The sequence below is a fragment of the Lynx canadensis genome, chromosome B1 (genome assembly GCF_007474595.2).
Source record: "Lynx canadensis isolate LIC74 chromosome B1, mLynCan4.pri.v2, whole genome shotgun sequence".
Classification (NCBI taxonomy): Eukaryota; Metazoa; Chordata; class Mammalia; order Carnivora; family Felidae; genus Lynx; species Lynx canadensis.
Window position 1 is genome coordinate 150,297,060 of NC_044306.2, and position 106,177 is coordinate 150,403,236.

General features: G+C 36.0%; 1 protein-coding gene across 1 annotated transcript; it reads left to right on the plus strand.

Moving 5' to 3' along the window:
- The first annotated feature begins 30,339 nt into the window (after positions 1 to 30,339).
- On the plus strand, positions 30,340 to 105,731 carry TMPRSS11F (transmembrane serine protease 11F). The gene is made up of 10 exons (XM_030314497.1): positions 30,340 to 30,347; positions 60,136 to 60,287; positions 67,670 to 67,788; positions 87,787 to 87,854; positions 89,411 to 89,574; positions 91,773 to 91,811; positions 96,821 to 97,022; positions 98,934 to 99,193; positions 101,428 to 101,570; positions 105,573 to 105,731. The coding sequence occupies exons 1-10, from the start codon at positions 30,340 to 30,342 to the stop codon at positions 105,729 to 105,731; spliced, it is 1,314 nt and encodes a 437-aa protein (XP_030170357.1).
- The last annotated feature ends 446 nt before the right edge of the window (positions 105,732 to 106,177 follow it).

The following is a 106,177-nucleotide window of genomic DNA, read 5'->3' on the forward strand; positions in this document are numbered from 1 at the left end:
CTTTGTTCTACAGGGATGCAGCTTAAACATGTGAAAGAACACTGCTTCTGAGATTAGGTATATGGCATAGCCATTTATTTCAGTGCTCAAATGATAAAGACATTAATCAGAGCCTCCTATAACCCAAGACAGGTTAAACCTCTAACATGTTATTTAAAATTGGGTAATGTGTGTTGTCACTTGGATGACAAAGCATCCAGGTGATAATAAATTTTGAACTCCTGCAACCTCAGTCATCATAAGACAATGAACCTGTGTCATAAGATTGCTTAAAGTATAATAGAAACAAGATCCGTGTTTATGTATTAAGCAAGCATGTCATCAGAGGATATACTGACCATTTGATGAGAAATTTGGTATGACCCAAAGTACTTATGTCAGGAGACATCTGATATTCTAACATAAATGTTACATTATTTGATCCCTTGTCATGTTTTTTGGGTTCCCTGACCTTTATTCTGACATATACAGACACATATCATTTAGATCGCCACTAATTATAGGGCAAAAGTTAATAGCTTCACTAAAAGTATTTTATGTGTCTGAACTTCCCTCTCCTAAGAGTTTGATAGGGTTCACTTCATTTTCTTCCTATAACAGGAATGGAAATAGTGGTCGTGTGATGCTCCTTTCTTCTCTCAAGACTGGCTGTTATTCTTTAAACTGTATATTAGCAAATTTGCTCTGGATATTTGACCGTGAATGAATAGTATGTTTTAATAGAAATCACAATAGTAAGCAAACAATTACATGTGCGATAACCTGTTTATCCATATACTCCCCTATTGCTACATCAGAATTATTTCTGACATGTCTGTCCCTAAAAAATCCTAAACTCCACCTCTTGCAAATCAAGTAAGATATTTTCAGTGATAATGACTTGGATATTTGCATGTGTAACTCCCTTCCACCCACCATACCTGTGAGGCACAGAGTTAGAATCGGGAAATTTGTCCTGGTTCTCCTAGTGGCAACCTCCTTTACTTTTTTGGAGCCCAGTAAATATGATTCTCTTTTCTGAACAGAAAAGTTCTGAACAGAACTATAAGCAAGTCCATAAAGACTCTGTTTTTACAGTTTAAAGTTGTTGATGATCTTTTTAAATAAGATGCTTAATTTAACTCCAGGAAAAGAGGCTAATGGTAGGGGATGTTAGGATCACCATTCAGTGAGAAAAACATTATTCCAATCCCAGCTCTGTTAGTCATATTGTGGCTTGAGAAATGTACTCAACCTTCCTGATCTTAGTTTGCTTTCCAGAATAATGGGAATAATAGTGTACACTTCACAGCATTGTTGGGATTAAGGAAACAAAGTACTGAAAATACTCAGTGCAGCAATAGGAAATCAACAAATCTTGGTTAAATCAGAAAACTGCTCCAGAACTATATTTTGTCACCTCCTTTTGTCCTTAAATATTTGTTTCATATGCAAATGTGCATGCCACTATATTTTATTAGTTACATAACTCAAATTAACTGGATCTTTGTTTTTTAAATTTTTGTTTTAATTTCAGTTAGTTAATGGACAGTATTATCTTAGTTTCAGATGTATAGTATAGTGATTCAACAATTCCATACATTACCTGGTGCTTATTACAAGTGTACTTCTTAATCCCCATCACTCCCAACTCCTCTCTGGTAACCATCAGTTCTGTATAATTAAGAGTTTGTTTCTTGATTTGTCTCTATCATATTTCCCTCTATCTCATTTGTTTCTTAAATTCCACATATGAGTGATATCATATGGTATTTGTCTTTTCCTGACTGACTTATTTCACTTAGTATTATATTCTCCAGCTTCATCCATGTCATTGCAAATAGCAAGACTTCATTCTTTTCTATGGCTGAATAATATTCCATTGTATATATACCACATGTTTTTTTTTTTAATTTAAATTTTAGTTAACATACAGTGCAATATTGGTTCCAGGAGTAGAATTTAGTGATTCATCACCTACATACAACACCCAATGTTCATCACAATAACTGCCCTCCCTAATACCAATCACCTATCTAGCCCATTTCCCACCCACCTCCCTCCATCAGTCCTCAGTTTGTTCTCTATAGTTAAGAGTCTCTTCTGGCTTATTTCCCTCTCTCCTCTTCCTCCCTCCCTTATGTTCATATGTTTTGTTTCTTAAATTCCACATTTGAGTGAAATCATACGGTATTTGTCTCTGATTGACTTATTTTGCTTAGCATAATACATTCTAGCTCCACCCACATTATTACAAATGGCAAGATTTCATTTTTTTTGATGACTGAGTAATATTCCACCATGTATGTACATACCACATCTTCTTTATCAGTTCATCAGTCAATGGACATTTGGGCTTTCTCCATAGTTTGGCTATTGTTGATAATGCTGCTATATACCTTGGGGTGCATGTACCCCTTCAGATCTGTATTTTTGTATCCCTTAGGTAAATACCTAATAGTACAATTGCTGGATTATAGGGTAGTTCCAGTTTTAATTTTTCAAAGAACCTCCATACTGCTTCAGAGTGGCCTCCAGAGCAGCTGCACCAGTTTGCATTCCCACCAACAGTGCAAGAGTGTTCCCCTTTCTACACATCCTCCCCAATACCTGTTGTTTCTTGTATTGTTCATTTTAGCCATTCTGACAAATGTGAGGTGGTATCTTATCATGGTTTTGATTTGTATTTCCATGTTGATGAGTGATGATGAAAATCTTTTCATGTGTCTGTTAGCCATCCAGATGTCTTCTTTGGAAGTGTCTATTATATCTTCTGCCCATTTCTTAACTGGGTTGTTTGTTTTCTGGGTGTTGAGTTTGATAAGTTCTTTATAGATGTTGGATACTAACCCTTTATCAGATATTCCATTTAATACAGAAGCTTGGCTTGTAGTAGGTACAATGGATCTTCAATAACGATCAATGGGCCATGTACATAATGTTTGCTTTGTGAGTGCCAGCAGAAGGTGGTAAGCAAGAATTAAAATAACTTTTTAAAAAATAATGTTTCATTGTGTGGGTTTTTTGACAATTGCTTCACCTGTTTTTCATTCTTATTAAAAACAACTCTTAAAAATAATTTGTTAATCAATTATCAATAAGAAAATTGTTAGATATTCAACATGAAAATTTCAACTTCTAGCAATTTCATTCTTTTATCTGCTGAATATTAGTTAGATGTAGTATAGTTTATTTAACCACTCCTATATTGATGGACACTTTAGTTCTTTCTGGTTTCCTATGATTAAGAGAATCCTGCAAAGAACATACTTGTATTTGTTAGGTAACACAAAACTGTTATAACATGCCAGAGCAAGAATGCATAATGGGGATTCTCTGTGCCTTTTGGTTCTGGATATGTGTTTCCTTCCCTAGACTGGGGAAGTTTTCAGCTATTATCTCTTCAAATAAATTTTCTCCTCACTTTTCTCTCTCTTCCTCTTCTGGTACTCCTATGATAGGAATGCTATTACATTTGACGGAGTCACTGAGTTCCCTAAGTCTATTTTAATTTTGCATAATTCTTTTTCTCTGTTTTGTTCAGCTTGATTACTTTCCATTGCTCTGTCTTCTAGGTCATTAATTCATTCCTCTGCTTCTTCCAGCTGGCTGTCATTCCATCAAGCATGTTTCTCATTTTGTTTATTGATCCATTTTTCTCTGCTATATTATTACTTTTCGCTGTGTTAAGGGTCTCACTCATGTCTTCTCTTTTATTAAATCTAGTGAGTATCCTTATAATCATTACTTTAAATTCTCAGTTAGGTATGTTACTTATGTCTGTTTCACTTAGATTTCTCTCCATGGGCTTTTCCTGCTCTTTCATTTGGGATACATTTCTCTGGTTTCTCATTTTGTCTAAGTTTCTATACTTGTTTCTGTGTGTTAGGAAAGTCAGTTACATCTCCTGTTCTTGAGGGTAATGGTCTTATGAAGAAGCCCTATATTTCCCTGCCAGGTGTGTCCCCTGTTCCCTAGGGCCTGGCACTTCTAGGAGAGTCTCTAATGTGTGCTGCATCTGCTCTGCTATTTTGTTCTGGCTACTTTATCCTTTAGGTCAGTTGACTGTGGAAGCTATCTTTGCCCATTGTGGGCAGAGGCTGGTCCCTGGCCTGAATGTGGTGCACTTTAACTAGGTGAGCGCTGGTGTGCTTGTGAAATGAGATCTGTCACCACTGCTGCCAGAACCAAGGCTCTGCAAAACTCCTGAGTTGAGAGACAAAGTGTGTGCAGGGATTTGGCTGGGGGAGGGGGCCTGCTGTGCTGGGACTGAGGCAAGCAAGACTGGGAATGGACCTGTGAGAGTGTGAGAGCACGGGATTTGATGAAAACAAGTTAGGTAGCAAGTGTGGGCACTGTGTTGGTTCTCCCACGTGTCCCTGTGTTTATGTTAAGGGGCAGGGGAGGGGAATGGCACCTGACAGTTCCTTTGTTCTTAGAGGGGTCTCTCCATGAAAGCTGCCTCTCTGGGACACATTCTGAGGTGAGCAAATAGCGTCCCCCCTGTGTGTGCCAGACACTATTCAGATCACTGTTTGGGGGCTAATGTCCATGGACTGTTTGCCTGCCTTTGCTCCAAGAGCAGCACAATGCTCTCCAGGATCTATCTCAGCCAAACTCACTGACCTTTAAAGGTTTAGGCTTTAAGCTCCACTTGTTGCCCGAAGTCACAAAATTCAGCCACTCTTGCTTTCCAAGCTGATTGCTATGGGGAATTATTTCTTCCATGGGCTCCCCTGCATGCTAGCCTGTCCCTTGTCCTTCCCTAAGACCTTGGCTCCCTCTCCACCATGGTGGCCTTGATCTTTTTCTCTCCCAAACAGTGTGTGCCTGTACTTCCTACTTTCAAAATGTGACCTCTTCTCTACCTTTAGTTGTGGGGTTTGTGTGCCAGTCTTTAGTTGATTTCCGGAATACTTAGGATGATTTGATAGTTATCTAGTTGTGTTCATGGGACGAAGCAAGCCTAGGGTGCTCCTACTCCTCCATCATCTTCCCTCTCCTCTCCTCTTATATAGGATTTTTAAATATATTTAGAAAAGGCACACTTAATATCTGTTTTAGTAAAATTATCAAGCATTTTAGAATCTGTTCTACATGTCATAGAATGTAAATTACTAAACATACACAGTAAAACATTAATCTAAGAAGAGGTAAGCAATACTAAAATAAGATTTTCAGACTTGCAGCTACAAGTTCTAGAAATCTGATACAGTTACATAATTCAATGATAAAATAGGTATTTATCTGTAGGTTTTAGCATGAGTTATTCAAGAATATTTATTGAGCCAACTGCTATTGAGAGTTAATTTGAAAAGATACAATTTCTATAAACCCAGCCAAATGGATGGGTAAAACCACCAAAACCTGCAAGTTAGTATAAATGCATTATTACCTCCCAATGCAAAAACCCCAGTCAAGTTTCAGTAGTTATCCCCACCACATGTGTTACAGCAAGGGACTCAGAATCACTTGATGCATTTGGTTGTTTAGACTCCTTCAATCTGGAAGAGTACTTCAGTCTTTCTTTGACTTTGATGACATTGACATTTTTTAAAAGTATAGGACATCTATTTTGCAGGCTTTCTTCCATTGGAATTTTTGTGTTTTTTTGCAGAAACTTCATAGGAATGGTGCTGCAGTGTGCTTGTTATATCCTATCAAGTAGAACACAATTTTGATTTGCCCCATTCCTGGTCATATTAATTTTGATACTTAATTAAGCAGTTGTCTGCCAGTTTTCTCTACTGTAATATGTTTTTAATTAGGAATTTTTTAAATATTTATTCATTTTTCAGAGAGCAAGAGTCAGAGCAGGAACAGGGGAGGGACAGAGAGAGAGGGAGACACAGAATCCGAAGCAGGCTGCAGGCTCTGAACTGTCAGCACAACACAGGGCTTGAACTCACGAACCAGGAGATCACGACCTGAGCCAAAGGTGGATGCTTAACTCACTGAGCCACCCAGCCACCCTTCACTGTAGTATTTTTTGTAACTAATAAGCAATTTGTGGAAGATGTATTGACTCTATGCAAATATTTTGTTCTTCATCAGCCTTTCCCTTACTAAATTTAACATCCACTGATTTTTTGGCTTAATCAATCATTGTTATGATGTTTGCTAAGAGGTAATGTTCCCAATTCCATCATTCTACTTACATTCGTTGATGGGCATTCCATTGTAAAGAAGACTATTTCTTTTCTCTGCTTCTTTATTCATTTAATTATTTATAAAAATATTGCTTTGTAACCTCCTATTTTATTCAGATTATAATGCTACTATTAGTATTTATTTTGATTCCAAAATTGTCTTGGATTTGGCCTGTATGAACCCCTTCATGCTGGCTTCCGTGCCTTTTTGGCATGTTCCTATAATTCTTTGAATACTTCCATACGTTCTGGCTTTGTGTGAGTCAGCCTTGAAATCAATCATTTCTCCAAATCCCTGTTTAATAAAGAATGGTATTTAGAAGCCAAGACCTGACTGCTAGGTGTGATCATTACTATTGGGGTATTGCTTCTCCCAAGCCCTCTTGGTGGACAGAACTAAAGAATATATGCATATGTATATCCACATCTATATACAGTTATTGAACTATAACTATATATATGTATGTACATATTTGCATCTATATTTCTTTATCAATGTATTGAAAACTATGGATTCATACCAATATGCCCAATGTCAAAGAAAAATCACAAGGTTCACTCAACCTTTATCCCTTTTAATATTTGTAATTTCCTTCTATTGTGAGAAGCTTGGCTCTTACTATCCTCAAAATATTTACTTATTTACTCAAGTTACCACTGAGTAATCTGACTCCTTGACAGGCTGCTGCTTCTGCCTTCTACTTCCCAATCCTGGGCCCCCACATGAACACACTCTGTGAGGTCCCACCCTGAGTTAGGCTGCTCCCACTGCCACCTCCTTTTTAAAAATTTCATTTTCATTCATTCATTCATTCATTCATTTTTTTTTATTTAAACCTAAGTTAGTTAACATATGGTATAATAATTATTTCAGGAATAGAATTTAGTGACTCATCACTTACATATAACACCCAGTGCTCGTCCCAACAAGTGTCCTCCTTAATGCCCTTTGCCCCATAAGCCCATTCCCCCACCCAACACCCCTTCAGTAACCCTCAGTTTGTTCTCTGTATTTAAGAATCTCTTATGGTTTGTCTCCCTCTCTGTTTTTATATTATTTTTGCTTCCCTTCCCTTTTGCTTATTTGTTTTCTATCTTAAATTCCACATATGAGTGAAATCACATGAGATTTGTCTTTCTCTGACTGACTTACTTCGCTTAGCATAATACACTCTAGTTCCACCCATGTTGTTGCAAATGGCAAGATTTCATTCTTTTGATTGCTGAATAATATTACATTGTGTATATATAATATATAGATGTACCACATCTTCTTTATCCATTCATCTGTCAATGGACATTTGGGCTCTTTTCATACTTTCCCACTGCCACTTCCTTGGATGGATATGTGTCATTCCACTTAGGCTCTCTTTAAGCTGCAACATTTGAACACCTATTTCACTCACCCCTGTTTAATGGATTTTCAAGTGAATTATGAAAGAAGGGAGGAAACAATTAAGGAAAGAAGGAGGAATACAGGGAAGCAAGTAAGGAAGAGAGGAGCATAGGCTTAATTGATTTTTATATCAAGATCATGTTAACATTTAGAAAGACTTTAGGAAAAGTTTATGCTTCCCTCAGCAGTATATGAGACCGCCTTTTTCTCCATGGCCTGTGTTAAGGTCTAGTATTACAAAATATTTAAATGCTTATTTAATGGGTGCAAATGATACATCTCTATTTAGAGTTCCTTGATTCCTACTGAGATTGCATATTTTCTCCCATGTTTATTTGATCATTTGTTTCCTTTTTTGGTATTATTTATTTGATAGGAAGTAATAGTTGCTTAGAGAAATTTTGCTGTAAAGCAAAATAGAGAAATGACAATGGCTTAACCTATCAAGGATTTTCTTTCTTTCTTAAAAATGGGTGTATTCACCTTTTGGTATACTAAAAGGAACAATCCAGTACAAAGTAGAAAAATTATTGATGCAGGAGAGAAAGGCTATCAGTTGCTAGAATGACATCTTAATAGACTAGTGGAGGTCAGCATTAGGGCCCAAAAGGAAGAGTCTCAGATAAGAACGATTGATGCATGCATCCATGGGTCAGAGAAAGAAAATGTGTGGATTCAGATGAAGGCAGGCCACTAGATGAGTGTGGGACTTGACTCCTATTTCTTCAAGAAATAAGTAATAAGACCATCAGTTGGGTGAGAATGAGGAGGAATTATTTGAAAAGAACAGAAGTTCTGAAATAATTGTCTAGGAGAGTGTAAGAATTGAATAGAGATGTATAGTAGGATTATTAAATAGCATTTGGGGGCTACTTGAGGTTAGCATCATGAATGTAAAGACAGAAGAGAGTTGAAAGCTTATTCAGGAAATTGCTTATAGAGAAGGACCATGTAATCTAAACTGGTGCCTGGGTAGCTCAGTTGGTTAAACATCTCACTCTAGATTTCTGCTCAGGTCATGACCTCATGGTTCATGAGTTTAAGCCCTGTATCAGGCTCTGCACTGGCAGTGTGGAGCCTGCTTGGGATTCTCTCTCTCTCTCTCTCTCTCTCTCTCTCTCAAAGTACATAGATAAACTTAAAAAAATAAACTGCATAAGCAAAAGAAATCAGATTTGATTTGGATGAAAGACCATGTAAAGGGGTTCAGTGGACTGAAGGTCTGAGTGGGGTCCAAGAATTGTTGGAGTCAGGTTACTAGAGGAAGTGAACTGGAGAGATAGGCAGTGAATGCATGACAATATCTTAATTTCTTCCTCCCCTTAAATAATTATGTATCTGAAAAATGGAGTTCTAGCTTATACATTATTTTCTTATATTTTTAAAAGTATTGCTCTTTTTTCTTCTTTTTGCATCCTGTGTTTGTAAAAGAGTAAGCTGTATTTTTATATGTTTGATTTCATTTTTTTCCTGGTTATTAATATTCTTAAATTTTATTGAAATATTTTATAGATGAGAACTTTTAAAAGCACTTTATCCTACTTTCAAATTGTTAGGTTCTCTATTATTAAGATTTATGTTTTTAGTTCTTAGAAATTCTTGGCTATTATTTCTTATAATGTTGTCTCACTCTATAATATCCTTATGAGATCCTATGGAATATGTTTTCATCTTATTTTTACCTTTATAGGTATTTTAGGTAATCCTCTTTGCCATTTTTAAATAAGAAATTCTTGGGCTCAGCATTTTAACTACCATTGCTAAATGAACCTTATTTGTTCTAGATGTTTATCAACAGCAATACTTAGAGGTGTTCTTTATAGACTTTTAGAACATGATGCAAATATTAAATGAGACTATTTAAAAATGTTATTATAAAATATTTTAAAAATACATAATGAATTATATGTAGCTTATTAAAAGTTACCTGGTTATAGGCTGAATATACAAATAGGCAATAGGCAGATTATATATAAAAATGTAAAACTCTGACCCATTACCTTCAGCAATCAGCCCAGAAAACCAACTCACTATCTGTGACAATCAATCCAAGAGGCTCAACAAGAAATTGGTCCCAGATGACTAGAATTTGATTGGTAATTTAATTAATAGCTGACAACTTCCTTAATATTTTCCTCTGCTTCCAACTTAGGACCAATCACAGGAAGCTAAATATGCACCTTTATCCAATCAAGTAGGATGCCTTACTTTTATTTAACCCTTCTACAGTTTTCCTCTGCTCTGCCTATCTTTGAGTCTGCCAGACACAAATGACAATGGCTGACTCCCTTCCTACAGAAACTCTGAATAAATGCACTTTACCTGTTCTCATTTGGTTAGTCTTTGTTTATTACTGTGTGTGTGTGTGTGTGTGTGTGTGTGTGTGTGTGTGTGTGTGTGTGTGGAGAGAGAGAGAGAAAGAGAAGAGAGAGAGAGAGAGGGAATTTATAATGTATTATGTAGTGTGGTTCCAACATTAATTTCTAGCACTTTATTATTAAAGAATTGGCCATTAGGTATAGCTAGTGAAGATATCTCAAAAATTAGATATTATGGGGGCACCTGGGTGGCTCAGTTGGTTAAGCATCTGACTTTCAGCTTCGGCTCAGGTCATGATCTCACAGTTTGGTGACTTTGACCACTGCATTGGTCTCTGTGCTGACAGTGCAGAGCCTGCTTGGGATTCTTTCATTCTCTCCCTCTCTCTCTGCCCCTTCCCTTCTCACAGTGTCTCTGTATTTCTCAAAATAAATTAATTAATTTAAAAAATTAAAAATAAAAAATAGATATGTATACTGTTTATGTACAAAGTCCTTATGCATGTGTACTTGATTAATTTGTTACTTCAATAATATTTACAACTATGTGCCAATTACTGTTGTAAGCACTAAAGAGGCAACAATCCCTGTTTTCAATCTACTAATAAATTGATGAATTAATATATGCATATAGGTATATATATATATATATATATATATATGATATATATGTATACAGAGACAGAGATAACAAGCTATAAATGCTAAGACAAACAAGTAAGCAAAGGTTGAGGATGGAGAGTGAAGGATTCACTATTTTAGAGAACATGGTCAGAGAACTACCTTTGATGAGGTGACATTTGAGCAGAGATGTGAAAGAAATAAAGGATCAAGACTTGTAAGTATCTCTAGGAAGAGTTTCAAAGGAGAGAGAGAACATAAATTACAAACCCGGGGGGCCCCTGGGTGGCTCAGTGGTTAAGCGGTCGACTTCCGCTCAGGTCATGATCTCACCGGTTGGGAGTTCGAGCCCCGCATCGGCCTCTGTGCTGACAGCTCAGAGCCTGGAGCCTGCTTCGGATTCTGTGTCTCTCTCTCTGCGCCTCCCCTGCTCATGCTCTCTCTTTCTCCCTCTCTCTCTCAATAATAAATAAATGCTAAAAAAAAATTAAAAAAAAGAAAAGAAATTACAAACCCGGAGGACAACATGGCTGGAACTGAGTGAAAATGAAGTTAGAAAGAACAGAGAATTAGTAGGGCAAGATTATATATGGCTTTGTATGCCAAGATAAAACAGTAGTATTCTAACTGTGCTGAAAAGGCATTTGAGCAATATAATCTAATATTTCAATGAGATCACTCTAATTGTTGTATACAGGATAGATTAGATGGAGCCAATTATGGAAGCAGTGATGTCAGTTAGGAGGTCATACAGTATTTCAGACGACTGATGATGAAGTTATTGATTAGGGTGGTATTGGTGAAGATGGTGACAAGCAGTCAGATCTGAATATATAGTTTGAAGGTTGAAACTCTAGGATTTTCTAACGGATTGGATGTGGAGAGCACTCTAGGATCACTTCAAGGTTTTGTCACAACCAACTGGGTGAGTAATGGTGCAATTTACTGAGATTGAGATTGAGTGGGAAGAAGCAGTCAGGAGGTTTAGGGAGAACTAACTGTTAAGGTTGGGACATGTTACGTATAAAATGCCTGCAATTTACTGAGATTGAGATTGAGTGGGAAGAAGCAGTCAGGAGGTTTAGGGAGAACTAACTGTTAAGGTTGGGACATGTTACGTATAAGATGCCTGCATGAAATACAAGTGAGTATGTTCAGCAGAGATTTAGATATGCAAGTTTGGGGTTCAGAGAATGTATCAGAACTGGAAATATAAGTTTGGGAATCATGAACAGAGAGTATATTTGAAACAAAAAAAGACCATAAAAGTCAGAGAGTAAATGTGATAGAGAAGATATTTGAAGGCTGAGCCCTGAGAATGTGCAAGGTTTACAGTTTGAACAGAATGGAGGATTTTGCAAGAAGTTTCTCAGTCATTGCCCTGTAATTAGCCGTTGTTGAGAAGTCATCTCTTAGCTGATTCATGTTTCAACTATTAGATACAATCTACTACTGCCACAGGTGCACTTAAGAGCATGGCGTGTGGTAGTTTGAACACATTTTCATTATTAATTAGCAATAATTTAAAGCCAAAAGGTATCTACAAATTATTTTCTTGCGTAATTGTTCAATAACCTTTCGAATTAGATGTTTCAATCAAACACTAAAAGTACTGTAATTTAATTTATGTAATAATAATGTCTGCCAAACCACTCAAATCTTTAGTGCCTAAAAGCATGCCTTATAGTAGTAGGAGCCAAATAAATATTAGTTTCATACTGTAATGTTTTGTTGGCAGATATTTAATAGTCACAAAACCATTTTATATACTAGCAAAGAACACTCTAAAAATTATTACTGTAGAGGATATTTCCTATTCATTTGCTTTGGCAGCAAAAAGGGAATATGAATAAGAAATGTATTCCTTGAAATAAAGATCCCATATCCAAGTTATTTCATCAATATTTTCACTTCTGACTTACTGTGAGGCTTAGGTCAAACTGTGTAACTCTTATATAGAGTGAGCATAATTTTTTCTTGCTACATGTTGGAAGCTATAAGTCTTGATAGGATGGTGTGCTGTCCTCAGAAGTCTCTGGTACAGAGTCAGCGTTAATGATAGTGGTGATTATATAGATGTGTTAGAATGATGTCTCAATTAACCAGCTGTTGTTTTTAGCATGGCCCTATGATTGGCTGAAGAAAAATGGCATGTGACTAGCTTCAAATTGGCAAGAACCCTTTTGAAATTGGGCCCATGTCTGACTCAGATTTAAAGGGTTAAGTCCTGGGAGAAGGAGGTTAACTCTGCATTGTCTTTAATATATTTCGGATGTCAGAGAAAAGATTCCAGATTGTATCCTAGGACCATTTCCAACAGCTGCCAGCCAAAGAAGTAGAAACTCTCTAATGATGAAACCAGTTCAGACTATAAACTACAAGGTATGGAAGCAATGGTTAAAAGGATTAAACACATATGTAAAAATCCATTTGCTTTCTTCCTTATGCCCTATTATAGTTTCCTATGACATGCTTTTTTTTTTTAATTTACTCCTTATGCTTATATTTTAAATCTATCTTGTTCAAATTTTATTCTCTCTACTTGAACCTTGAATGATTAGGCATTTCAATTTATTGTGTAAAAATGTACTTATAGTCATTTAAAAATATCTTGGGAGGTTTAAAATGGCATTTATTTTGTTTGAAAACTTTAATTCAGTATGTACTGAAGACTTCTGGGAATTCCTGAAACTCTCATGGACTGCTAATATCAAAATTAAAGTACTACTAGTTTTGCTGTGTTGACATTTGTACTGATTGAAGCAAAAGCAATGGCGTTTAAAACTGCTGGCACCTTAGTGTGAATCAAGACAATGGCACCAAACTGCCATCATATTTTTGCTTTCAAGAATTCCAGAAAAAAAGAATTCCATTTTCACTTAAGAATGTTATTGATGAAGCAATAAAAAGTATTAATTTTATTAAGTCTTGACCATTGGGTACAGAGCTTTATTAATATGCTGGGTGACAAAATGAAAACCATGCATAAACACTTCTGGTGCAATACTGAAGTGCAGTTATCTTGAGGAGAGTTCTTGGATATTTGAAAAAAACTGAAAAAGCTACTATTTAACATATTGTACCATTTTTACTTTAAAGAGCGACTGATGACAAATAAGGGTTACTTAGACTTAGTTTTTTGGCAGGTGAAATTAATAAAGTAAGCCTGCCACTTCAAAGAAAACACTAATTTGTTGTTTGTGATAAAATTCAGACTCACGAGTGTTAATTAGAATTTTAAAAAACTTGTATAATCCTCTAAATTTTACAGCTTTCCAATATACTTACTTTTTATAATGAGGTTGGCGTTATATTAAGAAATATGGCTTTTTTGATATTACATAATGAAATGTGTCAACACTTGAGAGATGTGCATGATTATGTGAATTAAGTGAATCAGAACTTTATAAATAGCAAGTTATTACAAAATCATACACATTAAGAGATCCACTCAAGTGTGACAGAGACTGATGGATTTTAACATAACAAAGTATAAAAATTTCATTGATGTGGTCTCAGATTCTACACGGCAACAACTAATCTCTAAAAAGCGACCATTTTTCAAGTTTTATCATAAAATCAGAATATCCACAATTATTCAAAAGGCTATCAAAATGTTCCTTCTTTCTAATTACATCTCTGTGTGAGATAGACTTTTCCTAAAATACTTCAATCAGAACAACACATGGCAATACAGTGAGCTTACAAGCAAATAAACATTAAAAAATTCACATTTTTTGAAAATATAGTTTTTTAAAAAATAAAAATGTCATTTAAATGGCTTATTATTTTTATTTTAAACAATGTTTCAAGTTTCTTAGTTTTAATATATAATACATTAAATATTGATAGATAGTCCACATAAGCCATAGTGCTTAAGGTCCTCAGTAATTTTTAAGGGTATGGGGTGGTCCTGAGACCAAAATGTCTGAGTACCACTGATTTAATTTCTTGCAAGGGAGAAGCCAGCCATAACAGATTTATGTAATGGTAGGGTGCTAATTCATTAGCCTTGAAGCTAGATTTTAAAAATATATAAGCCCTGGGGCGCCTGGGTGGCGCAGTCGGTTAAGCGTCCGACTTCAGCCAGGTCACGATCTCGCGGTCCGTGAGTTCGAGCCCCGCGTCAGGCTCCGGGCTGATGGCTCAGAGCCTGGAGCCTGTTTCTGATTCTGTGTCTCCCTCTCTCTCTGCCCCTCCCCCGTTCATGCTCTGTCTCTCTCTGTCCCAAAAATAAATAAACGCTTAAAAAAATATATATATATATATAAGCCCACAAAAAAATGTTATCTCTTCTTTTTTCATTCAGTGACTCAGTCCATGACATATTTAACGTAGTGATTATACATATGCAGATCAGAAGCTGTGCAGATCAGAAGCTTTAAAATGTATAATTCTAGTGCTCTGGGTGATATATATATATATTTTTTGCTTGTTTAATTAATACTTATCTCCTGGCTCCCAGCATTTAACATAATCATTTCCACAGTCACACTGAGGCTCTTTAACAAGATATATTTTGGATGATCAGAGCTTTGTGTGACCCTACTATAAATAGTCTTAGGTTTGTTATAGGACACGTGATTAAAATCATGGAGATATAATTATTTTAGAATAGAAAAAGACATGGGATGAGGTAGTCCAAACGTTCTTTTGGCAGAAACAGAAACAGAGGCCCAGACAAGGATAAATAACATACAAGGTCAGCATGTGACTAATTCTGGAACTGGAATCTGGTTTCCCAGTTGAATATTCTTTTCACTGTACTGCTATTTATTCCCTACTTTCTCATATGTGAAATATTTGATCTTGAGTGCAAAATATTGAATTATGATGTTACCATAATTCCATAAATTGCTGATCTTTGAAACTTTCACCCACTCCTTCAGTCCACTAAAAGGGCCCAATTTTACTAAGTTAATGTTTTGAGGTATTAAATTAGAGGTGGAAAAATCCAATGATGAAAATCAAATTTGGAACTTTAGCTTAACTTTCCAGGTAGTATTACTCTAGTTGTTACCATACCTGCTTTGTAAAAAACATGTATTTTTTACTATAATTATTTGGGTAACATAACTAAACTGAAGCCTCTGAGAAACTATAGATAAAAAGCATTTGAAGAGCCACAAGCTGAAAACATTCTGAAGTTTATACCTATAGGAATATTTGAGCATTAAAATCTACTAATTTTCTGTTTTTTTCTCTCATTTTCATTATTTTTTTATTGTTTTCTGCCCATTCTCTTCTTTCTCTTCTCTACTTCTCTCCTTCCTCATCATCAAATCTAATATGAATTTTCACATTAAAAAATATTCCATTTATTCAATAATTGGGTGCTATCAGTTTTCACATATAAAATCATCCATTGAGGGGTGCCTGGGTGACTCTGTCAGTTAAGCATCTGAATTCAGCTCAGGTCACCATCTCATGGTTTGTGAATTCAAGCTTCGCATCGGGTTCTGACAACTCAGAGCCTGGAGCCTGTTTCAGATTCTATGTCTCCCTTTCTCTCTGCCCCTCTCCCACTCAGGCTGTCTCTCTCTCTCAAAAACAAATAATAAACACTAAAAAAAATTTAAAAAATCATCCATTTAGCTTTTCTTTTGTAGTATTTTTCTGTATATCTTTGTAGTATTTTTTTTCTTTAAAATGTGTATAGCTTTCTTTATGTGGGTATTGCACATTTCTTAAGGCTATTACTAGTTACATTTAATTCGTTTTGCTTTTGTGAAAAGATTTTATTATTTACAACTGGCTAATACTGATAAAGTTATTGTTTGCTATATTTACTTTTCAAATCAAGTCACTTTGAAAGCTTTTATTAGATTAGCTAATTAATCCTTAACTAACTTCGATATTCTATCTAGAAAATCACATTGTATGCAAATATTAATTTACCTAGCAACCTTTTAATAGTTAAATGTCATTCTATAATTGTGGTCATATCATATTATCATGAGCATTACAGAAAACTGTTAAATAGCATTTAAATCCCTCATTTTAACAATGGGAAAAACCATGGCTCAGAAGAAATGGTAACCTATATTTATACTAGCTAGAAAAAAGTATGCATATTAATCTGTAATCAATCCCTACAATCCCTACTGAAACAGATTTAAAATCATTTTCTCACATGGTGTAAAATAACTGAATGGTTATTTATGTAGAACTCAGAATAAATCATCCCCTTTAAAATCTTTATCTAAATATATTTCATAAATTTTAGCTGTTTAGAATACATTTTTGAAAATTTTATACTAATGATTAAATCCCTGTTTATCATAAACCAAAGAGTATATAAGGGAGAATAATTTGTAATATTTGAAATGTATCATTAAATATAAACTTCTCATCTTGCTGTTAATTAGGCATCTAACCGTAGTTTTCATGAAGTAATCCTGGCCAGCCAACATTGCATCATGACTGGTTTCATTAATGAATTATGGGCATATAACAACTCCTCCGGTGAGAAGTACTTGAATTATGCATAGATAATGATAGAGATACCTAAGGAATTAGTACACTCACTGGAGATGAATAAAACAGGACACATGGTATAAAGAGGGATGGAGATTAATGAACTTCAGTGTTATGTGAATTTGGAATGGAACTAGAAACTGGCCAGAGTTCAATGAGAATAAGTATGTTTTGAGATGGGGAATAGGGTTGAGGAAGAGATTGAGAGAAGTTACTCAGGTCAGGGCCAGATTTAGAAATGGAAACTCCAAAGAACAAGGGTGTGTGTGTGGGGGGGTGGATTTTGGGGTGACACCCACCTCCCAGCCTGGACCTATGGTGGGGCTCGAACTTACAAACCGTGAGATCATGACCTGAGCCGATGTTGGACGCTTAACCAACTAAGCCACCCAGAAGCCACAGGAATTGCACTTTAAACTGCTACCCTAAACTGTCAGAGATTTCGTTAAGGAGGTGGTAATTGGGTTGAGCTTTTACAAAGTGTCATACTTAAGTGACAGAAAACGAATATTACACATTTTAAGAATGACAAAGCTTAATTAGGCTTAAAATTCATGATGCAATGTAGCATGGGAATTAAAGGTGGGATGAATTTGATTCTTGGAGGATTTAGAATTTCATTGAGCATATTTTTGATGAGGTAGAAAATAAGGAAGCTATTAAAAGGTTTTTTTAATAGTGACATGATGAAAGTCATGTTTATAAACAATTAGTTTTTAATGAGCATGAAGGTGAAATGAAAGAAGAAAAGAGTAAAAGTCATAAAATTCAGCTGGAAAGCTATTATAATAGTCATGAGAAAGGAATATATGGACCAAAGAAATAATTTGAGGGAATAATTACCAAAATCATTGGCTTGACACAGAGAATTAAAGTGAGCACTGAGTCAAAGATACCTTTCAAATTTTGAGTGTAGCTGATTGAGACATTTGGTGGTGCCATTGACAATGACAGAGAAATTTGGAGGCACAAAGATTTGAGTTGGAGATAACTGACTAGACTGTAAAATTATCTGAGAGCAGGGTGGTATCATATTTACCATTTTAGCCTTAGCAAGTTGACAGGCTCAATGCCTGGCACATAGTAGTTGCTAAAGAAAATATTTCTTACAATATATATGATTGAATATAGTTATGGTAAGACAATGAAACAAAACATCAATAGGCATCTATAGGACTACAACTTTAATGAGGGAGTAATTGGGGATACAGATTAAGGAATGGTCTGAATAGAGGAGAGTCCTATAGAGTCATGAGAATTAATTAATTCATGAAAGAAATTGTTTTGAAAAAAAAAATCTAGAGGACCTGGTATAGAAACCTCCTACTTGAGGTCTTAAGGGAATTCTTTCAATTTAGAAATTATGAAGAAAAATAAATGCTTATTTAGTGCATGTGTCACTAAACAGTCTTTTCGCATGTAACCCTACTGGGGGATCTTATGGTGTGTTGATTAGTTTGACGTATTTTTTCATTCAGTCAAAGACACTGACATGTAACTAATACACAAGAATGTAAAAAATACATTAGTCTGTCTTACTCAGATCCAGTATCATTTGATGACAGTGGGAATATCTCAGTCTGCTTAATTACAAATGAGAAACATGTAATGATTTTTAATTTTTTAAATTTTATTTAAATCCAAGCTAGTTAACATATAGTGTAGTAATGGTTGCAGGAGTGGAATTCAGTGATTCATCACTTACATATCACACCCAGTGCTCATCCTAATGAGTGCACTCCTTAGGGCCTGTCACCTATTTAGCCCATCCCCCCACCCAACACCCTGTCAGCTACCCTCAGTTTGTTCTCCGTATTTAAGAGTCTCTTATGGTTTGTCTCCCTCTCTGTTTTTTACTTTATCTTTGCTTCCTTTCCCCTATGTTTATCTGTTTTGTTGCTTAAATTCCCCATGTGACTGAAATCATATGGTATTTGTCTTTCTTTGACATTTCACTTAGCATGGAACATTCTAGTTCCATGCACATTGTTGCAAATGGCAATATTTCATTCTCTTTGATCGCTGAGTAACACTCCATTGTGTATATACACCACTTTTTTATCCATTCATCAGTTGATGGACGTTTGGGCTCTTTCCATACTTTGGCTACTGTCGATAGTGCTGCTATAAACATTGGAGTACTTGTGCCCCGTTGAATCAGCATTTTTGTATTCTTTGGATAAATACCTAGTAGTGAAATTGTTGGGCTGTAGGGTAGTTCTATTTTTAATTTTCTGAGGAACCTCCATTCTGTTTTGCAGAGTGGCTACACCAGTTTGCATTCCCACCAGCAGTGCAAAAGGGTTCCTCTTTCTTCACATCCTTGCCAACATCTGTTGTTGCCTGAGTTGTTAATTTTAGTGATTCTGACAAGTGTGAGGTGATATCTCATTGTGGTTTTGATTTGTATTTCCCTGATGATGAGTGATGTTGAGCATTTTTTCATGTGTCTGTTAGCCATCTGGATGTCTTCTTTGGAAAATTGTCTATTCACGTCTTTTGCCCATTTCTTCTCTGGATTATTTGTTTTTTGGGTGTTGAGTTTGGTAAGTTCTTTATAGCTTTTGGATACAAACCGTTTATCTGATATGTCATTTGTAAATACCTTCTCCCATTCTGTTGGTTGACTTTTATTTTTGCTGATTGTTTCCTTCACTGTACAGAAGTTTTTATATTGATGAGGTCCCAATAGTTCATTTTTTCTTTCGTTTTCCTTGCTGTTGGAGACATGGCCAGTAAGAAGCTGCTGCGGCTAAGGTCAAAGAGATTGTTGCCTGTTTTCTCCTCTATAATTTGATGACTTCCTGTCTTAATGCTTAGGTCTTTCATCCATTTTGAGTTTACTTTTGTGTATGATGTAAGAAAGTGGTCCAGGTTCATTTTTCTGCATGTCGCTGTCCAGTTTTCCCAACACCATTTGCTGAAGAGACTGTCTTTTTTCCATTGGATAGTCTATCCTGCTTTGTCAAAGATTAGTTGACCATACATTTGTAGGTCCATTTCTGGGTTCTCTATTCTGTTCTATTGATCTATGTGTCTGTTTGGTGTCAGTACTATACTGTCTTGATTACAGATTTGTAATACAGCTTGAAGTCTGGGATTGTGATGCCTTCAGGTTTGGTTTTCTTTTTCAACATTACTTTGGCTATTAGGGGGTCATTTCTGATTCCATACAAATTTTAGAATAGTTTGTTCTAGCTCTCTGAAGAATGCTGGTGTTATTTTGATAGGGATTGCATTGAATATGTAGATTGATTTGGGTAGTATCAACTTTTTAACAATACTTGTTCTTCCAATCCATGAGCATGGAACTTTTTCCATTTTTTTGTGTCTTCTTCAGTTTCTTTCTTAAGTTTTATATAGTTTTCAGTGTATAGATTTTTCACCTCTTTGGTTATGTTTATTCCTAGGTATTTTATGGTTTTTGGTGCAATTGTAAATGGGATCAATTCTTCGAATTCTCTTTCTGCTGCTTCATTTTTGGTATATAGAAATGCAACAGATTTTTGTACATTAATTTTATATCCTGTGACTTTGCTAAATTCATGTATCAGTTCTAGCAGTTTTCTGGTGAAGTCTTTCAGATTTCCCATGTATAGTATCATGTTGCCTGTGAAGGGTGAAAGTTTGACTTCCTCCTTGTCTATTTGGATGATTTTTATTTCTTTTTGTTGTGTTATTGCTTAGGGTAGGACTTCCAACACTACATTGAACAACAGTGGTGGGAGTGGACATCCCAGTCATGCTCCTGAACTTAGTGTTTTCCCCACTGAGGATGATATTAGCTGTGGGTCTTTTGTATATGGCCTTTATGATCTTGAGATACATTCCTACTATTCCTACTTTCTTGATGGTTTTTATAAAAAAGGATGCTATATTTTATCAAATGCTTTTTCTGCATCTATGAAGAAGTTCATGTGATTCTTATGCTCTTTTATTCATGTGATGTGTCACATTGATTGATTTGTGGATATTGAACCATCCCTGTGCACACCTTGCACTTCTGGTCTGACACCGTGCCATCGGGCACCTCGTCCTCGTGACTGGGCTTTTTCTCCTACTGGTTCTCATCCCCAGCCCTGTTCTGCTTGGACACCAGCTGTGGCTCCTTCAGCTTGTGCATGATGAAGAGGTGCTTGGACAGCGACGGGTGCGATGTGTAGCTGGCACTGGTAGGAGGAGTCATCTGACTTGTGCTGAGGGTGAATACTTGTTCATGGTGAATAATTCTTTTTTCTACCTTGTCTCTTTCTTCTTTCTTTCTTTCTTTCTTTCTTTCTTTCTTTCTTTCTTTCTTTCTTTTTCCTTCCTTCCTTCCTTCCTTCCTTCCTTCCTTCCTTCCTTCCTTCCTTCCTTTACGACAGGCAGGGAGGGGAAGAGAGGGAGGGAGGGAGAGATAGAGAGAGAGAGAGAGAGAGAGAGAGAGAGAGAGAATCCCAAGCAGGCTCCTCACTGGCAGTGCAGAGCCTGACAGGGGCTCAAACCCATGAACCGTGAGATCATGACCTGAGCTGAAATCAAGAACTGGAAGCTTAACTGAATGATTCACTCAGGTACCCATGAATAGATCTTTTAATGTATTGTTGGATCCAATTTGTTGGAATCTTTTTGAGAATTTTTGCATCCATGTTAAATAGGGAAATTGGTCTGTAGTTCTCCTTTATAGTGGGGTCTTTGGTTTTGGAATCAAGGTAATGCTGGCCTCATAGAGTGAGTTTGGAAGTTTTCCTTCCATTTCTATTTTTTGGAAGAGCTTCAAAAGAATAGGTGTTAACTCTTAAATGTTTGGTAGAATTCCCCTGAAAAGCCATCTGGCCCTGGACTCTTGTTTCCTGGGAGACTTTTGGTTACTGAATCACTTTCTTTTTTGGTTATGGGTCTGTTCAAATTTACTGTTTCTTCCTATTTCAGTTTTGGTAGTGATATGTTTCTAGGAATTTTTTCATTTCTTTCAATTGCCCAATTTATTGGCATATAATTTCTCATAAAATTCTCTTATTATTGTTTGTATTTCTGTGGTATTGGTTGTGATCTCTCCTCTTTCATTCTTGATTTTACTTATTTGGGTCCTTTCCTGTTTGTTTTGTTTTGTTTTGTTTTGTTTTGTTTTATCAGTCTGGCTAGGGGTTTATGGATTTTGTTAATTCTTTCAAAGAATTCAAAGAACCAGCTCCTGGTTTTTTTGATCTGGTGTTTTGTTTTTTTGTTTTTTATTTTTTGTTTTTTTATAGTATTGATTTCTGCTCTAATCTTTATCATTCCCTTCTGCTGGTTTTGGGCTTTATTTGCTGTTCTTTTTCCAGCTCCTTTAGGTGTAAGTTTAGGTTGCATATTTGGGACCTTTCTTCCTTCTTTAGGAAGGCCTGGATTTCTATATACTTCCCTCTTATGACTGCCTTTGCTGCATCTCAGAGGTTTTGGCTACCATGTTTTCATTTTCATTGGCTTCCATGTACTTTCCAAATTCCTCTTTAATTTCTTGGTTAACCCATTCATTCTTTAGTAGGATGTTATTTAATCTCCTAGTATTCATGGTCTTTCCAAATTTTTTCTTGTGATTGATCTCAAATTTCATGGCATTGTGGTCTGAAATATGCATGGTATGTTATTGATCTTTTTGTACTTGATGAGAGCTGATTTGTGACCCAGTATGTGATCTATTCTGGAGAATGGTCCACTGTATTCTACTGCTTTAGGATGAAATATTCTGAATACATCTGTTAAGTCCATCTAGTCCAGTGTGTCATTCAAAGCGATTGTTTTCTTGCTGATATTCTGTTTAGATGACATGTCCATTGGTGTAAGGGGGGTGGGTATTAAAGTCCCCTGCTATTATGGTATTATTATCAATGAGTTTCTTTATGTTTGTGATTAGTTGATTTACATATTTGGGTGCTTTCGAGTTGGGGGCATAAATATTTAAATTGTTAGCTCCTCTTGGTGGTTAGACCCCTTAATTATTATATAGTGCCCTTCTTTATCTCTTAGTACATTCTTTGTTTTAAAGTCTAGTTTGTCTGATATAAGTATGTCTACTGAGGCTTTCTTTTGACATCCATTAGTATGATAGATGGTTTTCCATCCTCCTACTTTCAATCTGCAAGTGTCTTTAAGTCTAAAATGAGTCTGTTGTAGGCAGAATATATATATGGGTCTTTTTTTTTTTTAAATCCATTCTGTTACCCTATGTCTTTTGATTGGAGCATTTAGTCCATTGACTTTAGAGTGGTTATTGAAAGATATGAATTTAGTATCATTGTGTTGCCTGTAGAGTTAGTTGGTGTTCCTCATGATGTTCTCTGGTTCTTTCTAGTCTTTGTTTCTTTTGGTCTTTTTTGTTTTGCTTTTTCAACATTCAAAGAGTCCCCCTTAAAATTTCAGGGCTGGTTTAGTGGTCACAATCTCCTTTAGTTTTTGTTTGGGAAACTCTTTATCTCTCTAATGAATTTTTGGAAGTGTATACTGGGGGATGCCTGGGTGGCTCAGTCAATTAAGCATCCAACTCTTGATTCAGCTCAGGTCATGATTTCATGGTTCATGAGACTGAACCCCAAGAAAGACTGTGCTGACAGTGTGGAGCTTGTTTGGGATTCTCTCTCTTCCTCTCTCTCTGCCCCTCCCTTCCTCTCTCTCTCAAAATAAATAAATAAACTTAAAAAAAAGTGGCATATACTGTAAAATGTTAGATCATATTCTAAGCTCATGTTTTATCATCTGAGAATGGTATACATCAAAACAATGGCAGTGGTTAACTCTGAGTGGTATGAGGAGATAAAAGAGACTAGAAGAGTAGGTATTAATCCAAAGAGACTTTAGTCATATCTTTAATATTTAAGAGGCTGGATATATTATTTAAAAGTATTAGAAACAAGAGCATGACTTCCTCCCATGCTTCTCTGAAAGAGTTAACTTTCCCAATAGGTCAAACTTCATACTTCTTTATTATTTATACTCAACCTGTCCCATTTTTTGAGGAATGTTTATAAAACCAGATATATTTACTCATAAAAAGTTCACCTAATCAAATACATGAAATTTCAATACATCAAAATATGATAAAAGCCAAACAACAAATACCAGTGTCACTGTTAACTGAACCCTTGGCCTAGGATGCCATCTAATGACCTGACGTCCAAGGCTGAGTGAAGATGCCAATCTCAATCAAGGAATTAAACACGAGTAATGTGTTGCTTCTTTCTTAATATTCTGTAGATTTAAAAATACATGTAAAATAAGTTCTAGCAGTTTCCTTCCATACCTCTTCTAATGACCTTGTGCCTCACCCACCTTATAGAGTGTGAGCCCTTCTCTTTGAAGACTAAACTATATCAGACTAGCCTATATATACTCTACATGTCAATAACTCAATAACACAATGGGTGTAACTGCTTAAAAACAACTATGAGAATGCCAGAGAACTATGAGAATGCAAAAAAGAAGAAAAAAAGACAAGAAATAAACAACAACTGCCCCCTACCACTCATCTGTCTATGTAATCTTTCCAGGATAAGGAATAGAAAAAAAAAAAACTTGATCAGGAAGCTAAGTGTCCTGATGACAGAACTGACTGCCATCTCAGAGTTATGTGTCTGAACAATGCAGATAACATCTCTAGATCTCATTTGATATATACTTGATAGATAAATGTATAGGTAGGCAGGTAAATGATAGATGACAGATGATAGATAGATAGATAGATAGATAGATAGATAGATAGATAATTTCAGTGTTTGGACTAGGTCCAAGGCCCATAGATATATATATTTTTTAATGTTTTTTAATGTTGGGAAATCCATGGAAGAAATGCAATCTCACCCATAGCCACAAGCTATACTCTTCATAGCATTGCATGATGACATCAAACATATCATCCAGAAAGCTTTTCAACATGGCTTTGTTCTTGTTGTTGCTGTTTTGTTTTGTTTTGTTTTGTTTTTCTGTTTTCATGAGTTTGGTCATTCCTTGTTCTTTGGCCATTCCAATGACCCAGGGCACTAATTATCTGATCATTTGATGACAGAGAAGCATACACACTCCCTGTTGGGACACATGGAAATCCTTCCTTGTATAGCTTTGGCATCATATTATTGGCCATTTGGCTATTTGACTTTAATGCTATACCTATGCCCAAAGAATTTTTAAAGAAAGACTCTTTTGGTGGAAAGATCTTTGGCTTTAAGAAGTTCATATTTTTTCAATTTTTCTATTATAGACTACCCTTTCATCTAGCATTCAAACTCCTTATCAGGTTGGAGATCAAGGTCAAGTTTTTTTTTCTTTCTAAAGATCACAGGTTTTAGTTAATCAGTAGTTACAGACTATTACCACACCACCCCAGGAACATACATTTTTAGACTTCCTATCATGTGAAAAAGTTCATATAGATGTTATTAAGCCATTTGTGTACATAGAAGACCTATTCAGTTTAGAAAGCCAGAGTTAAAAGTATCATGAAAGAAGGTATGTGTGAACTATAGATATACTGAAAGTGTAACAAAAGAATTTCCAAAATTTGAGTTGAAGTTGGTGAAGTGTTCTATCTCAACAGAACCTATTAATTTTTTCCCAAGAGTTAAACAGCTTGTACATAAACTATTTTCCAGTAATGTCACCCAAAGAATGAAAATAAATTACTTTTTGATTATTAGAAACAATCGCAGTGCTATTGATATTAGACAATTCCTCTTCCATATAAACACTTAAATATCTTCTATTCCCCAACATTTATCTAAATGATAAATGGATCACAAAGCACAAAAAAGTGAACTCTATATAAAAGAACTCTATATAAAATGCAGAAATATATCTTATAATTACTTGTAAAATAATTTGAATAGCAGTATTTTTAAATATAGAGACTGATAAATTATTTTAGATTTATAGATTTAGATAAATACAAATATTTAAATAAATACAGCAGGAAATAATTTAATATTTTATATTTGAATGAAGATAGAATATTCTACAACTTTGAAGATGGTTATAATGAAGTAATTAAGCTATTTGTATTGAAATAAAATAATTTCTCTTATATGTAAAATATATATTTTGCCTACAAATAAACGTTTTCTAGGGGCGTCGGGGTAGCTTAGTCTGTTGAATGTCCGACTGTTGATTTCAGCTCAGGTCAGGATCCCAGGGTTGTGGGATCAAGTCCCAGACAGGGATCTGCACTGAGCATGGAGCTTCCATGAGATTCTCTCTCTCTCTCTCTCTCTCTCGCTCTCGCTCTCGCTCTCACTCTCACTCTCTCTCTGTCTCTTTCCCCAACTCACGTGCTCTCTCTCTCCAAAATAGAGAAGAAAAAAACTATTGACTTGAACATTGGCTCAAAAACTCCAAGACCTATTCTTTGAGATGAAAAAAAAAAAAAAGCTCATATATTATCCTTTGATCTCAGTTCCATGATTTAATGAACACATGGAAGTGATACATGGAAATGAATTGATCTTAGAGTGAGTGTCTCCAATTTTTGTCACCCCAGTTGTCTGGGCAAATGATATCTGTTAGTTTTTATATATATTAAAGAGGGGCCATTCAATTTGGTGTTCTTTTCCTTAGGTCAGTGATACATTCATTCTAGTCCAAAGAACTCATTGTCTCCTTTGAGGGTGGCCTCTTCCGTGTTATCACCCTTTAGCAGTGCTCATACATTAACTCCCTTAAGTTCTTTCTTCAGTGGTAAAATTGAATTAAAATTGTCTTAATAAGTGTAAGATAAAACTTAAGGCCACTTCTCAAACCTTAAGCTGTTAGCAAGTATGAGGTTAATTTATTTGTATGTGATAATTCTATTAAGTTCATAAATTTAATTTATTACAAAATCTGCAACTACAGGGAAATGTATAAAAACCTTTTATAGATTCTACTCCAAAAGTTCTCTTTTTTCTATTCCTTTCTTTTATTTTGGACACTGAAGAAACATGATCAGTTTGGGAGTATCTTAACTTTCCCCTTGATGTCATGATGTAATGTCATCTTATTGTTGACTTTCCCCATTGACATTTTGCAACATACACTCATTGTGTTTTGACCAATAATAAATCAATCAACAATGCAGTAATAGAAACCAGTATTGTGCCTGCACACATGTAGCAAGGTGTGCTGAGGGTGCTGAGAACCAATTAAATAAAACTCACATGTAGTAATTTCACTTCTACAGTACAAACTGTTAATGCCTGCCAATCTTCAGAATTAGCTGATAGTTATTCAGCCTTATAAGGAACATTTATTTAAAAAAATGCATATGTGGGGTGCATGGATGGTTCATTCCATTAAGCATCTGACTTTGGCTCAGGTCATGATCTCATGTGAGTTCAAGCCCTGTCTTGGGCTCTCTGCTGTCAGCGCAGAGCCCACTTCAGATCCTCTGTCTGTCTGTCTGTCTGTCTCTCTCTTTCTCTCTGCACCTCCTGAACTTACGCTGTCTCTCAAAAATAAATTTAAAAACTCTGCATATGCTACATTAATTAGAATCCAATACATCAATATCTTTAATTATGCATTACAATTAAAACTAATTTAATTAAAATTAAAAAAATTGTGTAGACACAATATATATTGCTGAGAAGAGAACCATATAAACAGAAGAGTTTGGAAATAGCACTTTTGAAGTCCGTTGAAAACAATTAGCAATATAGGACTAATCTTAGAAAAAAATGAGAGTTGGAGAGAAGAGTGTACCTAATATTTTTGTGAGCTTTATTATGAACCAGGCATTACTTTAAGTCCTTTACATTTATTATTTCATTTAAACTATGTACAAGTATTATCCTCACTCCACAGAGGGAGAAACTGGGATGTAGAAAGTTTAAGACTTTTCCTAAAGTTTATACAGTTAGTTGATGACAGCAGCAGGAAATGAACCCAGCCATCTTACTTGGAAGCTTAGGGTACTGCAACCGCACCATGGCAAAGACATTACCTCAGAGAGTAAATGGAGTTATTTTACATATTCACTGAAAGTAGAAGGAGGGGGAAAAAACGAAAACAATTAAAGAAATAGAACATTTAAAATCAGAAGATAATTTGAGAGAATGGAATAGGAAGAAAGATTCCTGAGCGTAACAATTGAACCTCTAGTTTTGCATATATATAAATGTAAGAAATACATGCTTACCACATGTCTCATTCCAGAAACCTCAAAGCGGATTCTTGTACTTACAAGGTTCTTGTATAGAAAAATTTCCTCCATTTAAGCCAGACTTTGTGTTCTCTGTATTATCTACTAACATAAAGAACTGAGGGGAGCCTGGGTGACTCAGTCGGTTGAGCATCTGACTTCGGCTCAGGTCATGATCTCACAGTCTGTGAGTTCGAGCTCCTCATCAGGCTCTGTGCTGACAGCTCGGAGCCTGGAGCCTGCTTTAGATTCTGTGTCTCTCTCTTTCTCTCTCTCCCTCTGTCCCTTGCCTGCTCATTCTCTGTCTCTCTCTGCCTCAAAAATAAATAAACACATTAAGAAAAAAATTTTAAAAAGAACTGAGAATATTTTAATATAACATTAATTTATGCAAATATATTAATTTATTAATGAGAACTATTTTAATGTAAACATTAAAACAATTTTAAAAGCATATGTGTATGATGTTAATTTCAAGTTAAAACTATTTTTTAAATGTTTATTCTTGAGAGAGAGAGACAGACAGAGCATAAGCAGGAGAGGGGCAGAGAGAGAAGAAGACACAGAATCTGGAGCAGGCTCCAGGCTCTGAGCTGTCAGCACAGAGCCCAAAGTGGGGCTCAAACTCATGATCCATGAGACCATAACCCAAACCAAAGTCGGACACTTAACTGACCGAGCCACTCAGATGCCCCACTAATTTCAAGTTAGCATGGTACTATAATACAGAAACAATAATGGGTCTTTATTGTATATTAAAATTAGTATAATTTTTCTAGTACTTTTTTTGGTTATAATTTTATGATTTTTTTCACTCTTGAAAAAAGTCAAATCTCCAAAGAACAAAATTACTTTCTGCCAAGTTAAGTTATAATTTTCAAAATAGGTAAAGTGATTCAGTAACTTTTCTGAATTATTTATTCAGAAATTTTTATTCCTTTTCAAAATTCTATTGTCACATGTCTTTTTTTTGTTGATAATTGATTACACAAACTGACAATTTGGCCAGTTTTTCCATTCATAATATGTCTTGAGAAATATATTTCATATTCATGACTATGTGGAATATTATAATAAAAATGTTGGAATTAGATTGATATTGTTTGTAGCATTTTAGATAAAGGTATTCTGTATGAACAACAAAAATGCATGTTTAATTTTTTTTCCTTTAATATTTCCTGGCTCTAAGCCTTTAAAAGCAGCTCTTAAAATTGTCATATCCATTCTGAAACTTTACTGATCTTCATTAGAAGTTCATATATTGAGACCAGAATCTCTGTGAACGAATGCAATTATCTAAAGTGACAATAGGGGTGCCTGGGTGGCTCAACTGGTTACGTGTCTGACTCTTGATTTCAGTTCAGGTCATGATCTCATGGTTTGTGAGTTCAAGCCCCGCATCAGGCTCTGTGTTGATAGCGTGGAGCCGGCCTGGGATTCTCTCTCTCCCTCTCTCTCTGCCCTTCCCCTGCTTGTACTCTCTCTCTTTCAAAATAAATAAATAAAAATTAAAAAAATAAAGTGAGTATAAACACTGAGGGATTCATACCCAGTTAAGATGAACTAAGCTGTTCTTAATGATGAGAAAGAAGAAAAAAGTTTTGTTTTGTTGGGTTTTTTTTTAATGTTCCTCTTTTGCCTTTTGGGGGCTAATTAAATTCTTTCGATAAAATATATAATCTTTAGAGCTAAAATGCACAAAAAAGCTAACACAAGTATTGCCAGTTTACTTATGATCAAAATAGTTCCAATGAGTTAAGTACCATGCCTATGGTCATACTACCAAGGTGGTGGAGATAAGCACCCTGGCCCATAGCCCAGGTCCTCACCACAACACCATAAAGTTTCTCTTAAAGGGAAGAGACACAACAATTCTCATGAAGAAGGAAAAAGTACCATTGAGGTGCTCTAATGTTTTGTTGTTGTTGTTGTTTAAACAAATTGGAACCACACCTCAATCCTGATCATACCTCCCCAACCGGAAAAGTATGGTCTTCTGAATCATCAGCAGTTGCACGTTGTGCCGTCCACTGCTTGGAGCTTCTCTATGCTATGAAGTATTAATAATTACTTCACTGTGTTGAACTGGCTGGCACAAAATTGATCATGTTCTTATCAGGCTACATCAGGACAGCAGATCTCAGTCAGTAAACCTGTAGGACTCGTTTCCTTACTTGTTGCCAGTGACTCTTATTATTTTCCAGCCTCCCAGCCTTGACCTGGCTGATAGAGATCAGATGGTGACTGAATAGAAGCTGCCCCAGTCCTGGGTCCATGATGTACGCGTAAGTACGCAGCTTTTCTCAGTCAGAGTTATCAACAGGGACAGAGGTTCACAACTCCTGAGATGGGCAGGACAAACAGCTAGTGGATGGTGCTTTAAAACTAAGAGGTTTTTTTAAAAAAATGTGTTACTATATTTTCTGTTAAAGTTTTATTTTGTTGCTATGTTTAAATATAAGATTTTTTTAAAACAAAAGGAGCCAATATGATCCTTTCTTTCTAAATAACAGAAATAGAAATGATATGCAGTAATATATTAACTATATTATATTTAAACATTTAGAAAAACCTATGCTTCAAAAAGTAATCTATAATACAGTTTAGTTAATTTCTTTGGTATGATCAGTAGCTTGGAATAAATTTTTGTCTTATGTTGCTTTGTGAAGTATATTCTGGGAAGATTTGAAATATAAGAGGAGAGTTTATTGGAATTTCAATTTTTAATTCTAAATAATAGAAAGTATGGTAGCAGTAAGATTTATATATATGTGTGTGTATATATATATGAAGGATGAAAATTAAAATTCATATATAAATAATTATTGAATTAACAAAATCTAGACTATGTGACATTTGTCATGATAGACATATATATATATATATTATATATGTATGTATGTATATATATACACATTTAGGTAATTTCAGGCTATTGTTTAACAGACTCAGAAATAAATAACCAATATTTTATGTGAGTGATTTCATTCAAACACCTGTTTAGTCTAACCTTGCTTCTCAAAGAGATTCTTGACCCCTCTACAGACACCAATTTCCCACAAGGTTTGCATTGACTGATGTTTCAGACTTAATCATGATTCTTTGATAATTATAATTGTGCAGTCATTTGATTTTGTCTTCAATGAAACATAGTACTTTAAGCCTGTAGGCTCTGGTGCTCTTAGATAATGAGTGTTCTTGCCCTTCCTAAATTACTCTGAAATAAAAGCCTTAGCCTGAGGAAGACTGTCTATTTCATACATAAAGCTTCTCCCCACAGGCCTTTTAAGGACAGCCTGATACAGCATATTATCTGTACTTTTTATTAAATATGAGAGGTGAACTTCTTATTAAATATGAGAAAGTATTATTTCTAATTCACCACGATAAGGACAGAGTAAGACAAAATGTGCAGTAGGAAAAATTAGTTTTGTATTTAATAAACATTCACAAATACATGCTATGCTCACAATTTCAGTTGTAAACAATTAACAAAGAACTTGAAGTTCTCCCGTTCTCATTTTGCTCAGAATTCTGTAGTATGGCTTTTCTGTCAGCCTGGTTCCTCTCTTCCCAACTTCTGGTATCATCTCTGTCCACTCCTTTTCCCACTCTAAAAGTATCATTACGGACACATCAAATTTCTATATTGAAACCTCATCAACTCTGACCCAGAGATTATAATTCTGAGGATTTTAAGTATCTTTTCTAATTGGATTCTATATCAGTATTATTTTTAACATGGATATTCTTTCAACAATGTGGGCTGTGCCACAAAAGTAAGAAGGGTAGGTAGCAGGCTTATTGACTTCCTTAGTACAGGTATTTTGCCCATGGGCAAAGAGTCTGTCTCAAAGAATGAATGACTTAGATGCTATAGCTTCTTCATAGCAGCTCCGTCTTTCTCACTGTGGTGTAGTGGAAAGAACACTAGCCTGACATTTAGACGTGTCCTAGATCCAGCTTTGGACTCATTGTCTGGACAAGTCACTTATCTCTCAAGACTTCACTCCCTTTATGTGTAAAATGTGAGGAGAGTTTACACTAACAGAAATGGGGGAGTAGTTGTCACTATTAATGGGACTAGAAATCATTTTTTGGTGGGTAAGCACAAAGCTATTTTATTTATTATTTGGCTTATTTTGATATTATTTATCTTGGGTTTTTTTCTTGGTTAAATTAAATAATTGTGAAGTATTATCTGATATTGGGGTTTTTGTTATATTTTTACCATATCATACTTAGTAAGTCTAGATATTGAATAGTGGAACTGTTGTTTTAGATACATGATTATGTGTGTGTTCCATGCTATGATGCAGAACATTTCTTACTGTGGGTCATGGCAAAAAATATTTTAAAAAACTGCATTAGTCTTAAAGTCTTTTGATTCCATGATTTCAAAAGTGTTAATAGCTAGTTAATATGGAGGACATTAACTTTCTTAAGGCACTAGAGAACCACTTAAATTACCCCAGAGTAGAGCTTTTCTTTCACTAGTCCCTATATCTGGTGCCTCCCACAGGTGAGGCAGCGATGAGATATGGCTACCTGCAATATAGGTACTTTAGTGGCAGGATGCCACACCCTGAGGGCACAATCTGACAAGTGTGGAAAAAAAAGTATAAACAGAATGCTATAGGGATACCCACTCTATCTCATAAAGGCCTCTCTGAACATACAATGATTGAGTTTAGTCTAAAAAAAACCTTCAGAATCAGCTGGAGGAGAAGGAAGTCAGGATTCTGGACTGGTCGAACACAGCTCTTGCAAAGGTCATGAGACTTGACATACACTGGAGAATGGATGTTGGAAATTATCAGATGAAATGAGCAATTGGTCAGACGATGAAGGACATTTTGTACCAGATGAAAATCACTGAGCTGTATTATGAGAGTTGAGTAAAACTTTAGGCATAAGGAAGGAATGACAAAACTTGCTATTGAGAACCATTCAGGTAGACAGAGCAGTCTAGGGGGGCTCTACTGGTGCAGTTGCAGAACTGCACATATACACATATACACATGCACATAGACACATATATACATGTGCATGAAGGGAACGGCAGGGAGACTGCCATGTACAGGTTGTTTCTTCTGTCTAAAATGAATGTTCCTTCTCACAGTTGATGAGATTCCATATCTTCCTTGAAGATTCTAATCAAAATCGCTGTGAATTTTTTCTTACTTTACATTTTATGTGTTAATTATTCCTGAAGCACAGCCATCCTATTAAAAACTCGCATAAACATTGTATATGCTACTGTTGTCACTTCTCTGTATGGTCAAGTATTTTACAATTATGGCCCCCAGTCAAACAGACAGCTCTCCATATTCCCAGTGCCAAACACATTGCCTGGCCCACTGGAGACCCTCAACATTAGTCTGGTGACCTATGATAATGTATGCCTAAAGCCAAAGAACAGAGACTGAGAAAGGAGGAACGGTTGGAGTCAATGAAAATTTCAAGTTTACTTTTCATTACATATCTATTCAAGAAGGCCTAGGAGATATTTGAGGTAGAGTAATTCAGAAGGTAAACAAAAAGCCAAACAGTGGAGAGAAGAAAACTTGTGTTGTGGTGCTGATGGGGATTTATTATAAAAGAGATGAAAGCATCACATAATGCCTACAGACTAGATTTTAAAGTTTCATTTATTCATTAATTCAACAAATGCCTATTATTCTAGCTTATAGTGTACCAGTAGCACATTATATACACACATAATATAGACACATATATACATGTACTATATATGCATTGTGAGTATATATCATGTTTGCATATATACACGTATCATATGCACATAAACGTACACATAGACACATACAGGAATATAAAAACATTCTCTACTTTTCTGGTGTTTATAACCTGAGGAGGCACCATATTAAACTAAACAAACAAATGGTTATGAAAGACAAATACAATAAGTATGAGCTAATTTTTTTCCAAAAGTTTTTTATACTTCACTTTATTTCTTTCAATTATTTCTGGAATCAGTGATAATGTTGGCAGTGATAACTGCTGGCTTTTTTAAAAAATAGACTTTCAGTTTATATGATAACACTCTACAGCCTACTTTTATCTGCAAATAAATGAAAGCTAAATTTGTGAAATGCATTTGAAAATATTAAATATTTTCCTATATACTTAAAAAAGCCTTGTGAAGATCTAAATAGGGCCTCTTAACATTCTTCAACAAGTATAGAAAGACAGCATGGAAACCAGTATCTTGACCAAGAAGATAGTGCTGTGTGCAGTTGTTTGCAGTAGTCTTTAAAAAGGGTATTGTAGGTATTTACCCAAAGGATACAAAAATACAGATTTGAAAGGGTATATGTACCCCAGTGACTATGGAGAGAGGCCAACTGTCCATCAACTGATGAATGGATAAAGAAAATGTGGTGTGTATGTGTGTGTGTGTGTGTGTGTGTGTGTATTGGAATATTAGTCAGTCATCAAAAAGAATGAAATTTTGCCATTTACAATGATGTGGGTGGAACTAGAATGTATTATACTAAGTGAAATGAGTCAATCAGAGAAAGACAAACACCATATGATTTAACTCAAATGTGGAATTTAAGAAACAAAACATATGAACATATGGGAATGGGGGGAAATAGAGAAGAGAGGAAAACAAACCACAAGAGACTCTTAGTGATAGAGAACAAACAATGAGTTGATGGAGGGAGGAGGGTGGGGGATAGACTAGATGGGTGATGGATACTAAGGGGGGAATTTGTTATGATGAGTACTGGGTGTTGTATGTAAGTGATGAATCACTGACTTCTATTCTTGAAAGCAATATTGCACTGTATGTTAACTGAAACTTAAATTTAAAAACAGGATGAAAAGGAAAATAAATAAAATTAACAAAAGGATGGAGTTTAAAAAAAAGGATATTGTGTCTTTGGAGTACTGTGGGGTTAGATGTAGTAGGGTAATGGATGGATTTTTGGGAAAAATAGCAAGATGGTTTTCATGCTATTGAATCATATATTCATTATATGGTTTCATTATTTATGAAGCATTCGAACCCTTAGCATTTCAAGAATATTCACATCAAAATCCAAGTTGAGATGTCAATTCAAAGAGATATGAGAGAAGTTTTCATTTGCTGTTTAGACTCGGTACATTAAATTTTCTTCCAATAATGTATACAACTAAACTTTGACTTTTAACTGATTCCTTGTAGTTGCCAGTATTAAAATGTATTTGTCTTTGAATTATTTTACAAAGTTTTTAAGATTTTATAATTAATTGTTTATTACTGCTCACTATTTGAAAACAGGCTACTTTGAGGCATTTAGTAATTTACGTAACATTATCATTGGGTGAAAAGAGCAGCCCACAACTTTGGCATTTTATATAAAATGAAAATGAATTAATCTAAAATATAACCGTAGAACATATACAGTAGTGTGATCTTTTAGTGGGAACCATATGAAGTTGCCCTTTTATAGGTTAAAAATGACTGAGCCAGAAATTTCACATGGTTCAAACTACTCAAATCTCTTCCAAGTCTTATTTTGTTTATAAATACACACATATAAACACATATAGAATGACTGACACAACTTTAAAATTCCATGATTTTAAAAAACTATGAAGACAACATTTGAAAAATCCTCCATACTATCTAAAAACCACAGACTTGGATACTAGAATGTAAAACAAACTTGAATACACATCCCAAAAGGTGAAATAAGGTAGAGAGAGCTGACAAAAATTAACTCCTGGAAAAAAAAAATCCAGTGCAAAACAGAGTGTAGGGTGTATCTATACACTATTGTAAGCAAACGGGGGGGGGGGGAATCCAGTTATTTATTTAATCTACAAGGTGTCAACAACTCTTACATGTCCCCCTTTTACACCTGTTGACAGATTTTTGCATATGCTCTGCACTGCTTCTTTCATAATCAACCAGATAAACCGAAATAAATAAAAGGACCTGAAATGAATGAGACGTTTAGTACAACCTGGCAGTGTCAAGTCATAAGAGAAGCTATATAAAGCAAGAATCTACAGCTTTATCTTGATAAAAGTTTTTAAAGATAGATTAAAAATCAGGTCAGTTATGTTACTCCCATCTTACACACTCAACTCCTGATTTTGGTCATACGTGCAGACGTGAACAAGCTGCCTGTTAAAGATAGTGTTGGGCATATTAGCCCAGACACCGCCTCGAAACTACGTCAGTGTTTTCGTTTTATCTCTCCTCTCTACTATGTCAATGAGGCATTTCGTGCCCAATTATCTTCTAACTTCTCCTCCCTCTTATCATTCATCCTTCCATAATCATTTTTCTCCTTGACGGTTACTTGCCTCTGATTATACCTTTACTTTCAATCTCAAACTTCAGTTGCTTTGGTGGTACTGGCCACCATTTCTGCTACTGGAAAGAGAGAGGAAAGATCAATGTATTATTCTATTCCGTACATATCATGTCACTTTTAAGAACATATTAACTCATGGGATATTGTGATTGGGTACTTGGGTTATCATCAGGTAAAATGGTTCAGACAAGTACCATCACCTGTTCACATTTTTTTTTTAATTTTTTTTTAACGTTTATTTATTTTTGAGACAGAGAGAGACAGAGCATGAACGGGGGAGGGTCAGAGAGAGAGAGGTAGACACAGAATCGGAAGCAGGCTCCAGGCTCCGAGCCATCAGCCCAGAGCCCGACGCGGGGCTCGAACTCACGGACCGTGAGATCGTGACCTGAGCCGAAGTCGGACGCTTAACCGACTGAGCCACCCAGGCGCCCCAACCTGTTCACATTTTTGATAAGGTTAAGTGAAGAAATATGCCCTCTTTAGAGGAAAACATAAACTTAGAATCCTCGCTTTTCATGATTCATCTTTTTTGGAGCAACTACTTCTTGTTTAGGACCGCTCCTGTGTCCTTCACCCTTTGGTCCAACAAGAGCAGGAAAAAATTTAGTCAGTATTTACTACTTCTTTAAAATTGGTAAAACCATTCATTTTGCTTTGTTGCTATTTATTTAACTGGTCAGCTGCCATCTTTCTCTTGCTGACAACAGCTTTTAAAAGAATATTAAACATTGCTTATAACAACCCTGTGGCAACAGGGAAGGATATAGCTTATTAGCTGAGAAAGACTTCGTTCACAAACTTCTGGATTTTGAATCAAATTTTTAGTAGTGTTGTGTACATCTATTTGTATTGTGTGATTTGTCCTGACTCTTTCAAGGCTCTCTATTAGTTGGAAATTTGCGTGGCTGAGGTAGAGTTGCAGTTTATTATCAAGGAACATAGCAAAGGCAACTGACTGTATTCTTACTACACAATTCTAATAAGCTAAGCTATGTACCCCTTTTATTAGTAAACTGGAATTCAGGTTCAAGGATCAACCTACATTCCCTCAGAAAAAAGTTTTTTAAGTGGATCAGGCACTCAGGGAGCACACTGCATATCTCTAAACTAATGAGGATAAAGGGTGCTAGATTCATGATTGTCTTTCTGGAAATGATTTAATGTATTTTAAATAAAATGTAGTTTGATTCAAGACTGATGTATTAGTTGTTCTAGGTGCCTGAAATGGGATTTTCTGCTTCAATTATGTGTTACATATTCATTAGAGTAAATGAAATAAGCATTATTTAGAGTGGAATCTACCTACCAGAATTGCATTTTCTTTGATTCATAAATTAATGTTGTATTTATAATACTTAATTGTTTAATAGCATAGGAGAAGATATATAGAAGCTGAATTCCAAATTCTGCAATATTTATAATGAAATATGGCTATTATTATTCACATAGCTATGAAATAAGCTTTTTTTTCTGACTCTAATTCCTTTTCAGAGTTTTATCTGTGGCCAGATGTAATACCATGACAAGTCAATTAATGGACTTTCATGGAAATATAGAAGTAAATTCCTGTTGATTCATTTATAAAAATAGAAGTAGAATCTATCAGAATATGAAATTCAATAATGGAGTCCTACAAAAATGGAGTCCAAACAAAATTTAATATTTACACTGTTTAAACTTTATACATAGTTTGTAGGATCTCTCTAAAAGTTCAGAAGTTCAAATCCAATTATTTTCTGTGATTCCATAGCTACATAGTGTTTCTTTAAACCACTGGGACTTAGATTATTTTACTATAGCAATTAGTTCATTATCAGTGGAGGCACCTGGGTGGCTCAGTTGGTTAGGCCTCCTCTGACTCTTGATTTCAGCTCAGATCATGATCTCATGGTTTGTGAGTTCAAGCCCTGCTTGAGATTCTCTGTCTCCCTCTCTCTCTGTCTCCCCCTCTCAAAATAAATAAATATTTTAAAAATTTATCAATGAGCCATTTAATGTATACTCAGACCTTCAAAAAATAAAAAATAGCTGTTTGAAAAAAATACAAATCTAATGAAATAGCATTTGGGTTGTATGGTATTTTAGTAAATTCATCAATGATAAGGCAATTGAGCATTTGAGGGGAAAATTCTAAGAATGAGAAGCTCTTAAACTCTGTATCCAGTCTAGCACTCTTAACTACTCATTACCTCTTTCACACATGACACCTCAGAAATGTGACAGAAAGATTCTGGGACATGTTAATTTTGTTTATTTAATATGCAGATTATATTAATTGCAAATGAGAACACTGTTGATGTCCTTTATCTAGGACATTTATATCTTAATCATACATCCTCCCACTGAACTGGATTGCAAAATACCATTGAAATACAAACCTTTATATCAATCATACAGGAAGCTAAGCAAAGAACATTGGCTGCTTACTGAAAGTAACTGCATTTTAAAAGTACATATACATGCATATATGCATTTATTTATTTTGCCAAAAACTGCAAATCAATAGCACATTCTGTTTGGTATCTGTGTGTATGTATGTATATATATATATCATATATATATATATATATATATGATATATATATAACATTGCAAGTCCAAATTTATTGTAACTAACAGCACTCTGTAACTATTTAGTCTTTGAATGGTAGACAACAGGGGCACCTGGGTGGCTCGGTCGGTTAAGCGTCCGACTTCGGCTCAGGTCATGATCTCAAGGTCCGTGAGTTTGAGCCCCGCATCAGGCTCTGTGCTGACAGCTCAGAGCCTGGAGCCTGTTTCAGATTCTGTGTCTCCCTCTCTCTCTGCTCCTCCCCTGTTCATGCTCTGTCTCTCTCTGTCTCAAAAATAAATAAACGTTAAAAAAAAATTTTTTTTGAATGGTAGACAACATACTGAAGGCTTTTTAAGATTGGCTTCCAAAAATGTTTCACATCAACAAATACACAAAATATTTGTCAGGAGAGTGTATGCTTAGCAGTTTATGAAATTATTCAGTCACTATGACCATTTTAATTCTGTCCTTTAAGATATTCTCTCCCAAATTCAGTCACAAGTAGCAGAATGTGATTTCAATGGAAGCATATTATGCTGTGTTAAGTGAAGATGAGTAAAATTATTTTCGTTGAAACAAATGGAATTGAGTTAAAAAGAAAATTTGTTGAGAGTTCATTGGGCTATTTTGTAAAACTTAAAAAGGAATTGACACAGGAGGTATGGCTCTAGTATGGATCCAGTCAGCTGGATGTGCTATATAGAAGGGGAGGTGAGGCTGATATGCACTTTCTTATAATTTTTTTTTACTTTCTTGTAATTTAGGAATTTTCTTTTCAATTTCTCGTATGTCATATTTTAAAAGAGAATTCCAGGATCATACCTGAGGAAAAAAGTAAACACCTTGCCTATTACCTGACCTGAAGTTCAAAACCTTAATGGAAAACCTTGTTGTTCTTACTATTAGATAACATGTGTTATTATTTTTCTGAAGCTTCAGGGGAGAAAATAAAAACCTCAGACCAGGGATTCTTGATTTGATTCTGGGAAGTTATTATGGTTGTTCTCAATTGTTTTGTGTCAAATATTGATTTATGTCTTCCTTGTCTTCAGGAAATACTGGCAAGTTTGTGGATTGGGTTCCTTGTGACTTATTCATATTTGAAATTTTTCAAGTCAACCAGACTTCCTAAATAATTGCCATGCAGGGGCCTTTTGGAAATACGAAAGCAGAAGACAAACCTTGATGCTTTAGGAGTTTATAATCTTAGAGAAGTAAACTTTATACACATAAGCAAAAAATAAATCAGCATGTAACTGGTGGCTGAATAGAGCAGTACACTGTAAAATATAGGTAGAAAAAAACAGAAGAATGTTAATATACTAGGATGTTTATATTAATGATCACAGGTAGTATTTCTGTAATTCGTTTACCTTTTGCCTATAAGGTATCCATGTTAATACTGGTTTTCTAACATTTTTACATGACTAAATTTTACAAATATTCAGAGTACTATGATGAGCTCTGTATATTTTTATTTTTATTCATTAATGAACTTTTTATGATAAAAATATTGTCCAGATTTGTGGAACTAATTTTGTTCACTCATACACAAAAACATCTGTGGAATTATTTTGTTTATCTTTTGCAGTGACTTTAGGCTGTTCTCTTTCACACTCACTGTGTTTCATCCACACTGGTCTTATTTTAGTATTTGAATTTACCAAACTTCAACTCACCCACGTGCGTTGCTTCCTCTGCCTGTGCTGCTCTTCCTTCTAAGCTTCACTTAATTAGATAATGCTTCAGGTTTTAGTTTAAATGTTCTTGGGGGGATCTTCCCTGATCCCCTACACTAGATCAAATTTTTGTATTATACACATAGATGAGCACCTTGCATTTCTCTTAGCATTTTCATTATGGTAATTATATACATATTCTTATAATATTTTTTAAGTCTGCATTTCCCCCTGGGCTATAAACTCTATGAATATGTCTGCTTAACCATTCTACCCCAAACAGTAAAAATTTTCAAGAACTATTTTTTCAATGAATATATAAATATCAGAACTCCTTACCAAGGAAAATCCTGAAGACCCGATTTCAAAGAATTGCTAGAAATATTTGTAATTAGTATACCAAGGATTCGTAATTGGGTGCTTCCAAATTGCATAAAATACAGACAAAGCAGTGGGTTAAAAAGAATTTTCTTTTTAAATATTTCTGTAGGCATGTAATACGAGAGCCCGTGTCTGAACTATCCAAAATAGAGTTACAATAGAGCCTGAATCAAATCTTTAAGCTTGGGAAAAAACAAAACAAAAAACAAAAAACATCCTTTCCATATTCTTGGAAGATACTGAGGCTGAAGAATTAACATTTAAATATGTGTATTAGTTTCGATGTTTTCAATTGCAATCAATTAAAAACCCAGCCTCTGGGGATATCTGGGTGTCTCAGTAGGTTAAGCATCCAACTTAGGCTCAGGTCACTGTTCGTGAGTTCAAGTCCTGCCTTGGGCTCTATGTTGACAGAGCAGAGCCTGCTTCAGATCCTCTGTTTCCTTCTCTCTCTCTGCCCCTCTCCGGCTTGTACTCTCTCTCTCTCTCTCAAAAAGTAAGTAAACATTAATAAAATAAAATAAAATAAAATAAAATAAAATAAAATAATAAAGTAAAATAAAACAAAATAAAATAAATAAAAATCCAGCCTCAAACTGGCTTACACAATAAGAAAAATTACTTAACATAACAGGATTTCTAAAAGCAGAGGTGGTCTTAGTCCTCCTGATATAGCAGCTCAAATGTGTTAGGTAAGATCCAGATTCCTTCTGTCTCCCCTAGGCTGTTTTTAGTGACTCAGCTTTGCCCTCAGGTTGGCTTCTCTCAGAGTTGCAAGATGGCTATAGCAGTCCCATGTGTCAGATTGATACAGGATGTGCAGAGGAAAAGAAAAGAAATGATCTCTTAGTTTGACTTATTTTATTTATTTCTTTTTAAAATTTTGTTAGCATTTATCTATTTTTGAGACAGAGAGAGACAGAGCACTAGTGGGGGAGGGACAGAGAGAGAGGGAGACACAGAATCCAAAGCAGGCTTCAGGCTCTGAGCTGTTAGCACAGAGCCTGTTATGGGGCTCGAATTCAAAGACTGTGAGATCATGACCTGAGCCAAAGTCAGACGCCCAACTGACTGAGCCACTCAGGCACCCCTAGTTTGACTTATCTTAAAAGAAAGGAAGCCTTTGCTAGCAGTCCTCCAGCCAACTTCCCCTCCCATATACTTGGCCAGAACTGAATTGACATGTCCACTCTTGAACATATCAATTTGTAGGTTAATTCTCCTGTTAAGATTTATTTTTAATTTGTTGAGGTGTAACCAGATTGTGGTTTTTCTTGGTAAATGTTCCATATGCAGTGGAAAAGAATATATATTGTGCTGTTGTTGGGTGTAGTGTTCTAGAAATGTCAACTAAGGCAAGATGGTTGATAATGTTCCTAAGGTATTTTCCTTCCTTACTGATTTTCAGTCTACCTATTCTATAAATAGGATATACTACTAAGGAGTATATAAGTATACTACTAAGGATATACTACTAAGGAATGTTGATGTTTCAAACTATAAATGTGGATTTCTCCTCTGATTTTAATAGTATCTGCTTCAGGTATTTTGAAGCTCTGTTATTAGTTGCAATGATTGTTATATCATAGTTATGTTGGTGAAATGACCTCTTTATTATTATTCATTATCTTCTTTAGTTCTTGATAAATTCCTTAAATTTGTAGTCTAATTTTGTCAAATGTTAATAGAGTCACTACAGCTTTCTTTTAATTGGTGTTTGCATAATAGAAAGTTTTTCTATCCTTTTACTTGTAGCTTATGTCTTTATATGTATAATAGGTTTTTTATAGATAGAATATAGTTGGGTTTTGTTTCTATAACCAATCTGATAATCTCTGCCTTTTAATTTGGGTTTTTAAAATAATTTACATTTAATGTCATTTTGATATGGTTGTATGTATGCATGCATGCATGCATGTATTTTCAAGTTTTTATTTGAATTCTAGTTAGTTAACATATGGTGTAATACTAGTTTAGAAGTAGAATTTAGTGACTCATCATCTACACACAACATGCAATGTTCATCACAATGTATTCAAATCTAACCATTTTGCTAATTGTTCTATATTTGTTTCATCTGTTCTTTTTCCCCTTTTACTCTTTCCTGCCTTCTTTTGGATTAATCAATTATTTATTTTTTCCCACTTTATCTCTACTATTGGATTTTATTTATAACCCTTTCTTAAAAGTTTTAAGTATCTTTCTATGATTTACATCTTTAAATTATTATAATTTACTTTCAAATAATATTATACCACTTTATATAGTATAAGACGTTAATGCTGTATTCTTCCAGTTTCTTTCTCCCATCCTTTGAGCTATTCCTGGAAAACATTTCACTTTTTGTATGTTATAAATCCCATAATGTATAAAAATCCCACAATATGTGGTTACTAATTTTGCTTTATACAATTATCTTTTGAAGCAATTAAAAATAATGAAGTTGTCTTATATCTACCACTCACTACTTCTTAAACACATGGGGCATTTTCCTGATTTAGACTCATTGCACAAGATGTTGCCTCTACCTAAGGTTATCTTTCCCTGCCATGTGTATCATTTTTTTTTTTTTTTACTTATTATGGTCTTGCTTCACAGTGAGAGTTTCCTTGGCTACTCTATTAAATGTTTTACTCCTGCAACCTAGTTCACTGTTATGCTTAAACTGCTTTATTTTCCTCCTATAAGAATTAGTACCATCCAATATGCTATATATTTTTTACTCATTTTTCTGTCTGACTCTTCTAGAACATTCATTGTAAGCTTCATGAGGATAGGGTTATCTGTTTTGATGACTGACATATTGTTAGGCCTATAGCACACAGTAGGTGACTACTCAATAAAAAAGATGGTGAATAATACTAATGGAACATTATTTGCATGACTCTGTTTTTAATAATGAAATGGAGGCATATCTAAAAAGACCAAAATGACATTACTTTAATTGTTATTACAAGTCTATGGGATAGATTTTGAAAGAATAAATTTCCAATGTTAATATTACCATGACTAACCTATTTCCATCTGTAGTTCCATCAAGTGAAACTGAAACTATTAATTTATAACAAAAATTTTACTAAAATGCTCATTGATGGAATGAATAGTTTTATTACTAATCTTTTCTACCCTTTATGCTAGATTTTAAGATATTTAAATACAAATTAATGGAGATAAAACTATGTTGGGAAATTCTCTCTGTGAAGAAAAGTCTTTTATGTGTCATGACTATCTCTCCTTGGGATTGTTCTAATACCAGCTAAAGGCTGTGATGCAGATAATCCATAAGCTGCTTCCAGGTAAATTTTTAAAATTAGAATCTGTCTGGGTGAATTTATAAGGGCTTTTATTTCCCTAGATGCTGATTCACTGAAGTGAATAAGAAAAAAATGGAATGTTATGTTAAATCAATATGAGACCTGATTTCTTCCCTTGAGAAATGTACACTATGTGGGTGTGTCTCTTGTTTAGCTGTGTGCATATTTGAAAAATAATGAAAACAGCTGAATACACCTTTGACACAAGCTTGTAGTTCAACTTGATAGAGGTTTCTGTTATTAAATACTAAAAGAGCAATAACAGTAATAATGATCATTTATGGGAAGATGACTGTTAAGTTAAATGTTAAGCTCATTTATTTATCAGGTGGTTAATTGATAGCTACCATGTGTCAGGAATTAAGTTAAAATATTCTACCAGAAGAGGTAGAAAATAAGTAAATATATAACATAATTTGGAGAGTTATAAGTACAACAAAAATAACAAAACAAAGCAGAATAAAAGGGTTGCTTGGAAAGTGATATGGGCTGTTTTAAGTTAATCAGAGAAGTCCTCTCTGAAATGGTTTTTGAGCGGTCACCTGAATGAAATAAAGGCATGAGACATACAGATGTCTGGTGGAGTAATATTTTAAGCAAAAGGACTTTTCAATGCAAAGATGCAGACTTAATTTTTTTAATGACTCAGAGTAAAATATTACTCTGAATAACTGGCAAGAATAACTGGGAGATATGACAGATTGAATTATAAAATATTTGAAAATGTAATTATACACATATCATTTTCTATCCCTTTGTTCTTGATTCAGTAGACAGTAGGCATCTGGAGATGTTTAAGCAGAAGAAACACTATCAGAAAAGTACCTTATAAATATCTCTATTCACAGGGTGTTAGATAGATTATCAGGAAGAAAAAGTGAAAACAAAGAGAACAGCTTAGACTCTATTATGATTGTTCAGTAAGGACATAGGGACACAGAACTTAACCCAAATCTTTGGGTTTAATTGTTTGTGGGTTCAATTATCAAAAGTAGGTGTGTAAAATACAGAAACAATTTGAAATTTGGAATCATAGTCCTGAATTCAAATCCTAATCCCAAATTTTGCCAATTTTACTTTGCCCAAATTAATCTAAATCTTAGCTAATTCATCGTTAAATGAGGCTATTAGTAACTACATGGTAAATTGCTGGAAAATTTGAGATAAGATGTATCAACTGCCCAACACCATGACTGACAGAGAAGAGATGTCGCAAAGTAGAAAATACACAAATCTGCCTCCCTCAAGATGACATCTGGGGGATACCATCCTTTCATTGACTACTCATTATATGTCAGACACTGTGCCTCAGCATTTAATTTATATTATCTTTTAATATAGTCCATAAAATTAAAGCCATTATCCCCATTTTATCAAAAAGTTATCTGCCAGCTGGAAGTATTAGGCAATCTGTTTCATGTTCTCTTAATATAGCAGGCAAGAATGTCTCAGCTGTCATAAGAATATTCTTAAAATTTTTGGAAGGAGAATGTGTGTATTAGAGATTCAAAGTGACAGAATAATTTCAGAAATATTAAAATTGTGATAGATGTGTAAACTTCAACTGTAAAATGTGGACTTAGGCAATGAAGGTAAAGAAAGGGAAAATAGCTGTGTTCTGGAATTACAGTGCTGAGGTTTAGTTGTATTATAGTATCACACCTAATATAACACAGAATTCATATAGAAACCTCCTCTACTTGTTGAGCTTTAACCTAAATGAGGCATAAAAGAAACATGGCATGGGATCAAAATGCATGATGGCCTTAGTTTTTTTTTTGAGGTGACTTAATAGTCTCTTTGAAAAATGATTGAAGAATTATTACTCTTCATTCCTGTCCTTGGACCCCTACTAGAGCTATTTTTCTTTTTTGAGGCAAGAAAGTCTGACAAGAATATAGAAAAATATTCTACTGGAGGGGCGCCTGGGTGGCGCAGTCGGTTAAGCGTCCGACTTCAGCCAGGTCACGATCTCGCGGTCTGTGAGTTCGAGCCCCGCGTCAGGCTCTGGGCTGATGGCTCAGAGCCTGGAGCCTGTTTCCGATTCTGTGTCTCCCTCTCTCTCTGCCCCTCCCCCGTTCATGCTCTGTCTCTCTCTGTCCCCAAAATAAATAAACGTTGAAAAAAAAAATTTAAAAAAAAAAAAAAAAAGAAAAATATTCTACTGGAGTGAGAACCAAAATTAAATTAACATACTGTAAGGGAGGAAAGACATTGGATTCAATTATACCTGACAAAACACTGTGTTCTTTTTTAAATAAAAATTAGCAAGCTAATGGCAGTTTAATAATAGCAAGCTCATTTATAGCATTCACGGCACTTTACATATAGAATTTCATTTTATTTCCATAAAACTTATGAAGTAGATACTCTCACATCCATTTTGCTAATAAAAACAAAACAAAACCGAAGCACAAAAAAGTTAAGTATCTTCTGTAACGTCACACAGCTGGTAAGCATTAATGTGGGATATAAAGCAAATAGCTGGACTCCAGAGGGTGCTTCTGAACACTATACTATATCTCAACTCAAATCACTCAAAACAAACTTTATGCCTTTTAAGTAACCATAGAGCAGACCATAATGAAAGGCCATTGTTGGGGATTTAATTTCACTGTACCTTATATCCATGGCTAAACACTAGAGAGAAAGGGTCTAAGTCTATGGATATTTGTTTCACAGGTATCTTTGTGCATTCAAAACTGCATTTATTTATTTATTTATTTATTTATTTATTTATTTATTTATTTATTTATTTATTTTTGTGTGTGTAAAGTAATTCTGTCTAGCTATTTAGATTGTATTTTTTTAAGTATTGTATTTTTTTATTATTTTTTGTCATCTCCTTAACATAACCACTTCCATTATTGCTTTTAGTGTTTTTCTTTTTAATATAATTTATTGTCAAGTTGGCTAACATACAGTGTATAAAGTGTGCTCTTGGTTTTGGGGGTAGATTCCTATGGTTCATCACTTACGTACCACACCCATTGCTCATCCCAACAAGTTCCTTCCTCAATGCCCATCACCTATTTCCCATCTCTCCCGTGCTCCCATCAACCCTAAGTTTGTTCTCTGTATTTAAGAGTTTCTTATGGTTTGCCTCCCTCTCTCTTTGTTTGTAACTATTTTTTTCCCCTTCCCTTCCCCCAATGGTCTTCTCTTAAGTTTCTCAACTTCCACATATGAGTGAAAACATATGATATCTGTCTTACTCTGACTGATTGATTTCACTCAGCATAATACCTTCCAGTTCTATCCATGTTGCTGCAAATGGCAGGATTTCATTCTTTCTCATTGCCAAGTAGTATTCCATTGTATATATAAACCACATCTTCTTTATCCATTCATCAGTTGATGGATATTTAGGCTCTTTCCATAATTTGGCTATCGTTGAAAGTGCTGCTATAAATATTGGTGTCCATGTAGTCCTATGATTCACTCCTGTATCCCGTGGATAAATTCCTAGCACTGCTATTGCTGGGTCATAAGGTAATTCTATTTTTAAGTTTTTGAGGAACCTCCACACTGTTTTCCAGAGTGGCTGCACCAGTTTGTGTTCCCACCAATAGTGCAAGAGTGTTCCCGTTTCTCCACATCCTCGCCAGCATCTGTTGTTTCCTGAGCTGTTAATTTTGGCAACTCTGACTGGTGTGAGGTGGTACCTCACTGTGGTTTTGATTTGTATTTCCCTGATGATGGGTGATGTTGAGTATCTTTTCATGTGTCTGTTGGCCATCCGGATGTGGATGGAATGCAGACTTGAAACTGCATTTAAAATGAATATTGTGTCAAGTAAAAATTGCTGCGGCTGAGGTAAGAGAGGTTTTTTCTTGCTTTCTCCTCTAGGGTTTTGATGGTTTCCTGTCCAAAGGCAAGGGAATTAAAAGCAAAAATGAACTATTGGGACCTCATGAAGATAAAAAGCTTCTGCACTGCAAAGGAAACAATTAATAAAACTAAAAGGCAACCAATGGAATGGGAAAAGATATTTGCAAATGACATATCAGACAAAGGGCTAGTATCCAAAATCTATAAATAACTCACCAAACTCCACACCAAAAAACAAATAATCCAGTGAAGAAATGGGCAGAAGACATGAATAGACACTTTCTCAAAGAAGACATCCAGATGCCCAATAGGCACATGAAAAGATGCTCAATGTCACTCCTCATCAGGGAAATACAGATCAAAATCACACTCAGATACCACGTCACACCAGTTAGAGTGGCTAAAATGAACAAATCAGGAGACTATAGATGGTGGAGAGGATGTGGAGAAATGGGAACCCTCTTGCACTGTTGGTGGGAATGCAAACTGGTGCAGCCGCTCTGCAAAACAGTGTGGAGGTTCCTCAAAAGATTAAAAATAGATCTACCCTATGACCCAGCAATAGCACTGCTAGGAATTTACCCAAGGGATACAGGAGTGCTGATGCATAGGGGCACTTGTACCCCAATGTTTATAGCAGTGCTTTCAATGATAGCCAAATTATGGAAAGAGCCTAAATGTCCATCAACTGATGAATGGATAAAGAACTTGTGGTCTATATACACAATAGAATACTACTTGGCAATGAGAATGACATCTGGCCTTTTGTAGCAATGTGGATGGAACTGGAGTGTGTTATGCTAAGTGAAATAAGTCATACAGAGAAAGACAGATGCCATATATTTTCACTCTTATGTGGATCCTGAGAAACTTAACAGAAGACCATGGGGGAGGGGAAGGAAAAAAAATTAGAGAGGGAGGGAGCCAAATCATAAGAGACTTAAAAACTGAGAATAAACTGAGGGTTGATGGGAGATGGGAGGGAGGGGAAAGTGGATGAAGGGCATTGAGGAGGGCACCTGTTGGGATGAGTACTGGGTGTTGTATGGAAACCAATTTGACAATAAATTTCATAAAAAAAAACTTGACCCCCCCAAAAAAATGAATATTGTATTTGTTTTCTGTTGCTGTTTCTCTCCATTAACATGTGTGCATCACTACGTGTGTGTTTTAGGGGAGGTTGTTAACCTCAGTTAACCCATGTTATTAAAGAGGTATTACTAATCACAGGCATTATCAGAAATGAAGGCTTTTTGGCAAGAAGTAGAGAGAATTGTTTCCAAACAGAATATCTAACGTGTATCTGTGCTTCAGGTTGAATACAAATACGTTAAGACATGTGTAAGACATAAAAAAGAATTTTCCCTTGGGGCTGCTGCTGTGAGAACACCTGATTAGCAAATAAATTATGCTGCACATTGAGGAGTGTACATCATTTATCTTAAGCTGGTTTATTCACATTTCTTTAGTACCAAGGATAATCAGATATTTAAATTCTCATTCTGATGGCACCGGCTATCTGATGGATTCACTTCATCCACTTCAAATTAATTGTACAGAGTCTCTTTATAACATTTTAATGGCATTAAGAACAAACACAGAAATATGCCCAATGAGGAAGTTATGTGAGAGTGATCAAAAAGTTTTGAATAATATTGGTCATACTCTGTTAAAGGATGTTTATATAATCATTACAAAGTAACTTCTCTTTTGTGCATAAACCCTTAGCCAACTCATTCTCATTCCCTTGTGTTACTAAGTCAAACTAACCTTATTCAACATAAACTCTTGGCTCTGTTTCTAATTTTGAAAGGCATCATTTAGTTGGTTGATTTGAAATCAAAGGCAAAGCCTTAAATTCTTAATGAAAAAAAAAAAAAAGCATACTTACAAAGTTCTCTGGGACCTGTGCTTTCATCATTTATATTCACCTAATATATAGTTCCTGTTGATATTTTTATAATTCTTTTTTTTAATGTTTATTTATTTTTGAGAGAGAGACAGAGACAGAGTGCAGGCAAGGGAGAGACAGAGAGAAATGGAGACACAGATTCTGAAGCAGGCTCCAGGCTCTGAGCTGTCAGCACACAGCCTGATGCGGGGCTTGAACCCATGAGCTGTGAGATCAGGACCTGAGCTGAAGTGGGCAGACGCTTAACTGACTGAGCCACCCAGGCACCCCAATATTTTCTTTAATTCTTGAAAGTTGTTTGGGAAATGTTTTCTCAACATGTCTTTCCCAGGCAGGAAAGAGCTTTAACTCTTTGGTTTGGCCCACAGGTGGAAGAAATTAACATGCTCACCTGATTTTAATTTATGTGACACTATGGGGATAGGTTTGTTAGTCAGCAAATACCCAGTGCTTATAATGGTGCTGGACAAACAGTAGGTGCTCAATAAGAAACTGTTGAATAAATTACATGTGGCAGAAGGATTAGATCCATTTTATATGAACCTAAGGAAAGATAACTAGTGTAATAGATGTAAACTTTAGGAATACATTCCTTAAAACCATTGTAAGGTTATTTAAAGGTAAAAGGAGCTTCCTCAAAGAATTAGGAAGGAAGGGTTTTAAGAACGGGTTGGAAAACATTATAGTGGTGACATAATAAAAGAGAGTTTAGCATTGGTGATTGAAGTGGATTAATAATGTTATGTTTAACCATGAATTTTGAGAAACTATATGTGTTCTTTGGTAAAATCAAGAAAGAAATGGGTCTTCATATCCCTACCCCCATACTTGCAGATACATTTGTATCTGCAACCAGTTTCATAGGAAGCAGTTCCCTTTATCAAGACTCTCTCTCGAGATCCCAGCTTTTCCTACCTCTTCTGAGGCCCTACGACAGAGAGGGAATAAAGGACTCACGTCTGTGTCTACCACCTGCCTGCTGATTGCTTGAAGGTCAAAGCCGGCTCCAGTTCAGGAGTTTCCTATGATGAAAAGACTTTATAGAGGTGCCCCTTGAAAAGGTTCTCCTTGGGTGTACAACAGGCAAAGGCTGCGAATTGAATGTGAGGAAGGTGATTAGGGGCTGTGTGACAGATCAGGCTACAGTGGGCTCCATCTTGGGGCATCTTCAGGATTATGCTAAAGAGTTTGTACATCAGTGTGAAAGTCAGCAGTTCATTCTTGTGAATGTGTCTCAGTGAGGAGATTACATACTAGTAGAGTTCTATATATCCTCTCCGTTCCAGAACAGCTCTGTTTTAAATCAGTGTTCTACGGTAGAGTTCCATGTAAGCATTAATTTGAGAAAAGTGTTCTCACCCCCTTGGACATGTTTCTTTTCCCTGCTTAGGGTAAATACCTTGGAATCCTCCTTAACTCTTTCTCTCACATTCTGCATCAATTTATCAACAAAGTCTGTTAGCAAGGCCTGCAAAATATATTCTGAATCCAATAATATATTCTGATCTTCTCACTGCTCACATTCTAGTCCAAGCCACCATCGTCTCCAGCCTGAACTTCTGCAGTGGTCCCCTAACCAGTTCTCCTGCTTTTACCCTTCACGCTACCCCCTCCCTCCACCACAATGTGTTCTCTATAGAGTGATCCTTTTGAAAAGACCCTTACATTCCACCAATCAAAACTCCATAATGCTTTCCTTTCTCACTCAGAATAACATATAGGAGTCCTTATGGTGGCTTGCTAGGTTATGATCTGCTGTGTGACTCTCTCTGACCTCGTCTTCTCTTCTGCTTGCTCACTGCACACTGGCCACATTGACCTTCTCGCTCTTCGGCCAACACACCACATCTGCCCCCACTTCAGGACACTCATACTTCTCTGTTCCCTTTGCTTGTAGTACTTTCCCCTCAGACAGCTGCACGACTCCATCCTTCACTTTGTTCATGTCTGCTTGGATGTCATCTTTGCAGAGAAGTCTCCTCTGATCGCCTTAATCCCACCCACCTCCATTCATTCTCTATTCTCTTACCTGACATTTTACATTTATATATAGATTATGTGTTGTTCACTGCCTTTCTTCCTCACCAGGAGACATGAGGGCAAAGAATATACCTTCAGTCCTACTATATCCCTACTACTAAAATAGTGCCTGAAACAAGTGGACAATGAACATATGTTGACAGGATGAAGTCAAAGCATATTAATGGTATGCTTGGCAATCATAATAACCGTAAGATCTTTTCCATGCAGGAATTGTGATCATTCTAATGCAAATTTTGTAGTTATCCAGAAAATAAAAGATTTTGAAGAGCCTGATATATTTTTGAGGGACACATGAAAACTATAGCTATGTTACCCATATGTGTAAGAATTAAATTAAATTACTAAATATTGTTGTTCTTGTAGCTGCTTTCACAGAGATGGAGCTGATCTTGATAATATTATAGCAAGGGAGAAGGTGGCCTTTGAGTGCTTAGAAGATGGCAATCATGATTTTGAAAATAAGCTATAAGGGGGACAGATCTCATGTTGGATCTAAAAATCATAGGTCTAAAAGAATTTTTTTAAAAGCATTTTTGGAAAGCACATGAAATTCTTATCAGCAATATCCTAGGATGTCCTATATGCTTTTATGTTACATTGCATTATGTAAATAGGATTTAATAGGATTAACATACCTGTCTCCCTGCAATGTACAGAACTATTCCACACTACAATAAAGGAACAGTTTGCTATCCATTTTCTGCCCAGTCTGCAACTTTGCCCTTTTCCATTACCTGCCAAACCAGTCAATTTTATGACTAACTCATACTTGAAATCCCCCCAGGTTCTCATTACTTTGCTAGCTCTTTATGCTACTGTAGTCACTTATTATCATCACATTTTTAGAATATGCTTTCATGTGCCTTTTGAAAAAAACCAGGGGCATTTCTTGCTAGAGTCCCTTGATTTGTGTTCCTAGTCTTTAAAATTCTTATCAAGTCTGAAGCAAATTTTGCCTCATCATGAATATATCAGTGTCGTTACTACTTAGATGACTGAATTTATTTATCTATTTATTTATTTATTGTAATTTTTTTACTCAAGTATAATTGACATACGATGTTACAGTAATTTAAGGTGTGTAATACAGTGATTCAACTTCTCTATACATCATGCTATGCTCACCACAAGTGTAGCTACCATCTGTCACATACAGCACTATTACAACAGTATAATTGACTGTATTCCCTATATTCCTTTTATTCCCATGACTTTTTCATTCCATAACTGGAAGACTGTATTTCCCACTCCCCTCACCCATTTTGCCCCCACCCTTCTCCCCTGTGGTAACCATCAGCTTATTCTCTGTATTTATAGGCCTGATTCTGCTTGTAGTTTCTTTGTTTATTCATTTGTTTTGTTCTTTAGATTCTACATATGAGTGAAATAATATGGTATTTGTCTTCCTCAGTCTGATGTATTCCATTCAGCATAATACCCATTAGTTCCATTCATGCTGTCACAAATGGCACGACCTCATTCTTTTTTTATGGCTGCATAATATTCCATTTTACACACATACACACACACACACACACACACACCCCATATCTTCCTTATCTACTAATTATATATTTTATAAGAGTTTAATATGCAAGATAGATAAAGAATTTCTACAACTCAACACCACAAAACCCAAAATTTGATTAAAAAATGGGCAGAGAACCTGAATAGACATTCTTCCAAAGACATACAGATTGCCAAAGACACACGAAAGATGCTAAACATCACTAATTATCAGGGAAATGCAAATCAAAACTACAGTGAAATATCACCTTATGTCTGTTTTCTTTTGTTGATTTTATCAATTTTCATTTGAGTGATATCATTTATTGGTGAGTTTTCTTTGACTTCCAAATAAAGTCTGTAGTCATATTCCTGTTTAAAAAGGTGCTTTTATAATAATGAGAAGTTGTTCTGCTTGCAAGCAAGGAGTAAACAGGAGCAGGATGTATTTAACCCATATCACATGCTGGAGAGCTCCTTTGATCCATCAAGGTCCTGCTCAATTGTCATGTCTGAGATGTCTTTCCTGTATGCCTCTCTATCCCTTTCCCAAACACCTTTATTATTCAATCTTCCATGTTTACTTATCACTGTACTTGGTAAATCTATTATTTTTCCTATGACACTATATTCACTTTATTATTTTATATCTTTCTACTCTACCATAAGCCTCTTGAATATATGCTGGAATATATTAGGCACATAATAAGTTTCTTAAATAGAATTGAATTAAGTATAACAAAAGGACATATAGCAGTTCCACTGGCCAGATCATGAATCATATATCTGGGTTCCAAATTCAGTAGTAGCAGAACTTTGTCTAGAGATAAACACTTGACATATTTCACATCAATAAACTAATTGTCATATTATTATGGTAATGTGATAATATAGTGTTGGGATCTTTTACCATGAACTCAATAATCGCATAGTAAGACTATAGGAGAAAAAAAAAGTATTGAAAAAACTTCTAGTCTATGTGGAGTTCAGAGAAAGTAGATAATACCCACATTTACAAAGCACAAACCAAGCTTTGCCTCAGCATCTACAAATAAAATACTATAGTATAAATAATACAGATATTTTAATTATATCTCTATTAGTTATTATTAAATGCTTATTATTTATATATGACCTGAAAAGATTATAATTAGTAATTAGTTCAGAGAAGCTGAGAATTAGTCTATCAATGCTAACACTAATACCAACACCAATGCTAAACCAAGAAATAATTATTCAATAATAGCATAAATGTTTTCCAGTGATATAAACTTAGAAAATCAAACACACACACACACACACACACACACACACGCACATACACGCGCACACATGCACACACACACAACTATAATAGGAAGTCTAGAAATGGGAAAAGCAATGCCAGTATATTTCAGTAATGAAATATGGTGAATTAACTAAAATCCCAATTTTATAACTGAATTAACTAAAACAGATTAAAGTTTAAAAAGAGGCAGGGTACTGTACCAAAACACATGCTATTGAGGGTCTCAAATTAGTGGTTTAAGTCCTATCAAGCAAAATGACAGGCAGAAGATAAATCCTAGATATGAATTTAAAAATTAACCTTTTTGCCACCTGACTATTCCATCTAGATAATATCTAGTAGTTATGTTTGCTGAGTAAGAAAGTTTTACTCTAGCTTGGGAATGTCTATCATGTGAGTATCCTCTGTGACTGATATAATCCCCCTGAACCATATAGGCTTACATATATTTCAATTAACTCTTTATTTTTCTTTTTATTTATTTATTTATTTATTTATTTATTTATTTATTTAATTTTTTTGAGATAGAGAGTGTGTGTGTGAGTGGGGGGAGGCAGAGGAAGAAAGAGAGAGAGAGAGAGAGAGAGAGAATGAGAGAGAGAGAGAGACAGAGACAGAGAGAGAATCTTAAGTAGGCTCCATGCCAGTGTGGAGCCTTATACAGGACCCAATCTCATGCCTGTGAGATCATGACCTGAGCCGAAACCAAGAATCAGACCAACTCTGAACCGACTGAGCCACCCAGCTGCCCCTAACTCTGTAAAAGGGTACAAATGGATTAACTTTGAGAATTCTGGAATAAGAGTAATTTAGGCACTAATAGGCTATTTTCATTTTCATGACTTATTTCTAATTCATTATTCCTGAATCTGGTAAAAAATACTATAATTTTTCCATATTTCATGGATTTTGAACAGCTTTGTCCAATGATTCTCATATTAAGATCTATAACCTAAAGATATATGGGACTGAGATCTGAAGGACTGAGAGATATCTTAATCATACAATAATCTCCCCCATTGTGCCTAACATAGAAGAAAAATACACATGCTATTTAATGCACAAAGATATGCTTCTTTCTGCATACTTCTACTTACACTACACTAGTTAGAATCTGAATTATTTTGCTATAAATGCCTCCATTTTAAGAAAAGTTCTGTAAAAGAAACTGGGGAAAAGCAACTCAATTTCAATTGCTTAAATAAATTTTCTAAAAGTGCATGACTGAACTCTGGTAAGCATCATATGTCCAACAGTCAGCCATCTTTGATACAGTAATCATAGAGCTTATTACAACTAGTTTTTGAGAGAGGCAAGCTTTCTCACTTATTTATTTAGGTATGATTACAGCACTTGTCACCAAAGAACCTGCCTCTAAAAGAGGACATAACTCTGAACTTAATTGCTAATCTAAACAAATGGCATTTTGAGGAGAGGTTATGTTTGCTCTTTTCATCAGAGCATTTGTGAGGCTGTCTGCAGAGAAAGGCATAGACTGAACTTTCTTACAGACATCTTTTTGGTCTGGGATACTGTAGTTAGTCAGCTATATCTACCTGAGTTAAATCATAAGAATGAAATAGCTAGGCGCTGGGGCAGGTGAGTTCCTGGGAACCTTTAAGAGCTATTCTCAGTTTGCTACAAATCTGTGAGTCTGGTGGAGGCGAACCTTGCTGGTTTTCAAAGCTTGATCTTTTTGTACTGTTTTCAATCCTAGCAAAGCCATAAAATGCTTCCTCATTTTACAGGTGAGAAGACTGAGCTTCAGAATTTAACTAACTTGCTATTATGAGCAAAACCAGGATTAAATCCAGTTTATCTGGGTTTATGTCCATCATAAAAAAAAGTAGTTACCCCTTTGGAGCATGTACCAACATTTTCCATTTAACTTTAAAAAATTTGCTTCAATGGAGGAATATATTTGAGTTGTATTTTCCTTCTCCACTTAGGTATTTCCCAATTTTAATTTTAATTTTATTTTAACATGAAGAAAATAAAACAAGGCAAAACAAACAACCCTCCTCCTCAAAAATGAAGGGAACAAAGGCTTAATTCTCTTTGAAATAAATACAATACAAAGTCCCATAAAAAGGTTAAAAGGTTCCATTTAGCATCAGACTCATATTCTGATTTAAAGAAATAATTGTCATGTACAAATCAGAATAAACATATAGGAAAATACAAAGGGATTTGAAATGTCATCAAAATAAAACAATCTTTTTCAAAGTTTGAACCTGTTACGTATTTTAAAATATCTTTCTAACTTTTCATAGCCAAATTCTAGTTATTGCATACTTAAGACTTGAATGTGTTTTGTTTTGCTTATTATGCCCAGCACAAACGTTTTACAACAGACTGGCCAACAAATTTACAATTTTTTTTGAATGCTTTGTTGGGTTTTATAACCTTATTTTCCCAATTAGGCTAAAGACCACTTCCTTTGTATGTAGCTGGTATCTGCATAATGTTTCTGCCAGCTCTACCTCAAAACATGGAAATGAGTATTTGGTAAAACTTACTTCAACTTCTGTGAGACAAAAGTCAACATCTCAGTTACATCAGACTGAGAATAACTGATCAGTAGACTAAATTCGTTTTAAAATTAAATACGGCCATGATTCAAAAAATCTTCTTTACCATGATGCAATGTTATCATGGCTTAGTATATGGCTATAATCCCCACAAATTTGACAGAATTTGTTTTTGGCCATTTCTTGCATCTTGAAGGGGTCAGGTACAACAAAGCAAATTGATAAAACTTAGGAAAAAAGAAAGTGAGAAAAACCGCAGCAACCAAAATATCCACAAAATAAATAATCAAGAATTTTTAATGTCAAAGATCTTGTATATGGAAACTTCAATTATGGGTGAGGAAGAAGGTATTGCACATGGGGATATTAATCATTTTTTTTTCTGGGTCTGTGGTGCCAACTTTAACATTGGCTTTTATTAGAGGCATGCAAACAGGTATCAGTGACACAACTAAAATAAAATGAGCCAAAGAGAAAAGGGCATAAAATAAGGACTTTCCATTTGGCTCAGAACCCAGTGTAAGGACAGCACATTGTTCATTACTAACAACATTGATATCGCAATTGAAATCGCTGTCTCTTCCTTTAATCTTTCTCATCTTGCCAGGAGACACAATCATTTACCTAAACACTAAAACAAGAGAGCCATTAATTAATGGCTTATCCCACAGCTAAGCAATCAGCCAGCAAAAGTCAAGAATTGACTAAATCCATCTCCTCCTCTCCATCCCACTGCTCCAGCCTTGGCTCAGGTCCTCACCATCTTTCTCTGGGACCTTCAAAATAACCTTTAAACTAGTCTTTCTCTCTGCACTCTTGCTCTAATCCCCATCCTGTGATTATCTTAAATTCTCAGTCTGATTAAAACTTTTTTTGGCTCCCCATCTTCAGCAGAGTCAATTTCAAACTTTTTACTTTGGGTTACGGGACTCCTCATGAGCTGATCAGCCCACCAGCCTTAGCATATCCTCTTTCTAGTACAGCAGTGCTGAGAAAACATGCAACCATGAACATACTTTGGAGACCATAATAAGTTCTTTGAGGACAAAAGCACGTATATATTTTCAATCCCAGTACTAATTACATCAGTACCATCACCCCCCACCCCTTGCTTATTTGAGACTTCACTTTCTGTGATTTCAGTTACCTGTGGTCAACCTAAAGCAGATAATCCTCCTTCTGACTTGTTAGAAAGTCAGTAGCCTAATGCTAGTCCCAATGCTTATGTCATTCATCTCACATCATCACAAGAAGGGTGAGCACAGTACAGTAAGATACTTTGAAAGAGAGACCACATTTGCATAACTTTTATTACAATAGCTTGTTACAATCACTCTATTTTATTATCAGAGATTGCTGTCAATCTCCTACTATGCCTTATTTATAAATTAAACTTTATCATACTTATGTATGTATAGGGAAAAACATAGGGTTTGATACTATTCACAATTCCAGTCATCCACTGGGGGTTTCAGAACATATCCCTATTCACACTCAAGATTTAATCGTGTCACCTTCTTGATAAAATCTCCTGACACAGTCCTCCAAAAAGTTAATTGTTTTCTCTTCTTGCACAAAGTTTTATTTTGGTACATTTCATGCTATATATTAATTACTTGTTTCCACATTGGTATCCTCTTTTTAAAGAGTGAACGTCCTAAAGGCAAAGAGTGTATCTTAAAATCTTCATATCTCTAGGGATCTAGAACTGTTTCTGAAACATTTTTGTAATGTAGTAGGTACTATTCTAAGAACTTTCTATATCTCATTTAATGAATAAAGTTTGTAATAAATATTGTTAAAGTTAAAAATATAAAAACTTGGGGCACCTGGGTGCCTCAGCTGGTTAAGTGTCTGACTTCAGCTCAGGTCATGATATCAGGGTCTGTGGTTTTGAGCCCCACGTCAGGCTCTGTGCTGACAGCACTCTCAAAAACAAATAAACATTAAAAAAATTTAAAAATACATAAAAACTTATAAAAATATCTCACTTGCAAGATATTAAACTTTGAATGCTATTCAGGGATTTGGAAAATAAATAAATGCCAACTTTCAAGTTAGAGAAAGATAATTTCAATGGCTTAAGATATTTTGAGTGGGGAAATAGTGCATGAGTAGAGACAGGTAAAAGACAAGTGGAAATAAACATTCTTCCTGGGAACTGGAGTCTTATCAAGAAGAAGTCACAATTGGTGATTTCATTGGGAGGTGCTAATGATATTCAAAGAACCATGATCAGGTCTTTTAAAGCAGTGTTGCCACTTTTAAAACAAATCATTAAAAAGTATTAATATTATTTTTTTACTTTTAATCAAGCAGAACTGATGAGATTATTATATAACTGTTGCTAGAAACTTCTTATTAAAATGTTGAAATGTTATTTATAAATTATCTTTTTATTAAGTGAGTCTTTGCACTTCCCCATTCAAATTTCAAATTGCCAATATGTCAGACAAAATGCAGTGAGAAAATATTCTCACTTGAATGACAACATTGGTAGAACTTTAACCAAAATTTATGCTGTGATTCGGGTGTTGGGAGAGGGTATGCAAATTAAAGCCTTGTGTTCTTTTCAAGATCCAAGCATCCTATTATTTAGCAGAATAAAGGATTTTCTTAGAGGAATATAACAAATGGACATAAAGTAGAACCATAATGACTTTTTAAATTGTTTTGCTGTTTCTTTCTGTTTTCACAGACCAGTTGAGCTTTCAGAAGTTGATTACCCACAAGTTGAATATCAAAGAAGACAACAATTTTGGGATCCTATACGTCTAGCTCTTTTCACATTGGCAATTGTAGCAATCATAGGAATTGCAATTGGTATCGTTACTCATTTTGTTGTTGAGGGTAAGTATCCAGGTCACATTTTTATTGCCTAAGTGCTCTATGACTTAATATCTTGAAATTATCTGTTGTATAAAAAATGCTATTTGCATGATATTAAAATTTTAATTACTAATTTCTTATTGATGTTAAGTTATTGTTTGTTCCATTATTGAGTTCAGGGTTACATATTTCCAGCCAGTGAAGCTTGCAATATACCTTATCACATGGATAGACATCTAAAAGCAATAGTTTTAAAATGAGAAAGAAGAATGAAAGCTTAATCTTTAGAATAGATACAAATCACATCATGTGCTGGGTTTAATATGTTTTTGTTTTTCAAAAACAATATATTAATGAGTTCCCCAAGCAAAGATGATAAGAGAAAAGTTACCTAAAAAGAATCTTTAATGGGCTAAAAATCAAACATTATCTTTGAAGGAAAAAGAGATTGTTTCATGACTGGAGGAAGAAAGGAAAACTCAATTTTGCATGATGTGCAAAAATGGATAATACTAATTAAACCAGATGACAGTCAACCAATATTCATTTACCTTTACTTTGGCATGTGTATTTATAAACTCATATGACTGAGTCACTGACTAAAATTCTCCAGAATCATATAACTCACAACAATAAAGTCACACTTGAAAGATCAGGAAGCGATGAAATATTGTCAAACATGCTAAGTTTACCTTCCTACCCACTTTATTGGGGGATTGAAAATATCCATTTTTTTACTTTCATGAAATAAAAAGGATAAACAAAATTGTCCTCTGTAATTATGTCTTTCTTGTTAATATATCCCCAGGTCAAAAAGGAGTAAAGTAGTTCTGTGTGTAAAATGTCCTCCATCCCCAATACTGCAGGTGTTCAAAAAAGAAAAAAAAATGAAGGGATAATAAAAATAATGGCATGATAGTGTTTTTAAAATGTCATAGAGGTTGTGCTAGGCTGAATAATGCCTCCCTTCCCACTTTGGTTACCCATGTCTTAATCTTTGGAACCTGGGATGTTATCTTATACGGCAAAAAATACTTTACAGATGTGATTAAGTTAAGGTTTCTGAGAAAGGAAAGTTATGCTGGATTTTCTAGATGGGTCCTAAATGTAACTCCAAGGTTTTTATAAAAGGGAGGCAAGCAAGTCAAAGAAGGAAGAAGGCTATGTGATGACAGAAGCAGGGGCAAAAAGGAATAATGTGATATGGAACCATAAGCCAAGGAATGAGGATAGCCTCTGGAAGCTGAAAAAGGCAGCTGAAAAAGATTCTCCCCTTACAGCCTCCAGAAGGAACCAGCCCTGAAAACAGGACTTGACTGTAGTCCTATAAAACTCACTTCAGACTTTTAACCTCCAGAACAGTAAAATAATAAATTTGTGTTGTTTTAAGCCTCCGAATTTGTGGTTATTTGTGACAGCAGCAACAGGAAACTAATACAGAGGTTAATACTCAAGAATTTCAGAAATCTATTACATGGAACTTCCCTGCAGTTAATTGAAAGCTGCATCATTATAGATGGAAATTTAGTAAAACAAAAGAGAAGATAGTCTGTGACAAAGGATTAATGAATCCAAGGAATAAGATAGAGGTAATAACGTATACATTTCAAAAGATAAGATGATAGACACATTTCAAAAAAGTAATATACATATTTTTATAGCATAGAGAAATGAAAATGAAATGAAATCACAGTATAGTGACCAGGATAGCAACAAGAAGAAAAAGTATCTAAAAAATAATAGTTTTAAAGAGTGAAAACAAATGGATCTAAAAGGCAGGAAAATAAAAATGAAATATATGAAGTAATCAAAACAGAAGTAAGGATTTTAGTATACTTGATAAAATTTACATCACTAGGATAGAAGTATATTTGAGGAAGCTATTTTTATCCTAGCGATCTCAATAATAATGAATTATTAGCTTTCACTGTATTGTCATTCTGATGAATTATCTACTCCCTAACATATGGGAAATTTTCAAATAAGGATTATAAAATAATCCAGTGACTTGTAGAATATGAATGGTTTGTCAGTGCCCTCCAACTAAATATCGCCAAAATTACAGGTGCATTTGAACAAGGTGGGTTTATTCTTGTAGCAGAGGAGAACATACACCATGGGGGACCATGAGGCGGTCAGAGATTGTTGGAAAAGGTGTATTATATGATTTGGGGAGGGTTCAAGGAAGTAGGATGCATCCTTCATTGGATGCTGTCAGAGAGCTGGAATAATGCTGTGATTTGGTATCTTAATAAATCTTACCTGAACGACAACAGCAATGAAGTGGGGCTAACGCTGTTAACTGTTGGAGAAAGAGCACTCATTTATAATAGCCAGAATAAGGGAATGTTCTGCCTTGTTTGATTATTTGTTTGAACAGTGTTTTTGTCTGAGCTCAGATATATCTATAGATGATCTCATTTTTGTCATCACCTATATTGTCACAGAGTGGCCTTGTCTAATGTTGATGTTCTACAAAATTGTAACAGAATACCAGGGCCTAGGCGATAGTATCAGGCCAGTTCATAGATGTCAGGAGCCATTTTTTCTCTTTCTCAGGTTTTATATTTACAACTCCATAAATTCTTGGGTATCTCTCTAAAAGAAAATTTCTGTGTTATTAATTAAATATTAAGTGCCTAACAGAATTAATGTAGCTAATTCTTTGTTACTCATCATGATAAAAAGACTGATGAAGTGTTGGATTCTTATTTTTCCTTGAGATTTCCATTTAGATCCTCCCTTTTTATTTAAATGAAGGTAAATTAAATATTTAAAAGTGAAGTCATAATTGAATAGTAAATTATACATACTTTTGAGCCTTGTTGCTACTCAATATTGTTATGTGTCATCCACTTTGTAGTTAGCTTTAGTCTATTTATTTTCAATATTGACTAATATTCTGTTGCCTTACACATGCCATACTCATCTATTCTAATGTTCATGGACATTTGGGTAGTTCCAGGTTTTAGACATTAAAACAATACAGCTATGAACCTTCTTATGCATATGTATTGGTACACATATGTGAAGTTTATCTAGGGAGCATAAACAGATGTAGAGTTGCTGCATCACTGGGCATATGCTTTTTGAACTTTATGGATAAAACCAAGCTGTTTTCTATCAGTCCTGTATGGGAGTTCCCACTGCATTCCATATTTTCACCAGCATTTGCCATTGCCATACTTTATATATTTGCTAATTTGGTATAGATTGTAGTGTTATTGTAATTTAAATTTTTTTAAATTTTATACATTTATTTATTTTTGATCGAGAGAGACAGAGCACAAGTGGGGGAGGGGCAGAGAGAGAAGGAGACACAGAATCCAAAGCAGGCTCCAGGCTCCGAGCTGTCAGCACAGAGCCTGACTCAGGGCTCAAACTCACAAACCTCGAGATCATGACCTGAGCCAAAGTCGGATGCTTAACTGACTGAGCCACCCAGGTGCCCCTGTAATTTTAATTTGTATCTGACTTATTACATACTGTAATTTTAATTTGTATCTGCCTGATGACTGCCAATAACACCGGGCACTTATCCATGTATTAACTTATAATTTAGATTTTGTTTTTGTAAAATGCCTGTTCAAATCTTTTTCCCATTTTTTATTGAAGTCCTTAATTGATTTGTGTAGTTCTTTCTATATTCTGGGTATATATATCCATGATCTGTTGAATATGTTGCAAATATCTTCAACCAATGAAAAACATCAAATATCAATGAAAAATACCAAAAATATAATGATAGCTTCATAATTGTGTGAGGATAATTTAATATTAATAAATAAAATCATCACCACCACCATTCACATGAAATATTAACAAGAAAAATTCAAACACTGAGTTTTCAAGTTGTCTTTTTTTTTAGGTACCTAGAATTATATAGTAAATTATATTTCTCAACAAATAGTTTCATTATCCAGATTAATTTTTTCAGAATTATTTAGAATTACTTATATCTTTTCTTATAGGGTAGAAACATATCTTTTATAAAGAATCCATGAAATATTTTGAAGAATTGCCTTTAGAATTATATTTTCACAAAATCCGAAACTCAATTTTCTAAAGTTTTTTTGTTTGTTTTTAAGAGAGAGGGGGGAAAGAGAGACTGCTTGCATGTGCACATGCACAAGCAGGGGAGGGGCAGAGAGAAAGGGAGGTTCCACATCCAGTGAGGAGCCTGATATAGGGCTCAATCTTACAACCGTGAGATCATGACCTGAACCCAAATCAAGAGTCAGATGTTTAATGGACTGAACTACGCAGGCACTCCTCTAAAACTACTTTTGACTTCTTGAAAACCTAAGTGTTCTTAGTTAAGTCTGGATTGAAACAGCATCATTTGTCTTCCCATTCTACAAGACTGGCTCCAGTTCCAGGAATGTGGGGAGTATATGCTCCCATGGGATTTAAAGTCAAATTAAAACCCTGGTTTTAATCTCAGGCCCATCATATACTAGCTGGGTCATTTTGGCAGGGTACTTTCCTAATTCACTGAGTTGCAGTCAATGAAAACAATATTTTTAGAAAAAGAAACATGAGTCAAAATAATAATATTAGTTCCTTCTAGATGTTAGGGTTATAGATGACTTTTATTCTTTTTTATATATTTCTGTTCATTTCAGAATTTCTAATATAGCACTTATAGTCTGAAAATTTAAAAAAATAAATTAAATTAAAAGTTAGAATGCTTAGCACAGAGTCTGATCTATTATATACTTAAGAAATACTGACTATTGAAATAATTATTTTTCCTTGACTTGTAAAAAGCTTAAGGTATTGTTCTTTTTACTCATATTACCTAAAATGGTACTTCCTCTTCAAATGCAAAAATGGTACAATACTTTGCTCAAAGACTTGACATTACAGTGGACTAAAATCTATAGGTTATTATGATATTGTGGCAAGTACCAAATAGAGCTCTTCACAGGATGGTTATAGTGGCACAATTGTGAAGTCCTTATCTAACTAAGGCTGAATGTTCCAGACATTTTCCCCATTTGGAAGTAATGTCATGAGTAGAATTTATGCATGGAAATGCCTTTGGAATGGCATTTCAAGCAAAGGGTTTACAGAAGCAAAATCTTAGGGGGAAACAAATACCCAGCATGGTGAATGTAGACAAATGCAAACAGTTTGCTGTAGTTTCAACATAAATCCTAAGGGGAATGTTGCAAAGAATATGCTCAAAGGCACAGGTAGGATCCAGGTCAAGGAAAACTTTTGGAGATCATAGTAGAGTTAAGATACCTTACCATAAGAAACGGAGAAAAGTGGAAACATTTTAATTGGGGAAGTCATCTTGTCAAATTTGCAATTTTAAGATTACTATGTGGGGAATAGATTTGAGAAAAACAGGACTTGAGGCAGGGTATTAGTTAGTATGCTATTACATTTTATTTATTTTTCTTTTTTTTTTTTTACATTTTTATTTATTTTTTGAGAGACAGAGGGAAACAGAGCATGAGCAGGGGAGGGGCAGAGAGAGAGAGGGAGTCACAGAATCCAAAGCAGGCTCCAGGCTCTGAGCTGTCAGCACAGAGCCTGACATGGGGCTCAAACCCACAAACCAGGAGATCATGATCTGAACCAAAGTCAGAAGCTTAACTGACCAAGCCACCCAGGTGCCCCAGCTGTTACATTTTCTAGACAATAAATAATAAGGGAATAAACTACAGCACTAGTAGCAGTACAACATGTGAATAGAAGATAGATTTTTAAAATTTAGATAACATAGTCAGAACTTGCTGATTAATTAGAAAGAGATCAAGATTTCTAATGTCTAAGATTTCTAGTCTGGTTGTAATGATATCATTGTAATGACAGCATTTAAGATAGAGAATCTAGATGGGCAACTTCTCTTTTAATAAAAAAGTCATTTTGTTTTGGATAGATACTAGCTAGGTGGTTGATGAGGACCTGAATTAAGGATGTAGCTTCTCTGGGTGGGAGAAAAGATTTGAGATATATTAATAGATTCAATAAATAAAACTTAAAGATGGAAAGGCTGGATGTTGGAAATGAGGATGAAGCTAAGTTTGGGGTGACTGTGGATGATGGAGCTGTTAATGAAGATAGAAAATGTAGGAGGTGGGGCAGGCTTGGGTACAGGAAGAAGTAAATGATTATTTCCATTTGGAAATATTATTTTTAAGGTGCCTATTTGATGTCCAACAAATAGTCTCCTTATTTGATACAGAATTGAAATTCATGACAGAGATCTAGCCTGAAGATAAAATTTAGGGGTCATCAATTGTTAAGATAATTAAACAGGGAAGTCATTGTACTAAGGTGGCTCTAGTGCCTTGGTAGCCTACGTAAGGAAACCTAAACCTAAACCAGAGTAAGTGCACTCAAATCTCAGAAAATGAAACTTAAGAACAACTATCACAAACAGCTCAGTAGGCTTTCCTTTATAAGGCAACTGCTTAAGCTACAGGCAATCAAATGATTTCCTTGCTTTTCTTTTACATCCTGTCTATAAATTTCCCTTCACTTCTGTCAGTGGAGGGATCTTAATCACTTGGTTTGATGCTGCCCAATTGGAATCGCCCTTTGCTCAAATAAACCCTTGCAAATGTAAATGTGCCCCAGTTGATCTTTCAACATCAACAAATACTTAATGTTTGAGGCCATCACCATTAGGATCACCCAGAAGGAGTTAACTAACATTAACATGACCGGGACAAGATAAAATGCTAAGTGGCTAAGGATAGAAGTAAAAATAAAGAGCTCTCCAAGGTAACTGAGAAGGAGTGGCCAGGTAGAAAGAAAGTTAGAAGATGTCTCCATAAAGTCTAGGATGGGGTTTCAAGGAATATTATTAAGGCGGCAAAGAAATCAAGATTAAAAAGAAGAAAGACCCCCAAAAAGGTGGCTCTTAGATATTATGACTGTTGTCCTTGACAATAGCAGTTACACTGGTGTGTCAAGGGTAGAGTACAGAGAATTGAGAGTTAAATGGGCAAAAAGAAAGTGAAAACAATAAATACTAGTTCCTGTTAGTAGCATGGAAAAAACTGATAGCCTGTTCAATGTATCTTCATAATACAGCTCAGCTAAGATATACTTATATTACAATTCTTTGAGGAAATTGATAATTTTTACATGACTTTTAGCAGTCACTTTCAATATTTACTTTCCATGTTACATGTCCAATTGTATGAAAATTTTGATATGCATAAACACTGTAAATGAGGTATTCTGAAAGTATACTTGGAGGCCTGAATTTTCTATTTTAGATGGGTACAATGATAAAATTATAAAATATTTGAAAAATGTCCACAATAATTTTTGCACCAAGAAGAAATAAACTGCACTATGGTAAATCTATTTCCTGGGGTTGGGGGACACAAAACTGATTATATTTAAGCATGGACCTTTTATTTATTTTTACCTTTCAGATGATAAGTCATTCTATTACCTTGCCTCTTTTAAAGTAACAAATATAAAATACAAAGAAAATTATGGAATGAAAAGCTCAAGAGAGTTTATAGAAAGGAGTCATCAGATTGAGAGAATGGTAAGTTCAATAGAAATTCCAAAAGTTTATGTGTTTTCTGTTTCACTTTCAATATGGTTGCTATAAGAACTTAGCTTCTTCCTGCCTTAACTTCTTCTGTGCACTGTAGATAATATATAGATCATATAGTTGTGAGGATTAAACAACTTAATATATGTAAAATATTTAGAATAATGTTATGTACCATTAAACGTATGTAGATTACAGTAGGCCACCAATTAGCAACAACAAAAAAAACTGATGAGTCAAATAGATGTTCTTCCTATTTTTAACTCTTGATTTTCTTTCCTGGTTCATTTTCCATAATCTTTTTCAACATAAGAATATAGGATTGCCATTTTGCCTTATCATTTTGTTTATTTTGCTTTTAAAATTATGTAAAGCATGGGGCGCCTGGGTGGCGCAGTCGGTTAAGCGTCCGACTTCAGCCAGGTCACGATCTCGCGGTCCGTGAGTTCGAGCCCCACATCAGGCTCTGGGCTGATGGCTCAGAGCCTGGAGCCTGTTTCCTATTCTGTGTCTCCCTCTCTCTCTGCCCCTCCCCCATTCATGCTCTGTCTCTCTCTGTCCCAAAAATAAATGTTGAAAAAAAAATTAAAAAAAAAATTATGTAAAGCATCACATACGAGGATGTATGTTGGCAATTTTTGATGCCAATCTCAAATCTAGTTCTGCCCCTCAAATATTTTGGTTTCCCTTGAAAATGTACACATTTATCAAGGCATGTCTAATTTTGAAAGTATATAAGACAAGCTAGATCTTTACCTATCCTAGTAGAAAGTCAAATAGAATAGTCTTCTATTTTTTGTCCCATGAGAAGCTTGTCCACGGAGACCACAGATTTGTTTAGCAAAACCCAGTATATTAGCTTAAAGTGTACTCCTTAATGCTTAGGAGAGTTATTCTGGAACAACAGAGCAATAGCTCTGTAGAAAGGAGATTGAATTACTATGATTATTTATGATTACCCGTAAATACTAGCTCAATTAAAAGATGACCTTAGCACTCCAACCCTTCACTCATTGTACTTTCCTTTCTCTGAATTATTAACAATGTGGGAAAGTATTTGCATTTTATTTAGTTATGTATCTATATGTAGGTTGATTCTAACTATTGAAAACCAATGAAAGTATTTTTCATTTCCATAGTTGTTTAAATAGTGTTTGTCATTTAACAAGTGTTTATAATAATCATGTTGCAGCAATTCTTATGCTATTCAAAGAAGAATGCTCCCAGAAGCAATTTTAAATACAACTCACTTATTTTTTTAAAGTTCTCCACCATTTTGCTATATCTTCAGATATGTCCAAAGTCTCAATATTTTTTTATTTCTTTCATTCTTCTCAAAACTTTGTGCTTTCTGCTTCAATTTGAACTGGTTGCTTTCTAGGTCCACTTCAGAGAGGTAACCTGGGTCAAAACAGGACTGCTCTAGCATGTGAGATACATTGCTTCTTGAATCCCATATTTTCCTTGATATGGTGGGTTATGTCCTCAAGCACCTTCCTTAAGAAAAAAGTGCATGGGAGGTAACATTTATGAATTACTTTATGTTGGAAAAAAGTCCTATGTTCCACTCAAGCAACAGTTCGAATATAAAACTTTAAATTGAAAATCACTTCTCTTCAGACCATCTGAAACCTTGCTTCATTTTTTTTATTCTATCACATGCAGCTGATGAGAGATGGTGTTTCTTTTAAGGAAATGTCTTCTTTCTCTAGAAGATTTTGTACTCTATTTTTTGTTTTCTAAAATTTCATAATGATGTGTCTTGGTATTTGATATTTGATATTTCATTCATTTTTGTTGGGATATCATACTTTAAAAAGTGTGTAAAACATTTCAAAGAATATCCAAGAACCCACCACCAATTTTCAGAACTTTACCAGTACTTCTGAAACCTCTATATGTTCTTCTCTCTCTCTTCTTCATAGTTAAACATTTCTATTTTGAATTTGGATTTAATCATTCTGTGGTTTTATCACCTATTTATGCATACTCAAATAGCATAGTATGCAATTTTACCTCTTTTGAACTTTATGTAAATGTAATCATATTATATCCTTCTGTGATTTCATTCTTTCACTCAACATTGTATTTTTGAGATTTTTCCCATTTTGATGCATGTAGCTATAGCTCATTTATTTTCACTTCAGTGTAGAATGCCCTAAAAAGAATATACTACTAATTATTAATTAATTCTGCAATTGACAACCATTTGAGCTACTTTTTAATTCTGAATAATGCAGCTAATTAACATCCTTTCAGTATAGCACATGTACTCCTAGTGCATGTGCAAGAGCCTCCCGTAGGTCATGAACCAAGCAGATGGTTTGCTGGGTTATAGGTTATGCTAATACTTAGCTTTAGCAGATTTTTATCAATGGTTTTCCAGGGGGTTTGTAGACATTTACACCACCACCAGCAGGGCATGAGAGTTCATCTTGCCCTTCCTACTCACCAAAATTTTCTACAAAATTGACTTTTGCCAAACTGGTATCTGTATAAAATGGTAACTCATTGTGGATTTAATTTGCATTTTCCTGATTATTAATAAGGTTCACCAGTGGTTAGCAACCATTTGTATTTTGTCCTTTATAAATATCTACTCATGATTTTTTTCCCATTACTTTTCTTTTTTCTTTCTTTTTTCTTTAGTTAACATACAGTGTAATATGACCATGTCTTCTTGTATTTTTGGTTTTTAATTTTTTCTTAGAAACATTTTTGGGAAATGAATACTTTGTTCATTATATTATTGAAAAATTCTTTCAATTCAATCCTTTTTTCCATTTTGTGGCTTGCCTTTTCATTTTCTTTATAACATATTTTAATGAACAGTATTCTCAGTTTTAATATAGTTAAGTACATCATTCTTTTGTTATTAGTGCCCTTTGTGTTTGTAAAAGAAATCCTTTCTGATACTTATGTCACTGTCAAAAAAATCCTTTTTCCTTTTTGCATTTAAGCATTCATTCTACATGGAGTTGATATTTGCATATGTGTTTGATTTAGAGATTTAATTTCATTTCCACCCCCCCCCCCCCATATGAGTAAGCAGTTCTCTTAGCACCACTGATTGAGCAGTCTTTTTTTTTGGCTGATATGCCATGCCATTTCTGCCACAAATCAAGTTTCCATATGTGAATCTGGATGTTGCTGCACTCTCTAATCTGTTCCATTGATCAGCTTGTTTTGCACTGTGTCAGTACCACAATGTTTTAACCTCTGCGGTTTGACAGTAAGTGTTGATACTGGTTATATTAGTTTCTTAGTGTTGCTGTACCAAATTACCAAAAACTAGTGGATTAAAATAACAGAAATTTATTCTCTCACAGTTATGGAGGCTAGAAATCTGAAATCAAGATATTAACAGGGCTGGGTTCCTTGAAATGTTCTAGGGAAGAATCTTTATTTGCCTCTTTCAACTTCTGGTAGGTTCAGACATTCCCTGACATAGCTACATAACTGCAATCTGTGTTTCCATCTTCACCTGACCTTTTGCTCTGTGCTTCTCCACTCCAATAAAGGCATTGGATTATTAAATTAAAATCATTAGATTCAGGATTTTCCTGGATAAAACCACATTGGTTTTATCTTGAAATCCTTAACATAGGATCTGCAAAGATTCTACCAAATAAGATCACATTCACATGTTCCCAGACTTAGACATATCTTTTTAGGGGGCCATCATTCAACCCAGTACACCTGAATTTATCACCATCTTCTTCAGGTATGTCTTAGTTATTCTTAACCCTTTTCTTTTCATATCAAATAATACACACATATGCACACATACAAACATTTATATTGAGATTTTTATTCAGGTTGCTTCAAATAGAGAGATTTAGAGAAATAATTGATATCTTCATTTATTTACCCATATTTACTATATTTCAATAAAGCTTTAAAGTGTTTTTCTTAAAGGTCTTATTCATCTTTGGTTAGATTTAATAGTAAAAGCTCTTTTTTTGTCATTGCTTGTATTTTGGATATTAACCCTTTATCGACTATATGATTTGCAAATATTTTCTTTCATCCCATAGGTTGCTTTTTCATTTTGTTGATTGTTTCCTTTGCCATGCAGAAGCTATTAATTCAATGTAATCCCACTTGTTTATTTTTGGCTTATTTATTTATTTATTTATTTACCTGATTTTGGTGTCATATACAAAAAAATCATTGCCAGGACCAGTGTCAAGGGCCTTTTTCTCCATGTTTTTTGTTTTTTTTTTCTCGGAGTTTCATGGCTTCAGGTCTTAAATGTAAGACTTTAATCCATTTTGTATATGGAGTAGGATAAGGATCTAATTTCATTCTTCTGCATGTGAAAAACCAGTTTTCCTAAGACCATTTATTGAAGAGATTATACTTTCCCCATTTTGTATTCTAGGTGACCTTGCCAAGGATTAGTTGACCATATATGCATGGTTTTATTTTTGGGTAGTCCATTCTTTTCTATTAGTCTACATATTGGGTTTTGTGCCAGTATCATACTGTTTTGATTACTATAATTTTGTAATATAACTTGAATTCAAGAAGTGTGATGCCCTCAGCTTTGTTCTTATTCAAGATTGCTTTGGCTATTCAGGGTCTTTTGTGGTTCAATATGAATTTTATGATTGTTTTTCTATCTGTGGAAAATTGCCATTGTAATTTTGATAGGTATTATATTGAATCTGTAGATTGCTTTGGGTAGAATGGACATTTTAACAATACTAATTTTTCTAATCCATGAACACAAGATATCTTTCCATTTATTTGTGTCTTCTTCAATTTCTTTTATCAATGTTTTATCATTTTCAGTGTACAAATCTTTCACCTCCTTGGTTAAGTTTACTAGTTTACTAGTACATATTTTATTGTTTTTGATGCTATTGAAAATTATATTATTTTCTTAATTTCTTTTTTAGATAGTTCATTATTAGTGTATAGAAATGTGACTGACTTTTGTATTTTGATTGTGTATCTTCCAACTTCAATGAATTCATTGATTAGTTCTAACAGGTTTGTGAGGTGTGTGGGGAGGAAACATGTGTAATCTTTAGGGTTTTCTACTGTAAGATCATGTCATTTGCTAAGAGAATTTTACTTCTTCAATTATGATTTGGATGCCTTTTATTTGTTTCTCTTACCTGGGATTTTTGTTTTCTTCAATAGCTGGGATTTTCAGCACTGGGTTGAACAGAATGGTGAGAATGGACATCCTTGTCTTGTTTCTGATTAAAGGAAAAGCTTTCAGCTTTTCACCACTGAATATGATGTTAGCCGTGGGCTTGTCATATATGACCTTTACTATGTTAAGGTACATGCCTAAATTGTTAAGAGTTTTTACTCATGAAAGGATGTTGAATTTTATCAAATGCTTCTTCTGTCTCCATTAAGATGATCATATGATTTTTATTTTTCATTCTGTTAATGTGGTGTGTTACATTTATCAATGTACTTATGTTGAACCATTCTTGTATTTCAGGGATAAATCCTACTTGATCATGGTGTATGATCCTTTTATGTGTTGTTGAATTTGGTTTGCTAGCATTTTGTTTAGGGTTTTTGCATCTATGTTTCATCAGGAATATTAGCCTGTACTTTTCCTATAGTCTTCTCTGGTTCTGGTATCAGGTAATGCTGGCCTCATAGAATTAGTTTAGAAGTATTTCTTCCTGTTCAATTTTTTGGAAGAGTTTGAGGTGATTGGTATTACTTCTTTAAATGTTTGGTAGAGTTCACCAGTAAAGCCATCTAGTCCTGTACTTTTCTTTGTTGCAAGATTATTGTTTACTGATTCAGTCTCCTTTCTGTTATTGGTCTTTAAAGATTTCCTGTATCTTCATGGCTTAGTTTTGATAGGTTGCATGTTTGCAGGAATATACTTATTTCTTCCTTGTTATCCAATTTTTGGCCTGTAATTGTTCATAGCAGTCTCCTACGATCCTTTTTATTTCTGTGTATAAGTTGTAATGTCTCCTCTGCCATTCTTGATTTTATTTATTTGAGTCTTCTCTCTTTTTTTCTTAGTTTAACTAAAGGTTTGTCAATTTTGTTTAACTTCTCCAAAAGCCAATTCTTGGTTTCATTGATCTTCTCTATTATTTTTATGGTCTCTATTTCATTTATTTCTGCTCTGATCTATTTCCTTCCTTCTGCTAACTTTGGGCTTAGTCTTTATTTGTTTATTTTTTCTACTCCCTTGAGGTATAAAGTTAGGTTTTTTATTGTAGATTCTTCTTTCTTGATGTAGGTGTTTATCACTATAAACTTCCCTCTTATAATTGCTTTTTATGTATCACTTAAGTTTTGGTATGTTGTGTATCAATATTCAATTTGTCTCAAGATTTTTTTTTTGCTTTTTAAAAATGTTTTTGCTTTTTTTTTTTTATTTTTTTAAATTTTTTTTTTCAATGTTTATTTATTTTTGGGACAGAGAGAGACAGAGCATGAACGGGGGAGGGGCAGAGTGAGAGGGAGACACAGAATCGGAAACAGGCTCCAGGCTCCGAGCCATCAGCCCGGAGCCTGACGCGGGGCTCGAACTCACGGACCGCGAGATCGTGACCTGGCTGAAGTCGGACGCTTAACCGACTGCGCCACCCAGGCGCCCCAAAAATGTTTTTGCTTTTGATTTCTTCTTTGATTTATTGCTTACTCAGGAATGTGTTGCTTTATCTCCACATATTTGTGAATTTTCTTATTTTTCTATTGTTATTGATTTCTAGTTTTATACTATTGTGATCAGAAAAGATAACTGATATTTCAATCTTCTTAAATTTATTGAAATTTGATTATAGCCTAACATATGATCTATCCTAGAGAATGTTCCATGCATACTTGAGAAAAATGTGTATTCTGCTGTTATTGTAGGGCATGTTCTGTATATGTCTTTTAGGTCATTTAATTTATTGTGTTCAACTCTACTGTTTCTGCATTGATTTTCTGACTGAATGATCTAGTCAGTGTGTCAAGTGGGTTACTGAAATTCTCTATTATTGTATTGCTGCTAATTTCTCCCTACATTTCTGCTAATATTTATTTTATATATTTAGGTGCTCCAATATTAGGTTCAGCAAAAAAAAAATTAAGATAGTTATTTTCTCTAGTGTCATTCTCTGCCCCAAGGCCCATCTGAAATGCCAGAGCAAGATGTGTGGTAGGGTTTGCCACAAAACTGTTTTGTTTAGAAAACAGATTTATATTTTGACGTGGGCTCCATTGTTTTTGGCAGAGTTTAAAAAATAACAAAAATAGTAATTAAAACAAGATAATAATTGTTTTCATTCTAAGAATTGCTAGTTTAATTATGTTAAAAAGTCACTGAAGAGTGACTATTTAATTCAATGCAATGCAGCAAGGAATTACTGTGTACCTTTTCTAAGACTAGCACTCAGCTAGATATTCTAACACAGACTGATCTTCACTTTCCCCTTGGAGATGTTAGGTAATTAATCAGTGCACTCTTGGAAAGATTCCACACCTTAGGGCCAGTGCTCTGAAAACTTGTGTTTTTTTAATTGAAAAATAAATATAAATAGAAGTTCTAATATTTTTCACATCCTCTATGAATCATTAGCTTCACTTTGAAAATCAATGCTCAGAATAATCCAAAAGATTATTACTAAATTACTTCACAGGTGATTGCACCCAGAGGTAAGAGGGTTGGGCTATTTATGTTATACCAATTAGAGCTGTCCAGGTAAGGTGGAGCATAAGCTCCCAGACATCAATAAGTGAGGTGCTCAGGCTAGACAAGGCAGGCCTCTGGAGAGGTACAGGTGTAAGCTGTTACCAATCAATATTTCTAGAAGCTGGATTATGAGTACACCTTCCCAGTAAATGCAGTTTAGATAGGGAACAAGTATGCTACATTTCATCTTTTACCACAATTCATCATCTGTAAGTGATTTCAGCTTCTTAAGAAACTCCTTAAGAAAGAGGAAAAAAAATATTTGCTTGTAAGTGATTATAGACATATAATTCCCATTGGCTAGGCCTCCAGATCATCTGAGACATGATCCTGACTTTGCTTCTTCTTCTTCTGTTGCTCTGTTGCTCTGTAAATTCCTATTCCCATAATAAATGGAACACTTTGGGTAGAAAGTACCAGAAACCCAATTAACAAGTCAAACAGAAGGAAGGAAGGAAGGAAGGAAGGAAGGAAGGAAGGAAGGAAGGAAGGAAAGGAGGGAGGGAGGGAGGGAGAGAAGACTGTGGGAAAACCTAGAGATTCATTTGACTTCAGATATGGTGCGATTCAGAGGCTCAAACAGTGTCTTCAAGCTATTATTATTATTCTCCATGTGGCAGACAAAATAGCTTACATTTATTCTATATTCACATGTTACCAGGTTATTAACTGAAGCAAGAAAAGAAATTTTTCCGTAATAGTCCTTGAAGGAAATTTTGAAGAATCAATATAGTTGGCTAAAGTTGGAATACCTCCTCAACACTTCACTAATCACTGTGACCAAGAGAACAAACCTGTGCCACCTTGTGTTAGGTGGGAGAAGGGGCAAGTTTAATTTCAACTGGATCATATGGAATGAGTTCTCTGTAGGCAAGCAGGGATCTCTTAGCAGAAAAAAAAGGGGAAGTACCAATGGGTATACAATAACTCTAATTCTAAAAATTTTTATCTCTAACCCAGATATCTCTGAACCCTAGACTTGTATGTTCAATGGCCTACTTGACATTTCCACATGGATTTCTCACAAGCATCTTGAAGTTATAACTAAATCCAGTTTTTGAAAGTTGTTGCCTTCTCACTCTCTCTTTCCTACATTTTTCCACTCAACAAATGGCATCACTGTCCATCTAGTTGCTAGAATACTATTTTTCCTTATCCTCATGTCTAATCCATTCACATTTGATGTTTCTACTTCTAATTCACTATCTCTATCCTGGGCCTAGATAATCATTCATATAGCCAGCTCACCATAATCATTGCTTCCACTCAGGCTCCCTCTAATATCTGTCTACATAGCAACCTCTAATATCTGTCTACATAGCAACCAGATGTTAGGAGCACCTGGGTGGCTCAGTTGGTTAAGTGTTCGACTCTTGGTTTAGGCTCAGGTCATGATCTCATGGTTTCATGAGTTTGAGCCCCCCATCAGGCTCTGTGCTGACAGTGCGGAGCCTGCAGAGGATGTCTCCCTCTCTCTCTGCCTCTCCCCCACTCACACTGTCTCTGTCTCTCTCAAAATAAATAAAATTAAAAAACTAAAAACCCCATACAATAGGTTTTATTTTGGTTAAAATTTCGTAAGTGGCTTAGAATAAGTCATTTTATGTACTTATAATAAAATCCAAGCTTTTTACAAAGTCGTCTAAGGAGCTTAATGCTCTGCCTCTGACTATTCCTCCAATTTCTACACTCCTCCTTTCTCACTGTTCTCTATCATATTGACTTTTTTTTTTTTTTTTTGAGGGGTGGGGGATGCTCTGCACATTCTATTTCTTCTACCTGGAAGATTGTCCCATGATCTTGCTCTTGCTTACTCTTTCTGATTTTTTAGATTTCACTTAAATGTCCCTCCTTGGAAAACCCTTACATATTATAGACCCTCCAACCATAAAACTATCTTATTTAACTATATGAGTTGCCTCTTGTAATTAATTTATTTTTGCTTATTGCTGTCCCTCTATTCTATGAGTTCAGGGACCACAACTTTTTATTTACTAATTTTTAATGTTTATTTATTGTGAGAGAGAGAGAGCGAGCACAAGGGGGAGGTGCAGAGAGAGAGGGAGAGAAACAATCCCAAGCAGGCTCCGCCTTGTCAGCACAGAACCTGATGCGGGGCTTGAACTCATGAACTTTGAGATCATGACCTGAGCCAAAATCAAGAGTTGAACCCTAGGAGGAGGGGAAGATGGCGGCGTAGGAGGACGCTGGGCTCACCGCGCGTCCTGCTGATCACTTAGATTCCACCTACACCTGCCTAAATAACCCAGAAAACCGCCAGAGGATTAGCAGAACGGAGTCACCGGACCCAAGTGCAGACGAGAGGCCCACGGAAGAGGGTAGGAAGGGCGGCGAGGCGGTGCGCGCTCCACGGACTGGCGGGAGGGAGCCGGGGCGGAGGGGCGGCTCGCCAGCCAAGCAGAGCCCCCGAGTCCGGCTTGCAAAAGCGGAGGGGCCTGACGGACTGTGTTCCGACAGCAAGCGCGACTTAGCGTCTGGGAGGTCATAAGTTAACAGCTCTGCTCGGGAAGCGGGAAGGCTGGAGGACAAAGGGAGGGTGAGCTGCGGAGCCCCCCGGATGACAGAGCTCAGTTTGGCGGGGAACAAAGGCGCTCGCCAGCGCCATCTCCCCCGCCCATCCCCCAGCCAAAATCCCAAAGGGAACCGGTTCCGGCCAGGGAAATTGCTCGCTCCGCGCAAACACCCAACTCTGTGCTTCTGCGGAGCCAAACCTCCGGCAGCGGATCTGACTCCCTCCGGCTGCCACAGGGCCCCTCCTGAAGTGGATCACCTAAGGAGAAGCGAGCTAAGCCTGCCCCCCCCCCCCGCCGCCGTGCACCTTGCCTTCCCACCCCAGCTAATACGCCAGATCCCCAGCATCACAAGCCTGGCAGTGTGCAAGTAGCCCAGACGGGCCACGCCACCCCACAGTGAATCCCGCCCCTAGGAGAGGGGAAGAGAAGGCACATACCAGTCTGACTGTGGCCCCAGCGGTGGGCTGGGGGCAGACATCAGGACGGACTGCGGCCCCGCCCACCAACTCCAGTTATACACCACAGCACAGGGGAAGTGCCCTGCAGGTCCTCACCACACCAGGGACTATCCAAAATGACCAAGCGGAAGAATTCCCCTCAGAAGAATCTCCAGGAAATAACAACAGCTAATGAGCTGATCAAAAAGGATTTAAATAATATAACAGAAAGTGAATTTAGAATAATAGTCATAAAATTAATCGCTGGGCTGGAAAAGAGTATACAGGACAGCAGAGAATCTCTTGCTACAGAGATCAAGGGACTAAGGAACAGTCACGAGGAGCTGAAAAACGCTTTAAAGGAAATGCAAAACAAAATGCAAACCACCACGGCTCAGATGGAAGAGGCAGAGGAGAGAATAGGTGAACTAGAAGATAAAGTTATGGAAAAAGAGGAAGCTGAGAAAAAGAGAGATAAAAAAATCCAGGAGTATGAGGGGAAAATTAGAGAACTAAGTGATACACTAAAAAGAAATAATATACGCATAATTGGTATCCCAGAGGAGGAAGAGAGAGGGAAAGGTGCTGAAGGGGTACTTGAAGAAATTATAGCTGAGAACTTCCCTGAACTGGGGAAGGAAAAAGGCATTGAAATCCAAGAGGCACAGAGAACTCCCTTCAGACGTAACTTGAATCGATCTTCTGCACGACATATCATAGTGAAACTGGCAAAATACAAGGATAAAGAGAAAATTCTGAAAGCAGCAAGGGGTAAACGTGCCCTCACATATAAAGGGAGACCTATAAGACTCGTGACTGATCTCTCTTTTGAAACTTGGCAGGCCAGAAAGAATTGGCACGAGATTTTCAGGGTGCTAGACAGCAAAAATATGCAGCCGAGAATCCTTTATCCAGCAAGTCTGTCATTTAGAATAGAAGGAGAGATAAAGGTCTTCCCAAACAAACAAAAACTGAAGGAATTTGTCACCACTAAACCAGCCCTACAAGAGATCCTAAGGGGGACCCTGTGAGACAAAGTACCAGAGACATCACTACAAGCATAAAACATACAGACATCACAATGACTCTAAACCCGTATCTTTCTATAATAACACTGAATGTAAATGGATTAAATGCGCCAACCAAAAGACATAGGGTATCAGAATGGATAAAAAAACAAGACCCATCTATTTGCTGTCTACAAGAGACTCATTTTAGACCTGAGGACACCTTTAGATTCAGAGTGAGGGGATGGAGAACTATTTATCATGCTACTGGAAGCCAAAAGAAAGCTGGAGTAGCCATACTTATATCAGACAAACTAGACTTTAAATTAAAGGCTGTAACAAGAGATGAAGAAGGACATTATATAATAGTTACAGGGTCTATCCATCAGGAAGAGCTAACAATTATAAATGTCTATGCGCCGAATACCGGAGCCCCCAAGTATATAAAACAATTACTCATAAACAGAAGCAACCTTATTGATAAGAATGTGGTAATTGCTGGGGACTTTAACACCCCACTTACAGAAATGGATAGATCATCTAGACACACGGTCAATAAAGAAACAAGGGCCCTGAATGAGACATTGCATCAGATGGACTTGACAGATATATTTAGAACTCTGCATCCCAAAGCAACAGAATATACTTTCTTCGCGAGTGCACATGGAACATTCTCCAAGATAGATCATATACTGGGTCACAAAACAGCCCTTCATAAGTTTACAAGAATTGAAATTATACCATGCATACTTTCAGACCACAATGCTATGAAGCTTGAAATCAACCACAGGAAAAAGTCTGGAAAACCTCCAAAAGCATGGAGGTTAAAGAACACCCTACTAACGAATGAGTGGGTCAACCAGGCAATTAGAGAAGAAATCAAAAAATATATGGAAACAAACGAAAATGAAAATACCACAATCCAAACGCTTTGGGACGCAGCGAAGGCAGTCCTGAGAGGAAAATACATTGCAATCCAGGCCTATCTCAAGAAACAAGAAAAATCCCAAATACAAAATCTAACAGCACACCTAAAGGAAATAGAAGCAGAACAGCAAAGGCAGCCTAAACCCAGCAGAAGAAGAGAAATAATAAAGATCAGAGCAGAAATAAACAATATAGAATCTAAAAAAACTGTAGAGCAGATCAACGAAACCAAGAGTTGGTTTTTTGAAAAAATAAACAAAATTGACAAACCTCTAGCCAGGCTTCTCAAAAAGAAAAGGGAGATGACCCAAATAGATAAAATCATGAATGAAAATGGAATTATGACAACCAATCCCTCAGAGATACAAACAATTATCAGGGAATACTATGAAAAATTATATGCCAACAAATTGGACAACCTGGAAGAAATGGACAAATTCCTGAACACCCACACTCTTCCAAAACTCAATCAGGAGGAAAGAGAAAGCTTGAACAGACCCATAACCAGCGAAGAAATTGAATCGGTTATCAAAAATCTCCCAACAAATAAGAGTCCAGGACCAGATGGCTTCCCAGGGGAGTTCTACCAGACATTTAAAGCAGAGATAATACCTATCCTTCTCAAGCTATTCCAAGAAATAGAAAGGGAAGGAAAACTTCCAGACTCCTTCTATGAAGCCAGTATTTGATTCCTAAACCAGACAGAGACCCAGTAAAAAAAGAGAACTACAGGCCAATATCCCTGATGAATATGGATGCAAAAATTCTCAATAAGATACTAGCAAATCGAATTCAACAGCATATAAAAAGAATTATTCACCATGATCAAGTGGGATTCATTCCTGGGATGCAGGGCTGGTTCAACATTCGCAAATCAATCAACGTGATACATCACATTAACAAAAAAAAAAGAGAAGAACCATATGATCCTATCAATCGATGCAGAAAAGGCCTTTGACAAAATCCAGCACCCTTTCTTAATAAAAACCCTTGAGAAAGTCGGGATAGAAGGAACATATTTAAAGATCATAAAAGCCATTTATGAAAAGCCCACAGCTAACATCATCCTCAACGGGGAAAAACTGAGAGCTTTTTCCCTGAGATCAGGAACACGACAGGGATGCCCACTCTCACCGCTGTTGTTTAACATAGTGCTGAAAGTTCTAGCATCAGCAATCAGACAACAAAAGGAAATCAAAGGCATCAAAATTGGCAAAGATGAAGTCGAGATTTCGCTTTTTGCAGATGACATGATATTATACATGGAAAATCCGATAGACTCCACCAAAAGTCTGCTAGAACTGATACATGAATTCAGCAAAGTTGCAGGATACAAAATCAATGTACAGAAATCAGTTGCATTCTTATACACTAACAATGAAGCAACAGAAAGACAAATAAAGAAACTGATCCCATTCACAATTGCACCAAGAAGCATAAAATACCTAGGAATAAATCTAACCAAAGATGTAAAGGATCTGTATGCTGAAAACTATAGAAAGCTTATGAAGGTAATTGAAGAAGATTTAAAGAAATGGAAAGACATTCCCTGCTCATGGATTGGAAAAATAAATATTGTCCAAATGTCAATACTACCCAAAGCTATCTACACATTCAATGCAATCCCAATCAAAATTGCACCAGCATTCTTCTCGAAATTAGAACAAGCAATCCTAAAATTCATATGGAACCACAAAAGGCCCCGAATAGCCAAAGGAATTTTGAAGAAGAAGACCAAAGCAGGAGGCATCACAATCCCAGACTTTAGCCTCTACTACAAAGCTGTCATCATCAAGACAGCATGGTATTGGCACAAAAACAGACACACAGACCAATGGAATAGAATAGAAACCCCAGAACTAGACCCACAAACGTATGGCCAACTCATCTTTGACAAAGCAGGAAAGAACATCCAATGGAAAAAAGACAGCCTCTTTAACAAATGGTGCTGGGAGAACTGGACAGCAACATGCAGAAGGTTGAAACTAGACCACTTTCTCACACCATTCACAAAAATAAACTCAAAATGGATAAAGGACCTAAATGTGAGACAGGAAACCATCAAAACCTTAGAGGAGAAAGCAGGAAAAGACCTCTCTGACCTCAGCCGTAGCAATCTCTTACTCGACACATCCCCAAAGGCAAGGGAATTAAAAGCAAAAGTGAATTACTGGGACCTTATGAAGATGAAAAGCTTCTGCACAGCAAAGGAAACAACCAACAAAACTAAAAGGCAACCAACGGAATGGGAAAAGATATTTGCAAATGACATATCAGACAAAGGGCTAGTATCTAAAATCTATAAAGAGCTCACCAAACTCCACACCCGAAAAACAAATAACCCAGTGAAGAAATGGGCAGAAAACATGAATAGACACTTCTCTAAAGAAGACATCCAGATGGCCAACAGGCACATGAAAAGATGTTCAGCGTCGCTCCTCATCAGGGAAATACAAATCAAAACCGCACTCAGGTATCACCTCACGCCAGTCAGAGTGGCCAAAATGAACAAATCAGGAGACTATAGATGCTGGAGAGGATGTGGAGAAACGGGAACCCTCTTGCACTGTTGGTGGGAATGCAAATTGGTGCAGCCGCTCTGGAAAGCAGTGTGGAGGTTCCTCAGAAAATTAAAAATAGACCTACCCTATGACCCAGCAGTAGCACTGCTAGGAATTTATCCAAGGGATACAGGAGTACTGATGCATAGGGGCACTTGTACCCCAATGTTTATAGCAGCACTCTCAACAATAGCCAAATTATGGAAAGAGCCTAAATGTCCATCAACTGATGAATGGATAAAGAAATTGTGGTATATATACACAATGGAGTACTATGTGGCAATGAGAAAAAATGAAATATGGCCTTTTGTAGCAACGTGGATGGAACTGGAGAGTGTAATGCTAAGTGAAATAAGCCATACAGAGAAAGACAGATACCACATGGTTTCACTCTTATGTGGATCCTGAGAAACTAAACAGGAACCCATGGGGGAGGGGAAGGAAAAAAAAAAAAAAAAGAGGTTAGAGTGGGAGAGAGCCAAAGCATAAGAGACTCTTAAAAACTGAGAACAAACTGAGGGTTGATGGGGGGGTGGGAGGGAGGGGAGGGTGGGTGATGGGTATTGAGGAGGGCACCTTTTGGGATGAGCACTGGGTGTTGTATGGAAACCAATTTGTCAATAAATTTCATATATATAAAAAAATAAAAATAAAAAATAAATAAATAAATGATTTTTTGGATCTGAAAAAAAAAAAAAAAAAAAGAGTTGAACCCTAGCCAACTGAACCACCCAGGTACCTCATTTACTAATTTTTCTCCAGTGTTGTCACAGTGCCTTAAACATAGAAAACTCTTGATCCATTGTGTTGAATGAATAAGTAAATGAGAAAAAAAAGGAAGGGGACAGAATATAGTGAAAAAGACATGAAGAGATGCAAAAGCCAGCATTTTTTTTTTCTTCACACTGTTGTTTATGATTAACCACAGCTGGAGAATCAATCAGTTAATGAAAATGTTATTGTGTACCTATTTTGTGTAAGACTATGAAGAATGCCAAGATTTGAATAGCACAGTCTCTTGCTTATTGTAGTTTATAATATAGTTTATGTATAAAATTCTCTGCGTGTAAAAGAATACAAACTGAAAAATTAGACAAGAAGATGATTTGGTAATATGAAAGCTTCCACAGTACAGAATGTAATTGTCAAATATATATGATGTGAATGAAAGGTATTCTAGGAGTTCAGAGGAAGGAAAAATTCTTTTGAGCTAAGAGGAAGTTTTCTTGGAGAGGAAAGGGACAAAGGATTTGTTTTATTGGTGTATTCACCCTCTGTTATTATATATTCCCCTGACAGTAGCAGAAAATCTTTAAACTTGCCTGACTTATTTTCGTGGGTGGACCTGGAAAGGGATTCCCTAGGTGGCATCCAGTAACTACTGATCTTTATGAGGACTTAATCTGAATGCAGTTCCCAGCCAGAGGGAAGGTGCAAGCTCAAGCTTGTGAAAGATAGTAACTGGATGTCCTATTAGTCAGAGTCACACGTATTGTTTCAAACACGTCATTTTGTTTTTTGATGCTGGAGTTCAAGCCAAGGACTACAAGTGGGATCTGATTTTAAGGTGAACTTTCCCTCCATTTTAGCTTAACCTCTATCTTGTTTTAAACAGAATAATCTCTAAAAAACAACGACAACAACAACAACTATTCTTTGATTTGGATATGAAAAGGGAAAGATACAATTTGTTTTTGTAATTTGGACTAAATGTAGTATTACTGAGTTCTCAGTAGAAAAATATAAACATAAGTTAATTTTCTCTAGAATTTGCTTATAATAATGATTAGGTGTCTGAAAAGGAACCATTTCTCAGAAGCAGAAAAAAAAAGCAACCTCCCAAGAGATGATCTTTTATAAGGTTTAGATTCAGGACATAAAAGATGTATTTGAGGTCTTCTTTAAAAGTTTCTTGCCCCAGGACCTCTCTACTTCCACCAACCTGAACATCTGTCATCAGCTATATAAATTGCTCAGAGTTGTCAGTGTTACTTAATATACTTGAGAACACCAGATCTAGGGCCAGATTCCCTGAGTTCAAATGCCAGAATCAGCATTTCCTATGCCACCTCAGACCAGTGTACTTAAGTGTCCTCATCCAGTTTTTTTTTTTTTATCTTCAAAATGAGGGTGATGAGAATTTTAAAAATACTTTACTCCTAAGATGGTGTGAGGTTTAAACAAAGGAATTGGGTCAATGTATACTGTGTAGTATGGACTTTAGTACATGTAAACTATTATTTGTGGTCACATCAATCCTGTACTGTACCCATTTTTAAACAGAGGTCAACTCCTCAGGAGATGACAGGCTTGTTAACAATAACATTCTAGTTTGAACAGATTCTTAGTACTTTCTTATATCTGTCTGATACGATAGAATCCTGATCCTTTCCCCTACTGCCATTATGTGCACAGGTCAAAATTTCAGGGGACATTTATGTAAATTGTTGCAGACCTTAAAATCATATTTTTCTCCAGGTTACTTGATATAGGAAAATAAAATGAATTCAGAGAAGCTTAGTGAAATCATAAGTGACATAACTCAAAACTGATCCAAACCCTTAGAATGACAATACAAAAGGGGGGTCACCACTAGAGTCTCCTGCCTCCCACCTTGCTTTATATTCCCATAGATTTCTACTTTTTGGAAAAAATTTTAATTTTTTTAATGTTCATTTATTCTTGAGAGCGATAGACAGAGTTGAGTGGTGGAGGGGCAGAGAGCTAGAGACACAGACTCCAAAGCAGGCTCCAGGCTCTGAGCTGTCAGCACAGAGCCCGACATGGGGTTCCAACTCACGGGTCACAAGATCATGACCTGAGCCAAAGTCGGACACTTAACCAACTGAGCCACCAAGGTGCCTCAAAGGATTTCTACTTCTACTTTGCAATAAGATTTGCAGATAAAACAAAACAATGTGCTATTCTCTTCTTCCCTTTACCATATTGCTGATTTTTAATTCATTTATTCATTCATGGATTTTCACCATAATTCATCAAACATGCATTGAGTGTTTACTGTGGGCCAGGCAGTGTTCCAAACACTGGAAATACAAAGATGAATCAGACACACTCCCTACCATCATATAGCTCACAGTCTACAGTGAGAAAGCCACAATTGTAAACGGGTGTGATAATTGCTATAACAGCCTCATGTGCAAGTTGCTGGGGTGGCCCAAATAAAGGAGTATTAAACTTTGAGGAGGGCAAGTCAAAGATAACTTATTTGTCACTGGAGAGTCTGAATAGTATAAGAACTGTAATTAAAGGAATTGCAGAGGGAAAAAGTGCATTGTAGAAAGAGGGAAATGAAATGTGCAAAGCCATAGAGGTGTGAATCAGTCTATTGGGATTAGGACAGAGCAAGTAACTCAGTAGATGAAAAAATAGGCTTTGAAGGTAGGGATGGCTCAAGGGCCACTGAAGGGATAAGATTGCAGAGCTCATGCTGAGGGAGACAGAGGGCTTGAAGTGGGAGGATCACATCCTCAAATTTGTACTTTGGGGATATCACTCCGGTTGGTACTATTGTGGGGGAACAACTGAGGGGAGAAAAGACAGAGTAGAACCACATAAACGTGCCAGTGAGGGGATGCTGCAGAGACCCAGGCACAAGTTTCAAAGGAGCTGATTTTAGACTACAGCCGTGGAGTTGGAGGAAAGGAGAGAGATTCAATATTGAGTAGGTAAAATCTATTGAGCATTGTTATTAGTTTAAAGGCGTCAAGGAGAGGGAGAAATCTTGTGGAGAGGGAGACAATATCCCCTCTTCCCAGTGGATGTAGTATTTGAGGGGAAAGATTTACCATGGTGGTGGGCCTTCTGTAAACTTATGTGGACCTGGAATTTCTGATTTCTGATGCTCAGTCCAGTGCTTTTTACTGTGAGGCAGTGCCTCAACAGTCTTTTGGGAATTAGGTCCCAGGAAATCAGCTCACTGAACATTCAAATCCTTCAATGGCTCAGGCTGGAGAAGCTGAGTAATAAAATGCTGATGGTATGGAGTGTGGTGAAACTTATTTCCGAACCTGGTACCAGTTGGAAGCCTGCCTCCCACGGAAAGATGACTAACAAGTGAGGGTGTCAGAGTCAAATGACATGTCCTTACTTATTATGTCAAATGCTCTAGTAATGGGATAATTATTTAAGAAAGCAAAGAGTTGAGGGGTGCCTGGGTGGCTCAGTCGGTTGGGCATCCAACTTCGGCTGAGGTCATGATCTCATGGTCCATGGGTTAGAGCCCCGCGTCGGGCCCTGTACTGTCATAACAGCTTGGAACCTAGATTCTGCTTTGGATTCTGTGTCTCCCTCTCTCTCTGCCCCTCCCCAGCTCAGGCTCTGTCTCTTTCTCTCTCTCTCAAAAAGTAAATAAACATTAAAAAAAATCTTAAGAGAAAGCAAAGAGTTGAAACAAACAATGGACTGGATGCCATATTTGGAAATACCACAAACTTAGGATGGGCTTTCTTAAAAGTGAGGATGCTTCCTTTAAAAATAGCACAGGTACTTAAATTCATTTGACAATGATCAAATGAACATTATCAATAGTTTGCTATATGACGGGCAAGGTGTGAAATGTGTGAAACATTATTTCATTTAATCTTCAAAACAACTCTGAGGTAGATATTGTTGTTATCCTGTTTTACAGAAGCTGAACAAAAGTATACAGTTTTGTTAAAGTTATTCAGTTCTGCAAAAATTAGAACCTCTTTTAGTCTTACCACTGTGATAAACCAGTTCCCGTCTGGGAAAAAAACAAAATTCTTATTTTTGCCTCAACTCTCTAGAAAAGACAAAGGAGTAACATTTTTCTTATGACTAATACTTCTATTGTTTAATTATTCTAATCAGATGTCTAGGATATTTCGACGTTCTTCTGGAGGAGGTCGGTTTATCAAATCTCATGTTATCAGACTGAGGTATGTATACGTAGTTTGCAACTTCAAGCCAGTATCCTTAAGAAGTACTTGATCAACATGACTGCCCAGCTCCCTTGGGAAAATCTTTACAGGAACACAAAGATTTCATAAACCCTGAGTAGTCAGCTTATGGTGCACAGACATTTCCCAGTCATGACAGGAATATGTCTGGAGGCAATGCCAGTCATTAGACGCTGGAAGGGGAAGAATGGCACTGGTACTGGGCTAAGTAGAATTTAGATGAGCTCTTTTTGGTTATCCTCTTTGTAGGGCTATCCAATAATCAGACTATGACTCTCTCTGCAGTAAGATTTTTCTTTAACGCCATTGCATTTTTATTATTATCTCTAATACCTTTTCATTTTTATTTTTGGATGAGAGGCAGTATGCATAAATTAAACATACATATGTTATGAGTCTCAAACAAATTATTAGAATCCATCTAATAATTAGTATATACTTTTTTATATGATGTCCAAAAGGCTTAGCATTTACTGAAATAATGTATCTTGTTTTCTACCCATTTTGGTGAAAAATTTTAAAATTTTTCGGTGGCTATCAATCAATATACAAATATAAATACATGTAATACTTAGTAGTCTGCTTCATTTCTTGACGATAAAAATACCTGTGGTTAAGGAGAACCTGCCTTTTCTTCTCCTCTCTTCCACTTTTGTTCCTTTCTTACTTTACTTTCTCTCTCCTTCCTTCCTACTTTGATTCTTTATATGTTTCAAGGTGAAATTCATTCTCAAAAGGTAACTAGAGGCTTTCTAGACCTATACATGGTATAAATGCATATCTTTGAACCTCTTATCAAAACATTTATTTTAATAAGTGCTTTCTCTAATTATCCACTTACCAAACATACGTAAACTATCAAATTCCAAAACATAAATAACTTAACACAATAAAGGTTTATTTCATTTCCATGACATAGTCCAAAGAGTCAGAAGTGGCCACAGGGGACATGGGTACTGGGAGGGACTGCAGAATGGAATTGCCCACTAGATCTTTGGTATCTGGTTGGCAAATCCAGGAAGGGTGAAAGCAGGGAGGGTGGTATGGGAAGTTTTCAGGGGCCAGGCTGGAAGTGGGATACATCATTTCTGCCCACAGAATTCACTAGAGTTACAATAAACTGCAAAGGAGGCTAGGGAATGAAATTTAGCCCTGTGGTCAGGAGGCAAAGGTAACTGGGTTTCGTGGGCACAAAGCATTGTCTCTGCCACACCACTACTGAAAAATGGTGTTGGTTACCGTGGCTTATAATGTCTTCAAAAGCAAATTGTTTAAGTGCATATAAAGCATGATTTCATGAACATGTCTTCCTTTCACTACCGCCTGCAGACTGTGACCTAATTAAGGAGAAAGAACAATTTTTTCCAGCTCTGTATCCTACTCAGCGTTTCTGGAGATAATTTAGAAATCTGATACACACATATTTCATCCATTTTTAAAAATTTAGTGAGAATCTTAATAGGTAAAAATAGTTAATAATTAGAGAGGTGGCTTTGTTGTTATTATCTCTATTTATCTGCTTTTTTGCTCTTTAGTCCAGATGAACAAGGTATGAACATCCTTATGGTGCTTATGTTTCGATACCCATCTACTGATAGTGCTGAGCAAATCAAGAAAAAAATTGAGAGGATTTTATATCAAAGTCTGAAGACAAAACAGTTGCCTCTGACTATAAACAAATCATCATTCACGCTCACATGTAAGTCCTTTTATCATCTTTGTGGTTCCTTGGCAATCCTCTTTATTTTTCATAAGGATTTAGATCAATGTCTTCTCCCATTTTAAGACTTCACCACTGATATAGCAATGTAAATCTAAAATATAAATTCACTATAAGGCAAATTTTAATTTTGGAAATTATTTTCATATTCGATTAGGTGTTTTGCTAAGGTTTCTAAAATTTTTCCCATGTATCATGTTGGATCTTTGCAAAAGCATGAGAGGGAAAGTATTATTTTCACCACTGTAAGGAATCTGAGCCTCAAGGAAGATATAAGACAGGGCATTAGCAAGCCTTGGGGGCCAAAATTAAAGCACAGGTGTTCTGACTCCCAGAGATCTTTACAGGTCAGTTCTGGGGATGAGCACCTATAGTATCAAGAAAACCAACATCTTTAGAAAGGTTTACCACTGTAGGAAGAACCATTGCCATGATCTATGAAGAAGTTCTCTGGATCATTTCCAACTTAAAACAATGTTTTGTTCATTTCCTCCTTTATTCCTCACAAAATAAAATCAAAAAAGTTATTTTGTTTTCCCCCAAAAGTAGACAAAAATAAAGATGTTAAGAAATTAAAACTACCTTCAGCTAGTTGGAATCTAAACTGAGATGCATAACCATGGGGTTCCAATGATAAGTTTCATGGTCGAGTACTGTGGCTTTTTAGTTCCTTACCCCCTCCCCACAAACACTAGCAGATGTCTCACATGCGGTAGGTGCTCTGGTTCTGTTCATTGTTCTGATTAAGTACACCAAGGGCAGAGATTCCTGATTTGCCCTTTGGACCAGAAAGTCTGTTCCCGTCAAAGTATCCATGAATTTAAGAAAAAGATTATTTAAAGTTAATTTCTCTGTTTTTAGAAATCAGGAAACCCCCTTAAAATCCATTTTGAGATAGAATCCTCACACACAGTAATGACAACTTTCATGAATTAGAAATAATGAAGAGTGTACTATCTACCTTAAGTGTTAATCAATTATATTCCAAAGTAAAAGATGATATTTTTCAGCATTCCATAAAGGGCAATCTCAAATTAAATTTCAATTCCTGATAATATAATTTCTCCTAATGCATGATCATGTATGCTAAAATAAAATATCCATCATAAAAGACATGTCAAAGGGATTTTTTTTTACAATTAAAAAATAATGTTTCCAATATTTTTAAAAATAATTTTTCAGACTTCTTGGTCATGCACACTGACTTTTTACCCTACAGGTTATTGTTTTAATATCAAATAATTATATTCTATAACCATACTCCATAACCAAAATTCTGCTACAAACATTTTCTTCTGCCACATATATATCTCCTGTTACATAAAGAGAAGTGAAACGCCCAGGAAACCTCTAGCACAGTTTGGGGTTCATATCCCTTCTTGTGGAGAAGTCAGTGTTCCTGAGGAAATCGTTATATACCTCTCAATTTTCTCTGACAAATAAACAAAACAAACAAACATCAAACCAAAAAAAATGCAATGAAATTGAACTTAAAAGAACGTGAAGAAAAGTTTGAAGGGAAAAAGATGTCACAGAAGGGAGGCATAAAGTGGTATGGGGAGAGTGTCCCTGGACAGGCTGTATATCAGAGCTTCTTCATGCCTCTAGTTCCTGCTGCCTGAGCAGCAACCTTCTACAATATTCACCAGGAGGAAGAATCCCCAGTGAGAGAAGACCATCAACTTGTATTGACTGAATTCCTATTGTTTATAGACCAGGGCCGGAAATGGGGCTGTGAAGAGTCTGTGATGCCCTTGGCTCCCTGGAGCTGCCCCTTTACACTGGCCACCAGGCATGTGCCTGACACGCATGGTCTGGTGCACCTAATACAGAGAGCACCAGCTGCATGGGAATCAGAGATTACCTCTTCCAGTTATGCTAGGGCTCTCAAAGAAGGCAATTAGGGATATTTATCCTTACCATTCTTTCCCAATGTCCTTTGCAGATTTCATAGCAAAAATCAGAAAATAACAAAAATGCTCTCTTTTCATTTCTAAGTAAAATTATACATTTTGGACCAAATCAGATCTGAGTTATGTATATATTCCTTGACTGAAAAATCTAATGCCCTCTTGAAAGATGGATAATAAGCATTTCTTCTAGTGATAATTTGAACAAAATCACATATAAACAGAACATATTCTTTGACCAACTAATTCAATTTTTGTTTATTGCAGCTATCGACAGCAAAAGGATGAGGAATCTTCTCAACAGCCGTAAGTTCCAAAACCCACCACTGTCTATTTCATAACAAAGATAATGAATCAAAGTCACAGAAAAGTTAGAAGAAGAATTCATCAAGTCTTTTTGCTCATCTTACGTTTTTGTAAACCACCTAGTGTTTTATTAATGGTTATTATTTTTTAATGCTTATTTATTTTTGAGAGAGAAAGAGAAAGACAGAATGTGAGTGTGGGAGGGACAGAGAGAGAGAAGGAGACACAGAATCCAAAGCAGGCTCTAGACACTGAGCTGTCAGCACAGAGCCTGATGTGGGGCTTAAACTCATGGACTGCAAGATCATGACCTGAGCTGAAGTTGGACGTTTAACTGACTGAACAGCCCAAGCACCCCTATTGCTGGTTATTTTTAATATTTAAAACATTTAAGTTTATAAATTTACACCAAATACAGTTTTAAGTTTTATGACTTGCAGAATGTAGTAAAAGAAAATTCATAGCTTCTTGGGGTGCCTGGGTGGCTCAGTCGGTTGGGTGTCCGACTTCGGCTCAGGTCATGATCTCGCAGTGTGTGGGTTCAGGCCCCGCATCGGGCTCTGTGCTGACAGCTCGGAGCCCGGAGCCTGCTTCGAATTCTGTGTCTCCCTCTCTCTCTGCCCCTCCCCTGCTCATACTCTGTCTCTCTCTGTCTCTCAAAAATAAATAAATGTTAAAAAAAATTAAAAAAAAAAGAAAATTCATAGCTTCTTGATATTATGCTTTTTGTGACTATATTTCTAACATTGTATTTTGAACATTTTAAGGTGTATTTATTTATTTTGAGAGAAAGTGTGCATGCAAGCAGGGGAGGGGCGGAGAGAGAAAGAGGAAAGAGAATCCCAAGCGGACTCCACGCCATCAGTGCAGAGCCCCACGTGGGCATCTAACCCACAAACTGTGAGATCAGGACCTGAGCTGAGACCTAGTTGGACACGTAACCAACTGAGCCACCCAGACGCCACCTAACATTGTATTTTCATATTCTCTTTAAATATTTCTATTTTAATATTCTCTCAAATTCAAGAGAATGTTTTAAAGTGGTAACTAGTTAGGGTTTTTCCTGTTAAATTTCTGTTTTCTTTCATTTTTGTTAAAATATCTGCTGTGTATACTTTCTGCCTTCTCTCAATTTCCTTTATCTCAATTTCTTATAGGATTATTGGGTCATACACTTTCCCCTATAAATTCTATACACATTATTCCGTTTTCTTCTAGTGTTTTGTTGTAGAGGAAAAGTCTAAGGCTGCTGCATTTTTTATTTTTACATAGGTTAACTTTTTTGTTCTTGGATGAATGTAGGAAATCTTTATCCTAAATTTTTTGTCAAGAAATCTAGACAATTATATTTTGCACTGAATTTTGACTAGGACATTATGAATGTTTTCAATCTGTACACTATTTTTTTTCTTATTCTGGAAAAATGTTCCATTGTACATTTGATGATTAATTTCCATTCCAATTTTTCTTTTTCTTCTCCCTCAGGAACACCAATGATTTATTTGAATTCCATTTTCTGCTCCCCATATCCATCATTAGTTCTAGTTACAGTTCAGGTCACTTTCCTCCACATTCTGAAAGATCTTATCAATTCTGTACTCCCCCAAACCACTTATCTCAGTTGTCTGGTGTTACTTTTCCTCTTCCATGTGGATTTCATATCTGCTATGATATGCCTGTGATATCTAGAATTTTATTTGATTACCGACAGCTCTTTTGTTATGTGTACTCTTCTCACAGCATATTTTTCCTCTTATGTTTGGCTGCTTTTGTTACATTAAGATCATGTTTACTTGCACAACTTGGCTGGTAACAAACATGTTTCCTAAAATTTTTTGTGGAAGATAACTTTCAGAAATATGTCTGTCTTCTGAGTTTTTATATCATCTGATTTGGGGGTCCCTAACCATACTATACAGTAAGATGCAGGGTTAAGCTTTGATCTTACAAGCAGAGTTTATGGAAACTACATCAGTCTCCCCCTTTGCACCACCAAATGTAGCATTCGCTGATGCCAGTGCTCTTCCTTTCACTGCTTAAATACTTTTTATGAGGCATCTCAGCCCATTCTTGGTGCTGTAACTAAATATCATAGACTGGATAGCTAATAAACAGCAGAAATTTGTTGCTCACAATTCTGGAGGCTAGAAGTGTGAGACCAGGGTACCAGAGTGGTCCAGTGGGGATCCTCTTCCAACTCATAGATTTAAAGAATCATCATGCCATGAATAGAGGGGCTAGAGATCTCTCTGGAGACTTCCAAAGCACTAATCCCATTCATGAGGGCTCTGCCCTCCTGACTTAGCACCTTCCAAAGGCCCTACCTTGTAATACCATCACCTCTAAGAGTTAGGATTTTGACATAAATTTGACAGGTTCACATTCAGACCACTGCATGAGGTTAACTACATTTTCATAGAATTTCTCATCTTTCCTATAGCTCTCTACAGGACGGTGTGCCAGAAATGTGGCTTCTGCATACATACATACATACATAGGAAGAAAAGAGTTTATGAGTCACAGTGGGATGGCTTAACCTATAGTATCTGCTTGGCTGGGAACAAGTGCAGTGTAGCTTAATTTCCTGGACTGGGGAATCCCCATAGCAGTAAGACAATGGCTTTGTCATCTTACCAGGATTCTCCACACCATTCTGGTTCACAAGCTAGAGCTTATATAGTCCAAGAAGTTGCTCTCAAACCCCACTGGCTATTGGAGTTTCTACCAGAATTTATATATATTTTTTTCTTATTTTTCCTTATGTTGTGGTGATTTTGCTCTGTTGCCTTTGAAAAAATACCAGACTCAGATTTTTCATCTGCAATATGGGGATGACACCTAGCATAGGAATTGAGAAAATTAGAGAAAATATATGTAACAGTACATAAAGGGCCTGGCTCACAACTACTACATAGTATTTATATTAGCATTACTTTCATGCATATTTTAAGAGGAATTTGGGAGAGGAAGTATCTATTAGGTACTACCAATATATTAGCCTAGAAATCCCATCTGTTTAATTTCATGGTCACCTTAAACTGGAGCTATTTAACTCAGAGGGAATTATGATGAATCGATAAACATGATTACAGGTGTCTATTTTTAACCTGTTTCTGAAAAAATATTCCTTTTTGAAAAAAACCTAGTATTTTTAATAAAAATATAAATAATTGAAAAGTACATTCATTAATAGTGGTACCTGGCTGCCTAAGTTGGTAAAGCATGTGACTCTTGGAGCCATGAGTTTGTGCCCCAACTTGGGTGAAAGCTTATTAAAATTAAAAAAGAAAGACACATTAATAAAATATATCAATATGCTTTCTAGTCTTATTTAAAGTTGATTTGAACTCTAACAAATTGAGGGTTTCTTGTCAGGGAATCTGATTTAAAAAAATTTTTTTAATGTTTATTTATTTTTGAGAGAGAGAGAGAGAGAGAGAGAGAGTGAGACGGCACAAGTGAGGAAGGGGCAGAGAGAGAGGGAGACACAGAGTCAGAAGCAGGCTCCAGGCTCTGAGCTATCAGCACAGAGCCCAGCATAGGGCTCAAACTCACGAACGTGAGATCATGACCTGAGCCAAACTTGGATGCTCAACCGACTGAGCCACCTAGGCATTCCTGTATTTTTTTTAAAACTAGCCTTTCAAATTTTAGAAAACCAAAAAAGGTCATTATTGTTTAAGACTGTTTAAATTCAGGACTTGCAAAGACTGTGTATAAATTCATGTCAAGGGAGAATCATGACCTGCATTTGGTACTAGGCTCTCTCTCAGGAGCAAGGACACAAGCTTCGATGTAGATCCTCCTAATTTTATGTCCAACTCGTTCACTTACCAGCTGGATGACCTCTAGCACTTTATGATCTGTTTCCAAGGCTCAGTTTCCTCATCTGAAAAGTGGCTTGCTATAAATAAATCTAAAACACTTAGCAGAGGATCTCTCTCTATATATATTTTTTCATGGTGTAAAATCCTTTTTATTTTTTATTTTTTTAAATCTATGAAATTTATTGTCAAATTGGTTTCCATACAACACCCAGTGCTCAACCCAAAAGATGCCCTCTTCAATACCCATCAGCCCTCAGTTTGTTCTCAGTTTTTAAGAGTCTCTTATGCTTTGGCTCTCTACCACTCTAACCTCTCTCTCTTTTTTTCTTTTTTTTGATGCTCAATAAAATTTTTATCTACCTCTCTATGTATCCATCCATATATGCTTAACATAGAGAGACAGAAGTTAATTCCTAGACTGGATGCCTCGACATGTTAGTAAATATTTCTTCTGAACCTCAACAGGATCAGGAAGATCCCTATAGATTAACCTCAGACACTGAGTACTGGGAAAGGGTTAAAGAACAGCAGGCACATGCACCCAATGTTTATAGCAGCACTATTGACAATAGCCAACCAAAGTATGGAAAGAGCCCAAATGTCCATCAACTGATGAATGGATAAAGAAGATGTAGTATATGGAATATGGAATATGGAATATTACTTGGTGATCAAAAAGAATGAAATCTTGCCATTTGCAACAACGTGGATGGAACTAGAGTGTATTACGCTAAGTGAAATAAGTCAGAGAAAGACAAATCTCATGATTTCACTCATATGTGGAATTTAAGATACAAAACAGATGAACATAAGGGAAGGGAAGTAAAACTAATATAAAAACAGAGAGGGACACAAACCATAAGAGACTGTTAAATACAGAGAACGAACTGAGGGTTACTGAAGGGGTGTTGGGTGGAGGGATGGGCTAAATGGGCAAAGGGCATTAAGTAGGGCACTTGTTGGGATGAGGACTGGGTGTTATATGTAAGTAATGAATCACTAAATTCTGTTTCTGAAATCATTATTATACCATATGTTAACTAACTAACTTGGATTTAAATTAAAGAAAAAAAAAGAGCAGGCACAATGGACTACCAAAGCATCTGCACCCTATGCAAATCAGGATATGCTTCTTTTCTCTCCCTTTTCATGAAAACAAGCTAACATACATTTCTGTGACAGGCTGCGGAATAAGGATGACATCTTCAAACATGCCTTTACCAGCATCCTCCTCTACTGAGAGGATTGTCCAAGGGAGGGAAACAGCCATGGAAGGCGAGTGGCCATGGCAGGCCAGCCTCCAGCTCATAGGTTCTGGCCATCAGTGCGGAGCCACCCTCATCAGTAACACGTGGCTGCTCACAGCCGCTCACTGCTTCCGCAAGTAAGTTCTCGAGGCTGCTGGGAGTCTTTCCCTAGTGCAATTTCATGTAATTGCACAATGCCTTATATTGTTGTGAAGAAAAAATACAGTGTACTTTGAAGACGATATTACAATTATCCAAATAGCTTTTAAAATTTTATAAGTGTATTTTTTCTACAGAAATAGTGTAATCTTAAAAATTGTGTTTAAGGCAAATCTTTGTACCTTGGTGTTCATGAAAAACTATCCCAACCTTTGTGAACCAGTGTGGATGTCCTTGACATCATGAAAATGTTCTTGACAGCATGTCAGGAGCCCCAGGCCATCTCTCTCTGACACTAACCAGCTGGATCTATCACATACCTGGGCAAGCCATTTAACTTCTGAGTTTCAGTGTCCTTATCCATAAAGTATGGATTGAGCTGGGCCTTTTAAATGAGGTCTCCTTTCTGGCACATAATGCATGGAGTGATAGGGTATTCCTATAATTTATTTTTTTAATGTTCATTAATTTATTTTGAGAGAAGGAGATAGAGATATCAGGTGGGAAAGGGACAGAGAGAGAAAGAGAGAGAGAATCCCAAGCAGGTTCTGTGAAGGCAGCATGGAGCCCAACGTGGGGTTCGAACTCACAAACCATGGGATGATGATCTGAGCTGAAATCAAGAATCAGTCACTTAACCAACTGAGCCACTCAGGCCTCCCGGGATAGGGTATCTCTATTTGATCTACTCAATTGGTTTATGAGTTCCTTAAGGACTGAAATCACATATGTCTTCTTATCTACCAGAATTCTAGTTTTCAAAAGAAATCTTCAGCCCTAAGATTTCTGCATCAAATAAAATATTCCTTTAAAGTATAAATAAGTAAAACAGCCTTCCCCATCTCCAGCTCCCCACCATGTCCCTTTCCTCCCCCTCCCCAGTCCCACACCCACCAGTCCTGCTCATCCTGAAGCAGTGCAAAGTACTTTGAAAATCACTGATCTTTCTGGTTTTTCACTAAGAAGTTTATGATTCACCAGCATTGTAATCCTGTATGAATGAGAAAATCCCCTTTATGAATTCTCCTCTGTGTGATTTCCTTCTACATAAGTTTCCTTTACATAGAGAATTTCAAGTTTATATGTACAGTATTTCTAGTCATTCCTCACAGGAATAATTAGAAAAAGAGGGAACTGGACTTTGAGGACAAATAGGGAGGTAAAGAGATAATAGGACTAGACAGAATTTCCTTGTAATACAAGCTCGTGAGAGAGAAAAACTTCTGTGTGAAGGGAGAGCCTGAAAAATACTAAGAGGGACTGAGAAAGCCAGATCAAAGGGATTGGGGGGTAGGAAAGAACCTCTAACAGCCTGACATGGAGTTAAATCTGCTTAGCCCTTGAATATTGGGGTTGTGTATGGGCAGAGGGCAAAAAAAACAAACCTGTATACACATGAGGGTTTGTGAAGCAGGCCAGATTATACTTTGTCCCAAAGATCATGGTAAGACCCAGAAACAAGAGCCAACAAGTGAGTCATAAAGTTAGAATGGATGAAGTATCTGATACACAGGGAAAATGCCTCCTACTATCCATATTACCCAAAACAAAATGATTTTCTACACATTTCATTGAAATTATAGAAGAAAGAGAATCTGAAGAGTTTTTAATGAACAAGGAATTAGAAGATTGACAATTAATTATAAAATACCCATTACTATTATTAATCTAAACAAAGCATGGAAATTCCAAAATATCTTTAAGAGCTTTTGTACTCGCATTTGTCTCATTAATATTTTAAACTCTCTGCCTTAAGGCCAACTGCAAATTCTCTCACCAGAGAGATTTTTCAGGAGCATAATCCCAATAGTTGCGAGAAATACAGTCTCAATCTTTTTTAGATGACACAGGTAAGCATCACAAATCTTACCCTGTGATTTTCTTTGCAGAAATAAAGACCCAAGTCAATGGATTGCTACTTTTGGTACAACTATTACACCACCTGCAGTGCAACGAAGCCTGGGGAAAATTATCCTTCATGAAAATTACCATAGGGAAACAAATGAAAATGACATTGCCTTGGCTCAGCTTACCAACCGAGTTGAGTTTTCAAATATAGTCCAGAGAGTTTGCCTCCCAGATTCATCTATAAAGTTGCCACCTAAAACAAGTGTATTTGTCACAGGTTTTGGATCCATTGTAGATGATGGTGAGTGGTTCAACCTAATATACTTAGTACACAATTGTCTTGAGCTCTAACAAGCTGTCCTAGAGAATTTCTCTTTAGACTTTTCATAAAAATAATGATGGTTCCAATGTGTACAGCCCAGAGCAGAACAGGAATTTGTGGGTTAAAAAGGAATCAAGTCCCATTCCTTGAGTTCACAATTAATTGGAGCAATGATGAAAAAGGGGTGAGGCTAACTGAGAACAGCATATCAGACTACTTTAGGTGCTACAAGAAGGGACAAAATATTATGGGACTATAAGGGAGTAAATGATTCTGAATTGTATATTTCCCAATGTAGAAGCTCCTAGTTAGCATATACTTCAGATCACAGTCTTACTGATAACTTTTTCTTTCTCTTTTCTTTCTTTCTTTCTTTCTTTCTTTCTTTCTTTCTTTCTTTCTTTCTTTCTTTCTTCCTTCCTTCCTTCCTTCCTTCCTTCCTTCCTTCCTTCCTTCCTCCCTTCCTTAAGTACTTCCTCATTTAATGGGGATTTATGATGACCATAAACATAAAAGTGTTTTGTGAATGTTTTGAGAATTTTCATTTTGATTGTTTAATTTAACATACATTTCTTTTCACCCGTCACCTCCTGGTTGGTTCAAAGATATCAGTTCTAAAATTTTATAAATTGAAGACCAGAATTTAATATTTCTAGGTACCAGTTCATTTCACTCTAAATAGAGAGATTAATTGAATATTTTAAAATGGGAAATAAGGGGTGCCCGGGTGGCTCAGTCAGCTGAGTGTCCAACCCCTGATTTTAGCTCAGGTCATGATGTCCTGGTTACTGGGTTTGAGCCCTGTGTTGAGCTCTGTGCTGACAACATGGAGCCTGCTCAGGATTCTCTCTCCCTCTCTCTTTCCCTACTCACATACTCTCTCTCTCAAAATAAACTTAAAAAAAAACCAGATAAAATGAAATGGGAAATAAATGTTTAAGGTTCTGTCAAAGATATCCTGAAAAAAGTAAGAGACAAATGTTAATATATATTTACATTTTTTATAATGTTTATTTATTTTGAGAGAGAGAGAGAGACAGAGCATGAGTGGGGAAGGGGCAGAGAAAGAGGGAGACACAGAATCTGAAGCAGGCTCCAGGCTCTGAGCTGTCAGCACAGAGCCCGATGCAGGGTTCAAACACATGAACTGTGAAATCATGACCTGAGCCGAAGTCGGACACTCAACCGACTAAGCCACCCAGGCACCCCTGCTAATATTTAAATCTGGATTTTTTTTCTTGACAGAACTCTATTATATGTGAAATTTCCCAAATGCCCCATGCATCTCTAGCGTGGCTTTGTGAGATGTTGTTATAAGTCTCTTTTTGTGTTCTCTTCTCTTATCACCAGTCTAAGACTATTCACCAGCAGCTTCAATCTGGAACCATATGCTATTTACCTTCTTCTAAAATCCAGCCTTGCTTTGTACTGGCATCACATTTATGGCATATTGTGGGCATTGGTTCTTTTTCCCATGCTTCAAGGCACCTCTAAATAATTTGCCACAGCACAGAGTAGGGAACATAGCTCTGTGCAGCTCATGTACTGGTTTTTACTTGAATATCTTTCAGAAAATCAATGTACTTCCCTGAGTCTTGATTTCCTTATACATAAAAGGCTACTGGTTAGTCAAGATCAGTGTGATGAACCCTCTCCTCATGAAAAAAAAAAGTGTAGACACACACACACACACTATTACATGTAGTTGTAAGGATTTCTCCTTTTTTTTATGTTTATTTATTTCTGAGACACAGACAGACAGAGTATGAGTGGGGGAGGGGCAGAGAGAGATGGAGGGACACAGAATCCGAAGCAGGCTCCTGGCTCTGAGCTGTCAACACAGAGCCTGACGAGGGGCTCAAACTCACAGACCGCGAGATCATGACCTGAACTGAAGCTGGACGCTCAACCGACTGAGCCACCCAGGCGCCCCAGTTGTAAGGATTTCTAATGGCTTGAAGATTCACAGATATGATATAATATTGGGGTATGCATATGCATGGTTCCTTGAATTTAGACATTTATGATACAGAACATAAATAAGGCAATAATTAATTATAATTAATGTTAATAAAATAATCTTTTGATTTTGTGCTTTTGTTCCTAGAAATATACAACACATACTTATTCCATGTCTTAGATACAGTTATATTCAAAGAACATATTTTTTGCTTGTGTGTGTGTGTGTTTGTATGTGTGTGTTTATATAATAGGACCCACGCAAAACAAACTTCGGCAAGCCAGGGTGGAAACCATAAGCACGGATGTGTGTAACAGAAAGGATGTGTATGATGGCCTGATAACTTCAGGAATGCTATGTGCTGGATTCATGGAAGGAAAAGTAGATGCGTGTAAGGTAAGTCCAAAGTCAAGTTCAAAACTTTGAAAAGAAAATTCCCATTAGCTATTTATAAATTTGGCATACATTTCCCCTAGCAGAAAAAAGTCATCTATTTCACCAAGAATTCAGCTTATTTAATAATCATAATTTAAAAAGTTCTTGTATTAAGTATTTACTGTATGTCAAGCCAAGTGCTTATTTCATTTAAAATAGTGAAATCAGAGAGGTACGATTTTTACAAATTGGGAGATTAAAGTCTATTGCTCCCTATTTTTGGTTCAAACAATTACTCTTCTGTTCTATTGTTATTTTCTTAAACAGAACTGGAAACAAAAGACAGAGAAACCTCTCCTCTGAAGATCACCTTATTCAGCTCTGGCATCATATCTCATGTATCTTACTTTCATCTCCTGGCCTCCAAGTGTCTGTGTCCCTCCCACTATTAATGACGTTAACACCTGAAACAGGTTTCTTGTCCATCCCAAGCCTGCATTATTAACACTGGCTCATTTAAATGCTGGATTCTTAGTTCCTGGACCTCCTACTCCCATTGATCTCCACTTCTGAGCCACATTTCTAGGGCCACATTTTGAGCCTTTCATCTCCAAGAACACTGATTGCCCAATCTTCCTATTTAACTTCCTGCCTGCATGTCAAGCTATTCCTGCTCCCTTGGCCATACCCTTTATATTATACCCCTGTCTACCCATCCTCACTCCCCAACTTACACAGTCTACACAAATGTACATTATGTCCCTTCTTTGTTTTATCTTTACCTTCACCTTCTATTGCCATCCAACAGACAATTTATTTAGATGGTTTATTGTCTGTCTCTCCCACTAAACTAGAATATAAACTTCAAGAAGGCACAGATTTGGGGGGGGGTCTATTTAATTCACTATTGTATTAACAACACCTAAATCAGTGCCTGGCACAGATATTTGTTGGCCAAATAAAATACCACTTTTCTTCAACTTCATAAAGACCTATAGACCATCGCTTCTCTGCTTTATCACATTCCATTAATCCTTTCTTCCATTGTCCACTTGTCCAATTTAGATTTCACTATTAATCATTTTTTGAACACTTTTGCTAATATCCTAAGTTCTCTTGTTGATCTGTCTTTTCAGTGTTTCTATCTGACAAAGTCCCAAAACCAGAAGAACTTCACAATCTACTCTCTCTCTCTGCCTGCACCAAGGATGTCAAATGCTCCTGGAAAAAAATACAACACAACACATTGGTTCCACTTTAGGTTTCAGATAACAAAAGTGACAGTCCTACTATTTTTTTTCCAAATCTACCTTTCTCTGAACTTACTCAACATTTTCTACTTTCCTTAACTTCTGATTTTTTTCAACCTCTTTATTTTCAACTGATAATTTTGCTTCCCAGTTTTCAAAGAAAAGTAGAAATCGTAAGTGAAGAATTGCCTCATCTTCCAACACCATGAATGCAGACGTGCCTTCATCTGAACCCATAGTTAACATAGTTAACATTTCTCTTATACCTAGCTCCTTCTCTACTCATATCTCTCAAGTTAGGGGGGAAAAACCTCTAACTTTTTCTTGACTTATAATGCCTCCAGCTAGCACTGCATCTTATCTCTTTACCGTGAAATATTTGGGAAAATGTCTATATCCATTGTCTCAATTTTCTCACCTCTCACTAACTCTTCAAACCATTTCAGTATGATTTCTGCCCTTTCACTTCAAAATAACTCTTCCTGAGGTTTTCACTAACCCACCAATGCCCTTCAGTAAATGTATTTTTGTCCTATTCCTTTTTTTTCCCCTCCTAGCACCATTTAATAATGCCTACCACTCCCTCTTTCTTGTCTTCCTTGGCTTATAATGATTTTCAACTTACACCTCTGTCTACTTCTTCTCTGTTTCCTTTTCAGGTTCATTCTCTTAATCTCAGCCATTAAATTTTAATCTATTCTATGTCTGCTCCTCTTTTTACTCTATACTTTCTCCCTAGAGGATCTGATTTTCCTCTTTAGCTTCAAATGCCATCCTTTGACAGATGATTCATGAATTTATACGTTTAGCCCCAACCTCCCCTTTTATCTCCAGATTTATATATTCAACTCCTACTTGACAACTCCCCTTGGATATTTCAAAGATATCTCAAATTCAAAATGTTGCACCTGATTCTGTTCTTTTTCCCTCCCCACCTGACCCTCTTCCTTTATTTTGTCTCTGTGAATGGCATCCCTTTTCACTCTGTTAAAGCAGAAAACTAGAAGACATTCTAGCTTTCTTTCCCTCCCCCATACCCAACAGATTACCTAATCCCATGGATGTTACCTCCTTTTCCCTACTTTTTCCTCACACTCCCTGATCTAAAGGAATTATTCATCTAGCTCATTTCCTTATATTCACACTTATGCTCCTATAGTCCATTAGTCAAATGAAAGCCAGGATGATTTACAAGATGTTAATCTGATCTTGTAAGCCTCCTTCTTAAAACACTCCAGTGGTTTACCTTCAGTCTTAAGATAGAAAATATAACTTCTTTTTTTTTTATATGAAATTTATTGACAAATTGGTTTCCATACAACACCCAGTGCTCATCCCAAAAGGTTCCCTCCTCAATACCCTCCCCTCCCTCCCACCCCCCATCAACCCTCAGTTTGTCTGAAAATATAACTTCTAAGCAAGACCCTCAGGGTTTTTCCAGGACTAGTTTTCTTGACCTTTACAGACTCATCACAGTCACTTGCCCCCTTGTTATCTTCTCTTCAGTACTCCTTTTTATCCACGCTGCCCCAGGCTTTTGCATATGCCAGGTTTCTTCATGTCACAGAGCATTTGCAGTACTGTTCCCTTTGCCTAGAACATGTTATATAGCCACCTCCCTTTTCATAAAGGTTAAATTCTTTAGATATCAGCTCAATTACATCTCATCAAGGAAAACTTTCCTGACCTCCCTGACCAGTGCTATTCCCCTATGTATGTTTCCATAGCATTTACTTACCATAGTAGTCACCTTGCATTTATTTGTGGGCTTGTTTAATTTAATTTGAGAGACAGAGACAGAACATGAGTGGGGAGGGGCAGAGAGCAAGAGAGACACAGAATCTGAAGCAGGTTCCAGGCCTGAGCCTGGGACACATAGCTGGAACTTATTAAGTACTTCACAAAAGAATAAATGAATGAGGTAGAACAGGCACAGAGAGCTTACATATTTTACCCTAAGTCACATAGACAGTAATCGATAGAGCTAATCCTAAAACATAAGCGGTTCAAATACCAAGACCACACTTTTAACCTCTACATGTATATCTGTTTATGTACTTAACTGTCCTTATTCCAAAACAGATTTAGGAGTGTTTATATAAAATTCAGCAAGCAAGCATAATTATAATTAGGTGCATGAAAGCCAAGGAGACCAAGAATCAGTCTATAACATTGAGTCTAGCTAAGAATATTTGGAGATCATCAAAACTTTCCACCTATTCCCATATATACTAACTTCATATTTAATATTTTGTATATATACTTACTAACCCATGAAAAAGCGTCTAATGAAACTAGCAAGGGGGCACCTGGGTGGCTTAGTTGGTTAAGCGTACAACTCTTGATTTCAGCTCAGGTCATGATCTCATGGTTCCTGAATTTGAGCCCTGCATCAGACTCCATGCTGACGGTGTGGAGCCTGCTTGGGATTGTCTCTCTCCCTCTCTCTCTGCCCCTCCCCAACTTGTGCTAGCGCCCTCTCTCTTTCTCTTTCTCTCTCTCTTTCTCTCAAAATAAATAAACTTAAAAAAAAAAAAAACTAGGACTTAAAAAAAAACAAGGATGCTGAACCAGAAATAATGTAACCATTGCACTTTAAAGTTTAGAATAAAATTTTAACTCAATTCAGAGAAACATTATATAATCTATCTCTAGTCTGGCTGCATGTTCTGCATGCCAGTTTCCTTTTTGTTTGTGGAAGGGAGATGATTGCAGTGACCTACCTCCCGAGTAAGAGTTTATAATTCTAAATATATTTTTGTCTTTTCTCAAGGGCGATTCTGGTGGTCCTCTGGTTTATGATAATCATGACATCTGGTACTTAGTTGGTATAGTAAGTTGGGGACAATCATGTGCTCTTCCCAAGAAACCTGGGGTCTATACAAGAGTGACTCAGTATCGAGGATGGATTGCCTCAAAGACTGGTATCTAGTGTGAATTGTCTATGAATTATATGCATGGCATATGAAGCTGAAATTCCTGCATATTGTATATTATTTATATTCATGCGGTTTGGATCAGTGCTTTTTCTGGATGTCAAGAAATCCTCTGACTCAGACCTATGTAATATCATGAAGTGGTCTTTGCACACAAGTGACCGAACTCTTTCTCTACCCTGTGGGAGGAAGACAGAGCAAATGGCAATAGCACCAGCTCCTCACAAGGGAAACTGTGGTACTTATAATAAGAGGACTATTTATAATGGTTTCCCCCAGTGGAAGACAAGGAACATCATTTTTCACAGGATATGATGAGCTGCCAGGGCTGCCAAAAACTTACTCAGAGTATATCCTGGAGCACCTGTGACTCTTGTATCAAACAGCTGTCTTCCTGAGAATTCAGAGCTTCAACATTCAAAGACTGATGGCTGGACGTTCA

What these genes read in the sequence shown, in the direction of transcription:
- TMPRSS11F (XM_030314497.1), top strand. An exon ending in TCTCATGTTATCAGACTGAG is followed by an intron (nt 87,855 to 89,410) that starts GTATGTATACGT and finishes TTTGCTCTTTAG; the next exon opens with TCCAGATGAACAAGGTATGA. An exon ending in GAGGAATCTTCTCAACAGCC is followed by an intron (nt 91,812 to 96,820) that starts GTAAGTTCCAAA and finishes TTTCTGTGACAG; the next exon opens with GCTGCGGAATAAGGATGACA.